We start from the raw sequence: 133,782 nt of genomic DNA, 5'->3' as shown, positions 1-133,782 counted from the left end.
ACAGGTGCCACTGTGCCACCCAGAAATGGCACCTTGTGGCAGCTGCCACATAATCGTGGCACTTAGTGTGACCAGTGCTGCGTGACTGTGGTCTCCGTTGTCCAGAAACGCCGCCTGCCTCTGCTGACAGACATCTAAAGACTCTTGGGTGACTCTGCGTATCGGCCACTCGCTTAAAATCATCCCGACGAGCTCCGAATCGCCATTTGTTGAAATGAAGATGGTTCATAACTTTTGTTTAAAAATTATGTTGAGTGAAATACTAGCCGACATCCAGCTAGACAGCTCTATATTATTAGTTCAGAATACTGTTTAGCGATAACGTCGAATTAAGATTATAGGAGGGTACGTGAATCTACAGTGGTAGACCGTTAACGACAGCACTAAATTTAAAGGGTTTATTATTATAGATGTATGGTTATCAGTGAATGTTCCTACACGCCATCAGCGTCATTTAAACCTCTGCGAGCGAATGGCATCGCATTTAGTATTTGTGCAATGTAGTATATTTCGCTTTGTATTGGTTTCTATTGTTAGTCTAGATTGTCAGCCGAGCGGCTCCCGACATAATCGTTAAACAGCATCCTGAACTCGTAGTTTGGAGCTGTCGGTTAGCTCCGAATCGTTCACCCAACATAACTTAACAAACAAAAAATATAAACCATCTTCATTTCCACGAATCCTACAAATGCGATGCTACTCGCTCGCAGTGGTTTAAATGACGTTGATGGCGTGATGAACGTTCACTGATGAACAATCTGTAATAAATCTGTTTTATGTTGTGACGTGGGGGTGAAGTGTTATCAGTGGGAGGACACTTGCTGAGAAGAGCATTTTATAAGGGGTTTCACATTTAACATTAACTTACGTTAATATAATAGAAGACACACGATCATGATGAGGCATGACTAAACTAGACGACACCACAAACCACTACAGCGACACAACACGGATTGTAAATGACAGCCTTATATTTATTTATTTGTTTATTATTGAATATTTGCTTATTCTGCTACCTCCTGTTATCGCTGAACTAAACTTTCGGCACGAGACTTTCAGCGCGAGCTCTTCAGCGCGAGTTCTTCTGTGCGCGTTCGATGTACGTTGCTCCAGATTTTGAAAAAACACAAGAACAAACGAATTACTTGTTATATTCCTTGTTGACACTTGTGGAAGATATTTTACTGTAGTTTGCTTAGTTTTTTTTTTGTGTTGTTGTATGTCAAATGTAAAACTGTAAAATTTCAAACTTAGCGCCCTTGGAAGCAGAAGGAGGTAAGAAGAAAAATTGTATTAATCCAAAAGAGTGATTTATTTAATTTAAAACGAAGGGAGATGTGATTTTTTGTTTTGTTTTCAGTAAGAACTGCGGCTCATAACATAAAGTTGAGTTCATGTGCAAGTTTGCTAGGAGTGACGCATTTAAAGTTTGGACCCTGTTCTACACATTATCTGTGAGGTATGGTGCTAGGGCATTTGTGTTTATTTTTTATTTTTTGCCACATTTTGTAGTTTTCACGGTGTCAAATGTCGTTGGCGAAAAGGAGGAGAGAATAAAGATACACCAGTCGACGCTCCGAGCATTGTTTGTGTGATTAATCCAAGTGGTCCGCTACACGGATGACTAAGCGAACATACCAGAGAACGAGTACAGATAAACACGAAAACACTCAAACTTACCCATGCACACACCACATACTCTCATACAGAACACATACTCTTTAACGATAATGTCGAATTTAGATTAGTGGTAGACAATGAGTGGCAGTAGCCGCTCGGTGGTTGATGGCTGATGCTGCGGTGTTACGTGAACTGTGGATTTTGGGGAGGTTGTTTTCTCTTTCGGTTAATTTTGGTTTAACAGGTGGATTTCATCGGTACGGGTGGATTCTGTCGGCCAATCGAAGATCGTGATTTGGATGAGGGGGAGGATATTCGGATTCTCTGCATGACGGAGTTGCTGGAAGTTGCCGGGAGGCGACGCGAGCATGTACTGCCTTTACGGTTGTGTGTGTGTGACTTTTGAGAAACTGTAGCTCATTTTGCTTCTGGAATCTCTCTTTGCTTCTGCTTCGTTTTTTGCTTCTGACTTTTGGAACACATTTCACGTGTGGGAGGGTCTTAGATGAAGGCGTTCCTCTGCAATCTCCATTGGTCACTGATTCCGGACTGACACAGAGCTCTGGGACCAAGCCACGCCCACCCCACCAGCTTCCCAGCGTTTTCAAACATGGCGGAACGCGGTGGTTCTGTTTCACAGCAGCATGTAAACTGAGTTTTACCATTAAAGTTTATACGAAGTTTATAATTAATAGCTAAATGGTCTGTATATATTGCAAATGTACACTGTATAATACCTACATTAAGCATGCTCACCAGCACGAGCTTTTTAAAATTTTAGTGAACTGGATGGAGAGAACATTGATGTGTGGAAGAAATATGAGTATTTGCAATATCTGGTATGGCGACGGACGGGGGGTGGGGGGCAGCTGGTGTACGAGAGGTGATGCCAAATATAGTAAAATCCATAATAGTAAAAAATACCAAAATTAAAGCAATACTGAAAAGTGGCCACCCTATATACAACCAGCTTTGTTCACTCAGTTTTTCAGTGTTCTGCCGGTACCACACACAAACACACATCACATGCATCTTGTGCTGTCCATATTTTATTAAGAAGTGAACAATATTCATTGAACCATTGAACATAGAGATACTAAACATAATACATGTCAGACATGACATTCAGACACTGTCCGACTCAGAGATAAAAACAAAAAGATTTTAACTTGGAGGGGTGGGAGTAAGAAGAGTAGTCCATTGAAACGCAGAGTGCGGATTAGTTTCCTTCTCACTTTAGACCCGCGGGGACGCGAGCAAACGTTACTGGAGGAGCGAGTAACTAGTCGCTACTATTGTGAATGTAGCAAAACGGTGACAGAAGCTACAGCAGCAATTAAATTAAAAATAATTTAAAGGCTAGCTTTAAACACGCTCTTCCCTGTTGACTTCTCTCACGGTAATGTCGCGCTGAAAAATATTGACCTGTCTTGTCAATATATGGAGCCAGATCCGTAAACACGAGCCGCTTTCGCCATTCCAGATGGCTCAGTCAAAACCATTACATCTTAATGAACCAATAAATAACATCAGCGGCAAAAATGAGTGTAAAAAATACCAGGGTTCATCATTTAGAACTACAAAAAAATCTTGTTTCTTATTTTACTATCTACCTATTTTTCATAAGAGTTTGTTTTACCGCAAAATATGAAAACTTCAAAACGGCGAATTTCGCCGCAAGGTGACAGATTTTCATGCCTGCATCCAGTTCACTAAAATTTTAAAAAGCTCGCGCTGGTGAAGTGTGCTAAATATTAACTGCCATGCTTAATGTAGTTATTATACAGTGTACATTTGCAATATCTACAGACCATTTAGCAATTAATTATAACCTTTGTATAAACTTTAATGATAAAACTTAGTTTACATACTACTGTGAAACAGAACCACCGCGTTCCGCCATGTTTGAAAACGCTGGGAAGCTGGTGGGGTGGGCGTGGCTTGGTCCCAGAGCTCTGTGTCAGTCCGGAATCAGTGACCAATGGAGATTGCAGAGGAACGCCTTCATCTAAGACCCTCCCACACATGAAATGTGTTCCAAAAGTCAGAAGCAAAAAACGAAGCAGAAGCAAAGAGAGATTCCAGAAGCAAAAGACCTTACTGGGAAAATCCAAAAAAACAAAAACAATGGAACCAAAAACTTGTCAAAATGCAAACGAAAATAAGTTTCAAATAACCAATTATATTAAAAAAATATACTTTTGATATATTTTTTTCTGTTTTGCATTCATAACATATACTTTCTGCTCTTGGATTTACTTTTGCTTTTGTGGAACTATTGAAACAAAAATCACTCCATAATAGCGTTGTGAAAATCGCCACGATGGAGTAAGAACATAGTAGCATGTGCACACTTATATAGACACCCATGCAGGGATGTTTTATAAGAAACACCAGTATAGAGGCAGGCACCGTATATGTATATTTGTTTGAGATTATCGTCGTAGATATATTTTCTTTATTTATGTTAGTAAGGTGTGAGTCTTGCTTTGTTAACTTAGTGTAGTATATTTTGTTTGTTTCTTTTCTTTGGTGCCGTCTACTGCTCCTTTCCTTGGTTGGTTTATGGTTAATCGTGTATTTTTGTACGTACGTGTCTGTTCAGTGTTTTGTTGCGTAGAAAAGGCTCTTCTCCCCATTACCACTCTGCAGTAAAGAGTTTTCTTACGTATCCGTCTGGTTTTCGCGTTCTTCTTTAATTTCATCTTGTCCACTACGCACATGCTACTACCCCACACCCCAAACCTAGACCCATGACATCGTGGGGTCGTAACAGACGTAATCTAGACAAACAATAGAAACCAATACAAAGCGAAATATACTACAAATTGCACAAATACTAAATGCGATGCCATTCGCTCGCAGAAGTTTAAATGACGCTGATGGCGTGTAGGAACATTCACTGATAACCATACATCTATAATAATAAACCCTTTAAATTTAGTGCTGTCGTTAACGGTCTACCACTGTAGATTCACGTACCCTCCTATAATCTTAATTCGACGTTATCGCTAAACAATATTCTGAACTAGTAATATAGAGCTGCTCAGCTGGATGTCGGCTAGTATTTCACTCAACACTCAAAAGTTATGAACCATCTTCATTTCAACAAATGGCGATTCGGAGCTCGTCGGGATGATTTTAAGCGAGTGGCCGATACGCAGAGTCACCCAAGAGTCTTTAGATGTCTATCAGCAGAGGCAGGCGGCGTTTCTGGACAACGGAGACCACAGTCACGCAGCACTGGCCACAATAAGTGCCACGATATGTGGCAGATGCCACAAGGTGCCATTTCTGGGTGGCACAGTGGCACTTTCGTTCTGCTTACATGCTACTTACACGCCAAACAGGGACCGCACTCTTACAGGAAATTTAGCAGCCTCCCAATGACCTGATATGTTTTGTGATTGGCCAGATGCAGTTCAATTAGCTCTGAGGTTGTTTGCTCATCCTACGTATCCCGGATGAACCGCATTTCAACCTGAACCTGAATTTCGACCCGAACCTGAATTTCGACCCGAACCTGAATTACGACCCGAACCTGAATTTCGACCCGAACCTGAATTACGACCCGAACTTGAATTTTGACCCGAACCTGAATTGCGACCCGAACCTGAATTTCAGGTTCTGGTGACACTATAATAGCTCCATACATAACATGGAAATCTTTAATACTGTCCTGGGAAACCGCCAACAATACCAGATGGCCTTTCTCCAGTCCATTACCTGGTTCAGGTGCCACAAGAGGGCGGAGCTACACGCAGGGCAGGAAAGAGGAGACACGGCGTACACGACCAGGAAGTAGCCGGGAGCCACTTCCACAGACATTAGGAAGTGTTGGACCTTGTTTGCAGTGTAAACCCCAAGATGGCCTTCCTCCTGTGCCTCCAATAGGGGCGGTCTCGAGCTTTAGCTGTGGTCTGACACAGCTCTGTGTCTCAGGTGCTGTGTTCAAAATAGACGGCTACATACTGTACACTGCACACTGCACTCAGTACAGTATTGTTACAAATTTAGATATTATAAATATAATAAATAGAGACCTAAAGTAATGCACAGAGATTGTAAGATGAGTGTAAATCTAGTGTGATGGAAATTTGGTGATTTCCATTTATGTCAGGCTTTCTTAGTATACATCAAACACATTAGATATAGGTGTTAAAGATCTTTTTACATATATGTGTGTTAATCATGCCACTGAAGCCATTCTCGTGACTTCAGTAGGCCTCAGATGTGTGTGTGTGTGCTCTGGATGGCCTCGGCTGAGGCCTAATCTGATGTTCCTCTGGTGTTCCTAAACTGACCTCGCTGGAGACGCCTAATCTCTACTTGGAAGGGACTACGGCGACACAGTCTGTCATGACATCACGAGGATGCTGAGCATGGAGGGGGCATGCGTCATATGCATCTGTCAAATCAGTGTTAATGGTGGCTGGTGTATAAATCCAGAAGGTTAGGGAGCTCTCTCTCTCTCTCTCTGGTGTATGTGCTTAAACCTTAAGCTCTGTTGCTGCAAGCCATTCCAGTGTTTTATCATCCAGGTTCATTAAACCACGAATACCATTCGGTGGCCGGAATTTGGGGCAGTTAGTCATCATGTGTTCCACTGTCTGTAATGGGTCCCCACATTCACAGTGAGCACTGTCTACGAGACCCCACTTCTGCATTAATGCACCAAATGTCCCACCCCGTCCTCAGGCAATTAAGGATTGTCCACTCCTTACAGGTGAGGTGCTGGCCAGGGACATTTGTTGGGTCTTTGATGTAGTGGTGAAGCATAGATGGCCCTGCTACCTTCCACTGGTCCCTCCATCTTGCCTTCACCCAGGAAGCCTTGGAGGTGTCGGCTGATATTGTGCGGAGCAATTCCTGGGCGTGTGTAGCAAAGGGGCGTCATGACTTGAGGCGCATGTGCTGTGGTGTCTCTGTAACAATCTTATGAAGAAGGTGTGATTCACACACTTGTGCTTTTCGGGCGATGGCCAGCATAGCTGCTTCTCATCTGACCTCTGCTGGAGCAATTCCAGCGAGGGCAGGCAGTTGATAGGTCGGAGTGGCAGGTAGGCATCCGGAGATAGTCCGCAAGGCGGTGTTGAGAGTTGCGTCCAGCTTCTTCACATGGGGGCTATGCCACCAGACTGGCGCACAGTACTCGGAAGATGCGCAGATGCGAAGAAGATGTGAAGATGCGCAGTGTCTCTGTGCTGGCTCCCCATACTGTGCCGGCGAGACGGCGTATCAATGCAACGCGGGCAGTGGTTTTTGCCTTGACGCTGTCCAGATGTTGTTTAAAAGACAGTGTTCGATCTAGCTTCACTCCTAGGTATGTCGGGGAATGCTGGGCTTGTAGCCGTACATTATCAGAATCAGAATCAGAATCAGAACCAGGTTTATTGGCCAAGTGTGTTCGCACACACAAGGAATTTTTTTCCGGCTGTTCGTTTCTCCCGCGTGCTAACAGTTAACAGATATTTTACATATAACTTACAATACACAATAAACAAGAGTATACATGGTATACATCAGGGGTGCCCATTACGTCGATCGTGATCAACCGGACGATCGCGAAGGAAGTGTCGGTCGATCGCAAAGGAATGTGGGTAGATCGCATGACATTAAAAAGTAGTGGATGAATGACAGGCTGTCGTCCATCTGCACTGACAGTTGTATATATGCACCGCCCCGGTAACAATTTACGTTCGCCGCCACTCCCCCCCCCGGTCAACAATTTACGTTCACCCCACCCCCCCTCCTGGTCAACAAATTATGTGTCAGCAATTTACATTCGAGGCGAGGTACATCTTTCTGAAAATTGTGGCCAATGTGAAAACAGTATGCATAATAACTAGTGCAACAAGCAGTGTAAACATAAATGATCATGGATAAGGTGCAATAATGCAGTGGTTTTAGAATAGGAGTGATAATAGTTGTTTATGGTGTATATGATCAGGGTGATGGGTGTCTGGTGATCAGCTGTTGAAGAAGGTGATGGCCTGTGGGTAGAAACTGTTCTTGTGTCTGACAGTCTTAATGGACAGCGTTCTGTAGCGTCTGCCAGATCGGTGTGAGGAGTCTGTGATCATTTTCTCCGCCCGTTTCCTGGTTCTTGAGCAGTACAAGTCCTGAATGGAAGGCACAGGACCACCGATGACTTTCTTAGCAGTCCACACTGTTCTCTGCAGTCTGTTCCTATCCTGCTTTGTGGCTGCTCCAAAACACACTGTGATGGATGTGCACAGGATGGACTCAATGACTGCAGTGTAGAACTGGATCAGCAGCTCCTGAGGCAGATCTAACTTCCTTCGGCTGGCGTAGGAAGTACAACCTCTGCTGGGCCTTTTTGAGGATAGAGGTGATGTTGGGCTCCCACTTCAGGTCTTGTGAGATGATGGTGCCCAGGAACCTAAAGGACTCTACAGTAGACACGGGGCTGTTGAAGATTGTGAGGGGCAGCAGTGCTGGGAAGTGTCTCCTGAAGTCCACTCTCATCTCTACAGTCTTGAGCGTGTTCAGCTCAAGGTTGTTCTGATTGCATCAGAACATCAGTCGTTTGATTTCCTGTCTGTATGCAGACTCGTCGTCGTCCTGGATGAGTCCGATGACTGTAGTGTTCAGGAGTTTAACAGACGGGTCGTTAGATGTGCAGTCATTAGTGTAGAGTGAAAAGAGAAGTGGGGAGAGCACACATCACCAGTGCTGATAGACTGTATGGAGGACATGACTTTTCCCAGCTGCACCTGCTGTTTCCTGTCTGTCAGGAAGCTGGTGATCCACTGACACATGGCAGGATAGACGTTGAGCTAGGAGAGTTTGGTGGACAGAATGCCTGGGATGATGGTGTTGAATGCCGAGCTGAAATCAAGAAACAGAATTCTTGCGTAAACCCCTGAGCAGTCCAGATGTTGCAGGATGAAATGCAGACCCATGTTAATTGCATCATCCACTGACCTGTTTGCTCGGTAGGCAAACTGCAGGGGGTCCAGCAGTTGTCCTGTGACATCTTTCAGGTGGGCCAGCACCAGTCGTTCATGACCACAGACGTAAGAGCAACGGGCCTGTAGTCATTCAGTCCTGTGATGGAGGGTTTCTTGGGGACTGGGATGATGGTGGAGCGTTTGAAGCAGGAGGGAACTTCACACAGCTCCAACGATCTGTTGAATATCTTTGTGAAGATTGGAGCCAATTGTTCAGCACAGATCTTAAGGCAGGAATGTGAGACACCGTCTGGGCCAGGTGCCTTCCTGGTCTTTTGTTTCTGAAACAGTCGGCTCACGTCAGCTTCACATATTGTGAGTGCAGCTTGAGTGGTGGTGGGAGGGAGAGATGGAGTGGGTATTGTAGGTGGTGAGGTGAATGTAGATGGTGCTGTAGAGGTGTGAAGACAATAGAAGCTGTTAAGGTCGTCAGCCAGGCCTTTGTTTGTGTCTGCGGGGGGGGGGGGGGGGGGGGGGTGGTCTTCTGTAATTGGTAATGTGTTGAAGGCCTCTCCACACTGATCATGGGTCGTTGGCTGAAAGCTGTTTTCTCAGCTTTCCATAATAGCATTTTTTGGCCACTCTGATCTCCCTGGTCAATGTGTTTCTGGCCTTCTTGTACAGAGCTCTATCCCCACTTTGGTAAGCCTCTGCCTTAGCCTGACGAAGCTGGCTGATCTTGGTTGTAAACCATGGCTTGTTGTTGCTGAATGTGCAGTAAGTTTTTGTTGGGACACACAGTTCTTCACAAAAACTAATATAGGATGTGACAGTGTGTCACGTAGGGCAACGCCCCCTCTCGTAGCTGTCACTCTGGGTTCCCTCATGTCCGTGTTCCCTGCCTGTTTGTCCCGCCCTGCTCGTTGGTTTTGATGATTCCTCGTTTGTTACCACGCCCCTGTGTCATTGTCATCACCTGTCCCTAGTTTAGTTCTGTGTATAAAAGTCCCTGTGTCTCCCATGTCCGTATCGGTCTTTTTGTTTAATCCCGTCACCTGCTGTTGTAAGTTTGAGCTTTGCGTTTGTTATCCGTCTACATCTGCCTGTTCCGTGTTTTCCCCTCCGTCGTTAGTTTCTTGTCTGAATATGCCTGTTGTCCTTTCTTGTTCTGGCTGCCCTCCCGGTTTGACCCATGCCTGTCCGTTTAACGCTGCTTTTGGAATTTCCTTGAATAAATCTCGCTCTCCTCAGCGTTTGTGTCCGCCTCCCTGTTCTGCCTCGTGCAGAACGTTACACAGTGTCAGTCATTTCATCCAGATTGTCCGTAGCAGCTTCAAAATCACTCCAGTCAGTGCAGTCAAAGCAATCCTGCAGGTCTTGCTTAGCCTCTCTGGTCCACTTCATCACTGTTTTCACAACAGACTTTACTAATTTTAGTTTCTGTCTGTAGGTAGGAATAAGGTGAACCAGACAGTGATCCGAGTTTCCCAGAGCAGCGTGGGGCACTGTCCATTTTTCAGGACAGTGTAGCAGTGATCCAGTATGTTATTATCCCTGGTGGGACAATTAACATGTTGTTTGTATTTTGGGAGTTTGTGGTTAAGTTTTGCTCTGTTAAAGTCTCCATGTATGATGAACAATGAGTCTGGGTGATATAGTGATATAGTATAGAAAACTCCCGTGGTGAATAAAAAGGTTTACAGTTAATAAACAGAGTCTCTAAGTTGGAGCTGCAGTGTATGTTCAGCACCGAGACATCTGAACACCAACTATCATTGATATAGAAATATATTCCGCCGCCTCTCGCTTTCCCCGTCAGCTCCGTTACAGGGTCTGCATGGTGAAGATGAAAGCCGGGCAGATGTAGCGCACTGTCCGGGATGGACTCACTGAGCCAGGTCTCAGTGAAGCAGAGAGCAGCCGAGCGGGTAAAACTTTTGTAGTTCTTGTTGAGGAGAAGCAGTTCGTCCATTTTGTTGGCCTGAGAGCGGAGATTCGCTAGATGAATGGCCGGGAGAGCGGTTCTGAATCCCCGCTGACAGAGCTTCACGTCCTACGTCTCCTACACGCTCTGCACAGAGCTGCCGCTCCTCCAACTATTAACTCCAGAAAACTTTCCGCGTTATTGAGAACTGGTGAAGAACTTCCAGAAGTGGATTGTCCAATGCTCAGCAGTTGATCTCTGGTGTAGACAAGTGGGTTTCAGCTGCATAAAGCACACAAAACAGACAAAAACACACAAAACAGACAAAAACACACACAAAACAGACAAAAACACACACAAAACTAGGGAGCGCTGTGCCAAGGCAGCCACCCGCGGCGCCATCTTGCAATGCAAGATAGCATCATTATCGACCATGATGTTAATCTCGCGGGTTGCTTCCTTGTTATAAAGGTGAAACATTGTTGTTACAGTTTTATCAACACTGAGCTTAAGACGCCAATTCTTCAGATAAGGTGACAGGATGTCCATGTCGTTGGAGAGGCCCTCCTCTACTGCTTCCCAGGATGGCTTGCTGAGTAAAATGGCCAGGTCGTCTTCCGGGATGTTGTTACAGGTAGATCGTAAATATAGATGTTAAACAACTTTGGTGCCAGCACTGAACCCTGTGGGACACCGTTCCTGAGCTTTCTCACCCTGCTACTTTGGCCATTGCTGGTGTGTAGCCTGAAGCTGCAGTTGCTCAGCATCTCTATAATGAAGCTCACCATGTGCTTGTCTGGGATAGTATCCAGGAGCTTCATATGTAGCCCACGCAACCAGACAGTGTCGTAGGGAGCTGTGAGGTCCAGGAAGACGGTGCCAGCTTTCTCCCCCTGCCTGAAAGCTATCCTCTATGTCTTGGCCCAGGAGGGTCACCTGGTCTGTTGTTGATCTCCCACTTCGAAAGCCAGCTTGTTCTTTATGCAGCTGGGGGTCAATTACTGGGGTGAGGCACGCCAGGATGAGATGTTCGAGGAGCTTGTATGGTACACAAAGCAATGAGATGGGCCGGTATCCCTTAGGGCAGGGGTCTCCAACACGTCGCTCGCGAGCTACCAGTAGCTCGCCACCCCTTTCCGAGTAGCTCGCCAAAGGGCAAATGAATTACATATAAATTTGTAAACCTAATTGGTCCCATCGAGAAATCTACCTGTGTGAAAAGGGGGTGGGTTTCCCGAAACGTTTGTAGCGCTAAGTACTTCTTAACCTCGTACGTTTCATACGAGGTTACGAAGTACTTAGCGCAACAAACATTTTGGGAAACTCACCCCGGCATAGCTAATTAAATACTGTGATAGAATGTGAGAAAAAAAAAACTTCCTTTTCGTCCTTTCATGGTGCGTCGCCCAATCGCCCTAATGAACAAACCGCCCCTGCCCAAAAGGGAGGAGTCAGGGGCTGTAATGTGATACAGAGGCTGTTTAGAATGTCATTACACATTTTTTTAACAACTTATATTCTTGTTGCTGCATTTTTATGGTTACACCATTTAGAGAATTTTGCCCATTTTCTCTCAATATTATCTCAAAACTTAATAAAATCAGGCATGTCAAGATAGTGGCCCAAATAAAAACATATTTCAAAGTTAATTAGAGCTTTATTTTGAACTTTATTTTGTCTTCCCAAACAACCAAAAAAAAAAAGAAATGCAGTTGTGTTTCAGTGTTATTACACTGGATCAGATAAACTCAGCGCTTGCAAAGTCTCAAAAAACATTCTGGACACAATCGGGATATGACAAAAATCTGGCAATCTGAACACAGTCCAAGAACATTCCCCTTCCTTCCATGTTGCTTATAGTCAGGAGAGTGAAATTCTGGGCACTCTGTAATTCAGCTTGAATCCTGTGTGAGTGTGCTGCTGGTGTTGGTAATTTAATTCTTCCCACACTCTGAGCAGTCATACGGCTTCTCACCTGTGTGAACGTGCTGGTGTAGGCGGAGACTAAAATTCTTTCCAATCTCTGAGTAGAGACATGGCCTCTCTTCAATGTGAGAGTGCAGGTGTTGGTGGAGATGGCTCTATGTACTAAAACTCTTTTCATACTGTTAGCAGTGATTCCACTTCTCTCTAGTATGAATGTGCAGGTGTTTGTGGAGACGATCCTGTCAAATAAAACCTTTCCCACACTCCCAGAATTGATTTGGCCTCTCGCCTGTGTGAATGTGATTGTGTCGATGGGAATCACTCTATCTATTAAATCTCCTCCCACACCCTGAGCAGTGATACAGCTTTGCTCCTTTGTGAATCTGCCAGAATTTCAGATCATATTTGTGGATTCTCTCTGGTGAGAATGTGCCGGAGATCATGGAGACCATCTCGTCGAGTAAAATATTTTCCACACTCTGAGCAGTGATACGGCTTCTCTCCTGTGTGAGTGCGCTGGTGTTGGTGGAGACTACTCTGTCTAGTAAAACTCTTCCCACACTCTGAGCAGTGATACAGCTTCTCTCCTGTGTGAATGAGATGGTGTCGATGGAAATCACTCCATCTATTATATCTTCTCCCACACTCTGAGCAGTGATACAGCTTTGCTCCTTTGTGAATCTACCGTTAAGTTTTAGATAACATCTGTGGATTCTCTCTAACGTGAATTTGCCAGTGTTCATTGAGACCATCCTGTCGACTAAAACCTTTCCCACACTCTGAGCAGTGATATGGCTTCTCTCCTGTGTGAGTGCGCTGGTGTCGTTGGAGATGATACTGTCGAGTAAAACATTTCCCACACTCTGAGCAGCGATACGGCTTCTCACCTGTGTGAATGAAATGGTGTCGATGGAAATCACTCCATCTATTAAATCTTTTCCCACACTCTGAGCAACGATACAGCTTTGCTTCTTTGTGAATGCGCTGGAGAGTTTTGGATAACATTTGTGGATTTCTGAAGCTGCGTTTGGGTGCCAGATTCTCATATTTAATTTGTCCTGACTTCAGCAGTCTGACATACTCCTCATGGTGACATGTCCTGATGTGTTTGTGGAGATACATTTGAGCTGTATAGGCATGTGGACACACAGAGCAGGAGAAGACGTGCAGGAGTAAAGAAGATTTGAGTTCTGGAAGAGAAAAAAACCAAATTAGTGGCAGCTGCAGCGTTATTACTGGGCTGTTATTAATCTAACAAAAATATGTCTTATAGAGTAACAGGAAGCCCTACCTCCTTTAATCCCCGCCTCCTTTCTCTGTGTTCTTTTTGGGTTCATGCCTGCCACTGGCTGTTGTGATGTAATCCTATCTGGCCCAGTCATGCACAGATGCTACATTAGCGCTGTGGCTATTATCAACAATCAGGTTGTAGCACAATGGCTGACAGTAATAAAGTGAACTCATATAAGCCATCATCCAACGTAAACCTATAATACCTGTATTGATCCAACTATTTGGTAAGTAATTTAACTTCTAAACAAGCCTATTTCCTCCTTAGGGTGATAATTATTCTAGGCTAATCTCAGACCTCCTCAATAGTTTTGGTTAACTGTGTTGAAACTAGCTTAACTCACCTGGTATAAAATCATTCTTATTATTACAATCATCATGTCCACCACGGATGCAGTCCACTAGTCTCACTGAACACATCTTTAATGGAGTCTGTGATGTGTGCTGGTCTCCAACATTACAGTTAGAGCCCAGGGACTCTGTGGGGTTTGGGTCGATTTTATCCACAAGAGACATATTGATTTCATGCTGTATCTCCTGCTTTATGAATTGGCTCGTGGTGTTCGAGTCAGTGTCCCGTGTCTCCACAGGGTTTGATTCAGTCTTACACACCACAAATACACAAGGCACATCCTGCATCTCCTGCTTTATGTATTGGTACTCAGTGTTACAGTCAAGTTCCAGTGTTTCCAATATGGGTTTTGTTTTCATTTCACACACTGGAGACAGACTGGATACATCCTCCATGTCCTGTGGTGTGTGCTGGACTCCAGCGTTACAGTCAGGTTCCAGTGTCTCCATGGGATTTGCTTCGGGTTTACACACTGGATTCTGACTGAGTATATCCTCTGTGTCCTGTGGTGTGTGCTGGTCTCTCTGACCATAGTCTTGTGTTTCTCTTTGGTTTAGTTCAGCTTTACAGACACTGCACACAGTGGCAACATCCTTCTAGACAAAAGACCAAAAAACCATTATGAACTTAAACAGGGCAAACACAGTGTAAATATGAAGTTATTCATACATGAAACAGCAAACATGATTCTGCACCACTTGAAGGCATTTGATTAACACTATACACACATGCGTATGTTTTAAACATGCAAAACACTTTTTTTTGGCATAAACAATTTCTTCAATCCAATGACACATACCTCTTTAGAAAGATTTTCTGGTTGCTGATTCAACTTTCTCTCTAGCAATTCAATCACTTTTCTCAGTTCACAGACTTCAGTTTGTAGGTTTCCAATATCCTCCATGGAGAGATCAGTCCCTACTGACTTTGTGCAGGATGTTTCAGAGTCACATAACAGGTGTAACTCCAGTAGAACCTCTCCACCCTCCTCTCCACCCTTACTGCTGTTAGCAGACATCTGCAGTGGTGGAACATGAGAAACTGTTTAATTGAATGAAGGAAAAAAGAACATGCACACAACTACTTGTACAGAACACACTGTTGTAGTTCGATATGTTATTTTAAATGGTGGTTATTCTCAAATAACTGTATAGTAGTTTCCAGTAGGGCCTGGTAGTTCAATAAGTACAGCAAGTGTAGTTATTCTAGCTTTACAGCTGAAGCAGTTACAAAATCAATGGCTTCCTATGGGAGGATGGAGGGATGAATAGAAGGACAGAGATAATAGATGGATGAGTATAGTCAATATGGAATGCATTTTGGTGTTTGAGGTCAGCTACTGTCACCAAGTTTGATCACCATAACTTGAAAATTAAGAGAGTGATTAAATCAATGTAGGGATGTAGAGATGACAAAGAATGAATAACTATAAGAAAATAATGGGCTGTTTAAGACCATATTAGAAAATGTAAGCCCATATTTATCATATGTACAGTTGGGTCAGTACAGATTTAGTTGTACTATCTATACAGCTGAAGGAATTATAAAGTCCATAGAGTGATGGGTAAAAGACGAATATCCTATATATACATAGTAATAACACATACAACATAAAATATATACAACACAGGAGCTAAAAGGCAGTGGAAATTAATTGAAGTAAATGGATGAAAAAGAAGTAATCAAAGGGAGAGAAGAGTTGTGAAAAGTGGACGAGTAATTTATATCCATCCTCGGACTACCATAACACTGTGGATGAAACAGCATTCTATTATTTGCATCGGAAAACTAAAAAGTTTCGATTAAAACAAACAGAAAACAGTCATCACAGTTCTACCTTTAACAGAAGCGACGGTGGCCAACAAATATCATATTCACGTAAATGCTTGAAATCAAATCGCAAGGAGGTGAACGAACGCATGCACTGTACACGCTAGGAAATGCCTGTACGAGCGAGTAAACTATTAACGACGAGCGATTACTAACCGCACGGAAAACGTCCTCAAGACACTCAGAGAAACAGCACGACTGAGAAGTCAAAGTAACACCGTTAAACGCACCAGCTACTGCGGTGTGTGCGACCAACGTCCAGATTGTGCGGCGGGTCGCGTTGGGTCTTTGTGTAGCGCTTCACACTTAATTCAGCAACCCAGGGTCTTTGGTATTAGAAACGTGCATAAAACCCAACGTGAAAACCACATACAAAACACATTTATCCTATAAATTCATATAGGATGTTTATGAGACGAACATATGGCTGAGGTCTTTAAATGTTAGTTAAAGTTTCGTCCCAGTCAGGGTGCAGAGAATTTGTAAAGTTGCTCCGCAGTCTTCCGGGTTTATTTTACGCAAGAGGATGTCCGCGAGTTTTTAAAACATATTATTGTAGCGTGGGACCGCTAGGAGGGCGGTACTATTCCCATAATCCCTTTCGTGTCATATTTGGTCGCTAAGTTTAGTGTTATAATGTCTGTAATGTGCTTGTGATAAAATGCTATGTGATGAATGTGTCTGTACAATGTGAGCTTTTAATCGATGTATATATGAGTGTTTTTAATGTGCCTGTCAAACCTCTCACCCCCGTGTGTCCGTACTCATTCGATACCCCGCACCCATTCAATGTATGTGCAAGTCTGAATTCACGAGCATTACTCCTTTGTCTTGAAAAGAAGGCTGCTTCCTAATAAAGAAAGCAAGTGTTTGAAATGGTTCCTTCCTAGAATCAATTCTCTGCACTACACACTAGAATTTTATTTTATTTTATTTAACTTTATTTAACCAGGAAGGTCCCATTGAGATTAAAATCTCTTTTTCAAGGGAGTCCTGGCCAAGATAGGCAGCAACAAAATACAAATAAAACACTGTTGCAAAGAATTACATGGTTAAAATACATGTTCAAAAACAAAAGTTAAAATATATATTCATAAAATAATTAAGATTTTACAAATAGGTTAAGTAAAACAAGTACAAATTATGGAATTAGCCACAAAAGTTTGCAGTTTTAGTTTGAAGGCATTCAATGAAATTAATTCAATGAATATCAATGAATTGGGTGAATTAGAGCTAAAATGATTTATTGGTCAGGATCTTCCTTTCATTTTTGAATGAAGAGTATTAAAATAAAATATACAATATTTTTAAAAACCCACGGAGAGCAGCTGGCCCAGATAACATCCCTGGACGTGCACTCAGGGCCTGTTCATTAGAACTGGCAGACGTGTTTACGGACATTTTCAACCTCTCTCTCGCACAAGCTGTTGTACCATCCTGTTTTAAGACCACTACCATCATTCCCATTCCAAAGAAAAATACTGCGACCTGCCTGAATGACTATCGACCTGTGGCACTCACCCCAATTTTAAAGTGCTTTGAAAGAATAGTCATGACTCACATTCAGCAGACCATTCCAAACTCCATAGATCCTCTCCAGTTTGCCTACCGTCAAAACCGTTCCACTGACGATGCAATCAACACCGCACTTAACACAGCCCTGACACACTTAGAGGGCAAGGATACATATGTTAGAATGCTGTTCATTGACTATAGTTCCGCATTCAACACTGTTGTTCCATGCAAGCTCGTAGAAAAGCTCATCACCCTCGGACTGACACCCGCCCTCTGCAGCTGGGTGCTGAACTTTCTCACGGACAGACCCCAGACTGTCAGAGTTGGCACATCAGATCAGGCACAAAAATAGTGAACACAGGGGTTCCCCAGGGCTGTGTGTTAAGCCCCCTTCTGTACACACTCTTCACGTATGACTGTGTGGCCTCCCAGAACAACACCAGCATCATAAAGTTTGCTGATGATACGACAGTCATTGGACTGATCACTGGAGGGTAAGAAACTGCTTACAGGAGGGAGGTGGGTGACCTGGTGTTACAACATATGTGTATATATTTCCCTGAATATGGACAAGAGCAAAGAAATGGTTGTTGATCCCAGGAGAAAGCAGGAGCCACACTCACCTCTGTACATCGGTGAGACTGAGGTTGAGAGGGTGAAAACCTTCAAGTTCCTCGGCATCCACATCAGTGAGCATCTCACCTGGTCTCAACACACACATCATTATCAAGAAGTCCCAGCAGCGCCTGTATTTTCTGAGAAGGCTGAGGAAATTTGGCATTTCATCCACAATTCTCAGCACCTTCTACAGAATCACCATCCAGAGTGTCCTTAGCAGCTCCATCACGGTCTGGTATGGAAACTGCACTGTGCAGGACAGGAAGGCTCTCCAGCGGGTCATCAAAACTGCACAGTCCATTTCAGGAACTGCCTTCACACCCTTACAGGACATCCATCACTCCAGAGTAATCAGGAGATCACGCAACATAATCAAGGACAGTACACACCCACAGCACTCACTCTTTGCACTCCTCCCTTCAGGCAGACGCTACAGGAGTGTGAAGTCCAGGACTAAAAGACTGACAAACAGTTTTTATGCACAGGCAATCAGGCTCGTTAATGCCCCTCAAGCCCCCCTCAACGCTCTACATGTTTCTTCATGAAACTAAAGAGACGCGGAAAAATACTCAACGCGAATAAATGATAACCAATCAATCAATCAAAGTTTATTTGTATAGCGCTTTTCACAACACATGTTGTCACAAAGCGCTTTACAGGATTTAAAAGGTTAACAATACTATGGGTCCAGAACCCTAATGAGCAAGCCAAAGGCGACAGTGGCGAGGAAAAACTCCCTATGATGGTGGGGAATAGGAAGAAACCTCGGGAGAACCAAGACTCAAAAGGGAACCCATCCTCCATTGGGCGGCCCGTTAACACACAAATTACACAAAATACAGACAAATACACAAGTCACACACAAATCACACAATCAGACTAAGTAAAGGTAAAAATGAAAGTTCTGGGTTATGATATTGTCACTGTAAATGTCTGTTGATGAACGCCAGGCTTTCATTCCGTGTCGGAGCAGCAATGCTGGTATTGTAGGCTCCGACTGCAATGTTACTCTCCAGATGAACCTCTGAGAAAAGATACGAGATGTAGTAAATATGTAACAGATTAATCAATGGCCAAACTAAACAGATGAGTCTTTAATCGAGTTTTAAACATTGAGACTGTGTCTGAGTCCCGAATAGAGGCAGGAAGATTATTCCACAATTGTGGAGCTTTAAAAGAAAAGGCTCTTCCACCTGCTGTGATCTTTGATCCTAGGAACAGTTAATAACCCTGTGTCCTGCGAGCGAAGTAAACGCGCTGGGTTATATTGTTCAATAAGTTCACTAAGATAGTCTGGAGCTAAGCCATGCAGCATTTTATATGTTAATAAAATTATTTTATAGTCAATACGGAATCTAATTGGCAGCCAGTGTAATGACGATAGTACGGGACTAATGTGATCAAACTTTTTAGTTTTTGTTAAAACTCGTGCTGCTGCGTTCTGAACCAGCTGGAGTTTGTTTATCGATTTACCAGAACATCCAGCTAGGAGAATGTTGCAATAATCTAAACGAGAGGATATGAATGCATGGATTAGTTTTTCCGCATCACTAGTATTTAATATGTTTCTAATTTTAGCAATGTTGCGTAATTGAAAGAACGCTACCCTAGTTATATTATTAATGTGTGAATTGAACGAGAGATCTGGGTCTATTGTGACGCCTAAGTTCTTTACCTCTGCGCTGGGGGTTATAGTAAAAGAATGTAGATTCAATGCTACCTTAAGAGGGCCACAGTTCCTGCCGCCGTTATACCCACGTGATCATTGAATTTCTTCACTTTGACATTCAAAATACGGGCACCGCCGGACAAGGTCCTGTGACCGTCACTCCGGGGATTTTAGGCTGGCCCGTCCAGCATTCTACCAAATCTGATCTTATTGGCGGGTAGCGGAAGGTGAACCAGCCGCGCATGGAGGTAACTCAGGCGTAAGTGGTCTTAGAGAGTCGACATATTGGGCCGCAACCCGTCGGTGTACCTCTACCCCATGCCATCTTGTTTTAATCATTACGAGATATGACTGTCCAAACCTACTAACCCCCTATCGGTTAACGTCGCCACAGCCTGGCAACAGAGACGGCAGTCCGGCCAACCTAACCTATCACTAAATGAGTTATATTGGTCCTAGTTGACCTGAGCACTTTAACCAAAGTGTGTCAGTATATGAGGTGTTGTGCAGTGTTGTGCAGCCTTACATGTAGTATGTGTACTGACTCGGACTCTGCTGCACAGGAAGGCCTGCCGCAGATGAACCCAACTGTAGAACACAGCCGGGGGACTGGGGGACTATGATCCGCTACCCTTTACCCATGATTACATGGGCTCAATGAGAACGTCTGAGGTCTCGACTATGCGTCCGAGTCAGTGAAGTGCAGGTGCGAAGAAAGTTAGACTGACTGTACCGTGGCTCCCCGGTCCGGACCAGCTTAGAGACACCCGGCGGTGTTTGGCGGGCATGACTGGAGAACCCAGCCAGTGGCCCACCCACCCCCGAGGCTTTCCACCGGCCCAGGCCCGGGCAACCTGCCCCCGCCCCGGGCTAGCCAGCGCGGCCCGGCCGTGGCCCACAGCTACATCACAGTGCTCGCACCTGATGTCACCTGTGTTCGTCCAGCTAGAACACTGACTGAGCCCGGTCGGCGAGGGAATGACCCGGGTTAAACTAAATCATAAGAAAATAGTCCGCCCGAAGTTTTTAACTAATATTCAGACTTCACATCAAATTATTACAACCTATATGACCGATCTGAAAATTGGATTAATCAATATTCGATCGCTCAACTCAAAAGCAGTTTTTGTAAATGAACTTATAACAGACCAGAAAATTGATATTCTTTGTCTAACTGAAACGTGGGTTCAATCTGGTGATTATTTAACTCTAAACGAAGCCACTCCTGTGGGATATAGTTATATACATAGACCTAGACTGTCAGGCAGAGGAGGTGGAATATGTATAATCTATCGTGATTGTTTAGAAATTCATCAGAAATACTTAGATATCTCAAACTCATTTGAGATGCAGTCTATTAATGTTATTAGTCCATCTGAAAATAAAAGTACATTCTCCCTAACTAATGTATACAGACCACCAGGGCCTTACTCAGATTTCTTAAACGATTTCACCGATTTTGCAGCAAATTTAGCAGTATGTAGTGACAAAATAATAATGGTAGGAGACTTTAACATACACTTTGATAATGCGGAGGATCCACTGACAAGGGCTTTTACTTCTATATTGAACTCTGTCGGCATTAAACAAAACGTAGTAGGACCTACACATTATCGAAATCATACCCTAGATCTAATATTAACGCTGGGTATCGACGTAGATAATATAAACATACTCCCGCAAACCGTAGCAATCTCCGATCATTATTTAGTAAAATTCGATTTTCACCTTAACATAAATACCCGCCCGTCTCCTCGGCAGTGTATAAAGTGCTCAATAAATTCATCAACAGCAGCACGGTTTATTGAAACCCTCCCTGACTTAACTGCTTTAGCCCACTCGCCATCCGATCCAGGAGAGTTAGATAGTCTAACCGACTACTTGGAGAATACCTGCAGATCAGCTCTAGATATAGTAGCTCCACTAAAATATAAAAAAGCTAGATCCAAAAAGCTCGCCCCATGGTACACCGACCAAACTAGAAACTTAAAACAAATAGCACGTAAATTAGAGCGGAAATGGCGATCTACTAAATTGGAAGTATTCCACTGTGCCTGGAAGGATAGCATTATTGACTACAAACGGGCACTCACTAAAGCACGCTCAGCATACTTAGCCTCACTGATAGAGAAAAATAAAAACAATCCTAGATTTCTTTTTAATACTATTTCTAAACTTACAAAAAATCAAGCAGGCACAGAACCTCAGATTCCAGTAAACCTCACTAGTAATGTATTTATAGATTTCTTTGATAATAAAATAGAGAATATTAGACAAAATATAAAACCCTTTATTAGCAATACAACTGGTATGTCATCTGGTTTGGTTGATATTGATTTAAATTACATACCGGGAGAAAAACTTGATGCTTTTCATCCACTCCCAAAATCAGAATTAGAGAAAATAATTTCTTCCTTAAATTGTACTACCTGCACATTAGACTCAGTTCCCTCAAAGTTATTAAAAGAGGTATTACCAGCTGTAACTGAACCTCTTCTAACTATAGTTAACTCATCCATTACAATAGGTCACATGCCCAAATCATGTAAATTAGCAATTATCAAACCTCTGATCAAGAAACCAAATCTTGATCCGACTGTGCTATCTAATTATAGACCCATTTCAAACACATCATTTATATCTAAGATCATAGAAAAAGCTGTTGCCCAGCAATTAAGCCTATATCTGCATAGGAATAACACATTTGAAAAGTTCCAATCTGGTTTTAGGCCCCATCACAGTACTGAAACAGCATTAGTTAAAGTAACAAATGATCTCCTCCTTGCATCAGATCAAGGCTATGTATCACTGTTAGTGCTTCTTGATCTTAGTGCAGCTTTCGACACAATTGATCATAGGATCTTGCTAGAAAGGTTAGAACGCTGGGTTGGAGTCTCAGGCACAGCCCTTTCATGGTTTCAGTCTTACTTAACAAATCGCTATCAGTTTGTAGAGCTCAATAATATTTCATCCAAACGTACAATGGTTAAATATGGGGTCCCGCAAGGCTCCATCTTAGGACCACTATTATTTACATTATATATGCTACCATTGGGCACAGTTATAAACAAACATGGTGTCAATTTTCACTGCTATGCGGATGACACTCAACTTTACATATCAGCCAAACCCGATGACAAACTCAGTTTAGGAAAAATTGAGGCCTGTGTAAGAGATATTAAATGCTGGATGTCTCTAAACTTCCTACAATTAAATGAGGACAAAACAGAAGTTCTCCTTGTGGGCCCTAAGGCCGCAAGACAGAAAATTCCAAATTTAATGCTTAATCTTGCAGACTATCCCATTACACCTGGCACAGTAGCCAAAAACCTAGGCGTCATACTCGACTCCGACCTATCATTTGATAAATATATAGATAATACTACTAGGATAGCTTTTCTACATCTCCGCAACATTGCCAAATTAAGAAATGCATTATCACAGGATGATGCAGAAAAATTGGTGCACGCATTTGTTAGCTCTAGACTAGACTACTGCAATTCACTACTGTCAGGATGTTCAAATAGGAATCTAAATAAACTTCAAGTAGTTCAAAATGCCGCAGCTAGAGTTCTGACCAGAACTAGAAAATTTCAGCATATTAGACCAGTCCTATCAGCCCTGCATTGGCTCCCAGTTAAATTTCGTATTGATTTTAAAATTCTATTATTAGCATATAAAGCACTACACGGGCTTGCTCCTGAATACCTCCAGGAACTTATTTCCTACTATGAACCCCCACGTCAACTAAGATCACAGGGTGCTGGTCTGTTATTAGTTCCACAAATTAACAAGGTAACAGCAGGGGGAAGAGCCTTTTCTTATAAGGCCCCCCAGCTTTGGAATAATCTTCCTAAATGTGTCCGGGACTCTGACACAGTCACAATCTTTAAATCTAGGTTGAAAACCCACTTATTTAGTCTAGCGTTTGATAATTAATATCCCCCTTAGATAAAGGTACAGATCCAGGGGTTCATAGACGAAGGGTTTTATGGTAGACTGGGGTACTGGTGCTGTCATCCTGTCACTGCTCGTGGTCACTCAAGTTTGTTGACAGTGCAGTGGACGGATGCCATTGTCTCAGAATGCCCCCAAGCCTATGTTACCTTCTGGTTCTGCCTTTTTTTAGCTAGGCTGTAATAATTTAACTTAGTGCCGGAGTTGCTGCCACACTCCAGAAATGTTTATAATTTTACCTGTCCTGTATATGTCCTCATACAGAGCTAATTTTCCCTGTTTCATTTCTCCACATGGCTGCCCGCCTGCTTGAGGAATAATGAGATGAGGAGAGACAAGCGATCCATCCTGGCCGGCCACCTCCTGCCTAACCGGATGCCTACACCATGATGGACATTATTACATATTTTTCGGTCTAAATTGACATTATTGCATCTTTTACATTCTGTCTACATTCTGTCTATATTGTTGTTGTTGTCATGGTGACCGGTGTCGGCCAGAGGAGGATGGGTTCCCCCCCTGAGTCTTGGTTCCTCTCAAGGTTTCTTCCTCATGCAAAAACTAGGGAGTTTTTCCTTGCCACTGTCGCCTTTGGCTTGCTCACTGGGGGCTAGGACTCGGCACTTGTAAAGCTGCTTTGTGACAACAACTGTTGTAAAAAGCGCTATATAAATAAAATTTGATTGATTGATTGACCCATGTCGTGGCCCCCAGACCGAGTCTGCGAGCAGGGGTCGCCCCCGGCTCGTCAGAAACAGCAGTACACTCTGCCAGGTCGACAGATGGCGACTAGGCCGTGGCCTGTCGCAGCTACATGCCCGTACCGCGCCCCGCAGGATCCCCCCAAACGTTGACAGATATGACCATCAGCACTGCAGTCCTCCGGTCCAGGCCCGCTTAGAGACCCCGGCGGTGAACAGCGGGCACGACCAGAGAACCAGTCAGTGCGCCACCACCACCGAGGCTCGCCACAGGCCCGCGCACGGGCAACTTGCCTCTGTCCCGGGTTGACCGACGCGACCCGGCCGTGACCCACAGCTACTATCACAGTGCTCGCACCTGAGACCACCGGTGTTCGTCCAGCTAGAGGACTGACTGAAGCCGGTCGGCGGGGGGAGGACCCATGTCGTGGCCCCCAGACCGAGTCTGCGAGCAGGGGTCGCCCCCCGGCTCATCAGAAACAGCAGTACACTCTGCCAGGCCGACAGACGGCGTCTAGGCCGTGGCCTGTTGCAATTGCGAATCCGTACCGCGCCCCGCCGGGGCCCCCGAAACGTCAACAGTTGTTGTATATTGTGCCACTGGCGTGGTGGCTCCCCCGGCCAGGGCGGGACCTCCCATACAACCCGCAGTCGCCTCCGGTGTCCAGCGGGCGAGACCCGGGCGGGTCACTGACCGGCTCACCACCTGCGGTAGCATGGGACCTTAGCCGGGGAGGCTGGGAGCGGAACTACCCCCCTCCGATACCGATTTCCTGACTGGCTTCACGGCCGCTCCAAGCTTTTAGCCGGACCAGCCGTAACCAGTTCCGGCCGCCAGCTCCCGCTGAACAGTCAAGGCCCCCCGAAGGGGACGGGCTACTGCCCTGGCTTTACCTTTGGTCCTCATCCACCACTCCGGTGGACGGAGCCTCCTGCCCAAGATGCTCGTGAGGGCCTACCCGCCTCGCTGCTTGCCGGAAGGTCCTGAGTAGGTCCAAGGAGTACAACAAGGCCCTCCGGCTTACAAGCTTGGCAAAGGCGATCCTCCGGGCGGAGGAGAGCCCAAGAACCGTTAGCACCTCGTTGTTACAGGAAGGCCACAGACCTCTGGCACCCACTGGGAAGCCAAACACCCTCACGTCTTCACTATGCACTGATAAGGCACTGGCTATCGTATCAAGCGACCATTCTCTCCAAACTTCCCAACCTTGGCCCTCAGCCTCAGTGGCAAACAGACTGCACAGCTTGTGGTGCCGCAGAATCCGTGCTGGCCGAGTGGACGGACAGACACTCAGGATGTGAGAGCAGGATTCCAACCCTTGTGAGCAGTACTGGCAAAGAGCAACTGTCTTGTCCTTGCCCCTACAGTAGAACTCTGCAGTGGGATACATGTTTGCCCGGAGCTGGAGTGCTGCAATGAACTGGCGCTGAGAAAACCCCGAAGGGTCGGCAAGCCATGCATTGCTGACACGACAGCCACCGAACGCCCACACACCCATGCCTTGAGTTTTTAGGTCCACCCACCTCAGGAATTCCTCCCGTCTCCAATCACACGGAATCGGGCACGTTGGAGTCAGCAGGCTGGCGGCTGCAGTATCTGCCACCGCCCCCTCCACAGCGAAGTGAGGGGGGTTTCCGGGATCACCGCCAGCCCTCCTCCATACGTTTATGAACTTTGAATAAGCCTTGTCTGTGCTCATCAGCGCCCTGGTGAGGGGATCGTTCGAACCCGCTAGGCGGAAGAGTCTCCTAGCTTGGATGGAAGGGACATCCAAGTTTAGTATGTCCCTTCGAGTTTATACTCGATGCGCCGCGAGCGGCGCGAGGGTCCGCGCGGCGAAAATGACGTAATCGCTGTGGCTCCGCCCGTGCGCGAGGGCCTCGCGCGCTGTCGCAGCGCGAGGTCGTGCACCTCTCGAATTTTGTAACTTCGCGCGTGCGTCGCGCTTCAGCGCGATGGACAAAGTCATGTTTGCCGGGTTCATACACCTATACAAGGTGGAATTAAAGCACTTGTACGTCACTTTAAAGGTCCATTTCAATATTTCCCAGCACGTTAAACTTAATTAAGTTAAATATTTATACATATACTCGAAATGAATCGAAATAATTCGCTTTTTTTATCACATTAGTTTATGGTTATTTTCAAAACGCCCAATCTTAACGTCTTCACGTTCTCTCATGTTTTGCCCTGGAATTACAAGAGGTTCGTATTTGTTAACGTATCGTTTCGGACAACACTGCAAAGCCATATTTACGTTTGATGCCTGATGTGTATATATACGGTCTCTGGTCAGGTAAAAATGTTCTTTCCCCGGTTTTGCAGGGGTTTTTTATTCTCCACTGCCACCTATCGCCACCTATCGTTTCGGAGAACACTGCAGCGACGCTCGCGAAAGTATAAACGCCTACACCGCTCGCGCAGGGTCGCGCGAGGTGGGCGGAGTCGCGCGCTACGGTCGCTCGCGAAAGTATAAACCAGGCTTTATTCTACACCCCTCATGTCTCTTCACAGTGCCAGACTAGAGTCAAGCTCAACAGGGTCTTCTTTCCCCGCTGATTCTGCCAAGCCCGTTCCCTTGGTTGTGGTTTCGCTAGATAGTAGGTAGGGACAGTGGGAATCTATTGTGACGCCTAAGTTCTTTACCTCTGCGCTGGGGGTTATAGTAAAAGAATGTAGATTCAATGCTATATTATGTATCTTGTCTCTCGCTGTCCTAGACCCAACTATTATTAGCTCTGTTTTATCTGGATTTAGTGCTAGAAAGTTACACGCCATCCAATATTTTATCTCTTCTACACATTTCTCAATCTTACTGTTTGCGCCTAAATCATCGGGTTTTGCCGATAAATATAGCTGAGATATAACAAAAGGGAAACAAAAACCGCTGGGGGAAGAACCGGCTCACCAATCTGGATGGCGAAATAAAAAACTTCCCAAAACGATCAGAGAGAGAAACGAGAAAAATACAGCGGGGGGAAAACTTGAGATGGACCCAAATGGGTGCAGAAGTGAAACACTTGAAGAAAACAGCTCGAGAGAAGAGAGAAAGCAAAAGCAACGTGGAGTACACCAGGAAAACGTTACCGGCTGACTGCTCTAGAGAAACAAACAACTCAGCGAAGAGACACTGCAGCTAGCCTCCCTAAGAAGGGAGCAAAACTGCTGCGTGTCATCTCCACTGATTGCGTCTACGTGACGTAGACCTCGAGCGCCCTCTGGTGGTCATGAGCGGGGCAGTGCTGGGGCCTGCCCTGACAGTTCAGGCCAGCAAACTGTCTGAAGAACTAACTACACGTACAAGGCAAAAAACAAAGCTGAGAAATTCTTAGCTAGATGTTGACCAATCATACTGTGATACTTCTCAAAACAATTTGCATGTAAAACTAAGCAAATAAATGTAGATTTTAAGATGCATTAGTCTATAGGAAGTAATCTATATTTGAATAATGACATGAAAAACATCTCAATAAATATGTTTCTTTTATTTACAAAAAGGAAAGCTTTCTACCAACCTCTGGGACGCACTGTAATGATTCTCTTGGGAAAAGCAGAGGCACCGTGTCTGGGCGTTGGGACAAAACTGACCACATCGGGGTTTCCTTGAGGCCACGTCTCATTTGTTTGATTTGCCGCATGATTCGTCCAATTACCTGTTAAAATTACACAAAGCATTTTATATAAAATGTAAATTTTATATAACTCAAGCAATAATTCCACAAATCAATTATTTTGATCCACAATAAGGAGTGAAAATCTTTCAGCATGGATGAGCATCTTTTCAAAAAGTCATCTCCTGTTATCATTAGTTACACCAGGGAGATCCCAAGCATACGCCAAATCTTGCACTGTGTTCATTTCTTCATTTGAAAGTTCAGACTTCTCAAGCTTTAAAGATACAAAAAGGTTAGATAATATGACATGTTGATTGACAATGACTGTTGGACAATTGAACAGGTATACAATAAACTAAAAACTGCAAAAATCATAAAAGGATTAACCTACAAGCTTCACTGTTTCACGGATATCCAAGTCTGGACAGTCATTTAGCTGCACACTTGCTGTTTCAGGATTTCCTTGCAGAAGGACATGCACAAAAGCTGGGCTCAAACCAGACAGACATGGCCCTCCATGTATAAAGAATGTCCCAAAATTCTCCCAGCCACAACAAACAGATCACTGTCGACAAGAAAGGGGGAGGCTGACGGCACCAAATGATCTACTTCTTCCTCGAAAAGTCTGGTGACCCCAATGTTTGCTGAAATGCAGAAATAATTTCAGTATAATTATACATAGTGATTTTTGTGAAAGCAGTATAATATACCACTGTTTGTTTCTTATTCATAACTACAAAATGTGGATGAATTACCCAGGTTTACAGAAAATCTAGAATTCAGTCTATCAATGCAGGTTGAGAAAAAGAACCGTGTAATTTCCCCAACAGCACAATCTCCTGTCAGATTTTTTTATAAATCATGCCATTGTTACCTACTAATTTCTATTGTAAAGTCTGTACCTTCCAATTTGCAGTACAAAGGTCGAGCCCATTCCACACGAGTCTTCTTGTAGAAAGAGATCAGTGCCCCATCTCGTTCTGCTGGGGTGCTTCTCATGTCCATGTACAGACTCAAAGGTGCCTGTGCAGCATGGTTACGAAGTTGTGTCTCTCGATACAGAGACATGGCTTTAAAAGGGTCTGGGATTGACTGCCACTCTATGGATTGGGAAATGGGAAAATCCATGAGAAACTCAAATAGCCAATAAAGGCAAGCATGACATACACAAGGCTTCTAAATGTAAGATTACTTTTATTTTGTAATACAATACAGCACTAACCATCCACAATTTTGGCACTACAGCCTGGCAATACCTCATCCGCAACTTCTGAATGGCTGTCAGCACTACAATGGCCAAAACAAAACCTCATATGTTCAATGAGACAACTTTACAGGAGAAGAAAATAGTCTTAATAGACTTGTAGAAATTCTTAATTCGAGCCAATTTTGGACCATTCCTATCCCTCTAATTTATGCATTTAAAATAATGTAAAAAAGGAAAATGACAAAAGGGAGATGTTAGCGTTTGATAAATCCATGAATACCTTTCTCCACATGAACTTGCGTGTATTTCAATGGTTTCGGAAGGGAATGTTTTCAGGCATATTAGACATGTGTGATCAACAGGTGCTGAGAAAATGGAAGCACAGGATTCACATCACAACTATTTATTTTTAGCAATATAATTATAATTCATATTATATCAGCATTGCAAATGTACTTTTACTTTACACAAAAGTACTTACATTTGGTCCCTTTTGGCTCATTACCATTACTGTCTAGATGGTCAGATTCTTCCACAGAGTCTTCCACAGCTGTGATTTCACATGACTTGATGTGGTCAGCCAGGAGTGGATACAACGTTTTGCACTTCTGATGTAGGGGGCAATGGATTAGTGTCCAGCTGTTCTTGAAGTGGAGCTATATAAATGGGCCCTTTACTAGCTGCTCTCAGAATTTGCAATTTCCCCAGTCTTAGAAAACACCATTTCACCTGCCACAGAGGAAGCTGGAGTGCATAAAAATGTCAGTGCTAGCTGATATAAATGAGGAAATTGTACACATATGACCTCCTTAAAACCCACATCTTCCACAATGGAAAGGGGCTGGGAGTCTTTGATGACCATATTAACTAGTGCATCTTCCACCATTTTCTTTCTGAAATCTGAAACAAAATGTAAAGGGGGACATTATAGGGGCCAACCACATGATATAAATAATTCAAGATAAATGATCTATTACTTTGACAGGTGTCTGGACCACTGTCAGCAGACTGGGCAAGCTCATGTACTGCTCTGCAATGTCGTAGCATGGAGGATGTCTTGTTGCTGTAAGTAAGCTCCTTATGACACAGCAAGCACTTTACCTTCATTATGAAAAAAAAAACATAAGGAAAGGTTATACACTGCTCAAAAAAATAAAGGGAACACTTAAACAACACAATGTAACTCCAAGTCATCCACACTTCGTGTTCAGATAGGAAGCAACACTGATTGTGAATCAATTTCAACTGTGCAAATGGAACAGACAACAGGTAGAAATGAGAGATTTTCAACTAATTTAAAAGATTTTTATTAATTGAGATATAGGATGTGTTATTTTAGTGTTCCCTTTATTTTTTTGAGCAGTATATATAGGCTATGGAGAAGGTCATAATGATGAAACTTAAATACAGCTATGATCTACCTTGTTCTGAGCAACCAATTGTAAATGTTCCCACACAGGAGAAGTTTTCCTCTTTCTGGGTGGCTCCGCCTAGCTTACAACTAGCCTAAAGTCTATAATAATATAATAATAATAATACTTATAATAATAATAATACTTATTATTATTTATAATAATAATAATAATGAATATTGCCGCAAGCGGCAATTACGGGGTCCAAGCGCGGGTATGGGCACCCTGTGGCACGCCTGAGATGCGTAAGCATGTGTGTGTAATCACTGGGTAGGTATTGGTGAAGCAATGTGTATATGAAACCTATAGGTAGGCCTGTGCATGTGTAAGAAAGATGTAGGTGTAATTCAGCAATTTGTAGTATAGCGCCACCTAGTGGTGCAATTCCCGTCATATTTGAGTATGTCTTAGAGGGTGTGTAGATGAACATAATATGTGAGTTTCATGTTGATTGGCATATGATAAGCTTGTGAAATGTGTACTGAAAGTTGATTGGTCAGTAGCGGCGGCCATATTGGACATATGATGGTGCAGGTCAAGGACCTGTGTCATAGGTGCATGTAGATGATGCGTACCAAGTTTCGAGTTATTTGGCCAATCGATGTGGGCAGGAGAGTTTTTTGGCCGTTATAGCGCCACCTAGGTGATCTAATCTATATTATAACAGAACTTTAACCACTAAATCTAACTAATGAACCAATGCACACCTCTAACAACACCAAACGCCAACTCCAAACCCACAAAGGGGGGCAAGGCTCAAAACCCCCTTTATGTGGTTGTGACACTCAATATGAAACGATGGCGTAACCCACTGAATCCGAGGCCTCGTTTGTCATCAGTCACGTGATTTTTACGGTAACAACACACGCCTCGAACCGGGGCTTCATCTGGCACGCCCCTTTTTGCTCGATACAGGCTCTGAGGCATCGCTTCAAATGTTACATCACTATGTGGAGGAATACAAGGCACAACTGGACTATTTGCAGTCGTGTCTCACTCTGGACGCTACAGGTGGAACTATTCCGCTGCCCTCGTTGTCTCCTCTAACCAACCACATTGGCGATGAGGGGAGGATGAGGGGACTGAGGGGCAGTGCGGGGGCAATTCAGTGTTCTTCTCCAGATGCTGCAGCAACCATGGCACCTCCTGACCCATAGCCAGCGGCCATAGTGCCCGTGCCGGAGGCCCAGGGGAGGCCTGCACCCACGACCCGGAAGGGGTCACTGCCTCCTGTTCTCGTGACCTGGAAGGGGTCACTGCCTCCTTGTAACGTTAAAAGACATTAAAGACCTGGAAAGGACATGGTTACAAAAGGCATGAACATAACAAGTACTTACAATAACTGACAACACAAGAGACCAAACACAGGACTAAAATACACTGACCAAACAAGGAACCCAACAATACACACCAGAAAGCAATAATGAGGAGCGGAGAACAAGGCAGGGGTGTGAAGACAGAGACAACTAGGAATTTCAAAATAAGACACTCATACACACAGAGAACAAAAGAAATGACTGACAGGGGGGGGAGGCGGGACCATGTGACATGAGTTGTGATACTATACAGGGTTACAATTATGGCGCATTTCCACACGGGCCTGCTTGGCGCGGTACGGCGAATCGAACCGTACCGCGCCAAGCAGGCCCGTGTCTAAATGCGCTATTATTTTCTTGTTGTCTCATAATTCATTACATTATTTTACAACGCCATGAGTCATTATTAACACAAAAACCCATGCTATATATGCTAGGCAGCAGTGTGAGTTGTAAAGCAGTCGTGGCCTGGTGTTAGGGAACTGGTCTTGTGACCAGAGGGTCGTGGGTTTGATTCCCAGACCTGAGGCCATGACTGAGGTACCCCTGAGCAAGGCACCTAACCCCAACTGCTCCCCAGGTGCCGGGCTAGGGCTGCCCACCGCTTTGGGCATGTGATCCACAGCCCCCTAGTAATCACTAGTGTGTGTGTTCTAACTGCACAGATAATTAATGTGTGTGAGCAAACATGTCTGAGTATAACACATATACTGTATAAGGGCAGTCATGGCCTGGTGGTTAGGGAACTGGTTTTGTGTCCTGAGGTGCCCCTTAACCCTCAATTGCTCACTTGTATAAAAATGTAAGTTGCTCTGGATGAGGGTGTCTGCCAAATGCCATAAATGTAAAGCTAGCTAATTACTTGTAAATGTTGAATCGCACAATCACAGAACTGTCTTGTGAAGGGGATGATGTGGCTAGACTTTTTTAATGTAAACACTATACGATCACAGTTTTCAGTTATTCGGGTTTTATTTTCTTGTCAACTTTATTAGCTTCTTTTGTATGAATGTCTGTAGGAGCTTTGATGCTATTTATCACACAGATTAACTGACTTGCACGGATGTTCTGCTGTAGGCAATAAAATCAGAGCAAGAAGCCGACCAGAGCCTGCAGAGTCCGAGTATAAGCTGCACAAAAGACACATCGTCACATACACAATCACATAATCCTGTGTGAGTACATTATTGTTCATGGAAATGATTCTGTGGACTAAAAATATTGCTCCACTGAGTAGTGAAATGGCTTCTCTGATAGTCTCGCCTTCCAAACAACCAAAAAAAATGCAGTTGTGTTTCAGTGTTATTACACTGGATCAGATAAACTCAGCGCTTGCAAAGTCTCAAAAATCAATCTGGACACAATCTGGATATGCCAAAAATCAGACTTGGGCTGGCAATCTGAACATAGTCCAAGAACATTCACCTTCCTTCCATGTTTCCTACAGTCAGGAGAGTGAAGTTCTGGGCACTCTGTAATTCAGCTTGAATCCTGTGTGAGTGTGCTGCTGGTGTTGGTGGAGATAACACCAACACCAACATAACTCTTCCCACCTTTGTGAATCCGCCAGTCTTTCAGATAACATTTGTGGATTCTCTCTAGTGTGAATGTGCCAGTGTTCATGGAGACCGCGCCATCCAGTAAAAACCTTTCCCACACTCTGAGCAGTGTTATGGCTTCTCTCCTGTGTGAATGCGCTGGTGTTGGTGGAGATGATTCCATTGAGCAAAACCTTTTCCACAATCTGAGCAGCGATACGGCTTCTCACCTGTGTGAATGCGCAAGTGTCTTTGGAGATCACTCTGACTAGTAAAACTCCTCCCACACTCTGAGCAGGGATATGGCTTCTCTCCTGTGTGAGTGCGCTGGTGTCGTTGGAGATGATTCCATTGAGTAAAACTTTTTCCACAATCTGAGCAGCGATACGGCTTCTCACCTGTGTGAATGCGCAAGTGTCGGTGGAGATCACTCTGACTAGTAAATCTCTTCCCACACTCTGAGCATTGATACGGCTTCTCTCCTGTGTGAATGCGCTGGTGTTGGCGGAGATGATTCAGAAGATTAAATCTCTTCCCACACTCAGAGCAGTAATACGGTTTCTCACCTGTGTGAATGAGATGGTGTCGATGGAGATCACTCCATCTATTAAATCTCTTCCCACACTCTGAGCAGAGCTTTGCTCCTTTGTGAATGCGCTGGAGAGTTTTGGATAACATTTGTGGATTTCTGAAGCTGCGTTTGTGCGCCAGATTCTCATATTTAATTTGTCCTGACTTCAGCAATCTGACATACTCCTCATGGTGACATGTCCTGATGTGTTTGTGGAGATACATTTGAGTTGTATAGGAATGTGGACACACAGAGCAGGAGAAGACGTGCAGGAGTGCAGAAGATGATTTGAGTTCTGGAAGAGAAAAAAAACAAACTTAGTGGCAGCTGCAGCGTTATTACTGGGCCATACTTAATAAACACAATAATCATACAGAACATCGTATTAAACAGGAATAATGTCACAAAAAGATGTTTTATGGAGCAACCGGAAGCCCCGCCTCATTTAAGCCCCGCCTCCTTTCTCTGTGTTCTTTTTGGGTTCATGCCTGCCACTGGTTGTTATGATGTAATCCTATCTGGCCCAGTCATGCACAGATGCTACATTAGCGCTGTGGCTATTATCCAACAATCAGGTTGTAGCACAATGGCTGACAGTAATAAAGTGAACTCAACCAATAATACTTCCATTCATTGATACATATATAAGTCATCATCCAACATAAACCTATAATACCTGTATTGATCCAACTATTTGGTAAGTAATTTAACTTCTAACCAAGCCTACTTCCTCCTTAGGGTTATAATAATTATTCTAGGCTAATCTCAGACCTCCTCAATAGTTATGTTTTGGTTAACACTATGTTTAATTAAACTTGCTTAACTCACCTGGTATAAAATCATTCTTATTATTATGATCATCATTTCCACCACGGATGCAGTCCACTAGTCTCACTGAACACGTCTTTAATGGAGTCTGCGGTGTGTGCTGGTCTCCAACATTATAGTTAGAGCCCAGGGACTCTGTGGGGTTTGGGTCGATGTTATCCATAGTAGACATATTGGTTTTAACCTGTATCTCCTGCTTTATGCATTGGTTCGTTGTGTTCCAGTCAGTGTTCTGTGTCTCCACAGGGTTTGATTCAGTCTTACACACCACAAATACACAAGGCACATCCTGCATCTCCTGCTTTATGTATTGGTACTCAGTGTTACAGTCAAGTTCCAGTGTTTCTGTGGGTTTTGTTTTCATTTCACACACTGGAGACAGACTGGATACATCCTCCATGTCCTGTGGTGTGTGCTGGACTCCAGCGTTACAGTCAGGTTCCAGTGTCTCCATGGGTTTTGCTTCGGGTTTACACACTGGATTCTGACTGAGAATATCCTCTGTGTCCTGTGGTGTGTGCTGGTCTCTCTGACCATAGTCTTGTGTTTCTCTTTGGTTTAATTCAGCTTTACAGACACTGCACAAAGTGGCAACATCCTTCTAGACGTAAAGACCACAAAAACATTATAAACAAACAGGGCAAACACAGTGTAAATATGGAGTTATTCATACATGAAACAGCAAACATGATTCCGCACCACTTGAAGGCATTTGATTAACACCATACACACATGTGTATGTTTTAAACATGCAAAATACTTTTTTGGCGTAAACAATTTCTTCAATCCAATGACACATACCTCTTTAGAAAGATTTTCTCTTTGCTGATTCAACTTTCTCTGTAGCACTTCAATCACTTTTCTCAGTTCACAGACTTCAGTTTGTAGGTTTCCAATATCCTCCATGGAGAGGTCAGTTCCTACTGACTTTGTGCAGGATGTTTCAGAGTCACATAACAGGTGTAACTCCAGTAGAACCTCTCTACCCTCCTCTCCACCCTCACTGCCGTCAGCAGACATCTGCAGTGGTGGAACATGAGAAACTGTTTAATTGAATGAAGGAAAAAAGAACATGCACACAACTACTTGTACAGAACACACTGTTGTAGTTCGATATGTTATTTAAAATGGTGGTTATTCTCAAATAACTGTATAGTAGTTTCCAGTAGGGCCTGGTAGTTCAATAAGTACAGCAAGTGAAGTTATTCTAGCTTTACAGCTGAAGCAATTACAAAATCAATGGCTTTCTTATGGGAGGATGGAGGGATGAATAGAAGGACAGAAATAATAGATGGATGAGTACAGTCAATATAGAATGCATGTTGGTGTTTGGGGTCAGCTACTGACTACTGTCACCAAGTTTGATCACCATAACTTGAAAATTAAGAGTGATAAAATCAATGTAGGGATGTAGAGATGACAAAGAATTAATAGCTATAAGAAAATAATGGGCTGTTTAAGACCATATTAGAAAATGTAAGCCCCTATTTATTATATGTACGGTTGAGTCAGTACAGCATATTTAGTTGTACTATCTATACAGCTGAAGGGGTTATAAAGTCAATAGAGTGATGGGCAAAGGACGAATATATTAGTAATAACGTATAAAACAATAACATATATACAACACAGGAGTTAAAAGGCAGTGAAAATTAATTGAAGAAAATCTATGATAAACGAGGGAAAATAAGTTACGACTAAAACAAACCGAAAACGGTAATCACAGTTCTACTATTAACAGAAGCGACGGTGGGCAGCAAATATCATATTCACGTAAATGCTTGAAATCAGATCGCAAGGAGGTGAACGAACGCATGCACTGTACACGCTAGGAAATGCCTGTACGAGCGAGTAAACTATTAACGACGAGCGATTACTAACCGCACGGAAAACGTCCTCAAGACACTCAGAGAAACAGCACGACTGAGAAGTCAAAGTAACACCGTTAAACGCACCAGAGCTACTGCGGTGTGTGCGACCAACGTCCAGATTGCGCGGCGGGTCGCGTTGGGTCTTTGTGTAGCGCTTCACACTTAATTCAGCAACCCAGGGTCTTTGGTATTAGAAACGTGCATAAAACCCAACGTGCAAACCACATACAAAACACATTTATCCTATAAATTCATATAGGATGTTCATCCATGAGACGAACATATGGCTGAGGTCTTTAAATGTTAGTTAAACTTCCGTCCCAGTCAGGGTGCAGAGAATTTGTAAAGTTGCTCCGCAAAGTCTTCCGGGTTAATTTGACGCAAGAGGATGTCCGCGAGTTTTCAAAACATAGTGAAAGGATGAAAATGAATTGGGTGAATTGGAGCTAAAAGGAATTAAGTTAATTAAAATAGTTTCTTGGTCAGAATCTTCCTTTCATTTTCGAATAAAGAGTATCACAATAAAATATACAATAATAAACCAACAATATATCGTGTTTTCCTTTTTCTACACCAAGCAACTAACGCACTACCATTTCAGCTGTCATTGTGTTGTATAAATCACCTTAAATATTCGATCGTAGGCGACGATATGCAGGTTCTCTGTACGAGCATATCCTCCTGGGAACCAGGGAAAAAAAGTGTCATCCAGTTTCTTTTTTGTTGTGATTTCTTAACCATTTAGGGTAAATAGAATAGTTACCATTTAGATTTACTTACAATTTAGATTTTTTTTTCATTTTTATTTTCATTTTACAGCATGTCCATTATAGTGGACAAAAATACCATTTTAGTACAAAAATCGAAAAAACTCTTAAAACAGGTTTAACATTTACAATAACTCATGTACTGGATATTTTTTTCGTTTGCAGGCCTTATTTCTGTATCTCTCTGCATCATGGCAATCTCAGATTAACAATCCAGTTTAGAATGAAAAGCGAACTAAACTCAAATGTTGACAATGAACTGAATTTGCCTGTAGAGTAGGGGTGGGCGATATGGGAAAAAAATTGTATCACAATTTTTTTTCATAAAATCATGATTTCGATTTTTTATCATCATCTTCCATCCAAAAAAATAATAAAAAATTTTGGGGCTACAAAGCTTTCTTTTAAAGCAGATTTAAATGAATGATATTGCAATTTTCCATGTGCAAACATTGTAAACAAAAAATGTAAACAACACATGTGACACTGTCACGTAGGGCTATGCCCCCCTCTAGCTGTCACTCCGGTTTCCCTGTTCCTCGTGTCTGTGTTGTTCCCTGCTCCTTGGGAACATTTTGCTATGATTGGTCAGTCCTACGCCCTACGTCTGCAGCATCGGTGGGAACCAAGAATATATGGCGCGAGATTGGGAGACACTCTCACCATGGCTCTCTCATCCTGGCTGCACCGCGCTGGTGAAGTTCCGTTATAGTCTCGCGCGATTATCTCTGCCGAAGGCTTACTATTACCACGTGACAAGGAATTTCAAAATAAAAGTAATAAATGAGAAGCTTAAAATTTTTATTTTTTAGCAAATATACAGTTTCTACATAAATAACTATATATACTAGTTATATCTTCACTCTTTTTATTTACGAAACATCCCTCATGGCATTATAATCTTGTTGCAGGCTACCTGCAAAGGATTTGAAAACTTCAATGCACATTAGACTTAATGTTTTGCAGATAAAATTCAGGTAGAAATACATAAAAAAACACAAACAAAAGATTTCCATTTAGAACTTTATTTTTGCAAAAGCAGCATGGCTTCCCCTCTTTAAACACTGTTCAATTTACAGGTGATTGGTATTCCCAATTTGTCAAGCACCTCTGGCATAAAATGGTGCATGTCTTGCACAGATTCAAAGCCAAACACGAAAGGGTCCATTACATCACTTTGCTCGTCCTCAGGCAGCCATGATCCACTAAGAGACTTGAATGCATTGATTTTTTCCTCCTGTTCATCTAGATCCATCATCAGTATTGGTGGCAGAGAGACTGTCCTGTTAAAGCCACCACTGTGTGTTTCCAGCCATTGTACTGCAGCCTTTATATTATCCATAATGCCAGGCTTCTGTCCAAACAATAAAATATTACACAACTGTAATCGGTTATTTCACTGCATAGTTTGAGCACGACTCCAAATAGTGTACATTTGCAGTGATTATTGAGCAAAACTACAAGCAATAACTAAGAGACTGTTTGGAAAAAGACCATTACATCAATAAATTAACCCATTATAGACGAAATTATTAAAATTAAAGTTTACCTTTTGGTCATTGTCACAGGACTCATCCACTATCACTATCACTATCTTGCCTGCACACAGATAAATGATATAATGTACATACATACATATCCTTCCACTGTTATTATCTATTTGCTTTCACAGTATCACACATTGCAGAATTTAGGATGTACACTGTTCCCATGCGAAGTTTACAATGCAGAGAGCTTAATAGGCTAGCATACTTTTAAAAACCTATTCTTAAAAGTTTTCCTCTCCATAAAGTAACTTTATGAACATATACACTGCCAATACAAGACTAGAATGTAAGATTCGTTTGTCTACAAAAATGAGGTATTTCAACTTACACGAAATGCTGGCGTCGGCCATTGTATTGCACACGAACGCGCGCACACACACGCAAGCGTTGTTTATGCCATGGCCAGGCAGCCATGCACAAACAGCCACGGGCAGGTGGTCTCTTTTCTCGCGCTGTACCCTCCTCGTGGGAACCGGCATTAAAAAGTCATTGCGCTGATTGGCAAAGGCGATCTATACGATTTCTATAATTTGGTAGATCGCCTGCGATTCTCCACTCGTTCTCACCATTAACGATTTTATATTGTCATCTTGTGCACCCCTACTGTAGAGTTACACTTCAATAACAAAATAACCCTGAAAACAGGTTGTCATTCTTTATGTTTAATTTCATATATTGCATTCTTCAGCGATGATAATCCATGAAGCAATTCTTTTTTTGGTGATGCAAAGAAACATTTTGCATTTAGCACACCTCATGTACGTCTTTCCTTTGCAGCCCTTGTTTCTGCATCTCTCTGCATTCTTGATATCCATAATTTCTGGCATGTGTATGGCTCCTAGTTTACGCACAGATGGCTCTGGTTGTGGGATTCTTTCTTTGGTTGGTGGTTCATTGTTACGTGCCAAGACCTGGTATGCCCTTCTGGTAAGGGTTGTTTGCATTGCATGCATGACTCTTATTTTGCAGGCTTGCCTGAGTGGAGGCGGTGCTTGCAATCAAGACAGATGAAGACGAGAGGAGAGGGCATGGGGGAAGCCATTGTGTTTGTGCTGTTGTGCTTCTGTGTAATGTCATGTTCTCCTTTTGTTTTGTCTTTTCCTTTGGTTATGTTGCACTGAGAAGAGGTGATCGTTTGTTACTCTTTTGTCTGCTCTGGGCTGGGCAAGAGTAGAAGAGTGCACTCCTACATTTAACACCACGTAGGTGAACTCTTGTCTAGACACATCAGGTAAGCGGCGGTGATGTGTTTATTGTATGTGTACAGTAGGTTAGTGTTGAGAGTGGTTTTGTCTGTTGTATGTGATGGGTCAGTCCCACCAGGATTTCGCGGGCCTTTTTTGTGATTGTTGCGGGCTAAAATGTTTGATGTTGTGGGTGTTTTTAAAAAAAATTGCGATGGAAGTGTGTTTTTGCTTTTTTGTGAGTACATTGCAATAGGGAGTAAATGTTGTATGGTTTCCTATATTTAGTAGTCCATTTTAATTATCTATTTACCTATTTATTCAGGGTTGCCAACTTTTCAAGATCGCTTGGAGTGAGATTTGAACCTGGAGGGGGTGGCGAACATTAATTGTTACCGGGCGGCCTGTAAAATGGACACAAATTAACTATTATATCGAGATCGATCGCCAGTGGTTGGCGCCAGAGCGAACTAGTAACTCATAGATATGGATCAGAGATAAATAAACTTTATCTCAGACCCTCGCCGCTTGCGTGTGCTGCAGTGACTTCGCGGGCTACCGTTGCATTGTGGGGAATGTAGTGTTTGTGCGTGCAAAACACCATCGGGTGGCTGTGGCGTGCGGGCCGGTTCTAATAGTAATTAAATATCATCCAGGGGGCCATAGATAATCAATTCGCGGGTCGGATCTGGCCCGCGGGCCTTAACTTTGACATATGTGCTCTATATGGTATGAAATAGTTTGGGCAGGAATGATCCCTCTCAAGATTTTGTATGCCCCGCCCCCTGAAACACAGGTGTTGGGACAAAGAATGCACAATGATCCCTCTCACTCTCTTGAAATGATCCCTCGAAGTGCAACAGCTCGGTGGCAGAAATGGACTTTCCGTCTCTTAAAAGACTATGAAAAATCACTTGGAGTGGATGGGCTGGTGATAGAAATGTTAAACTTGTTGGAAATACATGTATGAACCCATCGTTGTGAAACAATAAAACACTGAAAACAAAAAAAAAACCAGTTTATCCCCGCTTTCATGTAGTGTACCGGGATACTGCTTTTCTCGATCTTTTTGTCGTTATTTTCGTCGCTCATGCTGCTTTCAGTCCGCTCCTCTTGAACGTATATACGGAAGTAAGGCGGGAGTTTGTCGACGTCACATCAAGACGGCATCAGTGATTGGTCAAATTTGATTGGCTGAAGTTGCAACACCGCCCTGAATTCGCGGGGTTTGCTTGAAGTTGCGTTGAAGTTGCAAATCGCAACATCGCGACTTTCTGGAGGGTCTGATGGGTTGTTTGGTGTAGGGTTTAGTATAGGTGTTTTGTTTGGTTTGTTTTATTTCATCACCGCTCATAGCCCATTGCCCAGGGCTGAAGGGTTGTGTATTGCGCTCTGAGTTATTACTTGCAATACACTGAGTCTTGATCCCTCCAACCTTGGCTTCCGTGTCTTACTATTTTTTGTGTGGGTTCTCCGGCCGGCACAACACAGAACATTGTAACAGCATATGTACGACCCCTGAGTTCACTTTTGTGGTGTCACGGGTTGTAACATTCATATTCTTCTTCACTGTCTTCATTGTTGCCATCAAGTTCTGGACTATCCAACAACTCCTCAGCCAGATGCAGTTTAAAATCCAAATACTGTTCCGTGTTCTTCACTGATCAGTTTAGTGCTTTGCTGTCAGACTTGTACTGGATCCAGGAGTTTGTGATTGCAACATCAAAGAAGTGAGTAATCACACGTGTTGTCCATTTTGTGGTTCTGTTTGACATGTAGTAAAAACTCAGCATGCGGTCACATAAGTCTACACCTCCCATGTTGTCATTATATTGTTTGATCACTGCTGGTCTTCTCACCTGGACATGTTTCTTTTTTTTGGACCACCTGAGGCAAATATCCTCTGGGTCTTTTCCATGCACAGTGGACGCCATTATCACTGCTTGAATGAATGAATGAATGTTCAATTTATATAGCGCCTTTCCAAATTCCCAAGGTACTTTACAATTTAACAAGTCAAGTCACAGACAACCAATCACACATACACCGGCGAGAAGCGGCAGCCAATTGCACACAGCGTACTCTCTACCGGAAGCCACAGCCCCCTGGGGGACTGAATGGGGTGCAGGAAGGGGAGAGAGGACAGACCCTAGTGGCAGAGCACCATCCACCACTGGGCATACAAGCACACACACACTGACACACACACACACACAAGTACGCTTTGGCCTTCTCAGGATCTCTCTGCAGCCGTCTTTCAATTTCTCTGAGGCTCGGCAGGACTGCATCAGGGGTGGCTTGAAGGCGTGGCATGTCCTTATGACACAGCAGGGGGGTGGTGAACCGAGAGATGCCCTCAACTTCAACCCGGGTTGTCTTCCCTTCAAGCAGGCTGATGGCTAGGTTGTCTTGTTTGGAGCGAGTCACCATTTTGCTGCCCCTGAGTGGTATGAGGTCAGCTTGCCACAGCTTCTCAACATGCTTCATCAACTCTGTCACTAGAAGGGGAACTGAAGTGAAGAGGCACTGCTGTGGGCTGGAGAGCTGGCCTATAACACTGGAGGGGCCCTGCAAGGCCCAGCCCAGCCTGGTGTGGACTGCTGCTGGACCACCAGGGGGACCCAGTCGTACTGGCTGGTTAGAGTCACCAGGTGGGCGTGGTCACTGCCTATGAACAGGAGTGGCTTGATGCTCTTAAAGGGCTGAGGAGGCAGTCCTGAGAGGTGCTTGTACTTCCTCCATAACTGCTCCAGAGGGTAAGTATGGTCGGCGAGATCGATGCGGGCCGAGGTGAAGGCATTAGTGATCTGGTACTGGGTCTTGGGCCTCGCCTTGGAGACGATGGTGAAGGACACGCTGGCACCTTGGAGGGTTCGGACATCCTGTCTGATTGTATGTAGAGGTAAGGATTCAAGAGTTCCTGGAGACCCAATGCCTCAGTGGCAGCTGGCAGCAGCATCGTTCTCTCTGACCCGTTGTCTAGTACAGCATAGGTGTCCAGAGTGCAGCCGCCATGGCACAGGAGCACTGGAACCACTTTCAGCAGCACTCTGCTGTCTTCAGCTGGCCGGTCGAGGTATAACACCTCGGTTGAGGTTGTGCCTCCGTCTGTAGGTGGCACTGTTGCTTGGGCGGGTCCTCTCTGGTTTGCTGTATTGACGTCGTGTAGGACCTGCAGGTGGCAACACTGACACAGGTTGCAGGTCTTCTTTAATGTGCACTGTGCCACCTGGTGTGCGCGCGTGCAGCGCCAACATCTCCTATTGGTTTTAATCCACTCAGTTAGCTGTCCTTTGCTAAGCTTGCGGATGGCTGTGCACTGACTCAGGTGGTGTTTTCTGTTGTCGCAGAATGCACAGTAAGGTGCTGGCTTGACCTTGGCTTGACTGTCACTGGTAGGTTTGACCTCCCTAGGTGTACTGTCTGTTCCGTGCAGCACAGTGACGGAGGACTTCTTTGGGTGGGTGCTAGGCTTAGCACTAGGCTTGGCTTTCACCCCTCTGGAAGACAGCTGGCCATCAAAGTCCTGACACCAGGCTTCATGCTTCAGCCACTGAGCTAGGTCATAGAGTGTGTAGCTCCTCTTAGACTGGCTGAACATGCATCTGCGGAAATCAGCTCGCTGTTCGGGTGGCAGCTTGCTGAGCAGGCATGCCACGTGGGTACTGCATAGGAGCTCCACCTCACCATCAGGGCCAAGCGTCTTCAACATTCCCACCAGTGACTGTATCTGAAGTGAGAACTGATCAAAGGCTACTGCATCGCCCCGTCTGATCTCAGGTGTGTCCATCACCTCTGCAATCCGCTTAATCGTAAGCTGATGCAGCTGTACGAACTTCTCATTTAGGGCCATCATTGTGTCTGTGAACGGTATCTGAGAATAGATGTAGGCATCAGCTATCAGTTTGGCCTCCTCTAGCTTTAGATGATCAACTAGGACTTGGTACTTAAACATCTCGGTGCTATCAGCAGGTAGCAGGTTCTCTAGGGCAATCTTGAGATGAGTAAACTCACCAGGATCTCGATGAGAGAAGTTAGATATAGTGGCACGGGGGCTGCAATATGCTGGGTCTACAAGGAGGAGGTGGACGACGTTGGACGACGTTGCATTGACAGAGGGCGGAGTGCTGTGGGGTTCAGAGGCGCGCCGTATGTTGTGGAGGTGGGCTGTGGTGGAGGTGTGGGCAAGCTAGACCACGCAGGGCACTGTCGCGGGGTAACGGTGAGGCCGTGGCTATGGCTGAGGAAGGTGGGCCCGATAAGTTGGCTAACTGGTGGTGCTGACAGCGGCTGGGCTACTGGCACCAGATCCTGCCTGGCTGCTAATGCCTCACTTCTTAATAGTTGCAATTCACTCATCAATCGGTCGAGACGGTCGACCATGGGCTGTTCACTCGAGGGTGGCGCATCTTCGGTGTGGCTTACCCACGGTGGTGGTGGTGGCCATCCTCCGTCATCCTCCACTGTGGCGGAGTGATAGTCATGTGCCTCATGCGGTAGTCGCGGGCTGCGTGCAGTACTCACCAGCGGTAGCATGCCTGCACGGGCTGCTCTCAGTTCTGCCAGGCCTGCTGACATGCGCTGCCGGGACTGCAGTGACTGCTCTAGCATGTGGTCTAACACACGCCTCTCATGCTGGACTTCTTCAAGCTTCGCGTCATAGTCGGTGCTCCTGGCAGGTGAGTGGCTTAGGAGATGACGAGGAGTACTGTAACTGCGTACATGTTCCTCATCATGCCAATGAACACCAAGATCTCTGTAGTCAACTTCATAATCTTCATAATGGAGAGGAGGGCGTGTCTGGCGTCCGGGGGGGGGGGAATTCAACATCTTCCATATCTATGTTGACTGAGTGCAAAGCTATCTGGCTGAAAGGACCATTAATGTAGGGGAGATAGCAGGTGGTAGGACTGTATTTTAAAATAAAAGGTTGCACTGTTCAGTTTTGCATCGGACACATTCAAGGAATGCCGGCCAGAGCACTACTCAAGGCATGAAGATGTTGAATGGTCAGAAAGGACGACACCAGACGGGTTTAACTAAACTTGATTCTCTTCTATTACACTTCAAAGGTATACAAGTTACAGGGTTCTGATACGCATTGAGATGTTTGCGTGATCCTGAACACAACAGAAATAAAATACAATAAATTACATGTTGTCCATGACGTTGCTATAACATTCACACCACACTAAGCTATATTAATCACTGCTACACATACCTGACAGAGATTAACTGGAATTACACAGATTACATAGGCAGCGTGTGAGTTATACAGGTTCACTACGATCTAATAAATAATGTCAGGATAAACAAAATGCACCTAATATGCCCTAATACTGACTTAACTCAACATAAATTACAATATTTGGTTACTTACGTGGGTAATTTATGCACACAAACACTAGGATTAACGTTATGACGCTTTCCGAAGTCAGGTAACAACTCAAGGCTTCCGAACTAACAAACATGGAGGCATACGTAATGACGTATCCTAGAATTAGCGATGTCAGAAAAAGAGCCCTTCAGCTGAAATCAGGAAGTGCATTAAATAACAAGGAGAACCATTTGTCAAACGAAAAGTCCATAGCCTTTTCTACAGTTATAGGGCAGTCATGGCTTGGCGGTTAGGGAAATGGTCTTGTGACTGGATGGTCGTGGGTTCGATTCCCAGACAGGCCATGACTGAGGTGCCCTTGAGCAAGGCACCTAACCCCAACTGCTCCCCGGGTGCCGGGCTAGGGCTGCCCACCGCTCTGGGCACGTGTGATCCACAGCCCCCTAGTAATCACTAGTGTGTGTGTTCTGACTGCACAGATGGGTTAAAAGCAGAGGACAAATTTAGATTGGGGTGTAAAAATCACAATTGACAAAATATGGCTCATTTCACAATCTTTGTTTTCAGGTCATTTGAAAGTTGTTTTGAGACTCTCATGCTGCAACTCTTCAGAGAAGATGCAAAGAGGAGAAAAACGTACAATTGTTACCCTTAATTACCCTTTCTCTTAATTGGAGTCAACTGTGTATGGAGGTAAAGGGTCACTGAACTTACCAAACCAAATTTTTTTGTTTTGAAATCAATAAAATGACAACAGTGCCCAAACTTATGCACCTGCCTATTTTTGTTTAGACAATTATTGCACACTTTCTGTAAATCGTATAAACTTCATTTAAATCATATGAAACTTAATTGTGTTTGTCCCCTATATGAAATATTTAACTGAATTTTTAAAATCCAAACATTCAATGATCTATAAAGGACAATCAGGAAAATTACCAAGGGTGCCCAAACTTTTGCATCCCACTGTATTTCAGAACATAATAAAATCAGGCATGTCAAGATAGTGGTCCAAAGAAAAAGACATTTCAGAGAAAATTATAGCTTTATTTTGAAATAATCACATTTTTAAAGTTTCAAACTTCAAAGACAGGACTGAACGGCACGTCTTTCCAAACAACCAAAAATTGCTGTTGTGTTTCAGTGTTATTACACTGGATCAGATAAACTCAGCGCTTGCAAAGTCTCAAAAATCAATCTGGAAACAATCTGAATATGCCAAAAATCAGACTTGGGTTGGCAATCTGAACATAGTCCAAGAACATTCCCCTTCCTTCCATGTTGCTTACAGTCAGGAGAGTGAAGTTCTGGGCACTCAGTAATTCAGCTTGAATCCTGTATGAGTGTGCTGCTGGTGTTGGTGGAGATAACACTGTCTAATATAACTCTTCCCACACTCACCTGTGTGAACATGCTGGTGTAGGTGGAGACTAAACTGTCTAAAATTCTTTCCACTCTGAGTAGAGATATGGCTTCTCTTCAATGTGAGAGTTCAGGTGTTGGTGGAGATGGCTCTGTGTACTAAAACTCTTTTCATACTGTTAGCAGTGATTCCACTTCTCTCTAGTGTGAATGTGCAGGTGTTTGTGGAGACCCTCCCGTCAAGTAAAACCTTTCCCACACTCTGAGCATTGATGTGGCCTCTCGCCTGAGTGAGTGCGCTGGTGTCGGTGGAGATTACTCTGTATATTAAAACTCTTCCCACACTCTGAGCAGCAATACGGTTTCTCACCTGTGTGAATGCGCCGGTGTCTTTGGAGATCACTCTGACTAGGAAAACTCTTCCCACACTCTGAGCAGTGATACGGCTTCTCTCCTGTGTGAATGCGCTGGTGTTTGTGGAGACTAGTCTGATTAGTAAAACTCTTCCCACACTCTGAGCAGTTATACGGCTTCTCTCCTGTGTGAATGAGATGGTGTTGGTGGAGACTACTCTGTCTAGTAAAACTTCCCACACTCTGAGCAGCAATACTGTTTCGCATCTGTGTGAATGAAATGGTGTCGATGGAAATCACTCCATTTATTAAATCTTTTCCCACACTCTGAGCAGCGATACAGCTTTGCTCCTTTGTGAATGCGCTGGAGAGTTTTGGATAACATTTGTGGATTTCTGAAGCTGCGTTTGGGTGCCAGATTCTCATATTTAATTTGTCCTGACTTCAGCAGTCTGACATACTCCTCATGGTGACATTTCCTGATGTGGTTGTGGAGATACATTTGAGCTGTATAGGAATGTGGACACACAGAGCAGGAGAAGACGTGCAGGAGTGCAGAAGAAGATTTGAGTTCTGGAAGAGAGAAAAAACAAACTTAGTGGCAGCTGCAGCGTTATTACTGGGCCATACATAATAAACACATTAATCATACAGAACATCATATGAAACAGGAATAATGTAACAAAAAGATGTTTTATGGAGTAACAGGAAGCCCCGCCACCTTTAAGCCCCACCTCCTTTCTCTGTGTTCTTTTTGGGTTCAAGCCTGCCACTGGTTGTTGTGATGTGATTCTATCCGGCCCAGTCATGCACAGATGCTACATTAGCGCTGTGGCTATTATCAACAATCAGGTTGTAGCACAATGGCTGACAGTGATAAAGTAAACTCAACCAATAGTACTTACATTCATTGATACATAAATTAGCCATCATCCAACGTGAATAGGAGGATGACGATCCTATATATATGATCCAACTATTTGGTAAGCAATTTAAATTCTAAACAAGCCTATTTCCTCCTTAGGGTTCTAATAATTATTCTAGGCTAATCTCAGACCTCCTCAATAGTTATGTTTTGGTTAATACTATTTGGTTAATACTATTACCTGTTATAAAATCATTCTTATTATTACAATCATCATGTCCACCACGGATGCAGTCCACCAATCTCACTGAACACGTCTCTAATGGAGTCTGTGGTGTGTGATGGTCTCCAACATTACAGTTAGAGCCCAGGGACTCTGTGGGGTTTGGGTCGATTTTATCCACAGGAGACATATTGGGTTCATCCTGTATCTCCTGCTTTATGAATTGGCTCGTGGTGTTCGAGTCGGTGTCCTGTGTCTCTTCAGGGTTTGATTCAGACTTACACACCACAAATAGACAAGGCACATCCTTCATCTCCTGCTTTATGTATTGGTACTCAGTGTTACAGTCAAGTTCCAGTGTTTCTGTGGGTTTTGTTTTCATTTCACACACTGGAGACAGACTGGATACATCCTCCATGTCCTGTGGTGTGTGCTGGACTCCAGCGTTACAGTCAGGTTCCAGTGTCTCCATGGGATTTGCTTTGGGTTTACACACTGGATTCTGACTGAGTATATCATCCGTGTCCTGTGGTGTGTGCTGGTCTCTCTGACCATAGTCTTGTGTTTCTTTTTGGTTTAGTTCAGTTTTACGGACACTGCACAAAGTGGCAACATCCTTATAGACAAAAAGATTACAAAAACATTATAAGCTTAAACAGGGCAAACACAGCGTAAATATGGAGTTATTCATACATGAAACAGCAAACATGATTCCGCACCACTTGAAGGCATTTGATTAACACATGGGTTAAAGCAAGAAATTTTCATTTGACTGAACATTTTTCCTGACAAAAGACAATGCCAGCAATTACTGAAAATGTGATGTAGTTGGGACAAGGGCCTGTTTTGCCTAATTCTACACAATAAACACATTTATAAAGTATATTTATCTAAACAGCCTGTGTAAGGAGAGAAGAGAGAATCTCTGAAGCGACACAATGCAACACCTGAGCAATAAATGTACATAAATGTTTATATAATCAGGGATGCACATAACTGGTACGCAGGTACGCATGCGTGACACAAATTAGCAACGCGTACTGCCACTTGGGTCACTACCGCGCTCTTGCGTACTGACGATCCCTCCTGAAATATTTCACATGACTGCTCAAGTCGCCAGTGTACATCGGTAAATGTTGGTAATTATAGTCAAACATGTCTAAGAAGAAACAGACAACAGTAAGCAGCTTCTTTGGAGTTTCACCCCCAACTAAGAAACAACAACTGGAGCCAGAGCCGAAGAAAAGACTTTTTTCGGAGAAGTGGCTGCAAGAAGTGCCGTGGCTTGAGGCTAATGATGAGCGAACAGAAATGTGGTGCAAGATTTGCCGTGCCCATCCACAGCTAGCAGACAAAACAGGTGCATTTTATAAAGGGTCGAAGAATTTCAATCATCCGTTATTTAACAAACACGAAAAGAGCAAGGAACATGCCACTGTGGCGCAAGCCATTGCTAATAAACAAGCTAGCCGAGAAGACATAGCAAGTCGTCCACTTAGCAGATGGCTAAGTTTTTCTCCTTGCTTTCCATAAAGCGAAACACACCCGTCCCATGTCGTCATTTGCGGAGGATATTCCGTTGCTGAAGCGGCTAGGAGTTAATGTTGGGACTGCTTATCATTCACGTGAAGGGGGCACAAGGATTATGCAGAGCATAGCGCATACCATCAGCAGGGAGCTACGAGCAAAGTTGCAGGCTGCTCAGTTTTGGGGACTGCTTTTTGATGGGTCCGAAGACATCACAAAAACTGAGCAGGAAATCGTGTACATTGTGTCAGTATCCACCAATGGAGAGTTTTCGTCAGACTTTCTCGGACTGGTCGAATTGGGTGCCGACCGCACCGCACAGGCAATAACAGTCGGGCTTGTAAAACTTTTTCAGGACGCATGCTTGGACGACTGGAGAACAAAGTTGGTCGCTGTGTGCACAGACGGCGCAGCTGTTAACGTCGGGGTGTACAACGGCGTTGTGCCAAAACTAAAGGGACTAGTTGCGATTGGAGACAATCTTGTGCGCATTCTGTGCACTGCACACATGCTGGAGAATTGCGCAAAATCAGCTGACCGCAAGGTTCCGTACTGCAACACCTTCAATCAGTCTGTGGTCAGGCTGCTGCAGTTTTATTTACAGAAAGGTGGTGCGAAAAAAACGGCTGCATTGCAGAAGCTATGTGAAGAAAATGGGATCTCCTTTGTGAAATTGGGAAAGTTTCATAATATTAGGTGGTCTGCATGGCGGCACGAAGTACTGTTAAAAACATCGAGACTATTGCCAGCCATTAAAATGCAATTGGCTACAAGTGATAACCCTGACTTGCAGCATATCTGCACAGAGCGTTTTCAATGCTTTCTAACACACATGGTTGACATTGGTAACATTTTGAAGACCACATCAATCAGATTTCAGAAAGAAAAGCTGACCATAGGGGAATGTAAGGACGAACTCATGGTGGCCATTGGGCAATTCAAACTTATGCTTGATGCTGGAGACCATGCACAGACTGTTTCTAATGCTGAGGCTGACATAGACAAGACAGACTTACTCAGTGCGTTAATTGAAGAGTTTGAAACTAGATATGACTCCCTTAAGTCATGTGATCACTTCTTAGTATTTGACCCTTCAACCTGGCCTCAGGAAATGCAAGGCCTCCACAGTTTTGGAAACACAACAATTTGCAACATTCTCCAAAAATACGAGGCCATCTTGCAGCTCAATAAAGACATCACTCTGACAGAATGGATGCGCTTAAAGCAGGCAGCAAAACGGCTGGGAGCATCTTCTGTGTATGACCTAGTCCAAATAGTAAATAATCCAAGTAACCCGGATGCTTACTCCAATATCAAAGATCAAAGAGCTGGTTAAGCTGTCTCTTGCACTGCCTTTGAGCAGTGCAGCTTGTGAGAGAGGTTTTTCACATCTTAACCTAATCAAAAACAAATACAGATCCCGCCTGTCACATGCTCGTCTCTCAGCCCATATGCACATCCACCTGTCAAAGGAGACCACAGAGACATTTAACCCAAAGCCAGCTGTTGACCTGTGGATGGAGACAGCCAACCGGAGGCTCAACCAAGGGAAAGGAAGTACATCTACAGCAGCAGCATCATCTGCCACACAGGATGCTGAAGCAGAGGACAATGAGGGCGACACTGAGGAGGACAATGAGGGCGACAGTGCGGTGGATAGTGAGGAGGACTTTTAAGACTTATCATGGATGAGGTGAGTACCAAACACTATTTGCTGGTACTCACATGAGTAACTCACTAAAAAAGTTATGTGCACCCCTGTATATAATGGAGTTATCTGGGGGTTCTCCAGAACATTATTTAAAGATCAAGTCAAATTTAGTGAATCCTGGTGAGTTTTAAAAGGTATGAAACTGTCTTGTTTTTATCAGATTCACTATCAGAAAAACATAAGCAGTAAGATTACCTGCTTCAAGTAGGTATGTTACAAAAAAATTAAAAGTCCAAAAATGGCAAATTAAATCACACCACTGGATACAGAATTTAAATACAAACAGAACAACAATGGAAGAAAAATGCGCCATTTTTCTCAGACTGTGTGACGTTCGGTTCTGCGTGAAGGATGAGACACAGAATCCTCGTTGCAGCAGATGAATAACATATATATTGTGCAATAGCGCACGATCAAACAAACATGCACACACAACGTGCAGACTCAGACAATGACGAGCACAGGACACTGCGCGAGCGCACATTAAATAGACAAACCACATTAGCCCCACATGATGTACGAGACGAGTCACAGGTGAGATGGATTATCACAAGACATAACCATAACCACGAAGATCCACCAACGCAGACGATGCACGTGGACAACGTAAACACACGCCCTAAAGGGAGCGGCCGGGGTCCTCAACGTGACAGACTGTATAAAAGCTAAATGAAGAAAAGTCTGTTATCGGAGAGATTCTTCAATATAAATAACCATAATTTCTGTATTTCTCTACAAATTCAAATAAAATTTGAAATGTAGTCAGTTTATAGTATGGACATGACATTATAATATTTAATGATTAATCTTTAAATTAATTAATAAATAAGTCAGGTAATCATTATGGTGAAATAAAAAAAAAACTAAAAACTATTAATATTCTGAGAAAATGCTCTAACCTAAAGATTCTGTTAACACAATTAGACACAATATGTTAAAAACAGGCATGTACGCATGATTAATTCATTAATTACACAGGTCTACATGCTGTCCCAAACCACGTTCTCCAGAAGCTCCACTTCCTGACAGCCCTCCTCCACCCAACAGACCTTCCTGCTCAGCGCTGAATGGTTTGAGCATTTATCACTCTTCCACAGTGCCTGCTGTCAGCTTGCAGATCAGAACAAACATGACCGAACCTTGACCCTTGACAACAACTGGGTCTGGGTTCACTTAATGCTTTTTAAAACTTCCAGGTGATGAACAGAAGCACTGAAGCATTAAGCACATTTCTGTTGTATTGATATTAGCAACAACAGAAATGTACGATGGACACTTTAAAAGGAGGCTGGTGCTTGGCATCACTGTTTCTCTTCTGTTAACCATGGTTATCTCTAAAGAAACAGCACAAAAATGGAAGAGTACCGCACTAGGGAAGGGAAGAGTACCGCAGCTAGAAAGATTGCACCTCAGTCAACAATCTATCGCATCATCAAGAACTCCAAGGAGAGAGGTTCCATTGTTGCCAAAAAAGTTCCAGGGCACCCAAGAAAGACCAGCAAGTGACAGGACCGTCTTTTAAAAGTGTTTCAGCTGCGGGATCGGGCTACCAGCAGTGCAGCGCTTGCACAGGAATGGCAGCAGGCAGGTGTGAGTGCATCTGCATGCACTGTGAGGCGGAGACTCTTGGAGCAAGGCCTGGTCTCAAGGAGGGCAGCAAAGAAGCCACTTCTCTCCAGAAAAAACATCAGGGACAGACTGATATTCTGCAAAAGGTACAGGGAGTGGACTGCTGAGGACTGGGGTAAAGTCATTTTCTCTGATGAATCCCCTTTCCAATTGTTTGAGACATCTGGAAAACAGCTTGTTCGGAGAAGATGAGGTGAGCGCTACCACCAGTCTTGTCTCATGCCAACTGTAAAGCATCCTGAAACCATTCATGTGTGGGGTTGCTTCTCAGCCAAGGGAATCGGCTCTCTCACAGACTTGCCTAAAAACACAGCCATGAATAAAGAATGGTACCAGAATGTCCTCCGACAGAGATAATAAAATAGAGAATATTAGAAAAAATATAAAACCTTTTATTAGCAATACAACTGGTATGTCATCTGGTTTGGTTGATATTGATTTATATTACAAACTTGATGCTTTTCATCCACTCCCACAATCAGAATTAGAGAAAATAATTTCTTCCTTAAATTGTGCTACCTGCACACTACTCGGTTCCCTCTAAGTTATTAAAAGAGGTATTACCAGCGGTAACTGAACCTCTTCTAACTATAGTTAACTCATCCATTACAATAGGTCACATGCCCAAATCATGTAAATTAGCAGTTATTACACCTCTGATCAAGAAACCAAATCTTGATCCGACTGTGCTATCTAATTATAGACCCATTTCAAACACATCATTTATATCTAAGATTATAGAAAAAGCTGTTGCCCAGCAATTATGCCTATATCTGCATAGGAATCACATATTTGAAAAATTCCAATCTGGTTTTAGGCTCCATCACAGTACTGAAACAGCATTAGTTAAAGTAACAAATGATCTCCTCCTTGCTTCAGATCAAGGCTATGTATCACTGTTAGTGCTTCTTGATCTTAGTGCAGCTTTCGACACAATTGATCATAGGATCTTGCTAGAAAGGTTAGAACGCTGGGTTGGAGTCTCAGGCACAGCCCTTTCATGGTTTTATTCTTACCTAACAAAGCGCTATCAGTTTGTAGAGCTCAATAATATTCCATCTAAATGTACAAAAGTTAAATATGGGGTCCCGCAAGGCTCCATTTTAGGACCACTATTATTTACATTATATATGCTACCATTGGGCACAGTTATAAACAAACATGGTGTCAATTTTCACTGCTATGCAGATGACACTCAACTTTACATATCAGCCAAACCTGATGACAAACTCAGTTTAGGAAAAATTGAGGCCTGTGTAAGAGATATTAAATGCTGGATGTCCCTAAACTTCCTCCAACTTAATGAGGACAAAACAGAAGTTCTCCTCCTTGGCCCTAAGCCCTCAAAACAGAAAATTCCAGATCTAATGCTTAATCTCGCAGACTACCCCATTACACCTGGCACAGTAGCCAAAAACCTAGGCGTCATACTCTGACCTATCATTTGATAAATACATAGATAATACTACTAGCATAGCTTTTCTACATCTCCCCAACATTGCTAAGTTAAGAAATGCATTGTCACCGGATAATGCTGAAAAATTGGTGCACGCCTTTGTTAGCTCTAGATTAGACTACTGCAATGCACTACTGTCAGGATGTTCAAATAGGAATCTAAATAAACTTCAAATAGTTCAAAATGCCGCAGCCAGGGTTCTGACCAGAACTAGAAAATTTCAGCATATCAGTCCAGTCCTATCAGCCCTGCATTGGCTCCCAGTTAAATTCCGTATTGACTTTAAAATTATTTTATTAACTTATAAAGCATTGCACGGGCTTGCTCCTGAATACCTTCAGGAACTTATTTTCTATTATGAACCCCCACGTCCACTAAGATCACAGGGTGCTGGTTTTTATTAGTTCCAAAAATTAACAAGGTAACAGCAGGGGGAAGAGCCTTTTCTTGTAAGGCCCCCCAGCTTTGGAATGATCTTCCTAAATGCGTCCGGGACTCTGACTCTGACCGGGTTTTACGGTAGACTGGGGCGCTGGTGCTGTCATCCTGTCACTGCTCGAGGTCACTCAAGTTTGTTGACAGTGCAGTGGACGGATGCCATTGTCTCAGGATGCCCCCAAGCCTATGTTACCTTCTGGTTCTGCCTTTTTTAGCTAGGCTGTAATAGTTTAACTTAATTCTGGAGTTGCTGCCACACTCCAGAAATGTTTATAATTTCACCTGTCCTGTATATGTCCCCATGCAGCGCTAATTTTCCCTGTTTCATTTCTCCACATGGCTGCCCGCCTGCTTGAGGAATAATGAGATGAGGAGACCAGCGATCCATCCTGGGCCAGCCACCTCCTGCCTAACCGGATGCCTACACCATGATGGACATTATTACATCTTTTTCCTTTTCTTTCTCTTCTTTCTGTATAAATTGTTGTTGTTGTCATGGTGACCGATGTCGGCCAGAGGAGGATGGGTTCCCCCCCTGAGTCTTGGTTCCTCTCAAGGTTTCTTCCTCATGCAAAAAACTAGGGAGTTTTTCCTTGCCACTGTCACCTTTGGCTTGCTCACTGGGGGCTAGGACTCGACACTTGTAAAGCTGCTTTGTGACAACAACTGTTGTAAAAAAGCGCTATATAAATAAAATTTGATTGATTGATTGAGATTTTGGGTCCATGCCCTGGAAACTCCCCAGATCTTATTCCCATTGAGAATGTGTGGTCAATCATCACGAGACGGGTGGACAAACAAAACCTACACATTCTGACAAAATGCAATGATTGATTGTGCAAGAATGGACTGCTATCAGTCAGGATTTGGTCCAGAAGTTGATTGAGAGCATGTCAGGGAGAATTGCAGAGTTTGACTTGCTGCATTAACTCATTCTAACTGTCAATAAAAGCTTTTGTTACTCATAATATGATTGCAATTATATTTCTGTATTCGCTCGTGTTCCCGCACCTTTTTGGGGCCGCTGAAGATCTTGTAGTTGATCTCCTTGGCCTTGTCCGTCAGCCTGGCCCCTCGCTCCTTCTGGTGGGCGGAGCCAGTGGGACACGCCTCCTCCAGCCACTCCTGAGAATCTGAGGAGAGGGAAAATTCAGAGCATGGAACTCCTGTGGGCCAGACACGCCCCCTAGTGGACACGCCCCCCGGGGGTGGGGGGTCAGACACGTCATAGCAGGACAGACAGACATACAACGTCTTGTTTAGCATGACCCGATTTCACTCTATACACTTTAATAGAAGGCTTCTTCCAACAATGAGGGACAAAGGGACTTTATGATCTCATTCCCATATAACGCTGGCCCAAAGAGGCTGGTTCTGAAAGGCTGCGGCTGCAGAATGTCGGGTGATGTGCTCTGGCCCAGAAGGGACTCCCTACAACAGCCTCCGACATCAGGACTACACGACATGTTCAGAGAAGTTAAACACACAGCTGGAACACACAGTTCATTCCCAAGGGAATTTTACAGACTAGCCCATCCAACGATAACCCATATATATATATATATATATATATATATATATATATATATATATATATACACTGCTCAAAAAAATAAAGGGAACACTCAAATAACACATCCTAGATCTGAATGAATGAAATATTCTCATTGAATACTTTGTTCTGTACAAAGTTGAATGTGCTGACAACAAAATCACACAAAAACCATCAATTGAAATTAAATTTATTAACCAATGGAGGCCTGGATTTGGAGCCACACACAAAATTAAAGTGGAAAAACACACTACAGGCTGATCCAACTTTGATGGAATGTCCTTAAAACAAGTCAAAATGAGGCTCAGTATTGTGTGTGGCCTCCACGTGCCTGTATGACCTCCCTACAACGCCTGGGCATGCTCCTGATGAGGTGGCGGATGGTCTCCTGAGGGATCTCCTCCCAGACCTGGACTAAAGCATCCACCAACTACCGGACAGTCTGTGGTGCAACGTGACGTTGGTGGATGGAGCGAGACATGATGTCCCAGATGTGCTCAATCGGATTCAGGTCTGGGGAATGGGCGGGCCAGTCCATAGCTTCAATGCCTTCATCTTGCAGGAACTGCTGACACACTCCAGCCATATGAGGTCTAGCATTGTCCTGCATTAGGAGGAACCCAGGGCCAACCGCACCAGCATATGGTCTTACAAGGGGTCTGAGGATCTCATCTCGGTACCTAATGGCAGTCAGACTACCTCTGGTGAGCACATGGAGGGCTATGCGGCCCTCCAAAGAAATGCCACCCCACACCATTATTGACCCACTGCCAAACCGGTCATGCTGAAGGATGTTGCAGGCAGCAGATCGCTCTCCACAGCGTCTCCAGACTCTGTCACCTCTGTCATATGTGCTCAGTGTGAACCTGCTTTCATCTGTAAAGAGCACAAGGCACCAGTGGCGAATTTGCCAATCCTGGTGTTCTCTGGCAAATGCCAAGCGTCCTGCACGGTGTTGGGCTGTGAGCACAACCCCCATCTGTGGACGTCGGGCCCTCATACCATTCTCATGGAGTCGGTTTCTAACCGTTTGTGTAGACACATGCACATTTGTGGCCTGCTGGATGTCATTTTGCAGGGCTCTGGCAGTGCTCCTCCTGTTCCTTCTTGCACAAAGGCGGAGGTAGCGGTCCTGCTGCTGGGTTGTTGCCCTCCTATGGCCTCCTCCACGTCTCCTGGTGTACTGGCCTGTCTCCTGGTAGCGCCTCCAGCCTCTGGACACTACGCTGACAGACACAGCAAACCTTCTTGCCACAGCTCGCATTGATGTGCCATCCTGGATGAGCTGCACTACCTGAGCCACTTGTGTGGGTTGTAGAGTCCGTCTCATGCTACCACGAGTGTGAAAGGACCACCAACATTCAAAAGTGACCAAAACATCAGCCAAAAGCATAGGTACTGAGAAGTGGTCTGTGGTCCCCATTTGCAGAACCACTCCTTTATAGGGGGAGTCTTGCTAATTGCCTCTCATTTCTACCTGTTGTCTATTCCATTTGCACAACAGCAGGTAAAATTGATTCACAATCAGTGTTGCTTCCTAACTGAACAGGGGTGGGTTTCCCGAAACGTTCGTAGCGCTAAGTAGTTCTTAACCTCGTACGTTTCATATGAGGTTACGAAGAACTTAGCGCTACGAACGTTTCGGGAAACCCACCCCAGGTTGGTTTCACAGAAGTGTGGTTGACTTGGAGTTATATTGTGTTGTTTAAGTGTTCCCTTTATTTTTTTAAGCAGTGTATATAGATTTGTGTGTGTGTGTGTGTGTGTGTGTGTGTGTGCGCGCGCCTGTACCTGCATTAGTGCTTGTCTGACTCTCCTGTGAATCACTAGTCTGGGGACTGTCCACTCCAGCAGTCAGAGCTTCACACGGGGCTTTCCTGGTCTTCCTCCTGCCTTTAGCTGTGGAATCTTCCTCATCCTCACTCTCACTGTAACTCAGGTCTTCAAAGCCAAAGTATTTGATTTTGTAGCTGGAGCTGCCAGAGGTGTGTGGCTCTCCGTTGACATCCTGCACCTCAGCCTCCTCGAACCCAAAGAACTCCAGCTTGGACTCCCTCTTGGTCTTACTGGGAGAGGGGCGAAACCTGAGAGACAGAGAGGCAGAGTGTGTGTGTGAACCATGCCAGGGGTTTGTGATCAGGCTCACGCTGCAATTGTAATTGAACGATTCAGTGTATGATGCGTTTTCATGAATTGAACATTGTCAAAGTTCAAAGGTTAAAAGTTATTACACACAGGCGGGGACGTTGGCGAACGTAAGTTGTTGAGCGGGGGTGGCAAACGTAACACTCGTGACGGAGTGTTTTTTCAATAGCCCTGATATAAATGCTCCGTTTTTTTTTTGGTCCGTATCCAGTTAATCGGGAATGAGATTGGGTCCGGACAGGATTGCGTTCGGGTGCGGATCCGGACCGCGGTCCGCCAGTTGAGTACCCCTGATCTACAAGTTCTCCCCGTGCCAAAAAAATAACCGAAGTGCTTGAATTCCACCTTTTAAAGGTGTATGAACCCTGCAAACATGACTTTGTTCATTGCGCTGAAGCGCGGCACATGCAAAGTTACAAAATTCGAGAGGTGCACGACCTTGTGAAGCGACAGTGCACGAGCGGAGCCACCGCGATTACGTCGTTTTCGGCACACGGACCCTCACGCCGGTTGTGACGCGTCAAGTATAAAGCTGTGAAGTTTTCACAACAGTTGGCAATATTGTTACTGCACAAAGGAGCTGTCTCACTCCTCAACATGTTGATCAGCTCCTTTTCTTGCAGTAAAATTGGACAATCTCCAAGAATTCAAAATGCAGTCATGAATAAATCTTAGTTTTTGGACCTTAATGTTTACAAAATTCAAAACTATGTTCATAAATGTTTTTGTTACATGTAAAAAAAACAAACTTAATTTGCACTTTAAACGGCTGTTCAAAACTGCTTTCAATGCCTATTCTGGTAAAGGACCTATGTGGAAGTGTGTGCATTAATTGATATTAAAAAAGAATGTAACTGTTGTTCACAGTATAAACACTAATATCTTAATACATTTTAATAAAGTTTGAGTGTTCCTTGTATCATTACAACATTTCACATTCAAACTACACTTTTTATTGTAACTGAAATGTCCCTACAAGAATCGATATTGAATCGGGTCGAATCGAATCGAAAATCGAATTGAATCTGGACCTTGTGAATCGAAATCGAATCGAAATGGGAAATCAGTGGTGATACCCACCCCTAGCCAAGATGACCACCCTCAACTACACTCACGGTTCACCACCCAACCAGCCCATGGGATATGATGAGGCCTGGACAGAGGCAGATGCGTGCTGTCCTGGCACCCGTCTGACGCTTGAACCAGAGGACCAGTGGGCATCTCAGTTACGCTCAGATCAAGTATACAGGGGAGTGACACGAGATTACTCTATTCCACATTTATACTCTCTCTCTCTGAGTCAGAGTGGAGCTGGAGGAGATCCAGCATGAACAGCTCTTACTCTGACAGTCACAGTAGCGCATTTCATCTGACCTAGCTGAACTTTCCTCCATCAGAGCAGATATGAAGGAGCTTATAGATACAGCTCGTCACCTCCAGTCTGACCAAAGTCCTCTTCATAGCACACAACTGAAACAAGACGCCTGCGTTAGTAGACAGGACCCAACCCCAGCACAGATGTGGCCATCCTGCAAGAGCGAACCAGATAGAGAGAAGGATGACTGGCCTGCGCCACCTCCCTGGCCAGACAATTCAGAAGAAGTGCAACTATTCAGCGACCAACCGCTAATGAACCGCCTCGACCAGATGATTAGAGAGCTTCAGGCCATCAAGATGGAGGCTCAGGCAACTGGCGTGAGTATACACCTTGAGGCGACGACATCTCCTCATGCTCCAGTTCACAACACAAAGGCAGAAGGAGGACGCCATACACGTGGAACTATGAATGAATGAATGAATTAATGAATGTTCAACTTATATAGCGCCTTTCTATATACCCAAGGTCGCTTTACAATTTTAACACAGCAACAACAACAAACATGTGGACTTCTAGACTAAGCACACAGGGCTACTTTGCTGTTTTGTAATGCATAATCCCTGCATAACCCATAACCCCACTATTAACTGTACAACCTCACCATTATCTGTACAACTGTGTGGACTCTGTAAAATCCTAATGTAAATTATTAATATAGTAATGGGGTGTATTCTGACATCAAGGATATTGTAATGGAAAAAGTCATACATCTGTACATTATAGAAATAAACTTGTACATATGCATAAGTATGAGTCTTATTTATCAATAATTAGTATATTCTTCAATAAGTATGTACTTGCTGTAAATGTTTTATTGTAAATAAAGCTGTCACTTAAAAATTCTAAAAACATCAATTTAATTTGAACAATTTAAACTTAAATTTAACATAAAAACTATGAAATCCACATATTTTAGTCCGTGACACAAACATTTACATTTTACATTTACGGCATTTACCAGACGCGCTTATCCAGAGCGACTTACAAAGTGCTTTGCATCCGATCACAAAATTCATCCTAGGAAATAGTACGGATAGGCCAGAATTCCAGATACCACTGAGTCAGACTACTACTAAACTACAGGAGTCAATGTCATTACCTAGTGTTTTGCAAGTTAGACATTTGCCAAGCAGGACAAATAACCATAAACAGACATACAATTTAAGAACAACGGCAAGTGGTATCACCTGAGTTAGTGCTCTGGTAAGAACTCAACAAACAGGTGAGTCTTCAGTCTACGCTTGAAGATAGCAATAGACTCTGCAGTCCTAGCAGCTAATGGAAGATCGTTCCACCATCTTGGAGCCAGGACGGAGAATAGTCTGGAGCTTTGTCTTCCATGAGACTTTAAGCATGGAGTTTCAAGTCGAGCCAAGCTTGAGGTTCTGAGTGTTCGCTGTACGAATCGGCTTTTGACCATGGACATCATGTAGGTACAACCAATCACACTCTGGTGAGAAGCAGCAGCCAATTGCGCATAGCGTTCTCTCTACCAGGATCCACAGCCCCCTGGAGGACTGAATGGGGTGCAGGAAAGGGAGAGAGGACAGACCCTATTGGCAGAGCACCATCCACCACTGGGCATACAAGCACACACACTCAGACAACTGCTTTTTATTGGACATGAAGGGACAAAGACACATACTCAGGGAGAATTTGTCAGGGAATCAGGGACTGCCAATTTACCCAATCTAATTTACCTAATGCCAATTTAACTACTTACTCGCCTCAGGTATTAAGCACCCCCCCCCCCCCCCCCCCCCCCCCCCGTTCCTGGACTCTACAGATGAGGCAGCAACATCTTGAACGACAGTCGACAGTTCCACAGCCTGCAGCCCCTGCACGATCGCGGCCACCTCTTCATACGTACCTCCATCACAGCTCCTTTGTGGCGGAGACATCTTGCAGAGGGCCTCATCCCACTATACCCAACTTCACAAACCGAGACCCTAGTGAGTTTGCTCGACTGAAGATTGCATTGGAGAACCTCTTGCCTGCTGATGGGACTGGGCTATTCAAATATCAGGTACTGGTAGACAGAGGTGGGTAGGAACGCGTTACATTTACTCCGTTACATTTACTCAAGTAGCTTTTTGGACAAAAATGTACTTGTGAGAGTAGTTTTAATATGAACGACTTTTACTTTTACTTGAGTAAATATGTGGTGAGAAAAACGCGACTTTTACTCCATTACAATGGGATTTGCGCCACGCGCTACCGTTACTTTCGTTTTGTAAATAATTTGTATTTTCAGTGAGAAGACTGACCAACGTCTCGTCACCTGAGTATGAGTGACCAATCAAATGAAGCCGGTCAATCACGTGATCACATACGCAAACTTTCTCCACCGTAGCAAGAAAGTGACAGAAAAACCTACCGAACATCCCTGACCTCATACAGCCAATGTTTATATTACAAACGTGTAAAAGGACAGTTATATAATGCGCTGCAGGGTTGCCGAGTTTTCAAGATCACTTTTAGTGAGATTTAAACCGGGGTGGGGGTTTGGGTGGTGAACGTAAATTGTTGAGGGGGGGGTGTAAAATGGACACAAATTAAGTATTATATCGCGATCGATTGATCGCCAGTGGTTGGCGCCAGAGCGAACTAGTATCTCATTGAATCATATATGTGGATCAGAGGTAAATAAACTAGATTTTTTTCGGCGTGAGAAATCGGAAGTTTGGCGTGAGAGCGTGTGAAGACAGCCAAATTCGTGTGTCTCACGTGAGAGTTTGCAACCTTGGCGCTGCCAATTGTGTCTGCAAACGTGTGGACATTTCAGCCTACAAGAACTCAACATCAAATATGAGGAAACACGATGCGATAAGTTTGCTGTATGTATAATTTTGTGTAATGCTATATCTCTGAGGCATAACGTTTGTATGATGTAATTATTAAATGTAATGCTGTGCAATACTAAAAAACAGTTTGCACTTCAGATCCAGTCACTGGTGGGCATGCTCTGAACACTAGGCCCAGCAGGAGAAGTGGAGTTACAGTGTGGCTCACATATAGCTAGACTGCTTAGTAAGCTACCAACCGAGCAGAGGGCAGAGTTTCGCCGCCGCATGTTCCACCACTCCAGGACCAGCTACACCCTGCTTGACCTTGCAGCATGGCTGAATTATGAGGCCTGATGCCAAGATTTTGATGGCCAGCTACCTGCAAAGGGGACCGGAGAAGGACAGAGGTCTAGACTAGAGCCACGTCAGGGAAGGAAATCAGTCACAGTGCTGCATGGTGCTGGCGAAGCGACAAAGAAGGAGAACACTCCACTCAAGCAGGCTCCCTTGCAAGGGAAGAGCCAGCCATATTGCCTCTTCTGTGGCAGTTCAGAGCATTACCTCAGTCAGTGTACTGCAATATCTACGCTCACCACAATGCAGGTAACGGACTGGATAAGGACCAGCCAGAGATGTTGGAGATGTGCACGAAGGCATCAGGTAGCGCAGTGTAACCTAAAGAAGGCTTGCGGTCTGTGTCAGGGAAAACACCTACAGGTGCTTCATGAGGTCAATGCCAGGTCAATAAAGGGACCAGCCAAGTTTGCAGCAATAAAGAAACCTAGCGAGAGTTCGACCACCGAGGTACTCTACCTTGATAGACCCACAGCAGGCAGTAGAGTCCTGCTAAAAGTTGTCCGCATACTCATTCATCACGGCAACCAGACACTTGATACTTTCGCTGTCTTAGACGATGGCTCAGAGAGAACAATGCTGCTGCCTGCTGCCACAGACAGGCTTAAGCCTGGTTTATACTCGACGCGCCGCAAGCGGCGCGAGGGTCCGCGCGGCGAAAATGACGTAAACGCTGTGGCTCCGCCCGTGCGCGAGGGCCTCGTGCGCTGTCGCGGCGCGAGGTCGTGCACCTCTCGAATTTTGTAACTTCGCGCGCGCGCCGCGCTTCAGCGCGATGGACAAAGTCATGTTTGCCGGGTTCATACACCTATACAAGGTGGAATTAAAGCACTTGTACGTCACTTTAAAGGTCCATTTCAATATTTCCCAGCACGTTAAACTTAATTAAGTTAAATATTTATACATATACTCGAAATGAATTGAAATAATTCGCTTTTTTATCACATTATTTAATGGTTGTTTATTTTCAAAACGCCCAGACGTCTAACGTCTTCACGTTCTCTCATGTTTCGTCCTGGAATTACAAGAGGCTCGTATTTGTTAACGTATCGTTTCGGACAACACTGCAAAGCCATATTTACGTTTGATGGTCTCTGGTCAGGTAAAAATGTTCTTTCACCGGTTTTGCATGGGTTTTTTATTCTCCACTGCCACCTATCGCCACCTATCGTTTCGGAGAACACTGCAGCGACGCTCGCGACGCTCGCGAAAGTATAAACGCCTACACCGCTCGCGCAGGGTCGCGCGAGGTGGGCGGAGCCGCGCGCTACGGTCGCTCGCGAAAGTATAAACCAGGCTTTAGTCTGCAAGGCGCCCCAGAGATCTTCTCGAGCTCCTCTCCTGCCAACCCGAAACGAAATTATCGCATCACAGGAGCATTCACTGCAGCTCGCATCGACCTAGCAGATCATACCTACCCCATGGAGCAGCTTCAGTGAAAATACAAGTACTTGGTTGGTCTGCCAATACAGCCCTTCAAGACCGTCAGACCCCTTCTACTCATCGGGAGTGGCCACCCACATCTCATTACTCCCATGCAGCCGGTCCGGTTGGGGCCTCCGGGAGGCCCTGCCGTAGTTCGTACGAGGTTGGGCTGGGCGTTACAGGGGCCTGCTAGAACGGTACACCAGACGGCTCACCCACACCAGTGCTTGGTGACATCGGTACCAACTCAGGTGTATGAGCTGATGGGCTATGTGGAGAAATTATGGAAAGTTGATACGGTGCTACTCAGAAGTGATAAGCTGGTCACCCACTCCAGACAGGATCACGAGGCTGTAAGCCTCCTTGAGAGGCGAACCTCACGTGTGGATGTGGATGGTGACCTCCATTATGTCACACCGCTGCTCCATCAGAGAAATATGCCCTGCCTTTAGGCTACTAAAGATGCCAAGCCTGAGGAGGGTTGAACGGAGATTGTCTAGAGATCCTGAGTGGGCCAGCACCTACAAGGCAGAGATGGAGAAACTGATTCAAGCAGGATCAGTGAAGAAGCTCGAGACTCAACAGCTGTCTGAGGAAGAGGAAGCCTGGTATGTTCCCCATCACATGGTCAGTCACAACGACAAGAACCGATTAGTGTTCAACTGTTCTTATCAGTACCAGGGGCACAGCCTGAATGAACAATTACTACCTGGACCAACATTAGGAGCATCTTTGCTAGGAGTCCTACTGATATTCCGCAAGCATGCAGCAGCCATCTCGGGTGATATCAAAGGTATGTTTCACCAAGTCCGCCTACTCCCTGAGGATCGCGCCTTGCTACGCTTCATATGGCGTGACTTAGCCCAGAATGAGCCTGTAGCAGTATATGATTGGCAAGTACTGCCCTTTGGCACAACGTGCAGCCCTTGCTGCGCCACATTTGCCCTGCAGCGACATATTACAGATAACAGCCAACCCGGGGATGAGGTAAGATCCTCAGTCGAGAGATGCTTCTATGTCGACAATTGTCTGCAGAGCTTTCCGATCGTGGCTGAGGCTAGACATCTCATTGATCAGTTGAGACCATTATTGTTGTCAGCTGGATTTGAGTTGCGCCAGTGGGCCAGCAATGAGCCCGGGGCTATTAGTCACCTGCCTGAAGAGGCCCGATCAAACAGCGCTGAACTCTGGCTCACTCTCGAGAAGGTTGACACTCCCTAGTCTACTCTGGGTCTTATTTGGAACTTTCAGGAAGATCTCCTTGGTTACAAGCACCATCTGGTTCATTATGGCGTCCTGACTATGCGTAATATCTGGCGGTGCACAGATTCAGCCAGGAACCCCGCTGATGACATCACGAGGGGAAGGACGCTGCAGCAGCTTGCAGAGGCCAATAGGTGGAGTCAAGGGCCATCCTTCCTTCTACAGAGTCCAGATCTGTGGCCAGAGCAGCATCCGTCGATTTACGACCTGCGGCACTGCCTTTGCCATGTTGAACTCTTCAGATGCAGACCACAGCGAGTTCCATACCTGGGGGGAGCTCCTAGAGAGCACTGTACGAGAGTTATGTGGAACGGGCAATAAGAGCAGTCAACCTACAGCCAAATATTACCACGACGCGGAGCGAGTTATCCTGAGCAGAGCACAGCTGAGCAGCTTCCCAGAGGAATTCCACCGTCTGAGAGATGGTACACCTATTTCCAAGAGCAGCCGACTGATAGCTTTATCTCCCATGTTTGATGGAAGCATAGAGCTTATCCACGTGGGGGGGAGACTTCGCAGGTCAGAGCATCTAGAGTTTAATACCCTACATCCAATCATACTAGAGCCAGGACATCCAACAACCAAGCTGCTGATTCAGGATTTTGACCGACGTCTGGGACAACCAGGTCCAGAACGAGTGCTCGCTGAGATCCGCCGCTCTTAATGGATTCTGCGAGGATGTGAGGCGATCCGCCGTCTCCAGAGCAGCTGTGCCGACTGCCGTTGGTGGAAGTCGAAACCTGCTGTGCCTAAGATGGCTGACCTCCCGCCTTCATCTGTTCAAGCCCGCCTTCTATTCCACTGGAATGGACTGTTTCGGGCCACTAGGGGTCAGAGTGGGGCAGCGGGTTGAGAAAAGATGGGGGCTAGTCTTTAAATGCCTGACTACTAGAGCTGTGCATCTAGACATCCTGACCTCTATTGATACTGACTCATTTATAATGGCTCTTCGGAGATTCATTGCACGAAGAGACACACCTACGGAGCTGTTCTCAGACCAAGGGACCAATTTCCGGGGTGAAGAGAGAGAGCTTAGAGAAGCATTCACAACGTTGTCTCCAGTCTTGCAAAAACACCTATCAAAGTAGATGATTTCATTTCATCCCCCCAGCTGCACCTCACTTTGGGGGCGCATGGGAGAGGGAGATACGTTTGGTGAAGACCGCTCTCTACACTACAGTGGGTGCACAGGCAGTCTCAGAGGAGGTCTTGCGAACTGTGCTACTTGAGGTTGAAGGCATCCTCAACTCCAAGCCGCTGGGCTACGTTTCCTCTGATGCGAGAGACCCTGATCCAGACACACCCAATGTCCTCTTGATGGGGTGGCTAGATGGATCTCTCCCTCAGGTGGTTTACCCTAAGGATGAGCTCCTGAGCCGCTGCCTTTGGAGGCACTGCCAAGTACTAGCAGACCACTTTTGGTCAAGCTTCATCATACTTACCTAGTCTTCAGTCACACCAGAAGTGGCGTTCTACACTAGCGGATCTAACAGAGGACTCTGTAGTCATGATTGTCGACCCCCAGCTCCCCAGAGCTCTGTGGCCAATTGGACGGGTCATCATGGTCCAACTTAGTCCAGATGGACGAATTAGATCGGCTGATGTGCAGGTAAAGGATAGAGTATACACCCGACCTGTCGCCAGGCTGGTCGTCCTTCCAGCTCTCCCGTCTGATGAAGGTGAGAAGAGTCCCGCAGCTCCAACCAGTGTGCAGCCATAGAGCCCTTTTGTTGTGAGCAAATGTATTCTATACATTTGGGGGTGGCTGTACAAAAGGCCCTACAGGGGCATAAGAGTTCTAGCTGGCTGGACGTGACGTCATCACCTGCGCCGCTCTGGCAGTAGACGAGTTAGTTTCATCTTTGTGGGGAGCACATCGTCGTGCGATGTTCATCGAGGGGAATTTAACTGTATATAGTGCATCGTTCGTGCGTACATGACAAAGTAAGTTCATTGTTATTCTGGATGGCGGAGGATGTAATATAGTAGTAGTAATGTAATATGATCACGTTTGCGTTCGTGTGATCACAGCACTTTGGGTTCACCGCTTGGGTTTAGCTAACTCATAAGTTAGCGGTTAGTACGTGATTATTAAGTTAGATCATTACGATGACTTGTTTCCTTACAATGTGTGTTATGTCTGGCCCTTATGGTTGTATGTGTTTGTTACCATATAACTATTTGCATAGCGTACTATTTCGCTGTTACGAGTAGTTACACATTTCTTTGTACAGCATTAATAAGTCATTAAGACAATTGCGTATATCCGCCACCAGATGGTGCAAAGGCACCAGTTGTACTGTGTATTCTATTTCTGCTGTTGTGCTTGTTATCTGTAATTGGAGATTATACATCTCATATCTGTATTTGTGTTTTCAGACCACACACTCATACACAGATTTGCACTATACACAGTCATCCTGGAACACACACCTCACAGTCATATCCCTGTCCGAACTGAAGAATAAAACAGTTGAATGCATCCTGGCCTCAAGTGGTGTTCTGGCCGACACACTGGGGTTGAATACAGCGAAAGAGGGTAGACCAGTGACCAGCTCTAATTCTAAAGTTTAGTCTTCACTACAGGGTGTGTGTGTGTGTGTGTGTGTGTGTGTGTGTGTGTGTGTGTGTTGGGGGGGTGGAGACAGAGAGGTGTCACCTGGTCGGCTTGCTAAGCTGCGCATCCGTTTTTCTCCTGAAGGTTCCAGCCTCTCCTAGATCCGTAGGTGGAGTGTAGAAGAACTCATCCATGCTCCTGTCTATGGAGTCCTGGATGGTGACGTTACACGCTGATACACATGAAGGGTGGAGCACTGTGTAGTCCCTCACTCTGCTGCGACCCACAGCCTTGACCTCTGACCCCCCAGTACCAGCGCCCTTCATGGGAGCCGTGGCCGGTTTACTGGTTTCGGCTCCCCGCGTCCCTCTGTCAAAGCTCTCGGCTTCCTGGGTGCGACCGGGCCGGTGGTACACCCTGTCCCTGGCAGGCTTGAGAAGTGGCAGTGGTTCAAAGTGGATGGGCTCCTCTGGAGGGGGGTTTCCGGGGGGCTGCTCGGAGGGTTTCAGCCCATCAGACAAGTGTCTGCTCACGATGCTGGCCGCCTTGTACCAGGCTGACCCAGAGCTAGCGGCTGATATGGTTTGCAACGGCTTGGCTGGGCAGACAGAGAAAAATTCCAAATACCTCAATTTCAGATTAAAAAAAAATTGTTATACTAGTCAAATACACACTGCACAATTCTTTACAACTAAACAGCTAACAGATACTTAAAATGGAATTATTAAAGCCACTCATGATCTAAAACAGGGGTGTCAAACTCATTTTCACCACGGGCCACATCAGCGTAATCGTTCCCCACAGAGGGCCATATGTAACTTTTAAATGTAACTACTCCTTAATGTTAAATAACTCCGAAATATTACACACACACACACATATATATATATATATATATATATATATATATATATATATATATATATATATATATATATATATATATATATATATATATATATGCATATGTTTGCTTGTTGTTCTTTCAATTTTTTAGGTTATGAAACCCACATTACTTCATCAATCAATGATCAAACTATCCAAGTGAAAAAAGAAAAATATCTTTTATGTTATCACATTTACTTTGTTCAAAAATATCAAATAACTGAAAACAGCAATTGTGCTGTGGAAGTGTACCATATTTTGAATATTTAATAATTAATCTTTAAATTAATTAGTAATAAATAAGTCAGGTAATCATTATGGTGAAATAAAAAAGCTCTATAGATAATTAGCCATCATCCAACGTAAACCTATAATACCTGTATTGATCCAACTATTTGGTAAGCAATTTAACTTCTAAACAAGCCTATTTCCTCCTTAGGGTTCTAATAATTATTCTAGGCTAATCTCAGACCTCTTCAATAGTTATGTTTTGGTTAATACTATGTTTAATAAAACTTGCTTAACTTACCTGGTATAAAATCATTCTTATTATTACAATCATCATGTCCACCACGGATGCAGTCCACCAATCTCACTGAACACGTCTCTAATGGAGTCTGCGGTGTGTGCTGGTCTCCAACATTACAGTTAGAGCCCAGGGACTCTGTGGGGTTTGGGTCGATTTTATCCACAGGAGACATATTGGGTTCATCCTGTATCTCCTGCTTTATGAATTGGCTCGTGGTGTTCGAGTCGGTGTCCTGTGTCTCTTCAGGGTTTGATTCAGACTTACACACCACAAATACACAAGGCACATCCTGCATCTCCTGCTTTATGTATTGGTACTCAGTGTTACAGTCAAGTTCCAGTGTTTCTGTGGGTTTTGTTTTCATTTCACACACTGGAGACAGACTGGATACATCCTCCATGTCCTGTGGTGTGTGCTGGACTCCAGCGTTACAGTCAGGTTCCAGTGTCTCCATTGGATTTGCTTTGGGTTTACACACTGGATTCTGACTGAGTATATCATCCGTGTCCTGTGGTGTGTGCTGGTCTCTCTGACCATAGTCTTGTGTTTCTTTTTGGTTTAGTTCAGCTTTACGGACACTGCACAAAGTGGCAAAATCCTTCTAGACAAAAAGATTACAAAAACATTATAAGCTTAAATAGGGCAAACACAGTGTAAATATGGAGTTATTCATAAATGAAACAGCAAACATGATTCCGCACCACTTGAAGGCATTTGATTAACACATGGGTTAAAGCAAGAAGTTTTCATTTCACTGAAAATTTTTCCTGACACAAGACAATGCCAGCAATTACTGAAAATGTGGTGTAGTTGGGACAAGGACCTATTTTGCCTAATTCTACACAATAAACACATAAAAGTATATAAAGTATATTTATCTAAACAGCCTGTGTAAAGAGAGAATCTATGAAGTGACAAAATGCAACACCTGAGCAATAAATGTACATAAATGTTTATATAATGGAGTTATCTGGGGGTCCTCCAGAAAATTATTTAAAGATCAAGTCAAATTTAGTGAATCCTGGTGAGTTTTAAAAGGTATGAATCTCTCTTGTTTTTATCAAATTCACTATCGCAAAAACATAAGCAGTAAGATTACCTGCTTTAAGTAGCTATGTTACAAAAAATTAAAAGTCCAAAAATTAGATCACACCACTGGATACAGAATTTAAGTCTGTTATCAGAAAAGTCTGTTATCAGAGAGATTCTTCAATATAAATAACCATAACTTCTATATTTCACTACAAATTCAAATAAAATTTGAAATGTAGTCAGTTTATAGTATGGACATGACATTATAATTGTCACGTTACGGTCCCCGACCCCTCCCTTTTGGGCGTGTGTTTACGTCGTCTGCGTCTACTCGTCTGCGTCACTGGATCTCCGTGGGTGCGGTTATGTCTTGTGATCATCCGTCTCACCTGTGGCTCGTCTCGTCATCACGTGGGGTCTATGTGGTTTGTCTATTTAATGTGTGTTCGCGCAGTGTCCTGTGCTCGTCGTTGTTTGATTCAAGTTCACGTTCATGTCTAAGTGTTCTTCGTGCGCTGTCTGCGCTACTTTGTGTGTAATAAACGTAACGTCCGTTCAGTCACGAAGGATTTTCTGTCTTGTTCTTCGCCACGCTCCGGACGTCACAATATTATTGAAAATGAATGAACAAATTAATATTTAATGATTACTCTTAATTAATCTTAATTCTTAATCTTAATTAATTAATAAATAAGTCAGGTAATCATTATGGTGAAATAAAAAAAACTTAAAACTATTAATATTCTGAGAAAATGCTGTAACCTAAAGATCCTGTTAACACAATTAGACACAATATGTTAAAAACAGGCATGTAGGCATGATTAATTCATTAATTACACAGGTCTACATGCTGTCCCAAACTACGTTCTCCAGAAGCTCCACTTCTTGACAGCTCTCCTCCACCCAACAGACCTTCCTGCTCAGCGCTGAACGCTTTGAGCATTCATCACTCTTCCACAGTGCCTGCTGTCAGCTTGCAGATCAGAACCAACATGACCGAACCTTGACCCCTGACAACAACTGGGTCTGGGTTCACTTAATCACTCAATGCTTTTTAAAACTTCCAGGTGATGAACAGAAGCACTGAAACATTAAGCACATTTCTGTTGTATTGATATTAGCAACAACAGAAATGTACAATGGAAATGGAAAAATCCCATTTCCCTACTACATTTCCCAGGATGCCCTACTCACCGCCTTGTGCTCTTTCCTGCACTTGAGTGCAGTGACAGTGTCCTGGTGAGGCTCTGTGGGGATGGTCACTGATTTGATGACTTTTGGTGGAGGAGGCGGAGCTTTAAACACACCTTCATCTCTACAGGAAGTTGCATCTTTGCCTCCACTGGACACACTAGGCTTCTAAGACAATATAGCACATAATCGCCAAGACAAACCACCCGTTAAAATTCCAGACATCACTTCATAAATATGATGGTTTATCAGATTATAAATATTAAATCTAATATTTTGCTCCATTTATACATAAAGGACTAAAGGAAGCTGATTTAATGACATTAGACATTACTGACTGCCCCTCCCTTCTTGCGGCCTTCAAGAGAGGCGCACTTTATCTCTGCTCCTGCACTCCCTCCCTTCTGCTCTGCTCGGCTCGGCTTAGATTCTCTGTCATGTCTCAGTAATCGGACGTTGCTCTTCGAATTTTACCAAGAAAATGGATTTGATCAGGTGGTCTCTCAATGTAATTGACACTTTTTTTTTCCACGTGGAGTCATGGTGCGGGAGAACCCACATGTCTGGACGCTACGTTCTCATCTGGATATGTGTTTGACTCATGGGGACGTGTGTGAAGTTGGATCAGTTGGGAGACAGCCGACTTTAAGGGGAGTTTGTGTGCTCAACCACTCAAGGACGAGCTCCTTGCTAAATTCTTCATTCTTCTTATCTGCATTGGCGCCCAAACAAATTTCTCCCAGAAGGTCGTCGTCTTGGTTACCTGCTCCTACCCCCACACAGAGACTGTCAGAGATGGCTCTCGCCTTCCACTGTGAAATTGACACAAAAACTGTGTGCCAGGCCTCTGGCTACCCCCTCCCTCTCTGAATGGATCACGCCTCTCACTGCTTACTGTCTGTGTTATCAATGAATCACGCCTCTCACTGCTTACTGTCTGTGTTATCAATTAATCACGTCTCTCACTGCTTACTGTCTGTGTTATCAATGAATCACGTCTCTCACTGCTTACTGTCTGTGTTATCAATGAATCACACCTCTCACTGCTTACTGTCTGTGTTATCAATGAATCACGTCTCTCACTGCTTACTGTCTGTGTTATCAATGAATCACACCTCTCACTGCTTACTGTCTGTGTTATCAATGAATCACACCTCTCACTGCTTACTGTCTGTGGTGTCAATGAATCACACCTCTCACTGCTTACTGTCTGTGTTATCAATGAATCACGTCTCTCACTGCTTACTGTCTGTGTTATCAATGCTGTATGTGCTATGGGGATTTTTTGCATGCACACAGACTGTTGTCCTGTTGTGAGAATAATCTGTGGTCATATTTTTTTGTTTCCTCCCAATGTTATCTCTATGTTATCTCTATGTTATCCCAATGTTATCTCTATGTTATCTCTATGTTATCCCAATGTTATCCCAATGTTATCTCTATGTTATCCCAATGTTATCTCTATGTTTCTCTTCCATTCTGCGTAAACAGCGGCACCCTTCGAGGCAGGTGCAGTTTTGCTGCCGCCGCTCAGGTTTTTCGGTGCTTTAACACTGGGCCCTGGGCAAAAACGCATTTCGTCTTGTACTTGTACAATGTATGATGAATAAATACCTTTTATCCTTATACTTATTTTATCCCCGCTTCATGAGCCTCTAATCCTCAGCAAAGATTAGCAACATTTTCTGCAAACCGGATATACACACAAAGCACCATGACTCCAGAACTCGTGGCAGAGGTGTCGAGGTCAGAGGTCATACGTACTGGTGCGATGATGGTGCGAGAGGAAGCTGGAGGATTGTTCCAGTGTCGAGCATTATATACCGCCTTAGCAAGAGACTGACACACACACACACACACACACACACACACACACACACACACACACACACACACAGAAAAGAGGTCCACTAAATCCCAAGCACTGACAGTAAGACATGCAACTAAGAACAGCGTGGGGTTCTTCTATCCTTACACAGAATCAGAACTATTAGAAACTCTGTTAATTTCCCTCTGCACAACAAACTGCCCTGCAGCACCAGCTTGAGAATCTAGAGTAAGTATGCAAGTCTAAACAGTGAAGGTGATCATGAGCATGTACAGTCATGGCCAAAAGTTTTGAGAATGATACAAATATAAATTTTATATAAAGTCTACTGCTTCAGTTTTCATAATGGCAATTTGCATATACTCCAGAATGTCATAAAGAGTGACCAGCTTAACAGCAATTAATTGCAAAGTCGGGGGGGGGGGGGGGGGGGGGGGCAACGTTATCGGGGCGGTGTAAAGTGGACAAAATTGAAGTATTATTATTATATCGCGATCGATCGCCTGTGGTTGGTGCCAGAGCGAACTAGTAACTTTTTAGTCTAAGATGCTCCATGCGTGAGAGTTGGCAACCCTGCAGGTATAGCAACTTGGCTAAAATATGTGTGTGAGGGCATTTGGTAGCGCATATCCAGTGTGTTTAACAAAGCCATGAAGCTATATTAACTATATAGCTTCATGGCTATATTAACGGGCATCATGTCTTTCGCTATGAACTCCGTTACTGCCCGAGTTATTTCAGCGTGCTGCTTCGAATCATATCAATAAGGAGTTACACTTTCAAACGCTCGGTCAGTGATCCCTATCGGCTGGTACTTGGCGTATTTGAAGATGCAGCACTGGTCGTTGGCATTTTAGGCTTGCAAATATCATACGAGGCTTTGTGGTGTTTTTTTTTAATGCTGAAAAAGGTTTGTAGTGTTACCTCGCGTCGTAGCGACAGTAGCAAGGCACGTTTTGCAGGGTACCTGACGTTGAGCAGCATCTTTTTTAAAGCCAAAGTAATTTCACACAACTGATGTGCTGCCCCTCTTTGGTATTAGACTTTCAGTTGTGTCAGCATCTGTCGAGCCTGAAGCCATTGTGCAACAAGTTAAAGTGCGCTGTGTTAACTTCACTTCTCCACCTCCCTGCCTCCTGCTCGGGTTTGCTCCATTCGTCCTCGGCTCGCTCCCAAGTCACGTGACCAGTTTAAATCGCACTCTGTGCGATTAGAGAATCGCGTTTTAAAATATCGCGAGATTATCGCAAATGCAATTAATCGTTCAGGCCTACCCAAAACACATTTCAACTTCATTGCAGCCCTGCCTTAAAAGGACCAGCTAACATCATTTCAGTGATTGCTCCATTAACACTTGCTCCAGGTGTGTGTGTTGAGGACAGGGCTGGAGATCAATCAGTCATGATTAAGTAAGAGTGACACCACTGGAAGATTTAAAAGGAGGCTGGTGCTCGGCATCATTGTTTCTCTTCTGTTAACCATGGTTATCTCTAAAGAAACACGTGCAGTCATCATTTCACTGCACAAAAATGGCCTAACAGGGAAGAGTATCGCAGCTAGAAAGATTGCACCTCAGTCAACAATCTCTCTCATCATTAAGAACTTCAAGGAGAGAGGTTCCATTGTTGCCAAAAAAGCTCCAGGGCGCCCAAGAAAGACCAGCAAGCACCAGGACTGTCTCTTAAAAGTGTTTCAGCTGCGGGATTGGGCTACCAGCAGTGCAGAGCTTGCTCAGGAATGGCAGCAGGCAGGTGTGAGTGCATCTGCACGCACTGTGAGGCGGAGACTCTTGGAGCTAGGCCTGGTCTCAAGGAGGGCAGCAAAGAAGCCACTTCTCTCCAGAAAAAACATCAGGGACAGACTGATAATCTGCTCTGGCCCCATCCCAATGCGGCGCGGTGATGAGCAATACAGCAGGCTCACGTCGCTAAACCGCTGGATGTCCAAGTGGTGCTCCGAAAATCAAGTGGGCTTTATTGATAATTGGAAAGAGTTTGAGGGCAAGCCTGGTCTTTTAGGCAGGGACGGTGTCCACCCCACCCGGGATGGCGCTGCCCTGTTATCTTGCAGCATAGCCCGTAGTCTGTTAGTTAGTGGGCAGTGTAGTACTAGGAGCTGCTGACTAACCAGAGTCGCGACCAGGCCGCAGACTAACGGGCTAAACCGTCTGTCTGCGAGCTGCTTAGAGGCGTCACCAAGATCCCATAGGATTGAGAATGTGTCTGTGCCCCGGGTTAAATTAAATCATAAGAAAATAGTCCGTCCTAAGTTTTTAACTAATATTCAAACTTCACATCCAATTATTACCTATATGACCGATCTGAAAATTGGATTAATTAATATTCGATCACTCAACTCTAAAGCAGTTTTTATGAATGAACTTATAACTGACCAGAAATTTGATATTTTATGTCTAACTGAAACGTGGATTCAATCTGGTGACTATTTATCTCTAAACGAAGCCACTCCTGTGGGATATAGTTATATACATAAACCTAGATTGTCAGGCAGAGGAGGAGGAATATGTATAATATATCGTGATTGTTTAGAAATTCATCAGAAATACTTGGATATCTTTAATTCATTTGAGATGCTGTCTATTAATGTAACTAGTCCATCTGAAAATAAAAGTTCATTTTCCCTAACAAATGTATATAGACCACCAGGGCCTTACTCAGATTTCTTAAAAGATTTCACAGATTTTACAGCAAATTTAGCAGTTAGTAGTGACAAAATAATAATGGTAGGAGACTTTAACATACATTTTGATAATGCGGAGGATCCACTGACAAGGGCTTTTACTTCTATATTGAACTCTGTTGGCATTACACAAAACGTTGTAGGACCCACACACTATCAAAATCATACCCTAGATTTAATCTTAACGTTGGGTATTGACGTAGATAATATAAATATACTCCCACAAACCGTAGCTATCTCTGATCACTATTTAGTCAAATTTGAGATTCATCTTAACATAAATACCCGCCCATCTCCTCGGCAGTGTATAAAGCGCTCGATAAATTCATTAACAGCAACACAGTTTATTGAAGCCCTCCCTGATTTAACTGCTCTAGCCCACTCGCCATCCTATCCAGGAGAGTTAGACAGTCTAACCAACTGCATAGAGAATACTTGCAGATCAGCTCTAGATATAGTAGCTCCACTCAAATATAAAAAGACTAGATCTAAAAAACTTGCTCCGTGGTACACTGACCAAACTAGAAACTTAAAACAAATAGCACGTAAATTAGAGCGTAAATGGCGATCTACTAAGTTGGAAGTATTCTACTGTGCCTGGAAGGATAGCATCATTGACTACAAACGGGCACTCACTAAAGCACGCTCAGCATACCTAGCCTCACTGATAGAGAAAAATAAAAACAATCCTAGATTTCTTTTTAATACTATTTCCAAACTTACAAAAAATCAAGCAGGCGCAGAACCTCAGATTCCAGTAAACCTCACTAGTAATGTATTTATAGATTTTGTTGATAATAAAATAGAGAATATTAGACAAAATATAAAACCTTTTATTAGCAATACAACTGGTATGTCATCTGGTTTGGTTGACATCGATTTAAATCGCATACTGGGAGAAAAACTTGATGCTTTTCATCCACTCCCACAATCAGAATTAGAGAAAATAATTTCTTCCTTAAATTGTGCTACCTGCACACTAGACTCGGTTCCATCAAAGTTATTAAAAGAGGTATTACCAGTGGTAACTGAACCTCTTCTAACTATAGTTAACTCATCCATTACAATAGGTCACATGCCCAAATCATGTAAATTAGCAGTTATTAAACCTCTGATTAAGAAACCAAATCTTGATCCTACTGTACTATCTAATTATAGACCCATTTCAAACACATCATTTATATCTAAGATCATAGAAAAAGCTGTTGCCCAGCAATTATGCCTATATCTGCATAGGCATCACATATTTGAAAAGTTCCAATCTGGTTTTAGGCCCCATCACAGTACTGAAACAGCATTAGTTAAAGTAACAAATGACCTCCTCCTTGCTTCAGATCAAGGTTATGTATCGCTGTTAGTGCTTCTTGATCTTAGTGCAGCTTTCGACACAATTGATCAAGGATCTTGCTAGAAAGGTTAGAACGCTGGGTTGGAGTCTCTGGCACAGCCCTTTCATGGTTTCATTCTTACTTAACAAATCGCTATCAGTTTGTAGAGCTCAATAATATTCCATCCAAACGTACAAAAGTTAAATATGGGGTCCCACAAGGCTCCATTCTAGGACCACTATTATTTACATTATATATGCTACCATTGGGCACAGTTATAAACAAACATGGTGTCAATTTTCACTGCTATGCAGATGACACTCAACTTTACATATCAGCCAAACCTGATGACAAACTCAGTTTAAGAAAAATTGAGGCCTGTGTAAAAGATATTAAATGCTGGATGTCTCTAAACTTCCTCCAACTTAATGAGGACAAAACAGAAGTTCTCCTTCTGGGCCCTAAGGCCTCAAAACAGAAAATTCCAGATCTAATGCTTAATCTCGCAGGCTACCCCATTACACCTGGCACAGTAGCCAAAAACCTAGGCGTCATACTCGACTCTGACCTATCATTTGATAAATACACAGAAAATACTACTAGGATAGCTTTTCTACATCTCCGTAACATTGCTAAATTAAGAAATGCATTATCACAGGATGATGCGGAAAAATTGGTGCACGCCTTTGTTAGCTCTATTTTAGACTACTGCAATGCACTACTGTCAGGATGTTCAAATAGGAATCTAAATAAACTTCAAATAGTTCAAAATGCCGCAGCCAGGGTTCTGACCAGAACTAGAAAATTTCAGCATATCAGTCCAGTCCTATCAGCCCTGCATTGGCTCCCAGTTAAATTCCGTATTGATTTTAAAATTATTTTATTAACTTATAAAGCATTGCACGGGCTTGCTCCTGAGTACCTTCAGGAACTTATTTCCTATTACAAACCCCCACGCCCACTAAGATCACAGGGTGCTGGTCTTTTATTAGTTCCAAAAATTAATAAGGTAACAGCAGGGGGAAGAGCCTTTTCTTGTAAGGCCCCCCAGCTTTGGAATGATCTTCCTAAATGTGTCCAGGACTCTTGACACAGTCACAATCTTTAAGTCTAGGTTGAAAACCCACTTATTTAGTTTAGCGTTTGATAATTAATGTCCCCCCTTAGATAAAAGTACAGATCCAGGGGTTCATAGACGAAGGGTTCTATGGTAGACTGGGGCGCTGGTGCTGTCGTCCTGTCACTGCTCGTGGTCACTCAAGTTTGTTGACAGTGCAGTGGACGGATGCCATTGTCTCAGAATGCCCCCAAGCCTATGTTACCTTCTGGTTCTGCCTTTTTAGCTAGGCTGTAATAATTTAACTAAATGCCGGAGTTGCTGCCACACTCCGGACATGTTTATAATTTTACCTGTCCTGTATATGTCCTCATACAGAGCTAATTTTCCCTGTTTCATTTCTCCACATGGCTGCCCGCCTGCTTGAGGAATAATGAGATGAGGAGACCAGCGATCCATCCTGAGCCAGCCACCTCCTGCCTAACCGGATGCATACATCATGATGGACATTATTACATATTTTTCCTTTTCTTTCTCTTCTTTCTGTCTAAATTGTTGTTGTTGTTGTCATGGTGACCGGTGTCGGCCAGAGGAGGATGGGTTCCCCCCCTGAGTCTTGGTTCCTCTCAAGGTTTCTTCCTCATGCAAAAAAACTAGGGAGTTTTTCCTTGCCACTGTCGCCTTTGGCTTGCTCACTGGGGGCTAGGACTCGGCACTTGTAAAGCTGCTTTGTGACAACAACTGTTGTAAAAAGCGCTATATAAATAAAATTTGATTGATTGATTGATTGATATTCTACAAAAGGTACAGGGAGTGGACTGCTGAGGACTGGGGTAAAGTCATTTTCTCTGATGATTCCCCTTTCCGATTGTTTGGGACATCTGGAAAACAGCTTGTTCAGAGAAGACACCGGAGGTGAGCGCTACCACCAGTCTTGTTGAATGCCAACTGTAAAGGATCCTGAAACCATTCATGTGTGGGGTTGCTTCTCGGGCCAAGGGAATCGGCTCTCTCACAGTCTTGCCTAAAAACACAGCCATGAATAAAGAATGGTACCAGAATGTTCTCCAAGAGCAACTACTCCCAACCATCCAAGAGCAGTTTGGTGATCAACAATGCCTTCTCCAGCATGATGGAGCACCTTGCCATAAAGCAAAGGTGATAACTAAATGGCTCAGGGAACAAAACAGAGATTTTGGGTCCATGGCCTGGAAACTCCCAGATCTTAATCCCATTGAGAACTTGTGGTCAATTATCACGAGACGGGTGGACAAACAAAAACCTACACATTCTGACAAAATGCAAGGATTGATTGTGCAAGAATGGACTGCTATCAGTCAGGATTTGGTCCAGAAGTTGATTGAGAGCATGCCAGGGAGAATTGCAGAGGTCCTGAAGAAGAAGGGTCAACACTGCAAACATTGACTTGCTGCATTAACTCATTCTAACTGTCAATAAAAGCTTTTGTTACTCAATATGATTGCAATTATATTTCTGTGTGTGATAAAAACATCTGACAAACACACATAAAAACCAGAGGGCAGAAGATCATGTGAAAATATAATATTTGTGTCATTCTCAAAACGTTTGGCCATGACTGTAGAGGTGCAGTTTGGAGTTCAGCAGGGCGCCCGTGTCCCGCGGCGCCCGTGTTCCCGCACCTTTTTGGGGCCGCTGAAGATCTTGCGGCTGATCTCCTTGGCCTTGTCCGTCAGCCTGGCCCCTCGCTCCCTCTGGTGGGCGGAGCCAGTGGGACACGCCTCCTCCAGCCACTCCTGAGAATCTGAGGAGAGGGAAAATTCAGAGCATGGAACTCCAGTGGGCCAGACACGCCCCCTAGTGGGGCAGGGCTAGACACGTCATAGCAGGACAGACAGACATACAACGTCTTGTTTAGCATGACCCGATTTCACTCTATACACTTTAATAGAAGGCTTCTTCCAACAATGAGGGACAAAGGGACTTTATGATCTCATTCCCATATAACGCTGGCCCAAAGAGGCTGGTTCTGAAAGGCTGCAGCTGCAGAATGTCGGGTGATGTGCTCTGGCCCAGAAGGGACTCCCTACAACAGCCTCCGACATCAGGACTACACGACATGTTCAGAGAAGTTAAACACACAGCTGGAACACAGTTCATTCCCAAGGGAATTTTACAGACTAGCCCAGCCCGCAATACCCAATTTGTGTGTGTACACCTACATTAGTGTGTGTGTGTGTGTGTGTGTGTGTGTGTGTGCGCGTGTACCTGCATTAGTGCTTGTCGGACTGTCCACTCCAGCAGTCAGAGCTTCACATGGGGCTTTCCTGGTCTTCCTCCTGCCTTTAGCTGCGAAATCCTCCTCATCCTCACTGTCACTGTCACTCAGGTCGTCAAAGCCAAAGTATTTGATTTTGTAGCTGGAGCTGCCGGAGGTGTGTGGCTCTCCGTCGACATCCTGTGCCTCAGCCTCCTCGAACCCAAAGAACTCCAGCTTGGACTCCCTCTTGGTCTTACTGGGAGAGGGGCGAAACCTGAGAGACAGAGAGGCAGAGTGTGTGTGTGAACCCTGCCAGGGGTTTGTGAACAGGCTCACCCTGCAATTGTAATTGAACGATTCAGTGTATGATTTCATGAATTTAACATTGTCAAAGTTCCAAGGTTAAAAGTTATTACACAAAGGCGGGGAGTTATTACACACTTTACATTGCATCTTTACACTTTTACGACCTGTGTGTGTGTGTGTGTGTCGGGGGGCGGAGACAGAGAGGTGTGATCACCTGGTCGGCTTGCTAAGCTGCGCATCCGTTTTTCTCCTGAAGGTTCCAGCCTCTCCTAGATCCGTAGGTGGAGTGTTGACGAACTCATCCATGCTCCTGTCTATGGAGTCCTGGATGGTGACGTTACACGCTGATACACATGAAGGGTGGAGCACTGTGTAGTCCCTCACTCTGCTGCGACCCACAGCCTTGACCTCTGACCCCCCAGTACCAGCGCCCTTCACGAGAGCCCTGGCCGGTTTGCTCGTTTCAGCTCCCGGCATCTCTCTGTCAAAGCTCTCTGCTTCCTGGGTGTGACCGGGCCGGTGGTACACCCTGTCCCTGGCAGGCTTGAGAAGAGGCAGTGGTTCAAAGTGGATGGGCTCCTCTAGAGGGGGGTTTCCAGGGGGCTGCTCGGAGGGTTTCAGCCCATCAGACAAGTGGCTAGCCTGGACTGGAGCACCACCCCCAGCAGCGAGTGCACAGTCCTGGCCCGCTGGGCCCCAGTCGTACAAGGAGTCTCCAGTGGGGGCTTTGGAAGCTGAGTACTGTGATCCAGGTCTGCTCACGGTGCCGGCCACCTTGTACCAGGCTGACCTAGAGCTAGCGGCTGATATGGTCTGCAACGGCTTGGCTGGGCAGACAGAGAAAAATTCCAAATACTTCAATTTCAATTTTTTTTATTGTTATACTAGTCAATTACACACTGCACAATTCTTTACAACTAAACAGCTAACAAATACTTAAAATGGCATTATTAAAGCCATCCATGATCTAAAACAGGGGTGTCAAACTCATTTTCCACATTCCACAGGCCACATTAGCGTAATCATTCAAATCAAAGTTTATTTGTATAGCGCTTTTCACAACACATGTTGTCACAAAGCGCTTATCATTCCCCACAGAGGGCCATATGTAACTTATAAATGTAACTACTCCTTAATGTTAAATAACTCTGAAGTTACAAATATTACATATATATTTGCATATGTTTGCTTGTTGCTCTTATTATAACATAAATCCTTTTAATTTTTAGGTTATGAAACCCACATTACTCCATCAATCAATGATCAAACTCTCCAAATGAAAAAAGAAAAATAACATCAAAGATATCACATTTACTTTGTTAAAAAATATCAAATAACTGAAAACAGCAATTGTGCTTCGTAAACGCTCCCTCTGAAAAAGACTTTGAAATGCGGGCGATTTCTTCAGCCACAACAAAACCAGCTTTTACTGACGCTTCGTTTGTGGTTGTGAACACATTCTGTAGTGATCAGTTTGACTTTTAATTCTTTGGCAATTGGTTGTTTTCTTGATGCCTAATTTTGGCATACTTAGCTCCATGTTTGGTCGCAAAATGCCGATGTAGACGGTACTTTTTGACATCCGTCACGGCTTCATACCCGTTTTTCTCCTTGCGCAAACATTGCGTTCCCATCTTTCTTGAAACAACCTTCTATCTGCATCAATGTTTGTCTTCCTGGACATTTTCAGATCATTATTTGTATTTCTCAATTACACTTACAGGGGTGATAGTGGGAAAAATTCCTGAGCCTAAAATTTTTATGAGCGGGCTTGGAAGTGTACCACATTTTGAATATTTAATAATTAATCTTTAAATTAATTAATAATAAATAAGTCAGATAATCATTATGGTGAAATTAAAAAAAGTAAATTTCTATTAATATTCTGAGAAAATGCTGTAACCTAAAGATTCAGTTAACACAATTAGACACTATGTTAAAAACAGGCATGATTTTGTGCACATACATTTTGTGCTTTTGTTCATGTATTACACCTTACGCCGTAAGGCAGCCATGATGAACCAGATCGTCTGACCACCTGTACCGGCTCAAAAAAAAAAAAACACTTTCTTATATGTCTGATAAAAATTAAACTTCATCAAAATAAAGATAAAATACTGAATTTATCTTACATCTACCTCTGAAGCTCTTCCGATGTGTGAATGTGAGATGTGTAGTAACCACGGAAAATCATAACTCGGGAACCTCGTAACCCGGGGACCGCCTGTATGATGTTTATGTCGAACGGAGTATTAATGTCTTCGGCACGACCAATCAAGTTGAAAACATAAACTGACCAAAACAAACTGGACTTAAGGCTGGAGGGAGGAAGCTTTTTTATGTAATGTCCGAAAATCAGAAGGCGGGATGACCCGCAAGTCAAACAAATGACACCGCCGTCACCCACCCAGCGCTGATGATCCAGTGAGAGGATCATATTTCGGCATATTATGATTTGATAGATCCCCCCCCTCCCCCCCAAAAAAAATCAAATGACGGAAATCCGTCGTGGTGACAGGGAACTTTAACCCATGACCAAAACACTTTTCATACTGTTAGCAGTGATTCCACTTCTCTCTAGTGTGAATGTGCAGGTCTGAGCAGTTATACAGCTTCTCTCCTGTGTGAGTGCGCTGGTGTTTGTGGAGACGACTCTGTCTAGTAAAACTCTTCCCACACTCTGAGCAGTGATACGGCTTCTCTCCTGTGTGAGTGCGCCGGTGTCTTTGGAGATCACCCTGACTAGTAAAACTCTTCTCACACTCTGAGCAATGATACGGCTTCTCTCCTGTGTGAGTGCGCTGGTGTAGGTGGAGAGTGGTCTGTCTAGTAAAACTCTTCCCACACTCTGAGCAGTTACACAGCTTCTCTCCTGTGTGAGCACGCTGGTGTATGTGGAGACTAGCCTGTCTAGTAAAACTCTTCCCACACTCTAAGCAGTGATAGCGTTTCTCTCCTGTGTGAATGAGATGGTGTTGGTGGAGACTACTCTGAGTAGTAAAACTCTTCCCACACACTGAGCAGTGATAAGGCTTCTCTCCTGTGTGAGTGCGCCGGTGTCTTTGGAGATCACCCTGACTAGTAAAACTCTTCTCACACTCTGAGCAATGATACGGCTTCTCTCCTGTGTGAGTGCGCCGGTGTCTTTGGAGATCACTCTGTCTAGTAAAACTCTTCCCACACTCTGAGCAGTGATACGGCTTCTCTCCTGTGTGAATGCGCTGGTGTCTTTGGAGATCACCCTGACAAGTAAAACTCATCCCACACTCTGAGCAATGATACGGCTTCTCTCCTGTGTGAGTACGCTGGTGTTGGCGGCGATTACTCTGACTATTAAAACTCTTCCCACACTCTGAGCAGTTATACGGCTTCTCTCCTGTGTGAATGCGCCGGTGTCTTTGGAGCTCACCCTGCCTAGTAAAACTCTTCCCACACTCTGAACAGTGATACGGCTTCTCTCCTGTGTGAATGCGCTGGTGTATGTGGAGACTAGTCTGACTAGTAAAACTCTTCCCACACTCTGAGCAGTGATATGGCTTCTCTCCTGTGTGAGTGCGCTGGTGTTTGTGGAGACGACTCTGTCTAGTAAAACTCTTCCCACACTCTGAGCAGTGATAGGGCTTCTCTCCTGTGTGAGTGCGCCGGTGTCTTTGGAGATCACCCTGACTAGTAAAACTCTTCTCACACTCTGAGCAATGATACGGCTTCTCTCCTGTGTGAGTACGCTGGTGTAGACGGAGACTACTCTGTCTAGTAAAACTCTTCCCACACACTGAGCAGCAATACTGTTTCTCACCTGTGTGAATGAGATGGTGTCGATGGAAATCACTCCATCTATTAAATCTCTTCCCACACTCTGAGCAGAGATACAGCTTTGCTCCTTTGTGAATGTGCTGGAGAGTTTTAGATAACATTTGTGGATTTCTGAAGCTGCGTTTGGTTGCCAGATTCTCATATTTAATTTGTCCTGACTTCAGCAGTCTGACATACTCCTCATGGTGACATGTCCTGATGTGTTTGTGGAGATACATTTGAGTTGTATAGGAATGTGGACACACAGAGCAGGAGAAGACGTGCAGGAGTGCAGAAGAAGATTTGAGTTCTGGAAGAGAAAAAAAACAAACTTAGTGGCAGCTGCAGCATTATTACTGGGCCATATATAATAAACACAATAATCGTACAGAACATCGTATGAAACAGGAATAATGTAACAAAAAGATGTTTTATGGAGTAACAGGAAGCCCCGCCTCCTTTAAACCCTGCCTCCTTTCTCTGTGTTCTTTTTGGGTTCATGCCTGCCACTGGTTGTTGTGATGTAATCCTATCCGGCCCAGTCATGCACAGATGCTACATTAGCGCTGTGGCTATTATCCAACAATCAGGTTGTAGCACAAAGGCTGACAGTGATAAGGTGAACTCAACCAATAGTACTTCGATTCATTGATAGATATATTAGCCATCATCCAACATAAACTTATAATACCTGTATTGATCCAACTATTTGGTAAGCAATTTAACATCTAAACAAGCCTTTTTCCTCCTTAGGGTTATAATAATTATTCTACGCTAATCTCAGACCTCCTCAATAGTGATGTTTTGGTTAACTGTGTGTAAACTTGCTTAACTCACCTGGTATAAAATCATTCTTATTATTACAATCATCATGTCCACCACGGATGCAGTCCACTAGTCTCACTGAACACGTCTTTAATGGAGTCTGTGGTGTGTGCTGGTCTCCAACATTACAGTTAGGGCCCAGGAACTCTGTGGGGTTTGGGTTGATTTTATCCACAGGAGACATATTGGTTTCAACCTGCACCTCCTGCTTTATGCATTGGCTCGTGGTGTTCGAGTCAGTGTCCCGTGTCTCCACAGGGTTTGATTCAGTCTTACACACCACAAAAACACAAGGCACATCTTGCATCTCCTCCTGTATGTATTGGCACTCAGTGTTACAGTCAAGTTCCAGTGTTTCTGTGGGTTTTGTTTTCATTTCACACACTGGAGACAGACTGGATACATCCTCCATGTCCTGTGGTGTGCGCTGGACTCCAGCGTTACAGTCAGGTTCCAGTGTCTCAATGGGATTTGCTTCGGGTTTATACACTGGATTCTGACTGAGTATACCCTCTGTGTCCTGTGGTGTGTGCTGGTCTCTCTGAACATAGTCTTGTGTTTCTCTTTGGTTTAGTTCAGCTTTACAGACACTGCACAAAGTGGCAACATCCTTCTAGACAAAAGATCACAAAAACATTATAAACTTAAACAGGGCAAACACAGTGTAAATATGGAGTTATTCATATATGAAACAGCAAACATGATTCTGCACCACTTGAAGGCATTTGATTAACACCATAAACACATGTGTATGTTTTAAACATGCAAAATACTTTTTTGGTGTAAACAATTTCTTCAATCCAATGACACATACCTCTTTAGAAAGATTTTCTGTTTGCTGATTCAACTTTCTCTCCAGCAATTCAATCACTTTTCTCAGTTCACAGACTTCAGTTTGTAGGTTTCCAATGTCCTCCATGGAGAGATCAGTCCCTACTGACTTTGTGCAGGATGTTTCAGAGTCACATAACAGGTGTAACTCCAGTAGAACCTCTCCATCATCCTCTCCACCCTCACTGCCGTCAGCAGACATCTGCAGTGGTGGAACATGAGAAACTGTTTAATTGAATGAAGGAAAAAAGAACATGCACACAACTACTTGTACAGAACACACTGTTGTGGTTCGATATGTTATTTAAAATGGTGGTCATTCTCAAATAACTCCATAGTAGTTTCCAGTAGAGCCTGGTAGTTCAATAAGTACAGCAAGTGAAGTTATTCTAGATTTACAGCTGAAGCAGTTACAAAATAAATTGCTTCCTATGGGAGGACGGAGGGATGAATAGAAGGACAGAGATAATAGATGGATGAGTACAGTCAATATGGAATGCATTTTGATGTTTGAGGTCAGCTATTGACTACTGTTACCAAGTTTGTTCACCATAACTTGAAAATTAAGAGAGTGATTAAGGGTCATTCCAGGATTTTGGTACATTTCCTGTCCCACCACTTAAATTTCAAATGTACATATCCAAAATATCTAAATGACAATTTTTTTTAAACATTGTACTTGTTATAAGACAAACTGTAAAAGTTGGTGGAAAAATAAGTGCCTTAGATATTATTCAAAAGACCGAATACCTTTGAACCACTTCAAAAAATGGCCATTTTCTCTTGTCCCACACATTGGGTGACCAACTCCTTTGCCAAATTTAACAATTAAAATAAGCTCTAAATAAATTACTTCCTCTTGTATATTGTTGAAATGCATCTCCTTTACTTATGAAAACAACTTATTTGGTCTACATTGTATTGCATGTCACAGTTTTTACACTATTAAGTTGTGTCGCGCCTTCCACCGCAAACTTTGACACAAAAACTCTGTGCCAGGCCTCTGGCTCCCCCTCCCTCTCTGAATGGATCACGCCTCTCACTGCTTACTGTCTGTGTTATCAATGCTGTATGTGCTATGGGGGATATGGATTTTTTGCATGCACACAGACTGTTGTCCTGTTCGTGAGAATAATCTGTGGTCATATTTTTTTGTCTCCTCCCAATGTTATCTCTATGTTTCTCTTTGCCTGTGAGGGTGGCGCGTCTGCGTTTGTACGCTGCCGCCGCTCTGGTTTTCTGGTGCTTTAACACTGGGCCCTGGGCAAGAAAGCATTTCATCATGTACTTGTACAATGTATGACCAATAAATCTGAATCTGTCCCACAACATGCGCTCAACCCTGTTACCATAAGGAATTTTATCTGGCAGAGAAAGGGTTAAAAATATTTGTGTACTGGCACAAAGGAATTTGCATCACAAGGACATTTCCTGCCCACATGGCAAGAAAAATGGTAAGTGCTCTAACAATTTTCAAGGTTTTTTTCCAAATATGTTTGTCCAAGTTGTGTGTGTCACTCAGTGAATGCAACCCTGTTCCTCATATTGTAAGACTAATATTGAGTAGAGTCAAAATTTACTTTATATACTTATATAACCATATTTGTCCTTGATCTTGTATACATAGCTAAATTTTACAGTGAGCATCTGTTCCTGGGGTAGACCACAACTTAGCCTAAATTTGCAACCCTGTTAGTCGCAACCCTGTTACTGCATACCAATTTACTGCACACCAATCTAATAAAGAAAAAACTTCTTCCATATCTGAGATTGACGAATCAAACTTTTTGATAGTTTATAACCTGTAGATTATAAATATATGATTTAAAATTATCAAATTGAAGATCAAATTTTCAGAAGTTACCACCCCTGAAATGTACCAAAATCCTGGAATGACCCTTAAATCAATTGTAGGGATATAGAGATGACAAAGAATGAATAACTATAAGAAAATAATGGGCTGTTTAAGACCATATTAGAAAATGTAAGCCCATATTTAACATATGCACAGTTGGGTCAGTACAGCAGATTTAGTTGTACTATCTATACAGCTGAAGGAGTTATAAAGTCAATAGAGTGATGGGTAAAGGACGAATATCCTATATATACATAGTAATAACATAAACAACATAACATATATACAACACAGGAGCTAAAAGACAGTGGGAATTAATTGAAGAAAATGCATGAAAAACGAGGAATGAAAAAGAAGGAATCAAAGTGAGAAAGAGTTGTGAAAAGTGGACGAGTAATTTCTATCCATCCTCGGACTACAATAAAACTGTAGACGAAACAGCATTCTATTGTTTGCATCGGAAAAAGAATACTAAAAAGTTTCGAGTAAAACAAACTGAAAAACAGTCATCACAGTTCTACCATTAACAGAAGCGACGGTGGCCAACAAATATCATATTCACGTAAATGCTTGAAATCAGATCGCAAGGAGGTGAACGAACGCATGCACTGTACACGCTAGGAAATGCCTGTACGAGCGAGTAAACTATTAACGACGAGCGATTACTAACCGCACGGAAAACGTCCTCAAGACACTCAGAGAAACAGCACGACTGAGAAGTCAAAGTAACACCGTTAAACGCACCAGAGCTACTGCGGTGTGTGCGACCAACGTCCAGATTGCGCGGCGGGTCGCGTTGGGTCTTTGTGTAGCGCTTCACACTTAATTCAGCAACCCAGGGTCTTTGGTATTAGAAACGTGCATAAAACTCAACGTGAAAACCACATACAAAACACATTTATCCTATAAATTCATATAGGATGTTCATCCATGAGACGAACATACGGCTGAGGTCTTTAAATGTTAGTTAAACTTCCGTCCCAGTCAGGGTGCAGAGAATTTGTAAAGTTGCTCCGCAAAGTCTTCCGGGTTTATTTGACGCAAGAGGATGTCCGCGAATTTTCAAAACATAGTGAAAGGATGAGATGAGCGGTCACAATAGTACATTTTAAATAAAATGTTGTATACAACTTAAATATGTATATTCCTGGCGTATTCCTTGCACATTTTGGCACTTATTATTGAAGAAAGAATTCCGAATATGCAAACGTGAAACCAACTTTACCGCAGTCAAACGAAGACCACGAAGAACAACTTCCGGGGCACACAAATGGGTCGAGTTAAAAAATCAAAATCAAGTTCGGCTCCGAATCCAATTTTTTTATTTAGCTAGTTTTGTTTGGATCATCAAATAAAAAACTGAAAAATACAAGCCTGGTTTTTTTTTATATTCAAAACGAAAAACAAAATAATGAATCGTTTTTTTGATTTTTCGATTTTGATTTTCAGTTGAATATCAAATGAACGAATGATACACGAATGAATTGGGTGAATTGGAGCTAAAACGAATTAATGAATTAAAATAGTTTCTTGGTCAGGATGTTCCTTTCATTTTCGAATGAAGAGTATTAAAATAGAATATACAATAATAAAACCACAATATATTGTGTTTTTCTTTTTCTACACCAAGCAGGTTTCGGCCGTTAGTGCACTACCATTTTAGCTGTCATTGTGCTGTATAAATCAACTTAAATATTCGATTGTAGCGGCGATATGCAGGTCCTCTGTATGAGCATATAGCATAATATGGAAATATTTAATGGCCTATGTGCACGCTGTTAAGTGACGTAATTTCCGCTAAAAGCTTAGGATGGTTGTTGACATCCGGTAGCCATTGAAAGTGTATAGCCTACTGTGCAAGCTATTCACCTCACCAGTCTTGTAACAAGCAAGACTGCTGCGCTTGATCTCTCCCTCAATGAAAATGAAGAGCTACGCGAGGAGATATCAAGGCTCCGAAAACAAATCGAAGACTTAACTGTCAGCAGCAAGTTCTGTTTGGAGCGGTTTTCTGCCTCTGATGACGATACGATTCTTTACCAGGTAAATAAAAGGACACAGTATACGGATGGGCCTTCTCTGGTGTCTGAAATACATTGTGAATGAATTAGCCATTATATAACTTTATATATAACTTTTATATTCCACAGATTTGCAAGCCATGCCCACCTGATGGGCTTTTGGAAGCAAATAGACCTAGCCACCCACATCATCATATGGGTTACAAGAGCACGGACTGTTGAGAAGACTGATCAGGTCCCTCACTCTGCCAGTGCAACGGTAAATGTTTTCGTGTTGTCCATACAAAGCATGTTATGTCATCATTTTCAAATTAATCTTTACATCAAAAGAAGTTTTGATAGTCATAATGTAATATGACAATAGGATAATGTATTTTTTCCCCAGGTTCTTCAAGCAATTGATGAGTTTTTTCTCTTCATGAACTACCTGTCATTGGGACTGATGCAAAAGGATTTGGCCCACAGATTTACAATACATCGGTCAACTGTTAGTCGTATTATTAACACCTGGGCCAACTTCCTTTATACTATATTGGGAGCTGTTTCTATTTGGTTAGATGTGGACACTGTGAAAACTCACCTCCCAGATGTGTTTCAGGACTACGCTGACACTGAAATAATTTTAGATTGCACAGAACTGAGATGTCAAACTCCAAATTCCCTTCTCCTCCAGAGTGAAGTGTTTTCCACTTATAAATCACACTGTACATTCAAAGGGTTGATTGGGATAGCCCCTCATGGCGCAGTGACCTTTGTGTCTTCTCTTTATCAAGGTGCTATCAGTGATAAAGAGATCTTAAAGCAGTCTGGCATTGTGGCCCTCCTTGACCCATCTATGGCCATCATGGTGGACAAGGTTTTCCTTGTTGAAGACTGCATTCCATGCAAAGTCCACATACCCACGTTTCTGTCAAAGAGAGCTCAACTGTCTAGGTCAGAGATCAGAACGTCACAGTCCATTGCAAGACTGAGAGTCCATGTTGAGCGTGTGATTCGCAGAGTCAAAGAACATAAAATATTCAGCACAGTGATCCCCCTTTCAATCACAGGGAGCATAAACCAAATTTTTACTGTTGCCTGTCTTTTGGTGAGTTATCAAAATGGCCCCTTGGTAAAAGCCTGGGCAAACAATGGCTAATCTCAATCCCGAATTAGACAGATGATGTAATGTGAATTATGGTGATTTATTTATTTATTTATTTCTCTAACCATAAAATGATCACTTTAAGGTCAGGGGTCGGCAACCCGCCGCTCCGGAGCCGCATGCAGCTCTTTGATCCCTCTGATGCGGCTCAGCTTTTGAATAGAATTAATGAGTATTTAATTAACGTATATTATTTTTGAGACTTAAAAAAAATGTGGAATTTCACAAAGGTCCGGTATTTAGATTCGGTTCGCTTGAGTGACATGTCATCGTCACTGAAATAAATTTCCAGTTATTTTGCTTTTGTGGCTCCGAGTCAAAAAGGTTGCCGACCCCTGCTTTAGGTCATGCTAGTCTGTAAATATTGGCTGCAGTGTTAAGGTACAGTGCAATATGATTAATTGTATAAAATGCTTTCACTTTTATATGTTAAATTGACACAACACAATACAACATTATGTATTTCTTAACTTTTACTGTATTTGTAAAAAATGAAATGAATACAATAGTAATACAATTGACAGAATAAATTGAAACTGTTTTAATTGTTCATGAGTTCATGTCTTCATTATGATTTTCTATTGCTTGGGCATAGAGAGGTATTTTGGCATGTAAGTGTTAAAGAAAAACATGTCACACCTCCTTTTCACCTTTTCTAATACATTGCTATCTCTGTAAACTTGCTGCACAAAGATATCATCATGGGCACAGATAACTAAATCACACCACTGCATACCAGTAATCAATAACTGGCCCTGGATTTGCCAATAATAACAATGGCTCTCCTTCAATTTGTGTAGGCCTTGCAGTGGCGCAAAAAGGTGGTATGCAGCGTATGTGACGCATAGGGGCGTTGCATTAGAGGGGGCGCCAAATCGATGCCAGAAAATTATTTGCCGAGTTGATCGGGGGTGGGGGTGAAGTGCGGGGGGTGCCGATAGTATGTTTGCATACACCTCAGAAAGTATGTAGTTGCAACCCTGAGGCCTTGTGCCACTTTGAGGAATTTGCAGTCTACATAGCGTTGTCCATTTGGGCACTTAATTTCAACAAGCCCAAATGATGGACGCTCAAGTGGGTCATATACAAGTCCATCAGGTGATGCACCCAGCCAAGATGCATCTGGATGAATCACTAGCCCACACTTGGTCAAGTTAAAGTTTTTCAGAACTGCATAGTCCTTTAAGGCCCCTGTTTCCATTTCAAGTCCTCTCTTCACGTGTGCTGTTTGTCATGTCCCTCGGATTATCCTTTCTGCCAGGCTTTCTGCAGCACCTGGACCTCTAACATGGCTCACCTCTCTGAAATGTGAGGCAGTCACTCTTTCTCTCCTAAGTGAATACCACTCAGGTGTAGCACTTTGGGATCTTGTTGCCTCCTCAATAAGGTGTGACTGTGACAAGGTCACAGAAAGTGAGCTTAGGTGTAGCTGTTCTTTGTGTGTTGGCACAAATGAATATTCAGGTGGGCTTAGACGGTAACATTCTAGTGGCAGACTTGGGAATGGGGGTGCATCCTCATGTATGACAACACTGTCAGATGGAGGTGGTGGTTGTTGATAGGACAGTACACTGCCAACTTGTACCTTCCCAAAGATGGAGTCCACAAGTGGCTTGTCAGGCGAGATGTTCATTGTGCAGATGAGTGGATGAGAATCTGCTTTCATTTCGGTCCAGGATTGAGGGTGGCTGGGTGTGGGAGCTCACCGCTGTGTACTTCTGAAATAAAAGAAGAGTGAATAACATTTATTTTTACACATTGTAATCTGTTCACCAGCACAACTGATTGTGAATCACATAACACATGTCATCTGAAGTACAACGAGGCTAAATACAATTTTGAAGAGAACAGGGTCTTATCAGATGATCAAAAGCATTTATTTTTTTACCACACACTGTAATCTGCCTATTAAATTTGGTACTACATACCTAACTCCACTGGCTGTAGTAGCACCTGGTTTTGGCTTTAGGACAACCATGGCATCCACGGGTCCTGGCTTCACCCCCTATTAATATAAAAGATGGTGTTAGTAAAGTGACTGTGATACATTAACTAACATTAAATAATGAAATAAGACAAACCATTGTTGGTGGTTTATGCCACTTCTGTTCTGTCTGTGTGCATGAAAGGACAGGAGGGACGACAGACATGCCAGATTCAGAATAATGAGCAGTCTGGAAAAGCAATGCAACCAAGTGTTTGCAGATTCCGCAACCAGCAACACAAGAGCAGTTGCTGTTAATGAGCACAACTGCTCAACTGGCATTGAATCACATAATGTCATCTGAAATACACAAGAGGCAAAATTTAATATCTTGAAAAGAAGACTTCGGCAATGTCAATAGGCACAATGTCTGTCCCATCATGTTGTTAGTGGTGAATGTCACTTGTCTATTGTCTCATGTAACGTTTGTGCTGTTTTGCATCACTCTTAAAACACTTGGCTATACTGTCTTTCTATTCTACAGTGTTGTGCATGGTTCAATCTACTAGTTCACTGAGCAACTATAAACTAAATATATTTTAGATTTAAACTTCATTTTAAACTCCAGATGAAATGCTTACACATAGGAGTGAAACAGGCCTACTTATATTTATATTATTTTGTTGTTTCCACCACCAACAACAGAACAGTGCAGGTTTTACTTCAACTGCTTCTTGAAGAGTGTTATCAGAATATGTTAATAGGTGTAAGTGTTGACACCTACTTTAAGAAAAATGAAGAGCACAGGGTAACATATAGGAGTGGGGGAAGATGCACACAGGTCGACTATATCCTCTGTAGGAGACAAAACCTGAAAGAGGTTAGTGATTACAAGGTGTTACCAGGGGAGAGTGTAGCTAAACAGCATAGGATGGTGATATGTAGGATGGTTTTGGAGGTGAAGAAGAGGAAGACAGTGAGAACGGAACCTAAGATCAGGTGGTGGAAGTTAAAGGATGAGGACTGTGGTGTAAAATTCAGGGATGAGGTGAGGCAGGTACTGGGTAATGGTGGTGGTGTTCTGGATACCTGGGATGAGACTTCAAATGCAGTGAAGTATGTGGCTAGGAAGATACTTGGTGTGACCTCAGGACAGAGGAAGATAGACAAGGAATCGTGGTGGTGGAATGAGGAAGTTCAGGAAAGTTTGAGAGGAAAGCAGTTGGCTAAAAAGAATTTGGATTTTCAGCGAGATGAAGAAAGTAGACAAAGGTACAAGGAGATGTTTCGTAAGGCAAAGAGAGCAGTGGCAGAAGCTAAAGAGAAGGCATATAGCAAGCTGTATGAGAAGTTGGACACTAAGGAAGGGGAAAAGGATCTGTACAGATTGGCCAGACAGAGAAACCGTGATGGCAGGATGTGCAGCAGGTTAGGATGATAAAGGATAAAGGTGGAAATGTGTTGTCTGGTGAGGAGAGTGTCTTGGGAAGGTGGAAGGAGTATTTTGACGAACTGATGAATCAAGAGAATGAAAGGGAAAGAAGGTTAGAAGAGGTAGAGGTTGTGAATCAGGAAGTGCCCCAGGTGAGCAAGGAGGAAGTAAGGGCTGCAATTCGGAGAATGAAGTGTGGTAAGGCAGTTGGACCTGATGATATTCCAGTGGAGGCATGGAAATGTTTGGGAGAGACAGCAGTGGAGTTTTTGACTGGGTTATTTAACAGAATCTTGGAAGGTCAGAAGATGCCTGAGGAGTGGAGACGAAGCATAATGATTTTCAAGAATAAGCGCGACATTCAGAGCTGTAGTAATTACAGGGGAATGTCACAGCCTGAAAATCTGGGAAAGAGTAGTGGAAGCTAGGCTTAGAGGAGCGGTAGAGATCAGTGAGCAGCAGTATGGTTTCATGCCAGCTAAGTGCACCACAGATGCTATGTTTGCTTTGAGAGTGTTAATGGAGAAGTATAGGGAAGGACAGAAGGAGTTACATTGTGTGTTTGTTGACTTATAGAAAGCTTATGATAGAGTACCGAGACAGGAGCTGTGGTATTGTATGAGGAAGTCAGGAGTAGCAGAAAAGTATGTGAGGGTAGTGCAGGATATGTATGAGAACAGTGTGACAGCAGTGAGATGTGCGGTAGGAATGACAGACGGGTTTAAAGTGGGGGTAGGACTACATTAGGGATCAGCCCTGAGTCCCTTCCTGTTCGCAATTGTCATGAACAGACTGACGGACGAGGTTAGGCAGGAGTCCCTTTGGACTATGATGTTGGCTGATGACATTGTGATCTGTAGTGAGAGTAGGGAGCAGGTGGAGGTGAGCGTGGAAAGATGGAGATATGCTTTGGAGAGCAGGGGAATGAAAGTGAGCAGGAATAAAACAGTACATGTGTGTGAATGAGAGGGCAGACAGTGAACAGGTCCAGTTACAAGGAGTTGATTTGGCAAAGGTTGACAAGTTTACCTACTTAGGGTCGAGGGTACAGAGTAATGGAGGAAGTGAAAGAGAGGTAAAGAAGAGAGTGCAGAAAGGGTGGGGTGGATGGCATAAAGTGTCTGGGGTGATCTCTGATAGAAGGGTGTCGGCTAGAATGAAAGGAAAGATCTATAGGACAGTAGTGAGACCTGCTATGTTTGTTATGCGGGGACACGCGAACGCGTATAAACCACGTGGTCTTATGCGGCGATACGCGAACGTGCATACACCGCATAGGGTTGTATTAAACCCAAACGCCAAAACCACAAAACAAAAACCGAGACCACCGCCAAAACTCTCGCGGGAAAAGATACAAAAGAAAACGTCTTCGTGAAGGCAACACAAAGGAAAACCACCAACAGAAGAGAAACAAAATAATGACACGAAATAAACTCAACGCGAGGTAAGTAGCCTACGAAAAACACAGCGCGCAAAACTAAAGAAACACTGAAGTGCTCAACGCAATGTATGTAATAAAAGAAAAGCAAAACCATTAAACAAAAGAAATGCGGAATTAAATCAACGCGAATTAGGAGCACAAAAGGGAAACAAAAACCGCCGGGGGAAGAACCGGCTCACCAATGTAAACGGAGAAAAAAAGTTAAAACTTCCCAAAAATCTGAAGAGAGACAAGAGAAATAACAGCGGGGGGAAAACTTGAGAAGGACCCAAAGGGCGCAGAAGTGAAAACACTTGAAAAACAGCAACAGAGGAGAGAGCAGGCAAAATACAAAGGAGAGAGTACCAAGACGTTACCGGCTGATTGCTCGAGAGAGACAACAAACATCTTGGCGAAGAAGAGATGACAGCGGCCTCCCTGAGTAGGGAGCAAGTCAGCTGCATCTCATCTTCGCTGATTGCGTCTACGTGACGTAGACCGCGAGCACCTTGGTGGTCATGGGCGGGGCAGTGCTGCGGCCTGCCCTGACAATGTTGTATGGACTGGAGACAGTGGCACTGACAAAGAGACAGGTGAGGGAGATGGAGGTGTCTGAGATGAAGATGTTGAGATTCTCATTTGGAGTGACAAGGAAGGATAGGATCACAAATGAATTTATTAGAGGATCAGCACATGTAGCATGTTTTGGAGATATAGTTATAAAAGCGAGATTGAGATGGTTTGGACATGTACAGAGGAGGGAGGAGATGTATATTGGTAGGAGGGTCTTGAGGATGGAACTTCCAGGCAAGAGGAGGAGAGGTAGACCTAAGAAGAGATTTATGGATGCAGTCGTAGAGGATATGAGAGTGGTTGGTGTGTCAGTGGAGGACACTCAGGACAGGGCCAGATGGAGGAGTTTGATCTGCTGTGACGACCCCTAAACGGGAATTGCCGAAAGAAGAAGAAGGCAAGTGGTATCTGCTGAGTTAGTGCTCTGTTAAGAACTCAACAAACAGGTGAGTGTTCAGTTCACGCTTGAAGATAGCAATAGACTTTGTAGTTTGAGCAACTAATGGAAGATCGTTCCACCATCTTGGAGCCAGGACGGAGAATAGTCTGGAGCTTTGTCTTCCATGAGACTTTAAGCATGGAGTTTCGAGTCGAGCCAAGCTTGAGGTTCTGAGTGCTCGCTGTACAGTTTGGCTTTTGACCATGGACATCATGTGGGGAGGGGCTAGTCCATGTTTGGCTTTGTAAACAAGCATCAAGGTTTTATATCTGATGTGTGCTGCTACTGGAAAGATAAGATAAAGATATTTATTCATCATACATTGTACAAGTACAAGATGAAATGCGCCCAGTGTTAAAGCACCAAAAACCCAGAGCGTCGGCCGCAAAACTGCACCTGCCTCGATGGGTGCCACCATTTACGCAGAATGGAAGAGAAACATAGAGATAACATTAGGAGGAGACAAAAAAATATGACCACAGATTATTCTCACGAACAGGACAACAGTCTGTGTGCATGCAAAAAAATCCCCATAGCACATACAGCATTGATAACACAGACAGTAAGCAGTGAAAGGCGTGATTCATTCAGAGAGGGAGGGGGGAGCCAGAGGCCTGGCACACAGTTTTTGTGTCAAAGTTCGCAGTGGAAGGCGAGAGCCATCTCTGACAGTCTCTGTGTGGGGGTAGGAGCAGGTAACCAAGACGACGACCTTCTGGTAGAAATTTGTTTGGGCGCCAATGCAGATAATCATGAATGAAGAATTTAGCAAGGAGCTCGTCCTTGAGTGTTTGAGCACACAAACTCCCCTTAAGTCAGCGGTCTCCCAACTGATCCAGCTTCACGTGTAGAGCATTGATTCCATCCATGATCAAATCCAGCTTTTTAAAAGTCACAGTCTGTGTTCCAACAGTTCCAACAGCTCTACCCACCGCGTCAATCAAGTTGGGCAATTTTTGTGGGCGTTCGATAACTGACTCCACTCTTTTAATTTCCCGATACACCAGGGCAACACCTAATCCAATCGGCAGTGATCAAAGTTCCAAATAACATCCTCAACATCTTCCAGGGAGAGAGGCACAAGACACAAACTACGCCACGTCCCCCCTGAGCCAAACACATATCCAAATGAGGACGGTCCGTCCAGACATGTGGGTTCTCCCAAACCATGACTCCACGTGGAAAAAAAAAGCCAATTGCGTTGAAAGACCACCTGATCAAATCCATTTTCTTTGAAAAATTCGAAGAGCAATGCCAGGTTACTAAGACAAGACAGAAAATCTAAGCTGAGCAGGGCAGAAGGGAGGGAGTGCAGGAGCAGAGATAAAGTGCGACCGCCTCTCTTGAAAGCCAGAAGAAGGGGGACTGGACCTGGAGGAGCCGCCAACTCCTGGACAGTCTGTGGTGCAATGTGATGTTGGTGGTTGGAGCGAGACATGATGTCCCAGATGTGCTCAATCGGATTCAGGTCTGGGGAACGGGCGGGCCAGTCCATAGCTTCAATGCCTTCATCTTGCAGGAACTGCTGACACACTCCAGCCACATGAGGTCTAGCATTGTCCTGCATTAGGAGGAACCCAGGGCCAACCGCACCAGCATATGGTCTCACAAGGGGTCTGAGGATTTCATCTCGGTACCTAATGGCAGTCAGGCTACCTCTGGTGAGCACATGGAGGGCTGTGCGGCCCTCCAAAGAAATGCCACCCCACACCATTACTGACCCACTGCCAAACCTGTCATGCTGAAGGATGTTGCAGGCAGCAGATCGCTCTCCACAGCATCTCCAGACTCTGTCACATCTGTCACATGTGCTCAGTGTGAACCTGCTTTCATCTGTGAAGAGCACAAGGCGCCAGTGGCGAATTTGCCAATCCTGGTGTTCTCTGGCAAATGCCAAGCGTCCTGCACGGTGTTGGGCTGTGAGCACAACCCCCATCTGTGGACGTCAGGCCCTCATACCATCCTCATGCAGTCGGTTTCTAACCGTTTGTGCAGACACATGCACATTTGTGGCCTGCTGGAGGTCATTTTGCAGGGCTCTGGCAGTGCTCCTCCTGTTCCTTCTTGCACAAAGGCGGAGGTAGCGGTCCTGCTGCTGGGTTGTTGCCCTCCTACGGCCTCCTCCACGTCTCCTGGTGTACTGGCCTGTCTCCTGGTAGCGCCTCCAGCCTCTGGACACTACGCTGACAGACACAGCAAACCTTCTTGCCACAGTTAGCATTGATGTGCCATCCTGGATGTGCTGCACAACCTGAGCCACTTGTGTGGGTTGTAGAGTCCGTCTCATGCTACCATGAGTGTGAAAGGACCACCAACATTCAAAAGTGACCAAAACATCAGCCAGAAAGAATAGGTACTGAGAAGTGGTCTGTGGTCCCCACCTGCAGAACCACTCCTTTATAGGGGGGGGGTCTTGCTATTTGCCTCATTTCTACCTGTTGTCTATTCCATTTGCACAACAGCAGGTGAAATTGATTCACAATCAGTGTTGCTTCCTAACTGAACAGGTTGGTTTCACAGAAGTGTGGTTGACTTGGAGTTATATTGTGTTATTTAAGAGTTCCCTTTATTTTTTTGAGCAGTGTATATATAGGGGAGACCGGGTAAGGTTGTAACACCATCAGTTCCACCGATCACGGATAAGATAGGAGTCATATGATCATTTCAGTATTTACCCAATTCCTCCCTGATCCTACATGGTGAATATCAAGGCTGTAAACAGGCACATGCAGATTCCATCGCGAAAAAACTGATTTTGAGGTGAGAAAGTAAATTTCTGAATCAAGACTATATTTTGTTTAGTACTTGTACTATTGCAGCTAGTTAAACACTGGCTGACAGGGGTGGGGATGGTTGTAACACAGCTTTAAAACGTGTTACATTCATCACCTTACATACAACTAAGAAAACTGTATTGATATTTTATAATTTTAAAGAAAGACTGACAGAGGTGTGCCTGCAAATGTTTTTAAAAAAAGCATACCTACATGTTCTTCACACAGGTACACTGTATTAGTGTTCATTAAGCATACATATTGTTAAATAAGTTTGTTCTAGTACACTCATTTACACACCCACACCCACACACTTCTGAGTAAGACAAAGTGAATATGAGTTATGGTCAGTCACAGAGAGAGATACATTGTTCTGGATTGTTATTTTATTAATTTTTTATATTTTTGAAGCATTTTGCATGGTGTGGCCTCTGTTTTTGCTTCTTTTGTCTAATTGTTACAACTTACCCCAGCATGTGTTACAACCTACCCTGGTAGTGGGGTAGGTTGTAACAAGGGAACACCTTGTATTTGACATCAACTCACGACGTCTGTGATATTTCAATTGAAGTTTTAATTGGTGCCATTTGTAGTAAACAAATGGGTGTACAGAGAGGTGTGATCACCTGGTCGGCTTGCTAAGCTGCGCATCCGTTTTTCTCCTGAAGGTTCCAGCCTCTCCTAGATCCGTAGGTGGAGTGTTGAAGAACTCATCCATGCTCCTGTCTATGGAGTCCTGGATGGTGACGTTACACGCTGATACACATGAAGGGTGGAGCACTGTGTAGTCCCTCACTCTGCTGCGACCCGCAGCCTTGACCTCTGACCCCCCAGTACCAGCGCCCTTCACGGGAGCCGTGGCCGGTTTACTCATTTTGGCTCCCGGCGTCTCTCTGTCAAAGCTCTCGGCTTCCTGGGTGCGACCGGGCCGGTGGTACACCCTGTCCCTGGCAGGCTTGAGAAGGGGCAGTGGTTCAAAGTGGATGGGCTCCTCTGGAGGGGGGTCTCCGGCGGGCTGCTCGGAGGGTTTCAGCCCATCAGACAAGTGGCTAGCCTGGACTGGGGCACCACCCCCAGCAGCGAGTGCACAGTCCTGGCCCGCTGGGTCCCAGTCGTACAAGGAGTCTCCAGTGGGGGCTTTGGAAGCTGAGTACTGTGATCCAGGTCTGCTCACGGTGCCGGCCACCTTGTACCAGGCTGACCTAGAGCTAGCGGCTGATATGGTCTGCAACGGCTCGGCTGGGCAGACAGAGAAAAATTCCAAATACTTCAATTTCAGATTTTTTTTTTATTGTTATACTAGTCAAATACACACTGCACAATTATTTACAACTAAACAGCTAACAGAGACTTAAAATGGAATTATTAAAGCCATCCATGATCTAAAACAGGGGTGTCAAACTCATTTTCACCGCGGGCCACATCAGTGTAATCGTTCCCCACAGAACTTATAAATGTAACTACGCCTTAATGTTAAATACCTCTGAAATATTACATATATATTTGCATGTTTGCTTGCTGCTCTTATTATAACATAAATCCTTTTAATTTTTTAGGTTACTAAACCCACATTACTCCATCAAACAATGATCAAACTATCCAAGTGAAAAAAGAAAAATAACATCAAAGATATCACATTTACTTTGTTCAAAAATATTAAATAACTGAAAACAGCAATTGTGCTTCGTAAACGCTCCCTCTGAAAAGGACTTTGAAACGCGGGCGATTTCTTCAGCCACAACAAAACCAGCTTTTACTGACGCTTCGTTTGTGGTTGTGAACACATTCTGTAGTGATCAGTTTGACTTTTAATTCTTTGGCAATTTGTTGTTTTCTTGATGCCTAATTTTGGCATACTTAGCTCCGTGTTTGGTCGCAAAATGCCGACGTAGACGGTACTTTTTGACATCCGCCACGGCTTCATACCCGTTTTTCTCCTTGCGCAAACATTGCGTTCCCATCTTTCTTGAAACAACCTTCTATCTGCATCAATGTTTGTCTTCCTGGACATTTTCAGATCATTACTTGTATTTCTCAATAACATTTACAGGGGTGATGGGGTGATTATTTTAATAAATATTGTGTTGGTTTATTAGGACATACATTTTGTGCTTTTGTTCATGTATTACGCCTTACGCCGTAAGGCGGCCATGATGAAGAACACTTTCTTATATATCTTATATATTATATATTTTATAATAGATAAAAATTAAACTTTAATTTCCCCTGCCAAAAAAAATCAAATGATGGAAATCCGTCGTGACAGAGAACTTTAACCCATGACCAAAACACTTTTCATACTGTTAGCAGTGATTCCACTTCTCTCTAGTGTGAATGTGCATGTGTTTGTGGAGAATACCCCGTCGACTAAAACCTTTACCACACTCTGAGCATTGATGTGGCCTCTCGCCTGTGTGAGTGCGCTGGTGTCGGTGGAGAGTACTTTTTACAGTAAAACTTCTCCCACACTCTGAGCAGAGATAGGGCTTCTCTCCTGTGTGAATGCGCCGGTGTCTTTGGAGATCATTCTGACCAATAAAACTCTTCCCACACTCTGAGCAGCAATACGGCTTCTCTCCTGTGTGAATGCGCCGGTGTCTTTGGAGATCATTCTGACCAATAAAACTCTTCCCACACTCTGAGCAGTGATATGGCTTCTCTCCTGTGTGAGTGCGCTGGTGTATGTGGAGACTAGCCTGTCTAGTAAAACTCTTCCCACACTCTGAGCAGTGATATGGCTTCTCTCCTGTGTGAGTACGCTGGTGTATGTGGAGACTAGTCTGACTAGTAAAACTCTTCCCACACTCTGAGCAGTGATACGGCTTCTCTCCTGTGTGAATGAGATGGTGTTGGTGGAGACTACTCTGACTAGTAAAACTGTTCCCACACTCTGAGCAGTGATACGGCTTCTCTCGTGTGTGAATGCGGCAGTGTCTTTGGAGATCACCCTGACTAGGAAAACTCTTCCCACACTCTGAGCAGTGATACGGCTTCTCTCCTGTGTGAGTGCGCTGGTGTTTGTGGAGACTACTCTGACTAGTAAATCTCTTCCCACACTCTGAGCAGCAATACGGTTTCTCACCTGTGTGAATGAGATGGTGTCGATGGAAATCACTCCATCTATTAAATCTTTTCCCACACTCTGAGCAGCGATACAGCTTTGCTCCTTTGTGAATGCGCTGGAGAGTTTTGGATAACATTTGTGGATTTCTGAAGCTGCGTTTGGGTGCCAGATTCTCATATTTAATTTGTCCTGACTTCAGCAGTCTGACATACTCCTCATGGTGACATGTCCTGATGTGTTTGTGGAGATACATTTGAGTTGTATAGGAATGTGGACACACAGAGCAGGAGAAGACGTGCAGGAGTGCAGAAGAAGATTTGAGTTCTGGAAGAGAGGAAAAAACAAACTTAGTGGCAGCTGCAGCGTTATTACTGGGCCATATATAATAAAGACATTAATCATACAGAACATCGTATGAAACAGGAATAATGTAATAAAAAGATGTTTTATGGAGCAGCAGAAAGCCCCGCCTCCTTTAGGCCCCACCTCCTTTCTCTGTGTTCTTTTTGGGTTTATGCCTGCCACTGGTTGTTGTGATGTAATCCTATCTGGCCCAGTCATGCACAGATGCTACATTAGCGCTGTGGCTATTATCCAACAATCAGGTTGTAGCACAATGACTGACAGTAATAAAGTGAACTCAACCAATAATACTTCCATTCATTGATACATATATTAGCCATCATCCAACGTGAATAGATCCTATAATACCTGTAATGATCCAACTATTTGGTAAGTAGTTTACCTTCTAAACAAGCCTATTTCCTCCTTAGGGTTATAATAATTATTCTAGGCTAATCTCAGACCTCCTCAATAGCTATGTTTTGGTTAACTGTGTGTAAACTTGCTTAACTCACCTGGTATAAAATCATTCTTATTATTACAATCATCATGTCCACCACGGATGCAGTCCACCAGTCTCACTGAACACGTCTTTAATGGAGTCTGTGGTGTGTGCTGGTCTCCAACATTACAGTTAGGGCCCAGGAACTCTGTGGGGTTTGGGTCGATTTTATCCACAGGAGACATATTGATTTCATCCTGTATCTCCTGCTTTATGCATTGGCTTGTGGTGTTCGAGTCAGTGTCCTGTGTCTCCACAGGGTTTGATTCAGTCTTACACACCACAAATACACAAGGCACATCCTGCATCTCCTGCTTTATGTATTGGTACTCAGTGTTACAGTCAAGTTCCAGTGTTTCTGTGGGTTTTGTTTTCATTTCACACACTGGAGACAGACTGGATTCATCCTCCATGTCCTGTGGTGTGTGCTGGACTCCAGTGTTACAGTCAGGTTCCAGTGTCTCCATGGGATTTGCTTCGGGTTTACACACTGGATTCTGTCTGAGAATATAATCTGTGTCCTGTGGTGTGTGCTGGTCTCTCTGACCATAGTCTTGTGTTTCTCTTTGGTTTAGTTCAGCTTTACAGACACTGCACAAAGTGGCAACATCCTTCTAGACAAAAAGATCACAAAAACATTATAAACAAACAGGGCAAACACAGTGTAAATATGGAGTTATTCATACATGAAACAGCAAACATGATTCTGCACCACTTGAAGGCATTTGATTAACACCACAAACACATGCATGTTTTAAACATGCAAAATACTTTTTCGGCATAAACAATTTCTTCAATCCAATGACACATACCTCTTTAGAAAGATTTTCTGTTTGCTGATTCAACTTTCTCTCTAGCAATTCAATCACTTTTCTCAGTTCACAGACTTCAGTTTGTAGGTTTCCAATGTCCTCCATGGAGAGGTCAGTCCCTACTGACTTTGTGCAGGATGTTTCAGAGTCACATAACAGGTGTAACTCCAGCAGAACCTCTCCACCCTCCTCTCCACCCTCACTGCCGTCAGCAGCCATCTGCAGTGGTGGAACATGAGAAACTGTTTAATTTAATGAAGGAAAAAAGAACATGCACCCAACTACTTGTACAGAACACACTGTTGTAGTTCGATATGTTATTTAAAATGGTGGTTATTCTCAAATAACTGTATAGTAGTTTCCAGTAGGGCCTGGTAGTTCAATAAGTACAGCAAGTGAAGTTATTCTAGCTTTACAGCTGAAGCAGATACAAAATCAATGGCTTCCTATGGGAGGATGGAGGGATGAATAGAAGGCCAGAGATAATAGATGGATGAGTACAGTCAATATGGAATGCATTTTGATGTTTGAGGTCAGCTACTGACTACTGTCACCAAGTTTGATCACCATAACTTGAAAATTAAGAGTGATTAAATATACACAGTAATAACATATACAACAATAACATATATACAACACAGTAGCTAAAAGGCAGTGAAAATTAATTGAAGTAAATGGATGAAAAAGAAGGAATCAAATGGAGAGAAGAGTTGTGAAAAGTGGATTTCTATCCATCCTCGGACTACCATAAAACTGTAGACGAAACAGCATGCTATTATTTGCATTGGAAAAATGATACTAAAACGAGTAAACGCTTCGAGTAAAACAAACCGAAAAACATCATTCTACCATTAACAGAAGCGACGGTGGCCAGCAAATATCATATTCACGTAAATGCTTGAAATCAGATCGCAAGGAGGTGAACGAACGCATGCACTGTACACGCTAGGAAATGACTGTACGAGCGAGTAAACTATTAACGACGAGCGATTACTAACCGCACGGAAAACGTCCTCAAGACACTCAGAGAAACAGCACGACTGAGAAGTCAAAGTAACACCGTTAAACGCACCAGAGCTACTGCGGTGTGTGCGACCAACGTCCAGATTGCGCGGCGGGTCGCGTTGGGTCTTTGTGTAGCGCTTCACACTTAATTCAGCAACCCAGGGTCTTTGGTATTAGAAACGTGCATAAAACTCAACGTGAAAACCACATACAAAACACATTTATCCTATATATTCATATAGGATGTTCATCCATGAGACGAACATATGGCTGAGGTCTTTAAATGTTAGTTAAACTTCCGTCCCAGTCCGGGTGCAGAGAATTTGTAAAGTTGCTCCGCAAAGTCTTCCGGGTTTATTTGACGCAAGAGGATGTCCGCGAATTTTCAAAATATAGTCAATGTATGAAAATGAATTGGGTGAATTGGAGCTAAAACGTATTAAATGAATTAAAATAGTTTCTCAGTCAGGATCTTCCTTTCGTTTTCGAATGAAGAGTATCACAATAAAATAATAATAATAATAATAATAATAATAATAATAATAATAATAATAATAATAATACAAAAAAATAAAAAAAATAATACAATAATAAAACAATATATTGTGTTTTCCTTTTTCTACACCAAGTAGGATTTGGCTGTCAACGCAGACACAAATGACAGCGCAATATATAAATGTCCTTTTTACACGTAATGTAAACATTGGCTGTATGAGGTCAGTACGGAGCCCCTAAAGGATCTAGAAAAATTTTTTTTTGAAAGCTAAATTGTTCCCTCAATTTAATAAATCGTTCCCTCAATTTAATAAATCGTTGCCTCAATTTAACAATTCGTTCCCTCAATTTAATAAATCGTTCCCTCAATTTAATAAATTGTTGCCTCAATTTAACAAATCGTTCCCTCAATTTATTATTTCATTCTCTCAATTTAACAAACCATTCCCTCAATTTATTATTTCATTCCCTCAATTTAACAAACCGTTCCCTCAATTTATTATTTAATTCCCTCAATTTAACAAACCGTTCCCTCAATTTATTATTTCATTCCCTCAATTTAACAAACCGTTCCCTCAATTTAATAAATCATTTAAATAAACCTCAAATATCTGATTTTGTGCACAACATGCAGTACACCAGACATCATGGACCGCTTAAATTTGATTATATTTTATTTTGAACTTGGTTTAAAATATCTGGATATACTTCAGGTTTTGGCTGTTAAACATGGCATTGTTTTATCTCTGACATCCCTTAAACGTATTTTATGTAAAAATGGGTTGTTTCGGAGGAAAACCTATGATGACATTGGGCAGACCATCCGGTTCATCCGAAATCAGCTGCAAGGGTCTGGAGCACTCCATGGGTATAGGTGGATGCATAGTAAGTGCATAGATCAAGGTGTCAGAGTTTGTAAAGAGGATGTGCGTCTAATCTTGTCCACCCTGGATCCTGATGGAACACATAGCCGCAGAGCAAGGCGTCTGAACAGGAGAGCTTATTATGCAAAGGGTCCAAATTACATATGGCATGTGGATTCATACGATAAACTTAAACCGTTTGGTATTTGTATTAATGGTGCAATCGATTGATATTCACGAAAATTAATATGGCTAAAGGCATATCACACCAGTAGTGACCCACGTGTTATTGGAGGTTATTTTCTTGAAGCTGTTGTAGAACATGGAAGATCTCCCCGTATAGTACGAACTGACAATGGCACAGAGAACAGTGTTGTACGAGACACACAACGTTTTTTCAGACGTAATGATGAAGATGGTGGAGATAGAAGTTTTCTCTATGGTCGCAGCACAGCCAATCAAAGGATCGAGAGTTGGTGGGGACACCTCAGGAAGGAGTGCATTGAATTTTGGCTTGAGCATTTTCACAGACTGAAGGGTGATGGAGATTTTGATGGAGATTTCTTGGACAAGAATCTGGTCATCTTCTGCTTCTTATCATTAATTCAGGTAGAGTATTGACTTATAAAAGTCCTGATGAAACTTACAAAAACATTGCTGTGTGGTAAACTGCATTAATTGAATTCAAGTTTATTTTGCAAAAATATCAAATATGAATGAGAATATCCTGCAATAAGGATACACAGGTGTTCTGAGATTCATTGAGACTGAATCTACAAAAAAATGCAATGTTTTATTAACTAGGATCATCTGAACCCAATGAGGCCTTTGATTAATCCAAATGAATTACTGTAACACAATATGTGCAAAGTGTGGTTGTTTATTAAAAAGGAATACAATTTCATTTTTCATGTATAGGATGAACTGGATGCTACAAGAGAATGCTGGAATAGCCATCTGATCCGTCCCTCAAGGAATGAAAATGTTCCCCACGGGCGGCCTAATGTAATGTACACCGTTCCAGAACTGTATGGCTCTGAAGACTACTTATGTCATGTGTCAGAACAGGAAATCATCAACTGTGAGACAGACTGTTTACATCGCAGTGACATTGCTTGTGATGAGGATGTTTACAGTCTGTGTACCTACATAATGGCAGAGTACAATTTAACTGTTCCTGAAGATCTCCACATGGGTATTAATTTATACCTTACACTCAAGGAAAAAATTGGCATAATTTAAAATCTATGAAAAATTACAAACAGTACAACTGTAGTACAACCCGACTTTATTCATGTATTTTTTGCTTCTGTAACATCTTGTAGACATCTTGTATAACAAGGAAAAGATTTTTTTTGTTATAATTGTCACATTATCCTCACAGGTTTACAAAACAAACATAAAATACAAAAATCTAAGATAACTTCTCTGTGTGTGAGAGAGGGAGGATTTAAGTGTAAATGAGAGCAAATAAAAAAGTTACAATAAATGTTTTTTAGATTTAAAATCTTTAAGATGTTCAGCAACATTTAAGCTTGTACACCTGAGAAAACAAAAACAACAGATATACAAATTGTATATTGCTGTCACACTTATCCAGAGCAGCTTGCAATCTTCATTTGTGACATCTAGAGAAAAGTCTGGAAAGACCAAGAAAACTTCTAATCTACCAACAAAAAATAGTTTTATATGATTAGAAAGTTAGAATATTATTTTCTCTCCTCTTATCAGTTATAACATCAAAACCTTGTATCTACACTTATTTTCCATTTTCCATATTATCCATTCATTTTTAGACGTCTACATGACCACCACAGAGCAGGTGGATCCTACTCTCACTTCAGTGACACTTGACCTGTATGTTGTGGTGTACTGTGCACAGCTTAGCTGTGTTTGATTCACTCATACCAGTGCAACACATACTAATACAGCACCACCATGTCACTGGTCACTGTGTTTGATTCACTCATACCAGTGCAACACATACTAATACAGCACCACCATGTCACTGGTCACTGTGTTTGATTCACTCATACCAGTGCAACAAATACTAATACAGCACCACCATGTCACTGGTCACTGAAGCTGAAAATGATCCACCTGCTTTGTGGAGGTCCTGGTCATTGAAGAACATCTAGCTGTAGAACTAAGAAGTGCATATTTATGGTAAGTGAAGCTAAAAAAGAATGTTTGAAATAAATGAACAATGGATGTCGATACAGGGGAGGTTTCATTGCTGATGGCTGATTAAGGTACATGAAGTTCACAGTAAAAACAAAAACACTTCAAACAACAGGAGATGTGATATTTGGCTATAGCAGTTGTACTATTGCTCATGAACTTAATTGTTCTTTGTTCTCTGCATGTACAGAGAGACAGATTACACAAATATTTAGATCAAGTTAAGTTACTTACGTTCTAACATTCTGCTTGCATTAACTTGCAGTGTGATGTAACTAGAGCTGGCATCTAACCCTATTTAAAAATGAAAGGCCAAAGGGAATAAACATATAAAAAAATTATACTTACAAACAAATGACACTTTTTTTGTATATGAGTGTGACAGTAAAACATGAAGTAATTTACTTACATTTGAACTGGAACTTCAGAAACTGGGTGAAACATTCAAAAAGGTAATCTATGCATATTGACAAAAAAAAACAAGAATAAAAGAAACATTTTTAACTTGAAAACAATTGAAGAACTATTATTATTATTATTATTACAATTTGATTAACAGACATCCATTTTAAGCAATCCAACAGAAAAAACGTGAACAGTGACAAGTAGCCATTTATTGACCCTGTCTCCTTATTGATTACTTTGATTTAATCAAACATTTATTGCAAGCCTGAATTAATTTGTAAATGTTTAGTATTTGAAAAAAAGCATAGTATAAATGCACTTTGTATGAGTAGTTGGGAGAGAGAGAAAACTGTGTGTACTTACACCTGAACATTCTTCAAAACCTGCAGTGTGAGGTAAACAGTAAGGGGCCCTAACCCCTACACATATAATAAAAGTAAACAAAATAAGTGTTTTGACAGTTTTTTTTTAACTAGCATATTCTAGTAAATTTAGAAGTGTTTATTTTATCATCAAGAAATATTTGTCCAACAAATTAAAAGGTGTGTTGACATATATGATACTCTCTTTATTGTGAAAATATGCAATGTACCATCAATTAAAGGATGTCCATCACCCAGACATTTGAGTCCAGAAGCCGGCTGAACTCTTCTGACATTTCCAGGTATGATGTGTAAGTGTTAGGCATCTCCAACACACAACCACAGGTATGTGCTTGGGGACTTCTGACAAAATCACTGCTTGGTGCAACAAATCTCACATGAATAGTGGATGTTACAAGAACATCTGCACCTATAAAATAAAAAAACATTTATTTTATTCTACATTGTACTGCTGTATAATGAAAATGCAATTGTATAACACATTCATAGATGTGGAAAAAATAAAATAAATAATAATAGTACCGTGTAATTACCTGTACAAAATCGAAGAAATTGTTTCAGATGTGTATGTGAGCAGTTGCGTATATACTTCTTTAAGAAGTCAAAAATGGCCTGGTCCCGCTTATTCAAATTTTCATCTGGCTGAAGAGCTGCAAGAACTTTCTTGTTGGATGGGTAAAGGTTGCACAGGATCTCGTCTAAACCCCCAGGAGGCAATTTCAGTTTTTTCAATTCTTCATTCCAGCACTCTGATATATATGCAGGATCTTGAATGATTTCTTTGTGAGACACTTCAAGTAACGTTTTCTTGAGGTTTTCTGCACTGATGAGAGTTTTCACATTGTGGGCATCAATGAAGTCAAGCCAGTCTTCACTGTCAGAAACTGATGGGAAGTCTTGCATTGCTTGTTCTACAATTCTTCTTTCATCATTTGGGATTGACTGCAGAAATGTTTCCCAGAGTTCTTCTGATGTTACCTCAAGTCCAAGACAATGCTTCAAGAAAGGTTTTGCTAATGCAATGGGAAAGTAGCTTGCATTATTATATCCAAGCACCATTACTTTTGCAACATCAGTCCACTTGTCTGTCATGTCATGTCGAATCATAGGAATTTTGATTGCATTGCCTGTTGTGCACTTCATAATAAATGCATCCCAGTATTCACTTAAGGCATCCCTGAGCACACCTCCATTGTCTTCTCCTTTTTCTGTAGAACCGTTGGGTAAAACCATTTCTATTTCTAGTGTATCACTAACTGACACAAGACCACAGTGAAACACATTATTTAAATCTTGAAACACATTTCCTCTGCGTAATCTAATCTTTGTCACCTGTGGTGGCTGATTATAAATCAGACTGTCCATGTCAATGGGTAATGTGTCATCAAGAACCTCACCATCATCTGGAAGTGCATGATATCCCACTTGAATTTCCTCATCAATGGAGATCTGTGAAGTTTGCCCATCAATTTGTACTGACAAATAAGTCTGCTGAGCATGAGTTTCACTAAAGGAAGCTTCGGGAATTTGTATGTTTTCCAACTTTGCTGGCTCATCAATTATTATAGGGGAAAGATGAGATACCATGTCTAATGTTACTATTGCAAGTGCTGGCTGTTCTTCATGGTCTTGAACTGATACATCCAACAAGTCTGTACATACACTGTCTTTCAGGCCTGTAGTGCTTTCTGTTGACTTTTGGCCCTGTGGTATGTAATTTGAGGGTGCATCCTCTAAGACAACAGAGGAGGCACCTTCTGTCTCAGCCACTGATCCTGTATTCTCTTCCACTCTCTTGATGATGAGGTAAAGGCGCAGCATTTTTACTTTTCTAAGTTCATAAATGTCTATTAAAGTAACATGTGGAGCCAGGATTTCTTCTGTGAAGTCACAAATATCACATTCAAAATCTGAGATCTTTCCAAGCTTTGACTTACCATTAGGAAAGAAAAGGATCTTTGCTGATTCCAGTATTTCAGCCATTGTGGTGTTTTTAAAGGCTTTTACTTGACGTTTACCCCCACCCTTTTTCTCTCTCACTTGCTTAAGAATGTCCCCTTCTTGCTGAAGTACTCCAATTTGGAAACTGCGCTCCAATTTCTGTGCATTAGTGTTGTTCCTAAGCTTTTCAGAGCGGTTAGTGTCATCATGTCTGCGTTTAAGTATTCTGTCCTTGAGTTTTGTCATAAGGTTCTCTGTGGCTTTTGGTAGGTTTCTTGGTTCCTGAAGTCTTGCTACCTCCCGTTTGCAATACTGGCGCACAGCTAAACGATCACCATATTTTGGCAGGTACTTTGACAGGTCCTCATTTGGCATGCCATCAATTGCAAAACAGTCAATCTAAAAAAAGATGAGTGAACTGTTAAGAGTTATGTGAAAGTTTACATACATGTAATATGGTGGATACTGTAATATATTTTAAATTATTGTATTATTTATTTTCATGAAATAAAATAATACCAATAAATAAATGGGATTTCACAATATCTCAGTTTAGCAAGGTACTTTAAGCCCAAAGATGAACCTGTCCAATAGGAAAAGTCTAGCTAGACATCCAGGTGTCTGTGTTGTGTGACAAATTTAACAGTGCTACTGTATATGAAATACTCCTGTGGTGTCCTGTTTACAACCAAACCAAAATGCTGATATTAAGGAGATGATATTAAAAAGACTTATTTATAATATTTATTTAGATATGAATGCCTATTAAAATTATGCGCTAACCATAGATGTTATGACTCTTGTCTTTAAACGCAGAATATTTACTGTTCAGTACAGAACTTTTATAAGCTAGTTACATTAATTTGAACAACACCATGTAAACAAAGCAATGACTGATAAGGCCCACTCGGTAGATACTGAAGTAGCTAGATACTGAAGCACAGCGTTACCTTTTCACTGATGAAATTCTGGACTGTCGCTTCTTCAATGTGACGACTTCGAATGAACTCGATGAAGCTGTTAAATGAGTCGTAATCCATCTCGAGTGCTTATAGCCATATGGACAACAAATTAATAAAATGTTAGCTAACTTTATATATATATATATAGTCAGCTAGCAAGCAACCACTGTAGTGTACTTTGGAGGTTAATTTACTACCGACGGAGCCATGATAGTAAATGAGAGTTTGTACAGAGTTCTCGCTACATGAGTCTGACTACCGATAGCATACACACATAAAGCATTATTAGTTCATTATGGTAACAACATACCAGTGTCTGTACGAGAGCTGAAGAGACGACCCTGTTAAAACTGTTGGTCCTAGACTACTGTGTTATTCCATATTTGAGGGAACGAATTATTAAATTGAGAGAATGATTTATTAAATTGAGGGAATGAAATAATAAATTGAGGGAACGATTTATTAAATTGAGGGAACGATTTATTAAATTGAGGGAACGAATTGTTAAATTGAGGCAACGATTTATTAAATTGAGGGAACGATTTATTAAATTGAGGGAACAATTTAGCTTTCAAAAAAAAATTTTTCTAGATCCTTTAGGGGCTCCGTAGTAGGTACGGTTTGTGTATGTGATCACCATTGTTAATTTTGACAGCAATTTTTGATTTAGTTTTAGTCTTAGTCTTTTGACTAAAATGTCATTTAGTTTTAGTCATAATTTAGTCATTGGATTTGTTTTAGTCTTAGTCTAGCTTTAGTCGACTAATTATCATTAGAATTTTGTCGACATTATCAAAAGAATTGAGTTGACTAAAATATAAATGGTGTAATAGTCATTACCCACTGAGCAAAGACACGTCCAAGACGTCAATTAAACGTCTTCATCAGACGTTTAAAAGACGTCCACTGAAAAGCCAGAATGAAAGTTTTTGCGACGTCTTTTTTTAAACGTCTATACTGACATTCAGTTGACGTTAATAATGGACGTTCAAAAGACGTCCACTGAAAAGCCAGAATGAAAGTTTTTGCAACGTCTTTTTTAAACGTCTTTTAAACGTCCATTATTAACGTCAAATTCGGTTCCACGAAAGAGGTTAGACTTGAGCCTCGCTCAGTTACTACAGCAACATATATGTTTGAACCAGGCTAGAGTTGAGGCTTAGCTTAGCTGAAGGTTGAACAAGGTTCCGCTGCAATTCCATTACATTGCTGTGGATGTAGCATATCATATCATATCTTTATACATTTAATTGAGTACTGTAATTATTAGTTTGGAATGATTGCAGGTTATTATTATCAAAATTTATAATTATATTTCCAAATGCAATTTATATTTCGATCTACAGAGTACATATTCATTGTTAATCGTTGAGGTTTTTGTACATTTTAATGTATTGGTTTATTCTTAACAAATTCAGGTCAGTGTAAAATGGAATACAGTGTCTAATCGCAGTTATGGTCAACAAACCATCTGGACCCATGGAGGCAGACTATGTGAACTGAAAATCATTTCACAGCATCAATGTACAGGTACATGCAAGTTTTGCCTACCCAACAGAAATTGTAAAGCATGTCGCTCCATGGGTTTGAACAACTTTCACCCTTTGTCACTTTTGCCATTGTTCTAGATCACATATGTCAAAGTCAAGGCCTGCGGGCTGGTTCTAATAGTAATTAAATATCATCCAGAGGGCCATAGATAATCAGTTCGCGGGCCGGTGTTCTGTCGAGTTGTGCTTTGCATCGAGTTGTGCTAGTTTGCTGTTTTGCGCATGCGCAGACCCACAGGCTTGTCATTTATTTCCATGCTATGCTCCCTTTCTGTCGAGTTTACGTTCAGATGATAATTTCTTATCTTTTTTTATTATGTTTTTGTTAGCAAACACGTGCATGGGTCTGTACTGGAAGCATGATTTGATAAGGGAAGCATTATTCAATGTATGATATCAGCCTATCGAGATATGCTATCCATGTAAAATGTTAATAAGGAAGCTGTAATGGTTTTAGATCCATGGATTTGTCCATACATACAGTGCACATACTTGATTTTATAATTACAATGCGTCATAATACTGAGTTAGGCTATATTTTTATGGGAAACGCACAACTGCAAGCATTTTTCGACAAAGTAGCACAACTCGACAGAACACCGGATCTGGCCCGCGGGCCTTGACTTTAACATACGCACTAGTATGTCACAGTGAACTGTGCGTCTTCCATGCCTCCATGTTGTGTTTGTAAAATCTAAAAACTGCGTGGACAACGATGGCTGAAAGCCAAACCGAGGAGCTGGTAAAGAAGAGGAAATCCACCTCTGTAATCTGGAAATGATTCGGATTTACTTCCACTGACCAAAACCAAACTACAGCGATATGTAAAGTGTGCAAAGAACACGTGAAAACATCCGATGCCAGTACAACAAATTTATTCAATCACTTGAGACGTAGGCATCCCAAGGAATGTGCCGAAAGTGAAACAATGCGGGCAGCGGGGAGATACCCGTCGCTGCAGAAGCAAAAGTCCAGGGGGTGGAGCTGGATCTTAGATCCAACTCCTCCCACCGTCGTGTTTTCATTGGTCTGAAGTAATTGCACTACGCAGAGTTGTATCAGATCAGCCATTCCAAATCACTGTTGCCGTCCTAAATTGCTATTCTTATTTACTCACTTGCCGTTCATTTGTGAACAATCACGAATGTGAAAGTAGGTTAATAATAAACCAATTTTCATCTCGCTAATGCTAGTAACTAGTTTCCTTTGGTGATTATACTAAATCTGACTATTTCTGTTTGCATGAAAAACCACTGTTAAGTTTATCTAATCTAGGTGTCTAAGTAAGTGACGGTAAAAACTGATGTTAGAAGACGAGCGGTTAGCTAAACAGAATAGAGATGTATTAAATACTTATGTATGTTGTGTTCTTCATATTGGACATAAACTGTTAAATTAATTCGTGTTTGCTGTAGTTACTTAAAATTTGTAATGGTTGTGCTGTTCGGTACCGCATGGACACGTCGAGGGGGGTTATTCAGTAGTGTGTGCATGTAATGGCCATGATCCTCATTAACCAGTTCACTGAAAAACTTCACAACTTATATAATGCTATTTATATTTTTCCATCCATCTATAAATGCATATCACGGTTTTGGAAAAAAGGACAGACGCTTTCAGTTGTGCAGTGCACTACTTGTTGCAGTAAATACCACTGTCCATTCTGCACACTTGAAGTGTACCGTCCTAAAAAAAAAAGTAATTTTTATTAAAAGTAAAAAGAATTAAATAGTACATATTTAAGAAATGTACTGTACTTTATTATGTTGGCAATCACAGATCATTATTCCTGTCCACTTTTACGTTTTCTTGTAAACTTAAAAAAACATGTATTGTGTTATTTAAATAACATTCAAAGAACATTTTGATCTTTAAACAGTAAAAGGGTGAATTTACTGGATTTCTATTTCCTGGTCGGAAAACGTAAGCAACACGTAGGAGGAGTTGGATTAGATGCAGCTCCGCCCACTCCCTAGACCGACCAAAAGAAACTATGGACGGTGGGAGGAGTTGGATCTAGATCAAGCTCCACCCCCTGAACTTTTGATTCTGCAGCGACGGGTACTTGGCAGCGGGGGCAGCCGCCTCACACGTGACCATGTGACTCCGCCACACCTCGCGCGAACGATGTGGTGGTATAAAGAAACATCCCTCAAAAACAGGGGTAGGAACATTTACTTGACGAATTTTAATGTTGCTTTGTGTTTCAGGTTTGAAAAGTGCTGGAATTTAGGCTAAGTAGCCTACATGAAAATGCTTGAAATTGTAACTACTTGGTTTCACAACAAATATCTGTCTGACTGAACATTTCTCTTGTATTACGTTAACAAATACGAGCCTCTTGTAATTCCAGGACGAAACATGAGAGAATGTGAAGACGTTAAGATTGGGCATTTTGAAAATAAACAACCATTAAACAATGTGATAAAAAAGCAAATTATATCGAATCATTTCGACTATATATATAAATATTTAACTTTAAGTTTAAACGTGCTGGGAAATATTTAGTGCAATAGTGCACTTTAACAGTGTAACGAACTGCGTTACGCAGAGCAAGGAGGCAGACACAAACACCGAGGAGAGCGAGATTTATTTAATGGAATTCCAAAGGCAGAGTCGTAATAGAGTCGATTGGGGAGAAAAAGTGGCCCGGGAGTTCCTTACAGACTGGCCCAGTATATATATATATATATATATATATATATATATATATATATATATATATATATATATATAATATAGTGGGCCAGTCTGTATATATATATCTGCATGTGTGTGTGTGTGTGTATATATACTGTATGCTAATCTATACATGGCACATAGTGTATACGACAGCTTTTATTGTCATATAGACAATATTACTTCCAGCAATAGTATGATTACAAAGTAACAAAATAACTAACAAACTTAACAACTTGACCCTGACAAAATACAGGGAAAAACAACTGAAACAATGCATGAAAACCTACTGAAACCTACATTGTTCACTCAGTGAGTAACCTCTGCAGCTTTTCTTTTTTTCTCTCTCAGCTTTTGAGCACCACCTTTACATTTCGTAGTTTGTTTAGACCAGGGGTGCCCAATACGTCAGAGACCAAGATCATTCATTTAAATTTGCTTAAAAAGAAAGCTTTGTAGCCCCAAATGTTTTAATTTTTTTTGGATGGAAGATCGTGATAAAAAAAAAATTGAAATCGTGATTTTATGAAAAAAAAATCGTGATACAATTTTTTTCCCATATCGCCCACCCCTAGGTGGAAATTTGTTGTCTGGTGAGGAGATTGTCTTGGGAAGGTGGAAGGAGTATTTTGAGGAACTGATGAATCAAGAGAATGAAAGGGAAAGAAGATTAGAAGAGGTACAGGTTGTGAATCAGGAAGTGCCCCAGGTGAGCAAGGAGGAAGTAAGGGTTGCAATTCGGAGAATGAAGTGTGGTAAGGCAGTTGGGCCAGATCATATTCCAGTGGAGGCATGGAAATGTTTGGGAGAGACAGCAGTTGAATTTTTGACTGGGTTATTTAACAGAATCTTGGAAGGTCAGCAGATGCCTGAGGAGTGGAGACGAAGCATAATGGTGCCGATTTTCAAGAATAAGGGCGACGTTCAGAGCTGTAGTAATTACAGGGGAATAAAGTCACAGCCTAAAAATCTGGGAAAGAGTAGTGGAAGCTAGGTATGGTTTCATGCCAGCTAAGTGCACCACAGATGCTATGTTTGCTTTGAGAGTGTTCATGGAGAAGTATAGGGAAGGACAGAAGGAGTTACATTGTGTGTTTGTTGACTTAGAGAAAGCTTTTGATAGAATACAGAGAAAGGAGCTGTGGTATTGTATGAGGAAGTCAGGAGTAGCAGAAAAGTATGTGAGGGTGGTGCTGGATATGTATGAGAACAGTGACAGCAGTGAGATGTGCGGTAGGAATGACAGACGGGTTTAAAGTGGGGGTAGGACCAGAGCCGGAGTGGCTAATCGGGAGATTCGGGAGGATTCCCGATGGGCCGGCTCATGTCAATCTCTAGTTTGGGCCGATTGGGAGGGAAAATAATTTTGGGCCGGATTTGGGCATGAAACTCCCGGACTGAAAAAGGGGCCCACTCCGGCCCTGGGTTGGACTACATCAGGGATCAGCCCTGAGTCCCTTCCTGTTCGCAGTTGTCATGGACAGACTGACGGACGAGGTTAGGCAGGAGTCTCCTTGGACTATGATGTTTGCTGATGACATTGTGATCTGTAGTGAGAGTAGGGAGCAGGTGGAGGTGAGCTTGGAAAGATGGAGATATGCTTTGGAGAGCAGGAGAATGAAAGTGAGCAGGAGTAAAACAGAGTACATGTGTGTGAATGAGAGGGCAGACAGTGAACAGGTCCAGTTACAAGGAGTTGATTTGGCGAAGGTTGACGAGTTTACCTACTTAGGGTCGAGGGTACAGAGTAATGGAGGAAGTGAAAGAGAGGTAAAGAAGAGAGTGCAGGCAGGGTGGGGTGGATGGCATAAAGTGTCTGGGGTGATCTGTGATAGAAGGGTGTCAGCTAGAATGAAAGGAAAGATCTATAGGACAGTAGTGAGACCTGCTATGTTGTATGGACTGGACACAGTGGCACTGACAAAGAGACAGGTGAGGGAGATGGAGGTGTCTGAGATGAAGTTGTTGAGATTCTCATTTGGAGTGACAAGGAAGGATAGGATCAGAAATGAATTTTTTAGAGGAAGCGAGATTGAGATGGTTTGGACATGTACAGAGGAGAGAGGAGAGGTATATTGGTAGGAGGGTCTTGAGAATGGAACTTCCAGGCAAGAGGAGGAGACCTAAGAGGAGGTTTATGGATGCAGTCGTAGAGGATATGAGAGTGGCTGGTGTGTCAGTGGAGGACATTCAGGACAGGGCCATATGGAGGAGTTTGATCCGCTGTGGCGACCCCTAAACGGGAATTGCCAAAAGAAGAAGGCAAGTGGTATCTGCTGAGTTAGTGCTCTGTTAAGAACTCAACAAACAGGTGAGTCTTCAGTCTATGCTTAAAGATAGCAATAGACTCTGTAGTCTGAGCAGCTAATGGAAGATCGTTCCACCATCTTGGAGCCAGAATGGAGAATAGTGTGGAGCTTTGTCTTCCATGAGACTTTAAGCATGGAGTTTCGAGATGAGCCAAACTTGAGGTTCTGAGTGCTCGCTGTACGGATTGGCTTTTGACCATGGACATCATGTAGGGAGGGGCTAGTCTATTTTTGGCTTTGTAAGCAAGCATCAAGGTTTCATATCTGATGTGTGCTGCTACTGGAAGCCAGTGAAGAGAGCGTAGCAGAGGAGTAACATGTGAGAATTTGAGGAGATTGAAGACCAGTCGTGCTGCAGCATTCTGAATTAGTTGTAGAGGTCTGTTGACCCATAGAGGAAGAACTGGGAGTAAAATGCTTCAAAGACAAAGAGCACCAGTTCCTACACGAGTACTGCACTGCACTGTCCATCTGCCCATCTGCACTGATAGTTGTATATATACATTGTCCCGGTAACAATTTACGTTCGCCACCCCCCCCGGTCAACAATTTACACTCGAGGCGAGGTAGATCTTTCTGACTTGGTCATCTTATCATCTTATAACCCCTGTTTTATGCTGTTTTTGTTTAATAAAACCACCGCTCTAATGTTAGGCAACTACAGGTTCAATGCGATGTTCAATATGTGGCAGTCATGGCCTGGTGGTTAGGGAACTGGTCTTGTGACCGGAGGGTCGTGGGTTCAATCCCCAGACCAGAGGCCATGACTGAGGTGCCCCTGAGCAAGGTCCTTAACCCTCAATTGCTCACTTGTATAAAAAGAGGTAAAAAATGTAAGTCGCTCTGGATAAGGGCGTCTGCCAAATGCTGTATGTAAATATAGGCCTACATGTTCATTCATTTACATAGGCCTAAGTGCCGTTAGATTCAGAGTATGTTATTTTATTGTTATTATTGTATTTATGATAAATGAAGTTAATTTTATTCGTGTTATTTTATTTTTTTTTGAAGGGGGGGGTGTTATGTATTACTTTTTTATGGAAGAGGTTTTTTTATATTTTAAGTAGTCAAGAAAGACTGTCTTATTTATTTTTTATTTAAAACACATGTAAGCCTATTTCAAGATAACGTTTGACATTTACAAATGCCAGTGTCATTTTTGATGTTCCGGTTAAAATACATGTCAATAAAGTGAGTATTGGCAGAACTGGTAGTCATTTTCATGTTATAGGGGCGGGGGATCAGCCTCTGCTGAAAGTAACTAAAAGTAATCTAACTTAGTTAGATAGTTAGTTCTCTATTATTATTTGATATTTAAAAATACTTGTTTAAGATTATGCCAGTGTATTTCAGAGGCTGTATTTAGAATGTCATTACACATTTTTCAACAACTTATATTCTTGGTGCTGCATTTTTATGATTACACCATTTAGACAATTTTGCCCTTTTTCTCTCAATATTACAGTGGGGTGCAAAAGTTTGGGCACCCTTGTTAATTTTCCTGATTTACCTTTATAAATCATTGAATGTTTGGATTTAAAAATTCAGTTAAATATATCATATAGGGGACAAACAGTGATATTTGAGAAGTGAAATGAAGTTTATATGATTTACAGAAAGTGTGCAAATAATGGCTAAACACAAAAATAGGCAGGTGCATAAGTTTGGGCACCAAAAAAACCCTTAACTCAATATTTAGTAGATCTTCCTTTAGCAGAAATAACAGCCTCTAAACGCTTCCTATAGCGTCTAATGGGAGTCTGGATTGTGGCTGAAGGAATCTTAGACCATAATTCTTTACAAAACATCTCTAGTTCATTCAGGTTTGATGGTTTCCGAGCATGGACAGCTCTCTCTAAGTGACACCACAGATTTTCAATAATATTCAGGTCTGGGGACTGAGATGGTCATTCCAGAACGTTATTGTAACGTTTGGAAGAGACAGAGAGGGATCCTTATGCAAAAGCACAGTGCTCTTTATTTGGCAGATAGATACAACCAGAGAATGCGAGATGTTAATGCATAAACGGAGTTGATCTAATGCCGTTTGTTGAGAATGGTCTATCCGGTCCGGGGTCGTAACGGGAAGGCAGAGTCCGTACGGTGCCTGAGGGCTAGGCAGGAGACGGGGTCGAGGGAACAGGCAGAGGTCGGTACACAGGAGAAACAGCAGAGTATGATAACGCTTGGTATGCAACATGGTTGGCAATACTTCGCGACGAGGTGTTGTGATGACGGTGTATATGAATGCCTGGAATGTGGGCGTGGTGATGAGGAACAGCTGAGTCCTTGATGGCTATCAGGTGACATTCCTGACAGTTATACTTGTTCCCAGGGCTTAATTTGAGCCGGATCCTGCCGGAACAGGATCCGGGAACTCTTTAATTTTGAAGCGTGCGATCCGGTAACTGTCTGCCTCGATCTGGTAACATTTTATGTTGTTCGCTGTTTGCGTTCCGGCATCGTGGTTTTTTTTTGTTCCGGCATCGTTTGATTTACAAATTAAGCACTGCTTGTTCCTCTACAATGTAGATATTCTATACATGAATGCCTTAGTAGATGTTGAGCAGTGTTGAGGGTGGTTGTAGATGTTGAGCAGTGTTGAGGGTGGTTGTAGATGTTGAGGGTGGTTGTAGATGTTGAGCAGTGTTTAGGGTGGTTGTAGATGTTGAGCAGAGTTTAGGGTCATTGTCCTGTTAGAAGATCAAGCCCCGGTGCAGCTTCAGGTTCTTCACTGATTCCTGGACATTGGTCTCCAGAATCTGCTGATATTGATTGGAATCCATGCGTCCCTCAACTTTAACAAGATTTCCAGTCCCTGTACTGGCCACACAGCCCCACAGCATGATGGAACCACCACCAAATTTTACTGTAGGTAGCAGGTATTTTTCTTGGAGTGATGTGTTCTTTTTCCTCCATGCATAACGGCCCTTGTTATAGCCAAATAACTATTTTCGTTTCATCAGTCCACAGCACCTTACTCCAAAATGAAGTTGGCTTGTCCAAATGTGCTTTAGCATACCTCAAGCGGCTCCGTTTGTGATGTGGGCGGAGAAAAGGCTTCCTCTGCATGACTCTCCCATAATGCATCTCCTTGTGTAAAGTGCGCCGAATCTCTGAGATACCTTTCTGTATCCTTCCCCTAAACCATGACGGTGAACAATCTTTGTTTTCAGGTCATTTGAAAGTTATGAGACTCCCATGCTGCGACTCTTCAGAGATGATGCAAAGAGGAGAAAAACTTACAACTGCCACCCTTAATTACCCTTTCTCATAATTGGAGTCACCTGTGTATGAAGGTCAAGGGTCACTGAACTTACCAAACCAAATTTGAGTTCCAATAATTAATTCTAAAGGTTTTGAAATCAATAAAATGACAACAGTGCCCAAACTTATGCACCTGCCTATTTTTGTTTAGATCATTATTGCACTGTCACGGGTGGGGAGGCCGGGTCGCCGCCAGAGGGCGCATGTCACGGCTCGCACTACCTCAGAACACACACCCCCTAGCACCAAACCACTCTGAAACCAGCACTGAATTTTTTTTTAACCGAACATTCAATGATTTATAAAGGTAAATCTGGAAAATTAACATGGGTGCCCAAACTTTCGCATCCCACTGTGTCTCAGAACGCAATAAAATCAGACATGTCAAGATAGTGGCCCAAAGACAAAGATATTTCAAAGTAAATTATAGCTTTATTTTGAAATAATCACATTTTTAAAGTTTCAAACTTCAGAGACAGAAAAAAAAATTTGTGGCACGTCTTTCCAAAAAAACAAAAATTGCTGTTGTGTTTCAGTGTTATTACACTGGATCAGATAAACTCAGCGCTTGCAAAGTCTCAAAAATCAATCTGGAAACAATCTGGATATGCCAAAAATCAGACTTGGGCTGGCAATCTGAACATAGTCCAAGAACATTCACCTTCCTTCCATGTTGCTTACAGTCAGGAGAGTGAAGTTTTGGGCACTCAGTAATTCAGCTTGAATCCTGTATGAGTGTGCTGCTGGAGTTGGTGGAGATAACACTGTCTAATATAACTCTTCCCACACTCACCTGTGTGAATGTGCAGGTGTAGGCACAGACTAAACTGTCTAAAATTCTTTCCACTCTGAGTAGAGATATGGCTTCTCTTCAATGTGAGTGTGCAGGTGTTGGTGGGGATGGCTCTGTGTACTAAAACTCTTTTCATACTGTTAGCAGTGACTTCTCTCTAGTGTGAATGTGCAGGTGTTTGTGGAGATGATCCTGTCGCGTAAAACCTTTCCCACACTCTGAGCATTGATGTGGCCTCTCGCCTGTGTGAGTGCGCTTGTGTCGGTGGAGATGACTCTGTCTAGTAAAACTCTTCCCACACTCTGAGCAGAGATACGGTTTCTCACCTGTGTGAATGCGCCAGTGTCTTTGGAAACCACTGTGATTAGTAAAACTCTTCCCACACTCTGAGCAGTGATACGGCTTCTCTCCTGTGTGAGTGCGCTGGTGTTGGTGGAGACTACTCTGTCTAGTAAAACTCTTTCCACACTCTGAGCAGTGATACGGTTTCTCACCTGTGTGAATGAGATAGTGTCGTTGGAAATAACTCCATCTATTAAATCTTTTCCCACACTCTGAGCAGAGATACAGCTTTGCTCCTTTGTGAATGTGCTGGAGAGTTTTGGATAACATTTGTGGATTTCTGAAGCTACATTTCGGTGCCAGATTCTCATATTTAATTTGTCCTGACTTCAGCAGTCTGACATACTCCTCATGGTGACATGTCCTCATGTGTTTGTGGAGATACATTTGAGCTGTATAGGAATGTGGACACACAGAGCAGGAGAAGACGTGCAGGAGTGCAGAAGAAGATTGGATTTCTGGAAGAGAAAAAATAAACAAACTTAGTGGCAGCTGCAGCGTTATTACTGGGCCATATATAATAAACACATTAATCATACAGAACATCTTATGAAACAGGAATAGTGTAACAAAAAGATGTCTTATGGAGCAACAGGAAGCCCCGCCTCTTTTAAGCCCCGCCTTCTTTCTCTGTGTTCTTTTTGGGTTCATGCCTGCCACTGGTTGTTGTGATGTAATCCTATCCGGCCCAGTCATGCACAGATGCTACATTAGCGCTGTGGCTATTATCCAACAATCAGGTTGTAGCACAATGGCTGACAGTGATGAAGTGAACTTAACCAATAATACTTCCATTCATTGACACATATATTAGCCATAATCCAATGTGAATAAATCCTATAATACCTGTAATGATCCAACTATTTGGTAAGTAATTTCCTCCTTAGGGTTACAATAATTATTCTAGGCTAATCTCAGACCTCTTCAATAGTTATGTTTTGGTTAACTGTGTTTAAACTTGCTTTACTCACCTTGTATAAAATCATTCTTATTATTACGATCATCATGTCCACCACGGATGCAGTCCACCAGTCTCACTGAACACGTCTTTAATGGAGTCTGTGGTGTGTGCTGGTCTCCAACATTACAGTTAGAGCCCAGGGATTTTGTGGGGTTTGGGTCGATTTTATCCACAGGAGACATATTGATTTCATCCTGTATTTCCTGCTTTATGCATTGGCTCGTGGTGTTCGAGTCAGTGTCCCGTATCTCCACAGGGTTTGATTCAGTCTTACACACCACAAATACAGAAGGCACATCCTGCTTCTCCTGCTTTATGTATTGGTACTCAGTGTTACAGTCAAGTTCCAGTGTTTCTGTGGGTTTTGTTTTCATTTCACACACTGGAGACAGACTGGATACATCCTCCATGTCCTGTGGTGTGTGCTGGACTCCAGTGTTACAGTCAGGTTCCAGTGTCTCCATGGGATTTGCTTCGGGTTTACACTCTGGATTCTGACTGAGTATATCCTCTGTGTCCTGTGGTGTGTGCTGGACACTCTGACCATAGTCTTTTGTTTCTCTTTGGTTTAGTTCAGCTTTACAGACACAGCACAAAGTGGCAACATCCTTCTAGACAAAAGACCACAAAAACATTATAAACTTAAACAGGGCAAACACAGTGTAAATATAGTTATTCATACATGAAACAGCAAACATGATTCCGCACCAGTTGAAGGCATTTGATTAACACTATACACACGTGTATGTTTTAAACATGCAAAATACTTTTATGGCGTAAACAATATCTTCAATCCAATGACACATACCTCTTTAGAAAGATTTTCTGTTTGCTGATTCAACTTTCTCTCTAGCAATTCAATCACTTTTCTCAGTTCACAGACTTCAGTTTGTAGGTTTCCAATGTCCTCCATGGAGAGGTCAGTCCCTACTGACTTTGTGCAGGATGTTTCAGAGTCACATAACAGGTGTAACTCCAGCAGAACCTCTCCACCCTCCTCTCCACCCTCACTGCCGTCAGCAGACATCTGCAGTGGTGGAACATGAGAAACTGTTTAATTGAATGAAGGAAAAAAGAACATGCACACAACTACTTGTACAGAACACACTGTTGTAGTTCGATATGTTATTTAAAATGGTGATCATTCTCAAATAACTGTATAGTAGTTTCCAGTAGGGCCTGGTAGTTCAATAAGTACAGCAAGTGAAGTTATTCTGGCTTTACAGCTGAAGCAGTTACAAAATCAATGGCTTCCTATGGGAGGATGGAGGGATGAATAGAAGGACAGAGATAATAGATGGATGAGTACAGTCAATATGGAATGCATTTTGGTGTTTGTGGTCAGCTACTGACTACTGTTACCAAGTTTGATCATCATAACTTGAAAATTAAGAGAGTGATTAAATCAATGTAGGGATGTAGAGATGACAAAGAATGAATGTCTATAAGAAAATAATGGGCTGTTTAAGACCATATTATAAAATGTAAGCCCATATTTATCATATATACAGTTGAGTCGGTACAGCAGATTTAGTTGTACTATCTCCTACAGCTGAAGGAGTTATAAAGTCAATAGAGTGATGGGTAAAGGACGAATATCCTATATATACACAGTAATACCATATACATCAATAACATATATACAACACAGGAGCTAAAAGGCTGTGAAAATGAATTGAAGAAAATGGATGAAAAACGAGGAATGAAAAAGAAGGGATCAAAGTGAGAAGAGTTGTGAAAAGTGGACGAGTAATTTCTATCCATCCTCGGACTACCATAAAACTGTAGACGAAACAGCATTCTATTATTTGCATCGGAAAAAAATAATACTAAAACGTTTCGAGTAAAACAAACCGAAAACGGTCATCACAGTTCTACCATTAATAGAAGCGACGGTGGCCAGCAAATATCATATTCACGTAAACGCTTGAAATCAGATCGCAAGGAGGTGAACGAACGCATGCACTGTACACGCTAGGAAATGACTGTACGAGCGAGTAAACTATTAACGACGAGCGATTACTAACCGCACGGAAAACGACCTCAAGACACTCAGAGAAACAGCACGACTGAGAAGTCAAAGTAACACCGTTAAACGCACCAGAGCTACTGCGGTGTGTGCGACCAACGTCCAGATTGCGCAGCGGGTCGCGTTGGGTCTTTGTGTAGCGATTCACACTTAATTCAGCAACCCAGGGTCTTTGGTATTAGAAACGTGCATAAAACCCAACGTGAAAACCACATACAAAACACATTTATCCTATAAATTCATATAGGATGTTCATTCATGAGACGAACATATGGCTGAGGTCTTTAAATGTTAGTTAAACTTCCGTCCCTGTCAGGGTGCAGAGAAAGTTGCTCCGCAAAGTCTTCCGGGTTTATTTGACGCAAGAGGATGTCCGCGAGTTTTCAAAACATAGTCCATGAATTGGGTGAATTGGAGCTAAAACGAATTAAATGAATTAAAATCGTTTCTTGGTCAGGATCTTCCCTTCATTTTCGAATGAAGAGTAAAAAAATAAAATATACAATAATTAAACAACAATATATAGCGCTGTTCCAGCAGCCCCGGTTCTGGACTGCTTTGCTTGGGGGGGGGGGGGGGGGGGGGCAGTAAAACATAATGAGGGGGCATGTCGATAGTCATGTTTATGAAGCCAGAAATATATTCAAGGCTTGATTTGTGCATGAATGATGACAATTGATACTGGCTTAAAGTGATGTATTAGGTAAAGAAATAAAAATGCACATTTTCAAACTTAAAACTTAAAACACAATGATTAAAAAATACATGTTGATTATGTAAATGGAGAACAAAGATGATCTAATTGTATTTCATTTCAATACGCCCCCTTAATTAAATTGCCATTACTAATAGAACAACTCTATTTCTTGAAAGGCTTTAATACAAATTTAAGTCAAAGCTGACAAACGTACCTACACACAGGTACAGAAATAGGAATGAGTGAGAATATTTATATTATTGGGAAATTAAAATATAAAGAAAACAAAAGAATACAAATTCTGTTAAAAAGGGGGTATTCATCACATTTCTATTTTGAAAAAGAAAAAAATATGAAAGTACATGTAACGTGGCTCGCGCCACGGAGCGAGGAGGCGGACACAAACGTTGAGAAGAGCGAGATTTATTTGAGGGAATACCATACTCGTCGTCAGATAACCAGTCCGAATAACACGCAAAGACAGGCATAATAAACACAAGGAAACACAACCAGGCAGGGAGACACAGAGAACCAGAATAAACGGGCGAAACACTAGTGATGGGACATCTGAAGCGAGGCTTCGAGACGTGTACCGAGTAAAAAGGGGCGTGTCCGATGAAGCCCCGCTTCGGAGCTTGTGTCATATTGAGCAAAATCACGTGATCAGCAACAAACGAGGTCTCGCATTACATCGGCCGCGTCATTGCTTCATTTTGCGTATCGTTTTTCAAAATAAAAGCGCTATGAACCCTGTTGCTTCGTGTTGTAGAAGGTGGTTAAATTTAAAATCTGGAACGTTCTAAATTCTTTTTGTTTGATCAGGATGTACATCAGATTCACACATCAAAAACAGACTAAAAACCATTGGAAGAGGCAAACCTTATTTGTAATGTTAAAAACATTTTACATTTGGCAGACGCCCTTATCCAGAGCGACTTACATTTTATCTAATTTTTATATAAGTGAACAATTGAGGGTTAAGGGGCGCCTCAGTCATGGCCTCAGGTCTGGGAATCGAACCCACGACCCTCCGGTTACAAGACCAGTTCCATAACCACTTCCCTTCCCTAACCACCAGGCCATGACTACCAAACCAGATCTAGAACCCCCAAGAAGCAATTATTTAAAACACATTTTGTTTTTTTTTTAATCAGTTTCTAACTCAAAATATTCAGTCTGCCTCAACAACCACTCAATTCCCAATATAGTAAAGTACAACATATCTTCATTGTCAACTACGTTCATGACATACAAGAAAACCCAACACAACCACTAATGGTCAAGGATTAGATTGGCTACAAATCATTTTAATAATTAAAACATGACAATTAAGTATGATTTAATTGATTCGCCTGTTACTAAACATGAGTTTGATGGAAACTTTGTGACAGTATTGCATTTACAAATTGTTGAAAGTATGATCCAACTGAATGACGAGGCTGTTACAGTTTCACCAGCAGATGTCACTAGTGAGTGATGAATGAAGCCTCGAGTAATGAACCTTTTTGCAAAGCAAAGGGTTGGAAAGCTTCATTGCTTCAAGAGGCTTCATTTGCCCATCACTACGAAACACAAAAGCACGGGATCAGGTATACGAACCAACAACATGAACAAACATACAATGAATCAAAATACCCGACAAAGGACAAGGGAGACTCAGGGGCTTATATACATAGGAACTAAACTACGAGCAGGTGAAGACAATGACACGGGGGCGTGGCAATTAACAAGGGAATCACGAGACAAACGAGCGGGGCGGGATGAACAGACGCGGAACACAGACACGAGGGAGTTTGGAGTGACTGCTACGGGAGGGGGCATGGTCATACGTGACAGTACATAAAATAAGAAATCTATCTACTGCACTTTAATGGTAAAAAAATTGGTAAAGTATTGAAGTTTTTATTGATGTTATGAAACGTACTGGTACAATGCGGTATTTATGCACAGTATAACAATACTGGCTGTGATGGCGAGGAATCATTTAAACCAGGGATGTCAAAGTCAAATACACCGAGGGCCAAAAAACCAAATTTGCTACAAGCCGAGGGCCGGACTGGTTCAATGTTTATTAAAACATATTGAAATGATTGCACATAGCCTATTGAACCAAGACCTAACACAGTGTATATTATTTATGCTTAAATGAATAAAGCAATATTTTCTTATGGATCTGTCAGTAATTTCAAGTGAAAACATTTTTCAACAGGCAAACAGATAAAAGCAAACTTCCTTCAAAGAAAAATCACATGTCCTGTACATTAAATGAATAATGCTTGAAATTGTAACTACTTCATTTCACAACAAATATCTGTATGACTGAACAGTTCTCTTGTATTACGTTAACAAATATGAGCCTCTTGTAATTCCAGGACGAAACATGAGAGAACGTGAAGACGTTAAGATTGGGTGTTTTGAAAAAAAAACAACCATTAAATAATGTGATAAAAAGCAAATTTTTCCGAACCATTTCGAGTATATGTTGTATAAATATTTAACTTAATTAAGTTTAACGTGCTGGGAAATATTGAAATGGACCTTTAATGTGACGTTCAAGTGCTTGAATTCCACCTTATAAACGTGTATGAATCCTGCAAACATTACTTTGTTCATTGCGCTGAGGCGCAAATTTCGAGAGGTGCACCATTGATCTATATTAATATAGATCAATGAGGTGCACGACCTCGAGAATCAACAGCGCGCGAGACCCTCGCGCACGGGCGGAGCAACTGCGATTACGTCATTTTCGCCGCGCGGACCCTCGCGACGCGTTGCGCTACAGTGACTTTGTGGGCTACCGTTGCATTGTGGGGAACGTAGTGCGTGCAAAACACCATCGGGCGGCTGTGGCCTGCGGGCCGGTTCTAATAGTAATTAAATATCATCCGGGGGCCATAGGTAATCAATTCGCGGGCCGGATCTGGCTAGCGGGCCTTTACTTTGACATATGTGGTTTAAACCATGAGCCGCGACGGCTTGCGCTGGGGAAAGAGCACCGTCAGTTAAAGAGGGCCTCGCGCGCTGTCGATTCGCGAGGTCGTGCACCTCTCGAATTTTGTAACTGCGCGCGCCGCACCTCAGCGCGATGAGAACAGTCATGTTTGCCGGGTTCATACACCTTCACAAGGTGGAATTAAAGCACTTGTACATCACTTTCAAGGTCCATTTCAATATTTCTCAGCACATTAAACTTAATTAAGTTAAATATTTATACATATACTCGAAATGGTTCGCATTTTAAATCACACTTTCAAAACGCCCAATCTTAACGTCTTCACGTTCGCTCATGTTTCGTCCTGAAATTACAAGAGGCTCGTATTGTTCAGTACGAGAGAACTGTTCAGTCAGACAGATATTTGTTGTGAAACGAAGTAGTTACAATTTCAAGCATTTTCAAGTACTTTAGCCTAAATTCCAGCACTTTTCAAATCTGAAAAAGCAACATTAAAATTCGTCAGGTAAATGTTCATTCCCCTGTTTTTTTTATTACCACATATCGTTTCGGACAACACTGCGCGGCAAGTATTTAAACGCTTCCGCCGTTCACGCAGGTTTAGGAGAACCAAGTTAGCCTAACCGCTAACGGCTAATAAAATAATTTAAGCAACACCTATGTAAGAGGTAAGTAACATTAAAGCAACGACAAACCACAGTTAAGCAAATATTACCATGTGGAAGTCAGTTTAAACTCAGAAGAGTGTATACCCAGGGCTCTCAAGTTTTGGATTCATGTCAGAGTGTGAGAGTTGTTGACGGGTGGTGGCGAACGTTTTAATTGTTGAGCGGGGGGGGGGGGGGGGGGGGGGCGGTCGACCGTGAGTTGTTGAGGGGGGGGGGGGGGGGGGTTTGTTGGCGAACGTAAGTTGTTGACCGGGGGGGGGGGGGGGGGGTTGTATATCGCGATCGATCGCCAGTGGAGGGCGACATAGATATGGATCGGAGGTAAATAAACTAGATTTTTTTTTCTCGCCGTGTGAAATCGGAAGTGTGTCGTGTGAGCGTGTGAAGACGGTCAAATGCGTGTGTCAGGAATAAGCAATGAAATATCTTCACGCTGTAAAGCAAAATGCATTTTTGTGATTGGTTCAGAGATAATTAAAAAAAGCCGTTGCTTGCATTGTGCTTGGGGGAGCAAAGACACAATTTGGGGGGGCAATGCCCCCCTCAGCCCCCCCCCCCCAGCGCTGGCCCTGTGTTCCAGTCATGAGCGGTGTGGGATTGTTCATCAGAGCCACGCAAGAGGACCGGCGCTGGACGGAGGGACAGCGTCCAAAGGAGGACAGAGTCTAGTCGGACCCACTGACCGGAGAGGAGGCCAGCGACTTCTACAGGAGTTTGTTGCCAAAAGAGGGCGGAGCTGGACGCAGGGAGACACGCCGTACACGGCCGCGGCGAGGAGGAACAGGTACTGGAGCTACCGGCCAGGAGGGAGCCACTTCCACAGACATTAGGAAGTGTTGGGCCTAGTTTGCAGTGTAAACCCCAAGATGGCCTTCCTCCTATGTCTCCAATAGGGGGGCGGTCTTGAGCTTTAGCTGTGGTCTGAGCTCTGAGTCTCAGGTGCTATGTTCAAAATAGACGGCTGCATACTAGTGATGGGTGACATCCGATCCGATACCGATATATAACTGCCAATACCGATATCGATATAAATACTGATATAAGGGCTCTTTAGTTCAGGGGTTCACAACTGGTGTCAACTGGTGAGAACTGGACCCATATTTTCTCATTGTCATTAAGTCGCGACCCAGTTTTATACAGTACAAACGTTATAACAAATTAAAAGGGTAAACAATTGGTGGTTACCATGGCATCAATATTGGTTTGCATGCTGGGCTCCAGACAAAAAAAAATACTCAAGGAGCCAGTAGGTCCTAAAAGGAAAAAAATCAGGCGACAATAAAATTTTCTAGGCACCATAATAATATACAAAATCAGCATTGCAACACTCACATCAGATCAGCTGTTATTTAGGATCTCTGCCATCCAACATGACTGATGTCTTTCTCTTCCTTGTAACTGTGGTTAAGTTGGCTTAATGTTCACACATTCAGAATTAGACATGGTATTTTAAATGGACTACTGGTACCATCTACAAATTACCTTAACATGGACGAAAGTGGCGGTCGTAAAGGCCCCAGAGCACTGTGCACTCTGTTTTTCTACAACAGTTTCAATAGTTTTTAAATGATCCTTCATAAGATAAAAAACAAGTTGTATACTTATTAAGTGCATATTTTGACAAATATTTCAATAGCTTTTAAAATGCCCATCATAAGAGCATAAAACAAGTTATATTACATTAAGTGCATCCTAATCAACAACCTTGTTTTGTGGACTATATTGGACTGTTTAAAAGCTATTGAAACCACCACACATTGGTTCAAGGTATAAATGCCCATCTTTTAGTTATAGGTTCTCATTTAGGATGCACTTAATATAATACAACTTTTTTGGTATTCATAGACGGAGCTATTGAAATGATTGCAAAAAACAGAGTGCACAGTGATCTGGGGCCTTTACGAGCGCCACTTGCGTCCG

General features: G+C 42.9%; 7 protein-coding genes and 1 pseudogene across 16 annotated transcripts; 1 reads left to right on the top strand and 7 right to left on the bottom strand.

Moving 5' to 3' along the window:
• Positions 1–12,157: 12,157 nt before the first annotated feature.
• LOC143484190 (uncharacterized) lies at positions 12,158–32,103 on the bottom strand. Its single transcript, XM_076982811.1, has 9 exons — positions 29,620–32,103; positions 29,419–29,503; positions 29,154–29,218; positions 28,834–29,031; positions 27,833–28,575; positions 14,826–15,044; positions 14,019–14,622; positions 13,676–13,753; positions 12,158–13,574 (listed from the first exon to the last, which is right to left on the bottom strand). Exons 5-9 carry the CDS (start codon positions 27,953–27,955, stop codon positions 13,072–13,074), a joined length of 1,527 nt encoding a protein of 508 aa, XP_076838926.1. The 5' UTR covers positions 27,956–28,575; positions 28,834–29,031; positions 29,154–29,218; positions 29,419–29,503; positions 29,620–32,103; the 3' UTR covers positions 12,158–13,071.
• Positions 32,104–32,228: 125 nt separating this feature from the next.
• On the bottom strand, positions 32,229–37,027 carry LOC143484184 (uncharacterized). Its single transcript, XM_076982803.1, has 4 exons — positions 36,759–37,027; positions 35,605–35,823; positions 34,804–35,404; positions 32,229–34,270 (listed from the first exon to the last, which is right to left on the bottom strand). Exons 2-4 carry the CDS (start codon positions 35,821–35,823, stop codon positions 33,537–33,539), a joined length of 1,554 nt encoding a protein of 517 aa, XP_076838918.1. The 5' UTR covers positions 36,759–37,027; the 3' UTR covers positions 32,229–33,536.
• A 9,516-nt stretch (positions 37,028–46,543) lies between these two features.
• LOC143484150 (uncharacterized) lies at positions 46,544–71,469 on the bottom strand (annotated as a pseudogene). The gene is made up of 7 exons (XR_013122557.1): positions 71,370–71,469; positions 69,949–70,549; positions 68,637–69,132; positions 58,418–58,710; positions 56,086–56,207; positions 48,332–48,929; positions 46,544–47,798 (listed from the first exon to the last, which is right to left on the bottom strand). The product of XR_013122557.1 is annotated as an uncharacterized LOC143484150 (transcript).
• Positions 71,470–82,485: 11,016 nt separating this feature from the next.
• LOC143484160 (uncharacterized) lies at positions 82,486–90,146 on the bottom strand. Its single transcript, XM_076982755.1, has 4 exons — positions 89,677–90,146; positions 87,061–87,279; positions 86,259–86,859; positions 82,486–85,731 (listed from the first exon to the last, which is right to left on the bottom strand). Exons 2-4 carry the CDS (start codon positions 87,277–87,279, stop codon positions 84,185–84,187), a joined length of 2,367 nt encoding a protein of 788 aa, XP_076838870.1. The 5' UTR covers positions 89,677–90,146; the 3' UTR covers positions 82,486–84,184.
• LOC143484209 (uncharacterized) lies at positions 88,371–92,285 on the top strand. Its single transcript, XM_076982844.1, has 4 exons — positions 88,371–88,531; positions 90,863–90,975; positions 91,083–91,212; positions 91,339–92,285. Exons 2-4 carry the CDS (start codon positions 90,953–90,955, stop codon positions 92,089–92,091), a joined length of 906 nt encoding a protein of 301 aa, XP_076838959.1. The 5' UTR covers positions 88,371–88,531; positions 90,863–90,952; the 3' UTR covers positions 92,092–92,285.
• A 136-nt stretch (positions 92,286–92,421) lies between these two features.
• LOC143484172 (uncharacterized) lies at positions 92,422–106,717 on the bottom strand. 7 transcript variants are annotated; one of them, XR_013122562.1, is made up of 9 exons: positions 106,378–106,717; positions 105,380–105,598; positions 104,581–105,181; positions 103,742–104,047; positions 101,286–101,898; positions 94,806–100,068; positions 94,179–94,381; positions 94,026–94,102; positions 92,422–93,815 (listed from the first exon to the last, which is right to left on the bottom strand). XR_013122562.1 is itself a non-coding variant. In XM_076982784.1 (6 exons), exons 2-6 carry the CDS (start codon positions 105,596–105,598, stop codon positions 99,997–99,999), a joined length of 1,806 nt encoding a protein of 601 aa, XP_076838899.1. In that variant the 5' UTR covers positions 106,378–106,717; the 3' UTR covers positions 99,861–99,996. The 7 variants fall into 7 exon arrangements, 2 of the variants coding, with proteins under 2 accessions (XP_076838899.1, XP_076838898.1); XR_013122564.1 differs by having other exon boundaries at positions 94,806–94,892; XR_013122563.1 differs by having other exon boundaries at positions 94,179–94,892.
• Positions 106,718–109,034: 2,317 nt separating this feature from the next.
• Positions 109,035–114,002, bottom strand: LOC143484166 (uncharacterized). 3 transcript variants are annotated; one of them, XM_076982770.1, is made up of 8 exons: positions 113,925–114,002; positions 113,603–113,700; positions 111,245–113,051; positions 110,921–111,120; positions 110,692–110,747; positions 110,333–110,380; positions 110,158–110,217; positions 109,035–109,408 (listed from the first exon to the last, which is right to left on the bottom strand). In XM_076982770.1, the coding sequence occupies exons 2-4, from the start codon at positions 113,690–113,692 to the stop codon at positions 110,927–110,929; spliced, it is 2,091 nt and encodes a 696-aa protein (XP_076838885.1). In that variant the 5' UTR covers positions 113,693–113,700; positions 113,925–114,002; the 3' UTR covers positions 109,035–109,408; positions 110,158–110,217; positions 110,333–110,380; positions 110,692–110,747; positions 110,921–110,926. The 3 variants fall into 3 exon arrangements, with proteins under 3 accessions (XP_076838885.1, XP_076838886.1, XP_076838887.1); XM_076982771.1 differs by having other exon boundaries at positions 109,035–109,403; XM_076982772.1 differs by having other exon boundaries at positions 109,035–109,285.
• A 9,829-nt stretch (positions 114,003–123,831) lies between these two features.
• Positions 123,832–127,590, bottom strand: LOC143484192 (uncharacterized). The gene is made up of 4 exons (XM_076982813.1): positions 127,543–127,590; positions 126,324–126,542; positions 125,526–126,126; positions 123,832–125,012 (listed from the first exon to the last, which is right to left on the bottom strand). The coding sequence occupies exons 2-4, from the start codon at positions 126,540–126,542 to the stop codon at positions 124,345–124,347; spliced, it is 1,488 nt and encodes a 495-aa protein (XP_076838928.1). The 5' UTR covers positions 127,543–127,590; the 3' UTR covers positions 123,832–124,344.
• Positions 127,591–133,782: the final 6,192 nt, after the last annotated feature.

This window comes from Brachyhypopomus gauderio, chromosome 20 (genome assembly GCF_052324685.1).
Source record: "Brachyhypopomus gauderio isolate BG-103 chromosome 20, BGAUD_0.2, whole genome shotgun sequence".
NCBI classification, from domain to species: Eukaryota; Metazoa; Chordata; class Actinopteri; order Gymnotiformes; family Hypopomidae; genus Brachyhypopomus; species Brachyhypopomus gauderio.
This window is presented reverse-complemented; position numbering and strand designations above follow the sequence as displayed.

What these genes read in the sequence shown, in the direction of transcription:
- LOC143484190 (XM_076982811.1), bottom strand. Translation starts at nt 27,955, where the DNA reads ATGCGGCAAATCAAACAAATGAGACGTGGCCTCAAGGAAACCCCGATG. An exon ending in TAAGAATGATTTTATACCAG is followed by an intron (nt 13,754 to 14,018) that starts GTGAGTTAAGCT and finishes TGACTGGGCCAG; the next exon opens with ATAGGATTACATCACAACAG. An exon ending in GGAGGCGGGGATTAAAGGAG is followed by an intron (nt 13,575 to 13,675) that starts GTAGGGCTTCCT and finishes TTTCTCTTCCAG; the next exon opens with AACTCAAATCTTCTTTACTC.
- LOC143484184 (XM_076982803.1), bottom strand. Translation starts at nt 35,823, where the DNA reads ATGTCTGCTGACGGCAGTGAGGGTGGAGAGGAGGGTAGAGAGGTTCTA. An exon ending in GAGAAAATCTTTCTAAAGAG is followed by an intron (nt 35,405 to 35,604) that starts GTATGTGTCATT and finishes CTTTACGTCTAG; the next exon opens with AAGGATGTTGCCACTTTGTG. An exon ending in TAAGAATGATTTTATACCAG is followed by an intron (nt 34,271 to 34,803) that starts GTGAGTTAAGCA and finishes TTTCTCTTCCAG; the next exon opens with AACTCAAATCATCTTCTGCA.
- LOC143484160 (XM_076982755.1), bottom strand. Translation starts at nt 87,279, where the DNA reads ATGTCTGCTGACGGCAGTGAGGGTGGAGAGGATGATGGAGAGGTTCTA. An exon ending in CAGAAAATCTTTCTAAAGAG is followed by an intron (nt 86,860 to 87,060) that starts GTATGTGTCATT and finishes TCTTTTGTCTAG; the next exon opens with AAGGATGTTGCCACTTTGTG. An exon ending in TAAGAATGATTTTATACCAG is followed by an intron (nt 85,732 to 86,258) that starts GTGAGTTAAGCA and finishes TTTCTCTTCCAG; the next exon opens with AACTCAAATCTTCTTCTGCA.
- LOC143484209 (XM_076982844.1), top strand. Translation starts at nt 90,953, where the DNA reads ATGACGATACGATTCTTTACCAG. An exon ending in ACGATACGATTCTTTACCAG is followed by an intron (nt 90,976 to 91,082) that starts GTAAATAAAAGG and finishes TATATTCCACAG; the next exon opens with ATTTGCAAGCCATGCCCACC. An exon ending in CTCACTCTGCCAGTGCAACG is followed by an intron (nt 91,213 to 91,338) that starts GTAAATGTTTTC and finishes TTTTTTCCCCAG; the next exon opens with GTTCTTCAAGCAATTGATGA.
- LOC143484172 (XM_076982783.1), bottom strand. Translation starts at nt 105,598, where the DNA reads ATGGCTGCTGACGGCAGTGAGGGTGGAGAGGAGGGTGGAGAGGTTCTG. An exon ending in CAGAAAATCTTTCTAAAGAG is followed by an intron (nt 105,182 to 105,379) that starts GTATGTGTCATT and finishes CTTTTTGTCTAG; the next exon opens with AAGGATGTTGCCACTTTGTG. An exon ending in TAAGAATGATTTTATACCAG is followed by an intron (nt 104,048 to 104,580) that starts GTGAGTTAAGCA and finishes CCTCTCTTCCAG; the next exon opens with AACTCAAATCTTCTTCTGCA.
- LOC143484166 (XM_076982770.1), bottom strand. Translation starts at nt 113,692, where the DNA reads ATGGATTACGACTCATTTAACAGCTTCATCGAGTTCATTCGAAGTCGT. An exon ending in AGAATTTCATCAGTGAAAAG is followed by an intron (nt 113,052 to 113,602) that starts GTAACGCTGTGC and finishes ATCTTTTTTTAG; the next exon opens with ATTGACTGTTTTGCAATTGA. An exon ending in ATTTCTTCGATTTTGTACAG is followed by an intron (nt 111,121 to 111,244) that starts GTAATTACACGG and finishes TTTATTTTATAG; the next exon opens with GTGCAGATGTTCTTGTAACA.
- LOC143484192 (XM_076982813.1), bottom strand. Translation starts at nt 126,542, where the DNA reads ATGTCTGCTGACGGCAGTGAGGGTGGAGAGGAGGGTGGAGAGGTTCTG. An exon ending in CAGAAAATCTTTCTAAAGAG is followed by an intron (nt 126,127 to 126,323) that starts GTATGTGTCATT and finishes TCTTTTGTCTAG; the next exon opens with AAGGATGTTGCCACTTTGTG. An exon ending in TAAGAATGATTTTATACAAG is followed by an intron (nt 125,013 to 125,525) that starts GTGAGTAAAGCA and finishes TTTCTCTTCCAG; the next exon opens with AAATCCAATCTTCTTCTGCA.